This window comes from Episyrphus balteatus, chromosome 3, assembly GCF_945859705.1.
Source record: "Episyrphus balteatus chromosome 3, idEpiBalt1.1, whole genome shotgun sequence".
In the NCBI taxonomy this organism is placed as follows: Eukaryota; Metazoa; Arthropoda; class Insecta; order Diptera; family Syrphidae; genus Episyrphus; species Episyrphus balteatus.
Genome location: NC_079136.1, coordinates 83,233,864 through 83,371,483, shown reverse-complemented (window position 1 = coordinate 83,371,483; position 137,620 = coordinate 83,233,864). Strand labels below are relative to the sequence as shown.

The 137,620-nt window shown below is 31.3% G+C and overlaps 8 protein-coding genes and 1 long non-coding RNA gene across 10 annotated transcripts in view; 5 read left to right on the top strand and 4 right to left on the bottom strand.

Annotated features, from left to right (window-relative positions):
• The first annotated feature begins 9,204 nt into the window (after positions 1 to 9,204).
• On the top strand, positions 9,205 to 19,472 carry LOC129914347 (UDP-glycosyltransferase UGT5-like). The gene is made up of 2 exons (XM_055993546.1): positions 9,205 to 9,560; positions 18,079 to 19,472. Exons 1-2 carry the CDS (start codon positions 9,323 to 9,325, stop codon positions 19,392 to 19,394), a joined length of 1,554 nt encoding a protein of 517 aa, XP_055849521.1. The 5' UTR covers positions 9,205 to 9,322; the 3' UTR covers positions 19,395 to 19,472.
• An 8,743-nt stretch (positions 19,473 to 28,215) lies between these two features.
• On the top strand, positions 28,216 to 31,036 carry LOC129916260 (UDP-glycosyltransferase UGT5-like). Its single transcript, XM_055996108.1, has 2 exons — positions 28,216 to 28,494; positions 29,580 to 31,036. Exons 1-2 carry the CDS (start codon positions 28,245 to 28,247, stop codon positions 30,896 to 30,898), a joined length of 1,569 nt encoding a protein of 522 aa, XP_055852083.1. The 5' UTR covers positions 28,216 to 28,244; the 3' UTR covers positions 30,899 to 31,036.
• An 11,958-nt stretch (positions 31,037 to 42,994) lies between these two features.
• On the bottom strand, positions 42,995 to 45,017 carry LOC129913963 (UDP-glycosyltransferase UGT5-like). Its single transcript, XM_055992970.1, has 2 exons — positions 44,603 to 45,017; positions 42,995 to 44,491 (listed from the first exon to the last, which is right to left on the bottom strand). The coding sequence occupies exons 1-2, from the start codon at positions 44,841 to 44,843 to the stop codon at positions 43,176 to 43,178; spliced, it is 1,557 nt and encodes a 518-aa protein (XP_055848945.1). The 5' UTR covers positions 44,844 to 45,017; the 3' UTR covers positions 42,995 to 43,175.
• A 3,213-nt stretch (positions 45,018 to 48,230) lies between these two features.
• LOC129913962 (UDP-glycosyltransferase UGT5-like) lies at positions 48,231 to 54,988 on the top strand. The gene is made up of 2 exons (XM_055992968.1): positions 48,231 to 48,606; positions 53,659 to 54,988. Exons 1-2 carry the CDS (start codon positions 48,348 to 48,350, stop codon positions 54,972 to 54,974), a joined length of 1,575 nt encoding a protein of 524 aa, XP_055848943.1. The 5' UTR covers positions 48,231 to 48,347; the 3' UTR covers positions 54,975 to 54,988.
• Positions 54,989 to 82,768: 27,780 nt separating this feature from the next.
• LOC129915406 (UDP-glucosyltransferase 2-like) lies at positions 82,769 to 89,848 on the bottom strand. Its single transcript, XM_055994920.1, has 2 exons — positions 89,542 to 89,848; positions 82,769 to 84,092 (listed from the first exon to the last, which is right to left on the bottom strand). The coding sequence occupies exon 2, from the start codon at positions 84,028 to 84,030 to the stop codon at positions 82,777 to 82,779; it is 1,254 nt and encodes a 417-aa protein (XP_055850895.1). The 5' UTR covers positions 84,031 to 84,092; positions 89,542 to 89,848; the 3' UTR covers positions 82,769 to 82,776.
• Positions 89,849 to 121,398: 31,550 nt separating this feature from the next.
• Positions 121,399 to 122,224, bottom strand: LOC129914173 (succinate dehydrogenase cytochrome b560 subunit, mitochondrial). Its single transcript, XM_055993282.1, has 2 exons — positions 122,096 to 122,224; positions 121,399 to 122,024 (listed from the first exon to the last, which is right to left on the bottom strand). Coding segments are annotated over exons 1-2 (510 nt in total). The 5' UTR covers positions 122,098 to 122,224; the 3' UTR covers positions 121,399 to 121,516.
• A 196-nt stretch (positions 122,225 to 122,420) lies between these two features.
• Positions 122,421 to 124,631, top strand: LOC129916454 (uncharacterized). Of its 2 annotated transcripts, XR_008772453.1 has the most exons (5): positions 122,421 to 123,151; positions 123,209 to 123,435; positions 123,506 to 123,657; positions 123,709 to 124,011; positions 124,503 to 124,626. It is a non-coding gene; the product is annotated as an uncharacterized LOC129916454 (long non-coding RNA). The 2 variants fall into 2 exon arrangements; XR_008772452.1 differs by lacking the exon at positions 123,709 to 124,011 and having other exon boundaries at positions 124,503 to 124,631.
• A 3,227-nt stretch (positions 124,632 to 127,858) lies between these two features.
• On the top strand, positions 127,859 to 128,616 carry LOC129915953 (translationally-controlled tumor protein homolog). The gene has a single exon (XM_055995679.1). The coding sequence runs from the start codon at positions 127,975 to 127,977 to the stop codon at positions 128,491 to 128,493; it is 519 nt and encodes a 172-aa protein (XP_055851654.1). The 5' UTR covers positions 127,859 to 127,974; the 3' UTR covers positions 128,494 to 128,616.
• A 3,996-nt stretch (positions 128,617 to 132,612) lies between these two features.
• LOC129915045 (zinc transporter 7) overlaps positions 132,613 to 137,620 on the bottom strand; it is a 9,157-nt gene continuing 4,149 nt past the window's right edge. The window contains exon 3 of the mRNA XM_055994501.1: positions 132,613 to 133,782. Coding sequence (XP_055850476.1) covers positions 132,815 to 133,782 — 968 coding nt within the window. The 3' untranslated portion in view covers positions 132,613 to 132,814. The remainder of the gene's footprint in view (positions 133,783 to 137,620) is intronic.

Below are 137,620 nucleotides of genomic sequence, written 5' to 3'. Positions count from 1 at the left end.
CACTTAGTTTATTAAACGTAAGTTCAAATATTAGCGGAAAACTGTTAGAAATAGTTAGAAATGTGGAAAAACTTAAGATAACTCAGCAAATTTAATCTATTAAATTTAAAGGCTTTTTTGCATTTTAGTACCAATAACTTATAATTCTAGATACGATAAATACTATTACCATTCTGAAATTTCCTTTAGACGCACATATTTAAAAAAAAAAGTTGGCCACCTACGTTCCTTTAGTTTTTTTTTTTATAACACAGGTGTTTCCATTTTTACTTGCGAGTACCTATATATATCAAGTTATGCATTCGTACAAAAAAAAAAGTTGAGATAACATTTTTCCATGACATTACGATGATAGACAATGCCAAAAAAGTGGGTCCCGGAAGTCCGTCTGTCCGTCTGTCTGTCAGTCTGTCAGTCTGTCAGTCTGTCAGTCTGTCAGTCTGTCAGTCTGTCAGTCTGTCAGTCTGTCAGTCTGTCAGTCTGTCAGTCTGTCAGTCTGTCAGTCTGTCAGTCTGTCAGTCTGTCAGTCTGTCAGTCTGTCAGTCTGTCAGTCTGTCAGTCTGTCAGTCTGTCAGTCTGTCAGTCTGTCAGTCTGTCAGTCTGTCAGTCTGTCAGTCTGTCAGTCTGTCAGTCTGTCAGTCTGTCAGTCTGTCAGTCTGTCAGTCTGTCAGTCTGTCAGTCTGTCAGTCTGTCAGTCTGTCAGTCTGTCAGTCTGTCAGTCTGTCAGTCTGTCAGTCTGTCAGTCTGTCAGTCTGTCAGTCTGTCTGTCTGTCTGTATAAGGAACTAGAGCCTAAACGGATGGACCGATTGATTCCAAACTTGCTATGTAGCAGTTTTTGGAGGCTCTCCAGAGGGGTTTTTGGAATTAATTTTTTTGGACCAAAAATAACGGTACCTGTCATACAAAAATTTCGGAAAAGTTTAATTTCACAAAAACGGCTACAACGATTTTGTTAAAAAAATTCAAGTGTTAGTTTTTTAACAAGGTCTATCTTTCGAAGAAAAAAATTTTTTTTTTTAAATCATTATTAACGGTACCTGCCATAGGACCGCTTTTTTCAAATCGAATTTTCTGCAAAACTACTTATTGTATTTCAACGAAATTTTTTATACAAAAGCATTTATATAATTTAAACATAAGCCAAAAATAAAATTTTGAAAAAAATAATTTTTGGATTTTTAAAAAAATTTTGAAAATTTTTGTTTGAAAAATCAATTTTTTGAAAACAGGACATTGAATTTTTTTGAAATTTTGTTTTTAGATGTTGATTAGTGATTTCTACAAAATGGCATACCAATTTTATTTTTAAACTTTTTTTTCAAAAAATTATTTATAAAAAATTAGTTTTTTAAAAAACGGCTCTAACAATTTTGAAATTTTTTTTTCTAAAAATGCACCTTTATATATCAAATAAAACTGCATACTTGTTTTGTGGGGCGATTTGATTTCAGATATTGTTTTATTTTTTTGAAAAATTAATTTTATTTTTTTTTTGTTTTTATACCAACATTTCCCAAGTTTCTATATAAAAAGTCTTAAAAATTTAATCAACTTGAACTCTAAGAGCAAGTTCGTGCGACCCAGTCGTGCATTTTATTTTATAAAACATTTCTTTTACATTTTCCATTGAAAAACAAATTTCAAAATTTTTTCAAAGGAAAGGTGAAACAGTTATGAAAACTTTTAATTCATAAATTTCTTCATGGTTGTGGTGAACGAAAACTAGAGATGATGATATTTAAAATACACTGAACGAAAAAATGCCAATATTTTCTAAACTGGTTGCGATGGAGGTTTTTTTCTATTTGGTTTTAGAACAGTCATAAGTGTGGGTATCAGCCATTTAAGGCTTCCATTCTTTACAGAACACCCTGTATAAGGAAAGTCTCATCAACCAGTTCTAAAAGACTTTGCTGAGAAAATTTCAGAGAAACCCATTTCAGATGTTCAATGAATATTTCGACCTGACCTGGTTATACTGATGGAAGACTTCCACCACTAAGATGTAAACAAAATTACATCGAATTTAGTCGAATGGTACTCGAAACAAGTCATAACACATTCATGATTATGCCATAACCCCAAGTGATTTTATCTTTGTGTGGGACAATCTTCAATATAGAATTATCCCAGGCACATTAAATCTTAATTGCTATTGATTTGTTGATATATGTATTATAAACCAGCCTCTATACCGGCTGATCTTAATGGATACTATCAATACCATCACTTTTCCACTAATCACCCCCAAACCACTCAAGAAATACCAAAACAGAAAAAAAAAATACAAAAAGCTACTTACTGAATATTATTTTTATTTTGTACTTCACTTCGTTACTGATAAATATTGCCAAATAATAAAAACCATACAAAAAAAAAGGACAATGGAAATGCCACCAAACAAAAACATTAACGAAGCAACCATAAGAACAATCGAAGATGGGACCCAGAGAACCGAAAATGGGTATCAACATTACCCAGTTTACGGAACGGGAGTAATTTTCCAAACTACAATTATACCCCGACGAACGATGATGATGATGATGATGACGACGAGTGAGGATATATCCAACACAACGAAATTCAAGAAGCGACGACGACGAGGAGGGCAACGCTTTCGGGCATTTGGCATCAGATGCCGTTAATGTTGCCAAAAATTGTCATTTCGGCGAGGAATCTAAAAATTCCAAGTCAAGAGAAGGATATTGCGGTCGCGGCTGTTCTTGTTCGATTTCCTTCATATTCGTTGTATGTGGGCACTTTCACACACATGTGTCCTCCATCGAAGTTTTCTCATAACGGCACACAGACTGTTGGATATGATACAGCAGCATACAGGTCAAAAGCTTCAGCTAAAGTAAAAAAAAAAAAAAAATTATAACCTAAAAATCACTACCTCATTCCACTAGATTTCTTATTCTTTTTTCGATTTTTTTTTTTGTTTTATTTTGAGGGAGTAAAGTCCGAAAATATATGTTTAAGGACATCCAGCAGTGCGGTAAAGGACATTCGATGCTCCAAAAATGTAGTATGTGACTCCCTTAGATTTTGAGTGTCCGTCCAAGTCCAGTTAAATATTAAAAGACATCTGTGAAAAAAAGTCATTTCATGCAGCACATGTCCTTCTCGACTTTTGTCGTTGTCGTTGTCCTTTTTCTCTCAGGAATCATTTTGCACACACATATGAAGGACATTTGGTCAATCACACTCATATCAAAGTGGCCATATGCCTGATGGCACTCCCAAACCCGACCGAACCGAACTGGACCCGGAGGTGGCGTCTCTGCCCATCTCCTGTGTGATGTTTCTAATATGTGGCAATAGTGCAGAAGAAAATCAAATGAAATTAAATAAATAGAAAAATGAAATAGTGGGTTGAAAGGGTTGAAGGACATTCTGATGTGATGTTCGGCTTCGGGTTCGGGTTCATGTTCGCATCGCATACAGGAGCATTCTCTTCCTTCCATATTCACTATGGAAACACACCCCATATCTACTGTCACCAAAGTTCACTTGAGTGTAAAATGATTTCTGGGTTATTCTTGTTATTATATATAGGAGTCGGTGAGGTCGAATAGTTAGAGATCCAGAATTGCACTTCTCATACAAACGTTTTCATATATTGCATTGCATTCGAAAAATAATGAGAATTGGCAAAAGTTTATATGGACTTGGCTGTTGAAACTGCTGCCAGCGGCAACGCTTTCGGCTGGTAGATCTTTGTGTTTTTGCTTGTTGCAAAGGGGAAGGGGGACTACAATGGAAAGGCGTTTATGGTTTTGTGATGTTAAAGATAAAAGTATAGTATACACATAGAGCAACATTTTTCTGCACCTCCTGCTGGATGCAATTATAAAATAAGTAATAATGGAGAGGTGGAGAAGGAATTCGAAACACAAATGTACAATAATTGTAAAGTTTTATTGCGAAACTTAAATTCGGTTTCGGAAATAATCGTCGACCAAAGAGAAGAAACACACACAAAATATAACATCCCAATGCTTATAAGGACACTGCACTATGATTATGGTCTAAAGTATGTAAGCAAACATATACACACAATATGTTTTGTGGAATTTTACAGAGCTGTGGAAATATTTTTGGATACATGCGTTACCTTTTTTTGGTTTTTAATTCTAAGAAATTTCACAGAAATAAACTACTTAGTGGGTAGGATGCCAGTAGTGAATTTTGCTTGTCATAATAGACGAATAAGAGATGATTCACATTCAAACATAATATTTCATAAATCTAAAAAAAAATGATCGAATTAGAGCTACTTTTACTGATTGAAGGAATTAATTATATAAAATTTATTTTTAAAATTGCAAAAACATCTCTTTTGTGGTTTTAAAACGAAGTATGCTTATAATTTTTAAAAAATTTGTTTTTAAAAAGCTTTTCCGTATATAAAAATATTCAAACAATTTCGATAAAAAAAAGCTTCAAAAAATTGATTTTGCATAAAAAAATTTTAATTTTTTTTTTTAATCCAAAAATAGGTCTGTTTAATGAAAAAAATCTTGGACAGAACAGACCAGAGCAGCGCAAGTTTGTAAATACTGTCAGAACAAGAAAGAACAGAAAAGTTCAACTTCGTATTTAACAAGATTGACAGATGTCTACATCACTTGCAAAATTTTAAAATTAAAAAATCATTTCTTGAAATGATATTTTACTAAAATAAATGATTTACAAGCACTTTTAATATTCCCGTAATTTATTTTTGTTATACCTAAATCAAAAATTCTTTAAAAAATCACTTTTTAAAATCTTATTTTCTCTAATTTTTATCGCAATCAATCAAACAAATGACAATTGACACTTTTCTGTGCCGAACATTAAATGACAGATTGTAGAACAAGTTGGGGTGAGATTTTTTTTTTATGAAACACAAAAACTTGTACTTTTCAAATCTTTTCTGTTCTTTTCTGTGCGGATCAGATTAATTAAACAGGCCTAATATTTCTTTGAATTTTTTTTCTTAATTCCGACATTCAATTTAAGGTAACTAAAAAAGTCTTAGAGTCGCTTATACGAGAAAATCAGACATCAATAACACGGTTTCTCATCAGGTATCATTAATATCGGTTCAAAAATTTGTGACCCAATTTTTTGCATTTTCATAATGTCATGTCTGGTTTGTATCTCGGGTTCGATTACTTTACATACAAAAATCTTTACATTAGCCCAGCCTTTGGGAGAACATAATTTTTCACAGATTTTAAACCACCTCAATAGCAACCTGGTTGAGATTCTGTAATACGTAAACGAACGAAAGTTTTCATGTGTGCGAACGCTTTCCTGTATATAACTTGAAAAACGAATAAATTTGTTCAAATGATCGTTTTCGTTTTTTATAGAATCTACCCCCTGTACTCCAAAAATTAGCCTGTTACAATTTTTTCATTGAAAAAAAATCTACTTTTAACGAGCTATGTATATTTAAGTATTCCAAGAGAGAAAGGAGTTGCAGATTATTGAGACCCCAAGCGTATTTGTCCGTTTCTTCAGTTTATAAGTCTGTCAATCTCTGTACACATTTGAAGTGCCTAAACGGATGGAAGGGTTTTCTTCAAATTTACCTAATACATTTACCTTTTTAACAGCTCGGTTGAAACGTATATCTCACATAAAACAGTTTTTTATCGAGCTCAAACTCATTTCAGTTTTTTTTTTTTTTTCATTTAAAGAACGAATTTAATTTTTTTTTTATTTATATTACTTTTGTATTACATTTATCAAATTGGTATAAGTAGGTTACAAAGTTTTAAAAATGTGGGCAACTTGTACTTTTATGAATGAATAACTTCAAAACCCCAAACAACCAAACCAATGTTAAAAAAAAAAAAACGATCAAGCTCAATTTTTTTGCTTACTACTGTATGGTATAGGTTCAGAAAGTTATTAGATAAAATAATGGCCAGAAGAGGAAAATTTATTGTTTGAAATAATTTGAGAGTTATTACCGTTATAATAACACTAATGGCAATATTGCCACATTTGCAGGTCACAACTGGAGTCAGATGGAAAGGATAATGCACAAATGTAAAAAAAAAAAAAAAAAAAAAAAAATAACAATGTAGATAATGGCCTTAAAGGCAAGCCAAGAATGTAGTACTTTATAATAATGTTTGGTCTGGAATATTTTAAAATGAGTAGAAGTAAATTATATAATGTGTTTATGTTAAATGGCAATTTCAAATGGTTTTAAGTGACTTTAAGAAGTTCATTATTTGTTTAGATTCATAATAATCGATTAAAAATTGAAAAATTTAATTTTAACTACTTTAAAGATATATGAATGGTAAAGTAACCTTATACATTCGACCGTGGAGTCAAATTGAAAAGTTTTTCTTCGAAGCACAATAATTGTTGTTAGATTTGGCCTCATCAATATATTAATTTTCGAACTAAAATATCGTACGCTACATTGTCAAAAATGAAAAAAATCTCTTAAAGACCGAATTTGTATCATAAAAATATGTGCTGTAACCTTAAAATTACCTTAAAGCATTGAATAATTATACAGGGTATCCCAAAAGGAATTGTTCAAACGAAATATGTTGAAAGGCCAACTTAAGGGCTCTCAGAATTTGTAATGTAACTTTCTTTTCGACATTTTTTTACGGTTTTCATTTAAATGGAGCTCTTATTCTCTGTGTTCATAATTGATCTTTGTTTTTTAACAACACTTTCATTTAAACATTGGTTTAAAATTGGGAACAATTAATGAATCAAAACATTTTTTTATTTCGTTCGCCATTTCGCTATAAATTTGTAAACAGTTTGAAGTTTTAATAAAACTCAATTTTGTACTACCTATCATTTATTTGAAAGATTTGCATTTGTAGAATAAATGGCAGCTTTGTCAATTGCCTAACAATATAGAAAAATAAAAAAAAAAAAAAACGATTAGAAAAACTCAACACCGTCCTCGTCTCGTTTTCTCGCAATATTGGAATCAAACAAGATTGCAGAAACATCTAGCTTGATCAATCGTTTTCTCCTCCTCTACTCATCCATATGCGGCTTAAAAAAAAGCAAATACAAAATTAGAACACGTATACGCCTTAGTGCATTTGGACAACGTGCGAATAATGTAAATCAAAACAACCTTTATCGAAATTAAACACTTCACTCAATAATTAAACAAAATCTTCACCTTTTTGCAGTGTGAATAAAATTAAATGGAAAAACAAATTATTTTCAAAAAGCTAGGAAACAAAAATTTAAAAATATTTTTTCAGCTTCGTAAACTCTGCTCATTTTTAAAATATTACAAAAACAAAAAAATAAACACAAAATCAGTACAAATAAACAAAACATAAATAGAATTTTTGTTATACAGTTTTGGTTACTAAGGGCCCAGTTATAGCGATCAGAAAAACGAATCAGGAAATTTTTTGCATTGATAATAATTTACGGTACTTATTTGAAGCTATTTAAACAACAAATGCCACAATAATAAATACAAAATCACTGAAAGAATGTGTTTTGCAAAGAGCATTTTCAATTGAACAAAAAAAAAAATTAACACAATTTGAACTTTTTTTTAACAGTACAAAAACCATAATCAACATTTTTTTTCTATAAGCATGTTTTTTTAAATAGTATTATCGTCGGCTAAAAAAGATTAAGAATTAACACTAAATTGTTTTGAATCTATTCAAAAATTTGGAAATATTTTATTTTGCAACAATTTTGTTGCGAAAGTTAAAGTGGAGTTAGCAGTTTTCCACTCTCAGTTGCCGTTATGCTCTTTGCTCTTAAACGCCAAAGTTGAAAACATTTTAGTACTCATTTAACAGGCAAAAGTATTTCCTACAAAAAGTTCCATTACAACTTTTTCATTAAATACGAGCGATCAGTCAAAAGTTATTTCGATTACTTATACTATTTGTTTTAAAATGATGTACCTTTTTAATGTTTCCGAAAAATTTTGAAACATTTTGTGTATAAGAAAATGTGTGTTTTTTTTCCCAAAAGAGCACAACGATTTTTGTTTTAAAATTATTTCATCGCACAAAGTTCTTTGCCTGAAGCCCAAATTCATTAATTTCACTGGTCGGCAACGAAAATGGAGCTTGAACCAAACCATACTTTTCTATAGGACTTTTGTATGCTGATTCCGAATCTGAAGTCAAAATTTCACTGGCACGTCAAGTTTTCGAAATATTTAAATATTAACAGGTCAAAAACGCGTTTTTGTGGTACTTTTGGCGTTGAATTTCATCACCGCACAGTTAAATTTTTTTTCGCAAAACTACATATATGCAATATTCAAAAGCTATAGGTATTTCATTGTCTTAAATACGTTTATTTTTATTTTCAAAATTATTTTTTTCTAAAAGATATTTGGTTAGAAAGGTAATATATCTCAAAATCTTGGTGGTTAAGGTAACTAATGGTTTTTGAAGCAGATTTGAAGTAAATTTCTGTTTTCGACTATGTATAATAATATATATAATAATAATGTCAAAAAACATTTCATTTAAAATTAGTTTTTGGGACTTTATAGCTAAAATTGTGATGAGCAGAGCTCGAAAACTAGACGTGATGGAAAAAATCTGTAAACTGTTTTGAATTCAGCACACTCAAGATTAATAAAATCACCTTACAGAGTTCTTGCTCCCGACTTTTTTTGTTTTTTTGCCGACCAGTGTTTTTAGTCATAATGAGTATCAATTTTTGTTGGTAATTTAAGTATAAATTACCATTTTTTGTTTTCAACGAGAAATTGCGGAATTGCGTAATATTATTTATAATCATTCAAAGTGTTGACTAAAGTAGGTACTCAACACAACTGTATTGTATTGAGTATATTAAAAAAAAAATCAAACCTGGCAGGGCCATTGGCTTGGCTAGCTCTCAAAGAAAACGTCACTAGTTTATGCTTAAAAGAGCATAATTACGTATTACATTTTTAAGAGTCTTCTGCTGATGGTTCAATTTTCACCAATACCAACTGAATACATTTCTTGTTGATAGTAATTTGTTTGACCATGATAATGTACTCCCTATAAAAAAAGAAATAACATAGCGTCATTAATGTGTGTTCAAAATTTTTGTTTAACACATTTGAGTCTGAGTATGAACAAAGATGATAATGATAAATAAATTATTATTGTTTGATTGTAAACCCCCAAGTTCTAGACAACCGTCGTTTTGGTTTTCAACTATTTCACATGAAGTGATATAAATCAGTAGTTCACTGCTTTCGATTGAAAGCAGATCGTTGAATCGCCTTTTAAATTTTGTGTTCTAGCTCGCACTATTCTAGAGTGTTTGGAGAAAACTTCCTCAAATAATTTATCAAAATGAAGTGGGCAGTAATTACTTTACTACTTGTGGCAGTAATTGCATGTGCAAATGCGTATAAAATTTTGGGTGTCTTCCCGACCATGGCGCGATCCCACTTTTTTGTTGGGAGTGCACTCATGAGAGGTTTGGCGGAGAAGGGTCATCAAGTGACTGTAGTTTCACCGTATCCAGCAAAGAAACCGATTAAAAACTACCGTGATGTGGTCACACCTAATATTCTGGAAGTGTGGAAAGGTACCTACATATATTGCAATCATTATCCGCTGACATCATACTGCGTGTTTATAATTTATTCGCAATCTGTTGAACTTAAATAATTACTAGCTATCTTCAGTGGAACTCATTGTTTGTTTGGTTAGATTAAAAATGAAAAAAAAACAAAAAAACAGCAAAGCAACCGGTTTCGCGTATTGTTTTTTTTTTTGTTTTAGAATGACAAGCAAAAATTTGCCTTTTTTTGTTTTGATGGATATTGTTTGCGTGTCGCTATCGAACATCCATGGTCCATTATTTTTTTGAAGCACTGAGTTGGTACGAACTGACCAAAAAATATTTCAAAAAACCTAAAACAAAAGTAAAAGTTTGAATGCATTAAGTAAAATACTTACTACCTAAACCCATACATTTTTCCAGTCTTTATTTAATGAAAGACAACTGTGTTGAAATTTTAAAAATCGTAAGATTACACTGCTCGGCAAAAAACAAAAAAAAATTCAAAAAAAGTTTACTTCAAATCTGCTTCAAAAAACCATAAGTTACCTTAACCACCAATATTTTGAGATATCATACACTTCTATGTCAAATATCTTTTAGAAAAAATAATTTAAAAAAAAAATATATTAACATATTTGAGACGATAGAATATGGCTTTTGGAGATTTTATAAGTAGTTTTGTAAACAAAAAAAATTAACGGTGATGAAATTCAAAGCCAAAAGTACCAAAAAATCGCGTTTTTGACCTGTTAATATTCAAATATTTCGAAAACGTGACCTGCCAGTGAAATTTTGACTTCAGTTCGGAATCAGCACATACAAATCCTTTAGAAATGTATGGTTTGGTTCAAGCTCTATTTTCGTTGCCGACCAGTGTTATTATTGTGACAACTTTGTTCTTTAATTTGTTCAACCACAGCTATTATGATTATAAAGATATCCAAAAAAGTGATTTTTTCATGTAATTTCCAAAGTTTTTTTTTTCAATTTCCAAAGTTTTTTTTTAGTTTTTAATATTTCACTTAGAAAGTGTATTTCCAATACAAATTTTTGAAGATATTCGTATTGCATTTTTCTCAAAAACGGCACAAACGATTTAACAAAACTTTTTCTGAAAAAAAAATCAAACAGTGGCAACATCGCCTTGCCATTTTTTCTGAAAAATGACATATTGGTTATTTTTGTATATCCGGAATAGGGTGGACTGATTTTATTCAAACTTTACAAGGTTAACTGAAAATTTTAAAAGTATTCGAAAACAACAGTAACACAAGAATGTGTTTTTCTATTACTATTACAAGTGTTTATTTGATGTCTATGTTCTCACGTATTATAATTGATACTTAAGATTAGATACAATCTTATTGATATCAAAATCAATTTTCTTTGTTGAAACTTATCATACGAGTACTTTCTTCTTATCTTGAAATCTTAGCGTCTTTTAATCGTTGTGTAATTAGTTTAAACATGACCAAGCAAATAGATTAATGCCAAAGTCAAAGATATGAAATTGTACATAAAAACACCACAGTCTTGTAAAAATTGTGTGATATTCACGAGTGAGTTTCATACTTCAGATGTGTTAATCTGTGTTAATGGTAAATTAATTTTACTTTTAATATTCCCGAATGCTTACTAAATTAAATACACACAAGCTTTAGTTAAAAGGTTTTAATGAATGCAAATTTTGTATAACAAACATTTTTGTTCCTTGAAGTTAACAATAATTCTGAGATTTCTTAGATGTCTAATTCCAATTCTTGCAGTTGACAGAAATATATCGTTTCTTTCTTATGACTGGTACTGACTGATCCTTTGGTAGAAAAGGTTTCGTAATGGTAAAATCACTGATCGCCCGGCATAATAAGAATTGCTCTGGTAAAATAACGTTTCTCCAATAAACTCAGATAAAATCTAGTGTTTCCCGGATAAAATCATGAAACGTGTCAGTAAAATCATTGTTTTCCCCGGTAACATGACAGGTTACTCCGGTAATATCACAGATCCCCACTGTGTGCGCCTTTTAACGAAACTCCCATTTCATTCATAGTCTTGTAGAAAAACAGTAATAGTTCAATAAATAAAAATATTGTCAACATTTCCAGCTTCCTCTGCGAACGACACTGTTGTACATTTTATTTTAAAACAAAAGCATGTCATCCCGCTTGCTGTGTTTTTGTGTAGGTTTTATCTCATTGAAAAATAAAATGAACGACTGGTCGCAAGTACATACTTGCTCTTATGAAAAAAGTTGTTTCAAAAAACTTAAGTTCTAAGCTATTGCTTAGCAGAGTTGTAAAAGATTGCAATCTTTTTTGAATGCAATCTTTAATGACTTCAATCAAAAGATTGCATTCATTGACTTACACTTGAGACTTAGACTTCAAATTTTGCAATCACCAATCATTTTCCATGAAATGATTGCAATCTTTTTTTTACCCAATCAATTGACTGCATTCAAATGATTGCAGTCTTTTGGGACTGCATGCAGTCTTTGCATTCTTTTTGCAATCTTTCCATTCCTTGGCAGTCTTTTGCATTCATTTGCATTCTTTTGCATTCCTTGGCAGTCTTTTGCATTCATTTGCATTCTTTTGAATTCTTTTGCATTCTTTTGCATTCTTTTGCATTCTTTTGAATTCTTTTGCATTCTTTTGCATTCATTTGCATTGATTGCAAAATTTGAAGTCTAAGTCTCAAGTGTAAGTCAATGAATGCAATATTTTGTTAAAATTGTGTAACTGAATGTTAAAGACTGCATTCACAAAAGATTGCATTCTTTTACAAGCCTGTTGCTTAGATATTAATTGTAACTTGAATTAATCTCAAAGACAAAACTTGAATTAGTATCAAAAAAATTTTTTTTTGAAAATTGTTAGAGCTCTTTTTTTAATAGTTTTTATTTGTATAAAAATAGCTTTTCAAAAAATTTTCAAAAAAAATGCAATAAATTGATTTTTCAAAAAAAAAAAAAAAAAAACAATATAAAATTAAAACAAAAAATAAAAAAATTGTGTTTTTCACAAATTTCGTTGAAACAGATTAGCATAAATGACATGTATGTATGTATGTTCCTTAGTAGTAGAGATTTATTTTCCTAAGTACGTAGGTACATACATACATATATTTTTTTTTAACGAAGAAAAAAATAACAAAAATAATAAAAAATAATTTTTATTTTATATTGAATTATATTTTTTTTTAATCAAAATCGTTATAGCCGTTTTTGAGAAAAACAACATTGAGCAGTATGCATAAAAGGTAGCATATGCTTTTACTAGTAAATTTTAATAGTATTTACTACTTTCCATATGCATAAAAAATATAGTAAATGCTGGAAAGGTAGTATTTACTAGAAGAATAGTATTTACTAGTTTTGGATGAATTTTTATAGTAAATACTGGTTTTGGTATGCATAAAAAACTAGTACGAACATTTACTTTCTAGTATTTACTGCTAATTTTTCAAGTTTCTAAATACCAACTTGAACATTTACTAGTAAAAACTTTCTCATGTTAAATGCCAACATCATCAGTCGCGACTTTAATTTCAAAGCAATCGGTTTGCAGAGGATTTATTTCGAATATAAAAATGGCAGCTTTTTTTCAATTTAAGATCTGAAAAAAAATTATAAACAGCGAAGAACGCCCGCTAATGATCGTCATTATTGCTAGACAACCTTTTCTGAAGAAGCTCCTGTTGCGTCCTCAAAAGTTTTAAGTTTTCCAGAAGCATAAAACGGTGAAGCTCACTATTAGTGAGAGAAATTGTTTCTTCGGTCTCCTGTTCCAAACGCCTTTTGCGTTTTGGTGCAGATGCAGAAGATTGGTTAGCAGGCGGCGGCGCTAACTCTTCTTTGTCCCCTTCTGCGCTACTTGAATAACTACTTCTTTTTCGTTTCTTGTTAAGTCAAAGTAATGCAAAGTAAAAATAGCAAAGTAGATTCTACATTTTAGCCGAGAAAAAATTCCCATACAAGTTATCGATAATTTGTATGGGATCCATTTTAGCTCAGCTAAAATTTTTCGATAATTTGTATGGGAGCTAAAATTTAGCGCGAACTGCGTACCAGGCTTAAGCGTATAAAACTCCTTAACCGCATTAAACACCAGTTGTTATTATCAACAAATTGTAATACAAAAAATTGGTTACAAAAGAAGAAAATTATAGAACGTTAAAAATACAGAAAAAAAGCAACAGCATTTATGTAGGTATCTAGTATATACTATTACTTTCAGATGAACTAGTAGTATTTACTGGGATGAATCCAGGATTTACTACTAGTTTATACTAGCTAGTAGAAACTAAGGTTTATGCATACCGAATGCAGTAAATACTATTAGTTTCAGCTTCTACTAGTAGTACTAGTATTTACTATAAACCTTTTACTACTAGTAATTACTTTTTTATGCATATGCCCCATTATTTCTAATTTTGATCGTATGAAAACTGTTTAGAGTCAGTTGGCGTAAGTGCGCGCACTTTTCACTTTAAGGCAAAATTGTGAAGATTCTGTAAGAGATAGCAGAAAAAAGTTTTTTACATTTGATAAATATATATTTTGGGAACAAGAAAACACAAAAACAAAGTTATTTAGTTTAAATATTTCATATGATTAAAAACAAAAACCAAATGAAGTCGAAGTGCTCACTCTTGCCCCAAAGTCAGGGTAAGATCGCGCAAAATCTTGGGTAAGAGCGCGCACATAATTTTAATAGGAATCTTGACAGTTTACGGTAACTAAATTTCTAAAAACTTAATGTTATACTTAGTTAAACATAACTTTATTTCCAAGTTTTCACTAAAATGAATGAAAATATTAAAGAAAAAACAAATTAAGTTAAAAAAACTTGAACTTTATTTGCAAAATAAAACAAACAAACAAATATTTCTAACTAAATTAGAAATCTATGGCCTTTCTTTTTTGGAATTCAGGAATAACAGCCTTCGTTTCTCAAGATTCAAGTTACAAATATTTCTGTGTTATTAAAAAAAGAAAAATTTAATATGGGGAGAAGTGCGCGTTCTTACCCACAAAAGGACTGCGCAATTTTACCCACAAAGGTACTTTTTTTTCTATTTATCAAAATTATAATAAAACAAAACAAAATCTAACAAATTTTTGACTTAAATCAAATATAAATATGCATAATTCAAAAATCACTTATTGACGTCTTACTAAGCGCTGATTTCCTCATTTTTGGTTTTAGTTTTTTTTTTGGACACAGCTCGAGAAATAAGCAGTGCGCACTCTTACCCACTGAGCGATCTTACCCCAAATGACTCTACTGTCGTAATTTCAAGTGTGATTGTTATCTCGAATTCGATTTTTTTTTTTATGACTCATAAACTTGCCCTATAGTACCAACTTATATGGCAATTGCAAGTACTTAATATGCAAACAACCATGTGTTAATCACGCACCAACACCGGTTCGTATCAAATTTGTTTTTACTTTTTGATCAGTGTTTACCTTCGTCTAGGCCTCTGACTAGATCTTTTCTTCGACAAGTCACATAGCTGCGTTTATTGCTGCTACATTCATCAATTTGTTTGTAATTGCATAGATATTAAAGCGATAATTAATTGTATTTAATGGCTCATTCGGTTCCTAATATTTGTTTGATACAAAATGCACAACTTATTCGTTTGAATTTAATGAACTTGCAAATTACACTGGTCAACAAGGTTTTTGCCACAAGAACCAAAATATACTTTTCTAGTAGTTTTTTGGGTGTTGAATCCGAATCTGAAGTCAGAATAAAAAACGTAATTTTTGCAGTTTTCGAGGTTATAGTTTTATGTGGAGTAATTCATTATGAATAAATTTGTAACGGTGCCTATAAGAGCTAGTTTTATTCTTTCAAAAAATGTTTAAATCTTTCCGATATCTCCTTTATTGCCCGAGATATTTAAAATTTAAGTAGCGGTCTTTGAATCAGAAACAACACTGGCCAACCAAATTAAACTTTTTTTGCCACAAGAATCAAAATATACTTTTCTGAAGGTTTTTGGGTTGTTGAACTCAAATCCTTAGTCAGAAAAATTCTATTAGCCTTCGTTCTTGAAATATTACCGATTGCAAAAAAAGGGTTTTTTTATAACGCTTATATTTCAAGAACGGAGGCTAATAGAATTTTTCCGATTGCGGATTTGAGTTCAGCAAACCTTCAGAAAAGTATATTTTGGTTCTTGTGGCAAAAAAGAAGTTAAATTTTGTAGACCAGTGTTATTAAACAAAGTTTAATGTCATTAAAAAAATCGAAAAATAATTAGTGCAAAAATATTGAAGGGTAATTTTTTGTACATTCTGTTTTGAAAAGAAATTAGGAAAGTCATTGAAGCTCACGATGATCATTTCGATTCCTTCCTTCAGACTAAAGTACTGGTAAATAATCAAAAAAATATTTGTGAATGTTTCAAAATAAAAATAAAGTAAACAACTTCCTAAAACAAAAAAAAAAAATCTTTTCGAATTTAGATAAAAATAGCCAAAAATAAAATAAATTATAGAATCTAATCTATAATGAAGGTCAACAATTTCACCATTGCTGATTTTGTATGCATTCAACCATCAAACGATGATCTCACACTCTGAAGTTTAAAGTTTTTATTTTGTCTGATATGTGAATTGTGAAGAGCATATTATTAAGATAAATAATTATCTTATCACTTAAATTATTATTATCGTCAAGACAACAAAATAATACTTTATTATAATACGGGTGTCTTTCATTCAAGTTGTATTAATTTATTCTCACTGATAATATTTGTTTATTGATGATAATGATCTGCAAAATTGAAAATATTTCTAGTTGCTAAACTAAGTCAAGTGGGCAACAAATATTTATGTACAAATATTTTTTTTTTTTATTAAAATGACTTCTGATGTCACTCAAACACACTTAAGAACTTTGAAAAAATGTTGTTTGGTTCGTTTTTTAAAAAATGCTGTCGAAGATTGTAGTATTTGTTATTAATATTTTTATTGACATAATTTTTGTTTTGCAAATCAATTCAAGTAAACACACACGAAAACCTCTTAACCTTTGAGCTCTTGAGCTCTTGAATATCTGCTTAAGATAATAATATGAGGAAGCCTATTATGAATTAAGATAATATATTCAAATAGATACGTGTTTTGTACGAGTTCACATTAATAAAAAAAAAATAAAATTAGAAACCAATAAATCAATTGAATGATAAATAATACATAATTGTTTTTGAATAAATAATGATCTTTATGGAAAATCATTTTCACTAATAGGTAGCTAGTAGGTAAAGGCGTGGCATAAGTATTCGCATGAATAAATGTTAAAATCAATTCAAAACGACTATTTTAACTTCCGATATGCATATAGAAACTCTTATGTCAAGCTATGAAGTCGTAATGAATTTTAAACTTGCGACATGAGATTATGAAGGTTAACGATGATTTATTTTTTATTCCCTTTAATTAACAAATTTATGTTTCACCATTTTTCAAATACTTAGAAAAAATTTGTTTGTTAAAAAAGTACGACTATAAATTTGTGATTATAAATTGTAATTGGTGCAATAGGCAACAGATCTGAAATAAACTCTTGGTTTTCAGTTATGAACAGAGCTTAAAGAGACCTTTGTTTTGATGTCTCATGATAAATATGGAGAACGTTGCTTTTTTTTCGAAAATTTGAAAAAAAAAATAATAAATTTGTAAATTTTTAAACTAAATGCATAGGCCTGTTCACTGTGAAAATTGCTAAGAATGTTAAAGTTTTTTATGAACTTCGTTAAAGAATAATTTTAATTGCCTAATTTTATCATTATTTTTAGAAGAAAAAAAAAAAACGCTAGAAGGATTTTCATTAAAATTTTTGTGTGTAAAATAACAAATAAGACCCAACTCTGGAAAAATGTTTTTTGTACCGTTTTTCGGTACCTGCAGAACCCTTTTTTTTGGTTTCTGAATATCTCGTACTCAACGACTTCAACAAAAGTGTTTAAGTAAATGTAATATGAAAATTTTGGAAACTTTTCAGAAAATATATTTTTGAATAAGTTTTGAAAAATGTTTAAACATTAATTTTTTTTTTTTGAAAAATCAACTTTTTGAAAACGGCTTGGTGAAATATTTTGAGATTTCTAAATATACATATCGTCGGTCTCATAAGGAAACCTCGTATGTCCACCTTTTTTTCGAAAATGACTTTTGAATGCAATACTTTTAGAAAATATGTCAGCGAAGCTACCCAGAAAATTTGAAGTCATTTCGAAAACTCTAAAAAGACTTAAATTCAAATTTTGTAAAGAACTTTACTCCGCAACTACTCTGTTGTTTCTCTACTCTTTTGTCTCTCCTGTAAAAATTGATTTTGGGAGTTACGAGGTTTCCTTATGAGGCCGACGATATGTACTTTAACTAACAACAATAAAAATGTATTTTAATTAAAACCATTTAGAATCTTTTTCAACCTAAAGAATATTTTTTTTTTCTAAACTTATTTTTCAAAAATCATAATTCTAATATTAATAAAATTTTTTCACCTTTTACTTTTAGCTCGCGCTGATAACATAATAAAAATACGTGACCAAACCATCATGCAAGCTTTCATGGGAATCTACGACATGGGAATTGAAATCACCAATAGTACGTTAGAAGAACCTTCACTCAAACAACTTATGGCTTCAGGTGAAAAATTTGATGCCGTTGTCTGTGAGGTTTTTGTTAGTGAAGCACTTTTTGGTCTTGCTGAACATTTCAATGCACCACTTATTGGATTGAGTACTTTTGGGGCAACCCAATGGAACACTGATCTCGTTGGATCACCATCACCTCCATCTTATGTTCCTAATCCATTCCTGCCTCTAACTCATGAAATGTCACTTTCTGGAAGAATCTTCAATTTAGCTGTTACCACCATGGAGCATGTGTTCTTTAATAACTTTTACTTGCCCAGACAACGAGATCTTTTTAAGAAACATTTCCCAAATTCTAAAAAGGGATTGGACAACATCCGCAAGGATACCGCCTTAGTTTTGTTGAACGCTCACGTTTCACTCGGATTTCCAAGACCTTACATGCCAAATATGATCGAAGTTGGAGGCATGCACATCGAACGTAAGCAAAAACCTTTGCCAGCTGAAATGAAAAAGTTCTTGGATGAAGCTAAAGACGGAGCTATTTTCTTCTCGATGGGTTCGAATTTGAAGAGCACTTTGCTTCCTGCTGAGAAGCGTGATGCAATTCTCAAGACCTTTAAATCACTTAAACAACGAGTTATGTGGAAGTTCGAAGACAAAAACTTGCCTGGAAAGAGTGATAATGTCCTTATTAGCGACTGGTTCCCTCAGCAGGACATCTTGGCTCATCCCAATGTAAAATTATTCATCACTCATGGAGGATTGCTAAGTACGACTGAATCAATTTTCCTCGGCAAGCCTTTCATTGGAGTTCCAATGTTTGGAGATCAATACTTAAATATGGCTCGTGCTGAAGCCGGTGGTTATGGTATTATGGTTGACTATAATGAACTTACCCAAGAGACCTTCTCTGCTGCCATCAATAAAATGCTTAAAGATAAAAAATACGAAGAACGGGCAAAGGTTATTTCAGAGAGATATCGTGACCAACCATTGGAACCTTTGGAACTGGCTACATATTGGGTAGAATACATTGCTAAGCATAAGGGTGCACCACATTTACACTCAGCTGGTCAAGAATTGAACTTTATTCAGTATCACAATCTTGATGCAATGATCATTTTGTTTGGAGGAATTTCGGTGGTTTTAGTTGTGGTATTGGCAATAGTTTATAAGCTCTTAGCGATGTTCCTTGCACCAAGGAAAAAGATGATTAAGAAGAAGAAGAATTAAATGCAGGGCATTTTGTGCTTTATGATTTTTTTAAGTAGAATTTAAGTTTAAATCGAGAATAAAATTGAAAAAAGAAAAGTTGTTTCTTTTAAGTATAAGAACTTTTAGCTAGAAAAATCACAATTGGCAAGTAAAGGTTTGTATATTTTTATCAATTAATATATTCATTTTTTTTTTTTAATTTGTAATTATTAAACGAAATTAAGAAAAACTAAATTTGGATATAAATAACTCAGCAACCAGATCTTCATGGAACTTTTGGTTTTCAGTTATGAATAGAGCTTAAAGAGACCTTTCTTTTGATGTGTCACTCGAAGGATTTGGAGGGAATTTTCCAAAACGTTTATTTTTTTGCATTTTTTCTCAAAAATCTGAAAAAATAAATTTGTAATTTTTTTTTACCGGAATGCAAGACCATTTCACTGTGAACTCATATCTGTAAACCAAAACTTGTTTCGAGACTTTGGTCAAAAGTTATCGGCTTCGGAATGGAAGGAAGAGAAAGAAAAAAAATGTTTGGTAGGAAATATCTCAGGAACCAGACCTCTTAGAAACTTTTAATTTTCAGTCATGAATAGAACTTAAAAAGACCTTTATTTTGATGTATCACTGGATGGATTTGAAGGAAATTTTTGAGAATAGAATTTTTTTGTCAAGGGGTTAACCTTGATTTTTTCTCGAAAATCTGAAAAAAAAATGAATTTGTAATTTTTTACCTTAATTCACAGATGTTTTCAGTGTAATTTCATATCTGTAACCCAAAACTTATTTCGAGATTTTAGTCCCCAGATATCTGCCTCCAAAATAAGATGAAAATATATTTTTGGATGCAAGAAAAATTACCAGTGCCAATAATTTTTGAAAAAAAAATTAGTAGCGGCTAAAGGGTGGTGAGAAAATTTAGGATAAATGAGGAAAAATAAATTGCCCACAAACAAATAGGGGGAAGGTGGGTGGGTGATTGGAAATGTGTGGTGGGTGTCAAAAATCGTGTTTTTTTTATTTAGAAAAATGCAAAAATATGATTTTTTAGGTTTTTATTGTTATCTTTTCAAAAATGGTTGGATTTTAACAAAACCTGGTTAAAACTACTTTGTTATGTTTTTTACCTAGATTAAATGTTTTTTTTTTTGATCAAAAAGTAAATTTTTTGACTTTTGATGAATTTAATTTTTAAAAAATCATGTGTGCAATTCACACGTGGTAGAAGTGAAACCTTAAAAAATCATTTTTCTTGCAAAAAAAAAATAGAAAAAATCTACGTATTTTTATCTTCTCACGCTATTAAATCCATTTTCTTCCCTTACAAACTACACCATCTGAAAGCTTATTGTCTTTGTTCAAAATATGTTTATCGATCAAGTCTATGAGACATCTACAAAAAGAGCTAGAATTTTTTAAACTCGATGAAATTTCATCAAAAAAAGCAAAAACACATTTTTTTTTGTTCTTATGCTATTAAATCAATTTTTTTGTTTGAGAACCTGTAAAAAATTTTATACCATGTGAAAGCTTATTGTTTCACCTTGTATAATGATTCATAAATCTTATTTCAAAGATGTCTACAAGAGAAGTTAGAATTTTTTAAAGTCAACCATGTCGAATTTCCAGACTGAGATTACGGTACTTCCTACACTGGTAGCTGGTCATCGCCAACAGATCTCCACAGGTGTTTTGAGGTATGTTTCAATTTTTTCAATTTAAGATTGTGTAACTTGTAGAGCACGTACCGTTATGTGTGATATATCAAATAAAAGGTTATGGTTTGTGTATAGCTTTGTAATACTGGCAGGGCAGCTGCTTGTGTAATCAATTTTGATTGAAGGTTTTGAATGAACAACAACAACTTGTGTGTGTTACCACCAAGTTCATAGGCTGGAGTTATAGCTATTTCACGGGGACCAACCCGATCATCAGACTCCTTTCAGTGGTGCTAAGTCGCTTATGTTCAATTAATTTTGAAAATTGCCCGAGCGAGGCTTGAACTCACGACCTAGCGGTTGGGAGGCCGACGCACTACGCATCGCACCACCGCTGCCACTTGAGAATTCATAACCCCGAACAGGTTTTCCAATTATCAAGTTTACTTGAACTGACTAGCATTTTTATTAACTCACACAAGTCTGCTATTGTTCATTCGGTTTCTTTCTCTTTTTTCTCCAACTCTTATCGTATGACAACAATTCGTTGTTCGTATACAAGGAGGGAGATGAGCGGAAAGAGGTTGACACTAGTCAAATTTTTAATTCATTATTAGAAATGGTTTGTGTATAGCTTTGTAATACTGGCAGGGCAGCTGCTTGTGTAATCAATTTTGATTGAAGGTTTTGAATGAACAACAACAACTTGTGTGTGTTACCACCAAGTTCATAGGCTGGAGTTATAGCTATTTCACCGTGAAATAGCTATAACTCCAGCCTATGAACTTGGTGGTAACACACACAAGTTGTTGTTGTTCATTCAAAACCTTCAATCAAAATTGATTACACAAGCAGCTGCCCTGCCAGTATTACAAAGCTATACACAAACCATTTCTAATAATGAATTAAAAATTTGACTAGTGTCAACCTCTTTCCGCTCATCTCCCTCCTTGTATACGAACAACGAATTGTTGTCATACGATAAGAGTTGGAGAAAAAAGAGAAAGAAACCGAATGAACAATAGCAGACTTGTGTGAGTTAATAAAAATGCTAGTCAGTTCAAGTAAACTTGATAATTGGAAAACCTGTTCGGGGTTATGAATTCTCAAGTGGCAGCGGTGGTGCGATGCGTAGTGCGTCGGCCTCCCAACCGCTAGGTCGTGAGTTCAAGCCTCGCTCGGGCAATTTTCAAAATTAATTGAACATAAGCGACTTAGCACCACTGAAAGGAGTCTGATGATCGGGTTGGTCCCCGTGAAATAGCTATAACTCCAGCCTATGAACTTGGTGGTAACACACACAAGTTGTTGTTGTTCATTCAAAACCTTCAATCAAAATTGATTACACAAGCAGCTGCCCTGCCAGTATTACAAAGCTATACACAAACCATTTCTAATAATGAATTAAAAATTTGACTAGTGTCAACCTCTTTCCGCTCATCTCCCTCCTTGTATACGAACAACGAATTGTTGTCATACGATAAGAGTTGGAGAAAAAAGAGAAAGAAACCGAATGAACAATAGCAGACTTGTGTGAGTTAATAAAAATGCTAGTCAGTTCAAGTAAACTTGATAATTGGAAAACCTGTTCGGGGTTATGAATTCTCAAGTGGCAGCGGTGGTGCGATGCGTAGTGCGTCGGCCTCCCAACCGCTAGGTCGTGAGTTCAAGCCTCGCTCGGGCAATTTTCAAAATTAATTGAACATAAGCGACTTAGCACCACTGAAAGGAGTCTGATGATCGGGTTGGTCCCCGTGAAATAGCTATAACTCCAGCCTATGAACTTGGTGGTAACACACACAAGTTGTTGTTGTTCATTCAAAACCTTCAATCAAAATTGATTACACAAGCAGCTGCCCTGCCAGTATTACAAAGCTATACACAAACCATTTCTAATAATGAATTAAAAATTTGACTAGTGTCAACCTCTTTCCGCTCATCTCCCTCCTTGTATACGAACAACGAATTGTTGTCATACGATAAGAGTTGGAGAAAAAAGAGAAAGAAACCGAATGAACAATAGCAGACTTGTGTGAGTTAATAAAAATGCTAGTCAGTTCAAGTAAACTTGATAATTGGAAAACCTGTTCGGGGTTATGAATTCTCAAGTGGCAGCGGTGGTGCGATGCGTAGTGCGTCGGCCTCCCAACCGCTAGGTCGTGAGTTCAAGCCTCGCTCGGGCAATTTTCAAAATTAATTGAACATAAGCGACTTAGCACCACTGAAAGGAGTCTGATGATCGGGTTGGTCCCCGTGAAATAGCTATAACTCCAGCCTATGAACTTGGTGGTAACACACACAAGTTGTTGTTGTTCATTCAAAACCTTCAATCAAAATTGATTACACAAGCAGCTGCCCTGCCAGTATTACAAAGCTATACACAAACCATTTCTAATAATGAATTAAAAATTTGACTAGTGTCAACCTCTTTCCGCTCATCTCCCTCCTTGTATACGAACAACGAATTGTTGTCATACGATAAGAGTTGGAGAAAAAAGAGAAAGAAACCGAATGAACAATAGCAGACTTGTGTGAGTTAATAAAAATGCTAGTCAGTTCAAGTAAACTTGATAATTGGAAAACCTGTTCGGGGTTATGAATTCTCAAGTGGCAGCGGTGGTGCGATGCGTAGTGCGTCGGCCTCCCAACCGCTAGGTCGTGAGTTCAAGCCTCGCTCGGGCAATTTTCAAAATTAATTGAACATAAGCGACTTAGCACCACTGAAAGGAGTCTGATGATCGGGTTGGTCCCCGTGAAATAGCTATAACTCCAGCCTATGAACTTGGTGGTAACACACACAAGTTGTTGTTGTTCATTCAAAACCTTCAAAAGGTTATGTTATCAGCATGCGTATTAAAGTTAAATCAAATTTGTATGTGCACTAGATCAAAAGATATGTGTTAGAAAAGAACATTTTTTTACCGTTATCTCCGAATGTTGAATATGAAATTAATTGAAATTTTGTACAATTATAATTTATTTAATTACCTATCTACAGTACAAATTTCATTCATCTATTTATTAAAACAAAAAAGTTATAACAAGTTGAAGTCGTGTCGCGTTTTCGTTTCATCTTGTTTCAAACCACTACGATACTAAAGAAGTTTTCACTTCAAAAATAGCCTATTTTTCAATCAAAAAGTTACCGAAAAAATTTTAGATTTTTGAAAAATTTGAAATGCAGTCATTTAGATTAAAACCTTTTATTTAAAATTATGTAGAAAAACTATACTTTTGTTTTAGAAAATATTGAGAAAAAACCCAAAAAATCGTATTTTTGCATTTTTCTCTATATTTTTGAGGTTATACAGGGTGTCCCAAAAGTAATGGATCAAACGAAATATGCTGATAGGCCAACTTTAGGGCTCTCAGAATTTAGTAACTTGTTCATCCCAAATCCTTACGGTTTTCAATTTAATGCAGTTTTTGTGAATTATCGAAAAATCTCGACTTTGCAACAGTATTTTGCTTCCTCCGGTCATAATTGATTTTTGTTTTTTAAAATTCTTTCACTAAAACATTGGCTAATAAGAATAAATAATTATTTAATCAAAATATTTTTTATTTCATACGCCATTTTGCTGCAAATTAATTAACAGTTCCATGTTTTATAAAAACTCAATTACTTAATTTTTTTTCAGAGCAACACACTGCAAAAAATTTGTATGGTGTGACACAGGTTAATTACTTTAAAAACTTGCCGTGTTATTGCACTTTTCAAAAATGTATAAAAGTTTCCAAACTTGAAGTTAGAACAAAAGATATTACAATTTTAATGCAACAAAACAGGCCTTTTCAGAGAAAAATATAGTAGAGTAACTAAAGCAAATTATTAGGGAACCCGGCCGAACAGCTCTGATTTTGACGATTTTTTTTTTCAAACGTAGGTAATTAAAAATACTTTAAAGTCTATAGATTAAAAATTGCCGATGTTGCCGTATTGTTTTTTAAAATTAAAATTAATTTTTTTTTGAACAAAACCATTTTTTTTGCTTAAATTTCATAAAACAAATGATAGCAAAGCATTCTCTAGGTAATTTAAGGAAAATAAGTATAAAGGAGTAAGGGACAATCTTCCATCGTTTAAGCGATAAATGCAATTTTCTCACAGTCTGACTTCAAACACAAAAAAAATATTTTGAAAACAACGGCAACACCTACAATATTTTAAAATACATTTTTAAAAAGCCAGAAGCTCATTCTTATCTCTTAAATTTAAATCCACTAAATTTAATCAAGACTTTTTGAAAAAATGGTCCTCAAACTCAGAATTAAAAAAAAAAATGTTAAAAAAAAAAATTTAAAATGACTTTTTTCCAAACTTTTTCTAATAAAATATGAATTTATTTTAAAAAAAATTTTGGCCATAAATATTATCAGTTGAATTCCGAAGAGGAAAAGGTAATATATATTACAGTTTAAAAAAAAATTAAAAATTACTTCAATTTCAATGGGTTTTTTTGATAAAAACTAAATTTTTGAATTGAAATAATTGATTTTCTCAAAGACTTTGGTAAATAAGAACTTTAAATTTTTGCTATTTAGCTTTCAACAGTAAGGGTTATTAAATTAATAAAAAATAATTTTATATTTAAAAGTTGAACTTTAAAAAAAAAATAAGTTAAATTTTTTTCCAAAACTTCTATTCAAAAAAGTTCTTCGAAAATAAAAACTTTTTAATTTTTTTCATAAACCGTAATACATATTGACATTTCCTTTTATAATTTCAAATCATAATAAATGTGGCCAAAAAAAATTGAAAAAAAAAATGCTTTTTATATTACGAAAAAGTTTTAAAAACCACATGTTAAGATTTTTTCAATAATTTTTTTTTCAAGAATCTGAGTTGAGTTACCATTCTTTCAAAAGTCCTTAATTCAATTAACTTAATTTTAATTTTACAAATATGACTAAGCTTCTGGCTTTTTAAAAATGTACATTTAAATATTGTAGGTGTTGCCGTTGTGTTCAAATATGTTTTTTTTGGGTTTGAAGTCAATTAATAAGAAAATTGCATCTATCGCTTGAACGATGAAAGATTGTCCCTCACTCCCATATATTTTTTTTCCTTGAATTTCCTAGACAATCTTTTGGCATCAATTAATTTATGAAATTTAAGAAAAATTTTTGAAAAAAAAAATTTTTTGTTCACAAAAATCTTCAATAAAATTTAAAAAATCAAAACGGCAACACCGGCAATTTTTAATCTATAGACTTTAAAGTATTTTTAATTACCGACGTTTGAAAAAAAAGATAATCAAAATCTAAGCTGTTCGGCCGGGTTCCCTAATATTGCCAATTTTTGAGCTTTAGTTACTCCACTAATAACAAAGAAAAATAAACACAGTTCCTCGACTGTTGTTTGTTTATTTCTTTTTGAATAAAAGCCTCGATTTTTGTTTGTTATTTTGCTCTGAAAACCCCTGTTTTTTTGCATTAAAATTGTAATATCTTTCGTTCTAATTTGAACTTTGGAAATTTTTATACATTTTTGAAAAGTGCAATAACACGGCAAGTTTTTAAAATAATAAACCAGTATCACACCATACAATTTTTTTTCGGGATGTTCCTCTCAAATAAAAGTAAGAAATTGAGTTTTTATAAATCATGGAACTGTTAATTAATTTGCAGCAAAATGGCGTATGAAAAAAAAAAATATTTTGATTAAATAATTATTTCTTATTATTAGGCAATGTTTTAGTGAAAGAATTGTAAAAAACAAAAATCAATTATGACCGGAGGAAGCAAAATACTGTTGCAAGGTCGAGATTTTTCGATAATTCACAAAAACTGCATTAAATTGAAAACCGTAAGGATTTGGGATGAACAAGTTACCAAATTCTGAGAGCCCTAAAGTTGGCCTATCTGCATATTTCGTTTGATCCATTACTTTTGGGACACCCTGTATACAAAAAAAAAGTTTGAGTAAAAGTGGTAGACAATTTAATTATCTACAACTTTTGCATTTAATTTTTTTCGATAGGAGGTCTACTTTTGACAGAAATCGTAAAAAATCACGATTTTTGACACCCACCCCACTTTTTCGCCCACCGATCCCCTTTCCCATAATATGTTTGTGGGCAGTTTATGTTTCCACTTTCATATACCATTTATATCCTAAATTTTCCCACCACCCTTAAGCTGCTAATAATTTTTTCAACTTTTGCCCTCTGAAAACCGGATTTGGCACTGGTCTATCAGTAGGTATAAACATTTAATTCCCCCTCTATAGTAAAAAAAAAAAAAGATATACCTACATTATGCTACATGGGTAAGATCAAAATCTATTCACTAATTCAATTAAAATCAACTTTTACTCGGATGTCAAATCTGATTTCATTACTTTTATTATACTAATTTATTATTTTACGAGTAGTCGCACTTTAATTGAGGGAAAGGTAACGTTTCATGTTTTATGAAAACAGCAAATTGATCCTAAAAATAGGGCTCTGAAAAATTTGAAAATCACAATTTTGCTTCTATTTTTTTTTCAATTTTCTAAGAAATAACAAAAAAAATGTTTTTATCCCCTTTTGAAAAGTTATTCCTACATAATTTATAAACTTAAGTTTTTGAAGAATCTCAACTCTTGTATTAACATAGAGTGGCAACCCTAGCAATACTTGAATAATATATTTCACAATTTGTTGTTGTATCTAGACTTAATAGCTGATTTTAGTCCTTGACTTTAGTCGCAGATTTGAATCAAGAGATTTTGGTCGTAGATTTTAGTGGTAAATTTTTATTATCAGTTTACGATTTTTGTGTTTTTAATTTACTTTATATTTTTTAACTATATAGTAGATTTTTATCAGTATTGCTTTTAATTAATAAAAGCAACAATTTTATCACTTGATAAATATCTAAATTTTTGATTACTTTTAGGAAAAAGAATAAATTAATAATCTTATCCAAAAATATGTTTCTAAGATCATGATAAAATAAATTTCAGATTTTTTTTCTTCTTTACTTCATTTTGGGTTTTATCGGGCATATTGATTGGTATAGTCCATGAAATCCAGGGAAATCTCACCCTAATAATGGAGAGATAAGCACATTTTGTAACTGATTTGATTTTTCGTTTATAACTTTTAGTTAGTATTTCGCTTTGCATTGTGTAGAACAAATCGTTCTTCTTTTTTAATAAATTTAAAAAAAAAAACTTACTACATTTTGTTTTATTTGAATTTTTCGTAGTAAATCTATTAAAATGAAAAGTATAAAATTATTTTGGGGTACCGTTTTGCTATTTATAGCAATAATTGGTGGAGCAAACACTTATAAAATTCTTGGAATATTTCCTTCAATGTTGAAATCTCATTTTTTCATCGGAAGCTCTTTAATGAAAGGACTAGCTGAGAAAGGACATCAAGTTACAGTTATTTCTCCATTTCCACAAAAGAAACCACTGAACAATTATCACGATGTTGTAACGTCCAAAGTTTTGGACATTTTTAAAGGTAAAATTATATCAATTTAATTTAAATCAGTATATTTGTGAAACTAGTTTTAACATAAAATCCGTAGTTTGTTTGCCCAACGCCAAGGCTAGCCCAACTTTTATTTTCGCTATCCTAACCTAAGTTTAAAAATTATAGAAGCTTTATTCACCTCAAAAAAAAAATTATAACTAATTTAAAACAAGTAAAAAATCTACTGATGTGGGCATTGCGCCTCAAATGTTATTAATTTTACTTAGAATTCTTACTTGATTTGAAAGTAGTCCATATAACACATATAACATTCATGTTAAGAAGCTGATTGATTAGTTTTATTTCAATTTAAAAACCACAAAATAAAGATATTTTTTCAAGTGTAAAAATCACTGATATTTTTGGTTTGCGCCACCTAGAAAAGCTACATGCTTAGTATAATCTATCCAAACTTTTTTCAAAAGTAAAAACAAATATAAAATCTTGTGTGAGGTGATTTCTTTTTCTGTACATATGAATAATAGGTACTTTTTTATTACTTTCCCAATTAACCATGGTAATTCTAACAAATTAGATTACCAACCTCTTAAAAATCAAAATTTGTTTTTGTTTTTTTTTCAGTGTAAAAATTGTCCTGTTTCTCACATTACATGGCAATTTCAACAAATTACATCCTTTTTTCGTTAGTTCACCCTAAGTTTAAAAATTTTTAAAAGGTTTGTAATTTGAAAAGAGTTTTTTTTGTCATAATTTTTGAACTAAGGGTGGACTATGGAAAACAAGTAATTTAATTTGTGGGAATCACCATGGTTAAATGAGAAAGTACTGTAAAAGTACTATAAGATATCACCTCATATTTGAATCATCAGTTGCAAGAACAGAATAAGTCCACTTTGGAAAAATGTTGGGAAAACGACAAAATCTGAATCGGGCGGCAGGCGCCCAATTCCTCAAGAGTGAGTTTTTTTGTGAGTTTTTCTCTTGTTTATTAAGGCAATATTTTTTAGTGTACACAGAGGAATTTACTCTTGCGGAGTTGGGCCCCTGGTTTCCTTTTTACAAATGAAAAAAAGTAATGAACACCTACTCAATTTAATATTTATTTTTTTCAGATCGATCGAACAATACAGTTAATATGCGAGATAATACTTTCATTGACTCTATTAAAGAAGTGTATGGCCTTGGAATGGTTATAACAAATAGCACTTTATCTGAACCATCCGTACAAAAATTGCTAGCATCCGATGAAAAATTTGACGCTGTCATATGCGAGGTTTTTGTAAACGATGCTCTCTTTGGCATTGCTGAACACTTCAATGCACCTTTAATTGGCTTGAGTACATTCGGTGCTTATCTATGGAATACCGAACTGGTTGGATCGCCATCTCCTCCGTCATATATACCAAGTGAACTTCTTCCATTTGGCCAACACATGTCTCTGTCAGAACGTATTCAGAACCTCATTTACAAATCAATCGAATACTATTTTTATAATTTCGATTTTCTGCCAATTCAAGAAAATCTTTTCAATAGATATTTTCCAAATTCTAAATTGGGTTTGGATAAAATACGAAAAAATACAGCATTGATTTTGTTGAATTCACATGTGTCGTTGGGTCAATCAAGGCCATATGTGCCGAATATGATAGAAGTTGGAGGAATTCATATCAATCAAAGCCAAAAGACAGAACTTCCTGATGGAATAAAAAAGTTCTTGGACGATGCAAAAGATGGAGCTATTTACTTTTCGATGGGATCAGGAATGAAAAGCTCTTCGATGTCGATTGAAATACGAGAAGCTATCCTTGGAACATTCAAATCACTTAAGCAACGCGTATTATGGAAGTTTGAAGACACAAATTTGCCTGGAAAAAGTGAAAATGTAATGATCAAAGATTGGTTCCCTCAACAGGAAGTTCTGGCTCATCCAAATGTTAAGATTTTCATTACCCACGGGGGTTTGCTGAGCACATTCGAAACGATCTATGTTGGAAAACCAATTATTGGAATACCCATGTTTGCTGATCAGTTCATGAATACGGCACGTTCGGCTGCTGAAGGATATGGCATTGCTTTGGATTATACAAAGCTCAATAAAAAAGTCTTTACAGAGGCAATTAATGAAATGTTAAACAATCCAAAGTACACAAAGAAGGCGAAAGAAGTTTCGCAATTGTATCGTGATAAGCCATTGCAACCAATGGAATTGGCTACATATTGGGTGGAATTTATTGCCAAGCATAAGGGTGCCCCACATCTTCACAATGCCGGACAAGATCTGAGTTTTATTCAGTATCATAACGTAGATGCTCTTTCGATATTAATTGGTGGTATTTTATTGATTGTATTGTTAGTAATTTTCGTTTTATATAAGTTGATCAAGACTTTGATCGGAAGGAAAGATAGCAAAGTAAAGGAGAAGGCGAATTAATTTTATTTAATATATACCTATAAAAAATTTTTAATTTAACCAAAAATTGTTGTTTTTTTGTTAATTCCTCAAATTATAGCGAAAGAAAAATTCAAAAATGTTTACTACCACACGGAGAAAAAATACCACATAAAAACAAGCGGATTCTGTTCTAAATTAAGCGGATTTCTGAATGACTTCCATCTTAAATTTAGCGGAAAAATCTTCTCAATTTCTGAAATATGGAAATTTAAAAGAAATCAACTTAATTTAATAGGAAAATGATTTTATTTTAGATCTCACTATTGGAAAAAAAAGTATGACAAACTACAACTGAAGCTGAAGTCTGACTTTTATTTTTAATTTTTAGTCGGCGGAAGATGAAATGAAGTGAAATTTAACAGAATTTAAGCGGATTCCAAATATTTTAAGCGGAAATCATATTGTATTAAGAAGATGGGATTTAAAGTGCGCACCATCTTATTTTAAGGTTTATCAAAATAAATTAGAGAGTTGTCAAATTTCTTTTAAGAGAATTCATGAAATAGCGATATAAGAGGTTTTAAAGTGCATTTTACTAATTTTATTAAATATGAACCGTTTTGTCTAAATTCAAGATCAAAGACTTTTTTGACATGCATTTAGCCAAGTGTTTTAAAAATAATATCTATTTAAATCTTGATCTGTCTGTCATTTTAGAGCCGTCATTTTGAATTTAAAAAAATGTTCGTATTCTCCACACTAGTATCTTGACACTAAAAGCACCAAAGGCAGCACTGTGTGCCGGGACTCTGGGGCAATATTTTTTTCTCTTAACAAAATTGATACATCATAAGAAAGGTCTTTTTAAGCTCTATTTATAGCTGAAAACAAAAAGCTTCTTGGAGGTCTGGTTGCTGAGTTATTTGCATCCAAATATGTATTTTTATTGCACATTACTGAGCAACCAGATCACAAAGGAATTTTTAGTTTTCATTTATTAATAAACCTTCAAAGATCTTTCTTTTGGTATCTGATTGGGCATTTTGATTTTGATGCATTGTAAATTGAACAAACAAAATCATTTTCAAACTGAAATTGTTTATACGCAGTGCTATACTTTGTGGTGGATTTACAATGCTGTTAAGAAATGAAGTATTTGTTGCCAACTTTTAGGCTTTGATATTTTAATTGAAATATAATTTGAACTGTTGTTTCCATTGTGATTAAAATGATTAATGCAAATTTTTATTATTTTATTTTTTACGTGAGAAGATACTAATTTTTGAAAGAAATTGGATTATTTGGAACTAGTGTAGAAACACAGTGAAAGCCAAGGGGTATAAAGTAAAAGGGTGTTTTTTCGAGAGAAATTGAAAGCTTTAACGTATTTAATTTACGTTTTATTTTGGACTTGGTTTCTTAGCATAACAATCTACCTATTCAGAATGATTTCTTCCTGGTTATATCACTTATCAATCAATTTTTTCACACATTTTACCAATTATTCACTTAATGTGGGCCTTTCAAAAAAAGCACACAAAAAAAACAATAGAGTAAACAGATAAGATAAGTTAAGCATGACCCAAAACAAATATATCTTGTTACGGTAAAATTTACTAAAACAATGACTAGCCTTGGTGTCCCTTTCTCCCCGACTGTTTTACAGGTAATTCCTTCAATTTACTGAGAAAGATAAGGGCAACTATGGTTCCCGAAATGAGGTCGAACCAAAATTATTTACCCAACAAAAATTGGATGACAGGTGGTCTCGTATTAACTATAAAAATTGGACCAGTGTGTTCTAGTACAATGGAAAACTAGAGTCGTATCCGAACAAAAGCACGGGCAACATCTGATTCCCGCGGTTGCTGAAGACACTCAATTTTGAGTATGGCCGAAGGCCCAACATAACAATATATTTTTGTTAAAGATGAAAAAAAAAAAATATGCAGTAGTAGAAAAATTATAAAGTACGAAGAATTTAATCTCGGCATTTAAGTTTTTTTTTTTACTCACCAAATACACAGGGCAAGTTTAGAAAAAAAAAATCAGAACTGTCATATAACGGAAATAGAAAAGTTAATTTTTTTTCTAAAACGGCTCGAACGATTTTGACTAAAATTTGTGCGTGTAGTGATACACATAAGAGCCTTCTTTTGGAATAAAAATATTTTTTGTACCAATATTAACGGTACCTTTTTTTTATTTTATTTTCGAATTTCTCGTAAACGATCTTTCCTATTTATGAAAGACTTTTACAAATTAAGTAAATATTTTGAAACGTTGCGCCAAAAATAAAAGATACAAATAAAATAAATATTGACTTTAAGGCTACCATAAAAAAAAATTATTTTAAATATAAGAAAAGTCACCTAATTTGTAAAAGAAGTTATATACAAATTTAAAAAAAATGTTTTTGGATATTTAAAAAATATTTAATTTTTTTGTTGATGAATTTTATCGAAATTTAAAAAAATTTTCATACATCCTACATTATGTAGGTAGATACATAACAAATTATTTTTCGATTTTTTTTTCCTAAAAATACATATTTATACAAGAAATCAAATGGCATATACTTGGTTTTGTTTGAAAGATCACTTAAAACGGTGTTTAATAAATTATAAAAACAGTTTTTTTTTTTAATTATGTAGGTACTTTTGAAATTCCTTAACAAATCAAATTTTAAATTTTTTTCAATAAAAAGCTTAAACATTAGAGCTACTTTTACCATAAGAGCAAGTACGTGCGACCCTAGTCGTGGATTTTATTTAATTGTGGTTTTCAAAAATTAAAAATTCAAAAATTCAAATTTAGTGAGTGATAAAATTTGTTTTTGAAAAGACAATCAGGGATAAAAGCTGACAGACTGGTGAAATCCAGAGAAAAAAAGATAAGTAGTATATTTATATTTTATTTTTGTGTTGGATTTCGTTGTATTTTTGTTGAATTTTGAAAACCTTTTCTTTTAAAATCCACTGGCTTTTGTTAGTTTGATAAATTGTGGGACACACGCGACCCTGTTAGCTTGAATGCTAATCGAAAATCTTTGTTCTCATTGGTTGAAAAGATTTTAGCTTCAAACCCTACTTTATTGCTAAATTCTCTAAGAGCTGTTTGCTGAAACCAAACTTAAAGATTTAAAATCTACATAAAACCTTATGTGACAGCTTACGCAGAGGAAAAAAGTAGAGAATAAGATTTTATGTTCAACTTGAATATTTTTAAGTTTCGTTTCAGGAAATGGGTCTGAATTCTCTCCAGTAGACAAATAATTTAAATCTTTCATTTAGTTTTCCACCGTCGCGTCGTAGTTAAGACTCCGATGGTTTGTAATTTCCTTTCCAAAAAAAAATTGCTGGCGCCCTTCTTAGTTTTAAATTTCAGCTTGCGATGAAAGCAAGTTGGAAATCAAAAATTTTATAACTATCATTTTATTTTATTTTATAACGCTCTTTAATAACATCGTCAAATCGAATAATAATATTCGCTGAACCCACCATAAACTTTTCCTGCGTGAGTTACACTTTTTTTATTGCTCCCTTTTATTCGCTGAACAAGTCCAGCTCATTCGAAGTCAGCCCGTTGTCGTCATTGTCATCATAATTGTTCCTAGCGTTGATAAAATCTACTTAGTTTTTGTTTTGGAAATTATATGAGTCGGGAAAAAAGTGTAACAATCTAATTGATACAAAATCAAAATTCTAGGAACCATAAACTAGAAGCTTTTAAGATTTTCAATTTTTCTCAATGAATGAATGAGATCCATGACAAATGACATAGCTAAACAATAAAATAAAGATTAGTTTGTCTGACTGATTAGTATTTGGCTTGATTTCTTAAATGTTTGTATTTAAATAAAACGAATTGTTTAATGTTATTGTCAGTTATAGTTTATTTTACTCGCAGTGCGTCTCAGAGTAGTTAATTTCATACCAGCAGAGTAGGTATCAACTTATATTTTTATCTAGAGTTCATAATGAAGTGGTTTTGGGCAAGTGTTTTATTAATTGTTGCAGATTTAAATGCTGCTAATGCATACAAAATCCTCGGAATCGCTCCGACAATGGCGAGATCTCACTTTTTTGTTGGAAGTGCCCTCTTCGAAGGAATTAGCGCAGAAAGGTCATGATGTGACAGTGATATCTCCATTTCCATTGAAGAAACCAATGAAGAACTATCTTGATATAACAACACCAAATATATTGAAGATTTCAAAAGTTTAGTTTCATTACGGTTTTGTGAAAACACTATAGTTTGAAGTGATCGCAGTGAGCAGCATACAAAAAAGCAGCTAATAATAGCTGCTATTTAATCACTTTTTAAAAAGCAACTAACGTCGCAAATTATTCCTCGAATTTCTTCCTGAAATATAACCAAATGTCACTTGTGGTTTTCCCACCATACTTTTAATAAAATGCGTTTGCAAAAAAAAATGAACAACAATCAAATAGAATGCGTGTGAATTATTCCGATTCGGCAACATTATAGAAAAAACCATCAATCTCACTCTACAACAATGCTCACTCTTTCTTTTACTTTTCTTCTAATACCACATCTCTGTTTTTTTTAATCATTAATCATTAGATATATGAAGAACAGAAAAGAGCAGATTATTTTCAAAGAACAGAGAACATTTTGTGAAAAAAGCCGCGAAAAGAGCAGTGAAATCATTAAAAGCAATGAACATTTCTAATGTTCACCCTTTTCATTTGATCACTTCATGTTCGTCATAGTAAAGGAAAAAATAAAAAGCAAAGCAGAGTTGTAAAAACATCAATTGAAAAAAATTGCAGTTATCGCAATAGCAGGCTCAGCCCAAGTAGTTGCATAGTTATCTCTTGGTTCTGAAACCTATAGCAACTTACTAACTTTGCTCTGAATTCTGAAGATATTTCTAAGCGTTTACTAATTTTTTTCTTCCTTTGCAGATTCCGCTAAAAATACCATGAACATGCGGCATATGAACATTATTGAAACCGTGTTTTCTATGTTTGACCTAGGACTAAACATCACAAACAGTACTTTACAAGAACTCTCAGTACAAAAGCTTATGGCATCGGGAGAGAAATTTGACGTTGTAATTTGTGAAGTATTCCTCTCTGAAGCTCTTTTTTCATTTATTAATAAACCTTTACCGATCTTTCTTTTGATGTTTCACATTATGTATTTTGTGGCATTGTGAATTGAACAGATAAAATCAAATTTTCAAAACGAAATTGTTTATAATGCAGTGGTATACCTTTTGGCCTGTGGTGGTTTTGCATTGCTGTTAAGAAATAATGTATTGCCAACTTTTAGGCTTTGATATTTTATTTCAAATTTAAATTTAAGAATTTAATAACAGTATTTTCGTTAAAAGAATAGTATACCTACGGTTAGACAAAATAATTTATTTGAGTTCACAGGCTCGACTTATAAAATAGAAAATCTAGTAAAGCTTCGTTATACTGTCAAATAGTCTGTAGGGAAAACGAGGGCATTTCGATAAAATTACATGATTTTGCATAAAAAAATCAAATTTGAAATTAGCTAGGATTTGATGTAATGCATGAATGCTCCCAATATTTTAATGTGTATAGATCACAATTAAGATCTGTATAGGTACCATAGCTGTATTTAGGTGAGGGGTTACAGGGTTTAACCCCCCCCCCCCCCCCAAATTTTTTTTAGAAAATCATATGATAAGAATTTGAACCTATACGAACCACATACTTGTACAATGTACAACATAATGTATGCAGATCTTGATGGATTGATTTCATATTTTGGTTAGGTATACCTACCTAAATCGATAATCTCCATTTAAGACTTTTCCAATTTTGTCGCGGTTAGGTTTCAAAAAGCTTTGAACAAATTAAAATATCAAATAACAAATATTTTTTTTTTTTAATACCGATTTGTATGGAATTTTCAACCCTCTTATAATTGGTAACTGTAAGTCGTATACACAAAAGTGGATAAACATATATTGAATGTCTCTTCTTTTTAAACAATTTGTTTTTACTAGAAGAGTTCACTTTTGAAATAATACGTCATAAACACAAAATTATGCATTTTATGTTTTTTCTCTGGAATGTTTGCAACGAAACAGCTGAATATAAACAAAAAACGAAATGCAAAAAAAATCTTCTATCAGCCTAAATATTTGAAACTTTCATTTTTAAACGTTATAATATTGAATATTTAAATCTTAAATGGCGTAAAAGTAAACACATTTTTTTTTTTTACCTTCCATTTTTCAAAATCATTCGTGATATATCTACAATTTATTTTACATAGACATTCAATAAAAAAAAAAAAATTGAGGTGGAAGATTTCAATCTGAATTCGATATTAAGGCCGTGTGTAAATTGAGTTAAATAATAAGCCAAGGATAAAGACACTATATAGAGGTCAAAAAATGAAATTTCTGCTGTTTAAGATTTATCCTGTTCTGGGTACAGATTAAATTTGTATCTTCAGAAAATACATTTTTGATAAAAGGGTTTTTGTGTATTTTTGTAAATAAATGTTCAAAATAAACAAATAAATTTGAAAAAATAATTCAAGAACGTTGACCATACATAACACTCAAAGCACAACACGTTTTGGGAGTTTGAAATTGTAAATCTTTTTTTGCAGCTTAAGAAAACTTTTAACCCCTTGTAGCCCCATGTGACATTTCTGTAACAAACCGAAAAAGATCGCCCAAAAGCTGTGAAAAACATATTTTTATTCTTTTAAAGCTTCTTACACAATCTTTAAGAATTGCTTTATCGAAATAATGCGCCATATTTCTAATAAATAGTACCAATAGTTTTTAATTGGCAGTTAATGTTGAAAGTTTGGCTTTTTTGGAAAACAAGCAAATTTATGTAAAAACTACGAAATTCAGAAAAAATATTTTTCGTGCATAAACTAACGGGGTTTTATTTTTGGATTTTAGGAATGCGCCTAAAAATAAATATTAGATAGCTTTTTGTTTGAATTTTTGCATTTATATACAAAAATAAATTATTTAAACTTTTTTTTTACTGTGTAAATTTCGAAATAACTAAGCAAATAATTAATTTATTGAATTTTTAAAGAATACGTGTTTTATTATAGCTAAAGCCCTTTCGATTGACATTATTAATTTTAAAATTTACGATGTTGGGTTACAAGGGGTTAAGCCACTTCAAAAATGTACCCATTAAATATTCATGTGTTATGTTGTGTGTATGTCAAACATTTTTCTTTGGCTGAATATTTAACCCAATTAACAAACAGCCTAAGGCTATACGGCCACGTCCTGAGCGGCTAAGCGGTAATCCTGAGCGACGAGGTGGCCATATCCTGACCGGCAATTTCAAAACCCTACAAGTGTATGAGTATTCGGCTCACACGCGGGAGTCCCAGGTTCGATTCCTATAAGTGCCAATTTTTTTTTTTACATTTTATAATTACAAACAAAATAAAGTTGGTATGCCATATCGTAGTTAATATAGATCAACACCTAAAACCAAAATTTCAAAAGAATCCAACCATAATTTAGGCCACAAACTAAAATATTCGTATTAATTTAGAATATAATGTAGTTCGGAGCTCAGGATTAAAAAAAAAAATAGAACAGGATCTATGTGGCCACCCTCATACATTTTCATATGTTCTAATTTAGTTTTGCGTGGACGTGACGGTACCCTAAGAGACAAGAATATCAACTTTTGGTTATTTCTAGATACTTTTTTAATAGAAACAAACCATCAGTAAGAGAAAAGTGAATTTTTCATTTTATTGCTGTTTAAATCTTTGATTGTATCTAGTGTTTTACGAAATATTTTTGTTTGTATAAGGCTTAGGAAAGCTTCTAAAAAATATTTTTGCTCGACAACGCTCACATGTAAAAATATGTTAAAAAAATTTGGTCGGTCTAAGCTAACCCTCCCCGAAATGAAATCCTAGCTACGGCTATGGATAGGTACCATAGAATGAAACAAACAACACGGATGCAAACTGGTGTAAGTATGAAAAAAAAGTCTGGTAGAAAATCAGCAAATGAGCTGTTATACAAATAAGATAATTTGCAATGAAAACAGTTTTTAGATTTAGAGTCATTTTCTGGATAATATCATATTCACAAGAAGTACAAAGTTATTTGAAAGGAGTAAGTGGTGGATAGAAGTAGAACAAATTCAAACTTTAAAACAATATTGAAAACCTTATTGTTTTAATAAAACATCTTTCTCTGTTTTCATTTAACCAATAACTTTCAAATATTCCATGTTGTACGTATTCCTTACCGTTATTGTCAATGTGTATATAAATAAATTTCAAGTGCAGAAGTCAGGATTAAAATCATCTTTTATAATTTCGTACATCTTATCGTTATAGATCAACTGTTTTTGATTAGAACTAAGCAACTAAAATAATCTTTCAAATCAATTAAACCAAATAAATTTGTCATCCATAACCTTCTGAGAAAATCATTTACCAGCCATGTTTTATTGTTAACTGTGTATGTAACTCAGCTAAATTTGGCACATTATTCGATTGGTACCTACTGTTTACAGTGTAAAATGCTTACTGAGTTACCTATACAAGTGTGTCTGAGAATGCTCTAACTGATACCGATATCTTATCTCTAATCGGAACACATAATTTTATTTTTAAAAGAAGCTATAGTAAAGGTTCATAGATTGAAATTTTATCATTAATATTGATAGAGTATGAGCGTGTTAAATAAGAAGACAAATTGGAAGGTAAATTTCGATTTATTGTACAACAGGTTGTTTTGATATTCAATTTCATAATTTCATTTTTAGTTTCATTCTATATAATTTAGTTTTGTATGCTCGATTAAAGTGTTACCATAAGCACTGGGATAATGTTATTAATAAATATTAATCATCAAATTCGAAAAAAAAGAACAATTTTCCGTTCAAGCGCATCAAGAAATACGAGATATTTATAGGCAAACCATTCTTTTCAAACTTTTTAACTTAAGAGGCCTTAACACTTTTCAATGCTGAACCAGTTTATATCAATTATTTTAAAATTTTTTTCGCTATCACTAATAGTGCAAGAGTGGTATTGCCACTTGTTCATTGCAGACTCGTGAGCTAAAAGCTTGTTTTTATATTTATTTTTATACTTTTACATTAGTACATTTCGACTAAAGCAAAAAAACACATTTTTTAAAAATAAATATTAGATAGCTTTTTGTTTGAATTTTTGCATTTATATACAAAAATAAATTATTTAAACTTTTTTTTTACTGTGTAAATTTCGAAATAACTAAGCAAATAATTAATTTATTGAATTTTTAAAGAATACGTGTTTTATTATAGCTAAAGCCCTTTCGATTGACATTATTAATTTTAAAATTTACGATGTTGGGTTACAAGGGGTTAAGCCACTTCAAAAATGTACCCATTAAATATTCATGTGTTATGTTGTGTGTATGTCAAACATTTTTCTTTGGCTGAATATTTAACCCAATTAACAAACAGCCTAAGGCTATACGGCCACGTCCTGAGCGGCTAAGCGGTAATCCTGAGCGACGAGGTGGCCATATCCTGACCGGCAATTTCAAAACCCTACAAGTGTATGAGTATTCGGCTCACACGCGGGAGTCCCAGGTTCGATTCCTATAAGTGCCAATTTTTTTTTTTACATTTTATAATTACAAACAAAATAAAGTTGGTATGCCATATCGTAGTTAATATAGATCAACACCTAAAACCAAAATTTCAAAAGAATCCAACCATAATTTAGGCCACAAACTAAAATATTCGTATTAATTTAGAATATAATGTAGTTCGGAGCTCAGGATTAAAAAAAAAAATAGAACAGGATCTATGTGGCCACCCTCATACATTTTCATATGTTCTAATTTAGTTTTGCGTGGACGTGACGGTACCCTAAGAGACAAGAATATCAATTTTTGGTTATTTCTAGATACTTTTTTAATAGAAACAAACCATCAGTAAGAGAAAAGTGAATTTTTCATTTTATTGCTGTTTAAATCTTTGATTGTATCTAGTGTTTTACGAAATATTTTTGTTTGTATAAGGCTTAGGAAAGCTTCTAAAAAATATTTTTGCTCGACAACGCTCACATGTAAAAATATGTTAAAAAAATTTGGTCGGTCTAAGCTAACCCTCCCCGAAATGAAATCCTAGCTACGGCTATGGATAGGTACCATAGAATGAAACAAACAACACGGATGCAAACTGGTGTAAGTATGAAAAAAAAGTCTGGTAGAAAATCAGCAAATGAGCTGTTATACAAATAAGATAATTTGCAATGAAAACAGTTTTTAGATTTAGAGTCATTTTCTGGATAATATCATATTCACAAGAAGTACAAAGTTATTTGAAAGGAGTAAGTGGTGGATAGAAGTAGAACAAATTCAAACTTTAAAACAATATTGAAAACCTTATTGTTTTAATAAAACATCTTTCTCTGTTTTCATTTAACCAATAACTTTCAAATATTCCATGTTGTACGTATTCCTTACCGTTATTGTCAATGTGTATATAAATAAATTTCAAGTGCAGAAGTCAGGATTAAAATCATCTTTTATAATTTCGTACATCTTATCGTTATAGATCAACTGTTTTTGATTAGAACTAAGCAACTAAAATAATCTTTCAAATCAATTAAACCAAATAAATTTGTCATCCATAACCTTCTGAGAAAATCATTTACCAGCCATGTTTTATTGTTAACTGTGTATGTAACTCAGCTAAATTTGGCACATTATTCGATTGGTACCTACTGTTTACAGTGTAAAATGCTTACTGAGTTACCTATACAAGTGTGTCTGAGAATGCTCTAACTGATACCGATATCTTATCTCTAATCGGAACACATAATTTTATTTTTAAAAGAAGCTATAGTAAAGGTTCATAGATTGAAATTTTATCATTAATATTGATAGAGTATGAGCGTGTTAAATAAGAAGACAAATTGGAAGGTAAATTTCGATTTATTGTACAACAGGTTGTTTTGATATTCAATTTCATAATTTCATTTTTAGTTTCATTCTATATAATTTAGTTTTGTATGCTCGATTAAAGTGTTACCATAAGCACTGGGATAATGTTATTAATAAATATTAATCATCAAATTCGAAAAAAAAGAACAATTTTCCGTTCAAGCGCATCAAGAAATACGAGATATTTATAGGCAAACCATTCTTTTCAAACTTTTTAACTTAAGAGGCCTTAACACTTTTCAATGCTGAACCAGTTTATATCAATTATTTTAAAATTTTTTTCGCTATCACTAATAGTGCAAGAGTGGTATTGCCACTTGTTCATTGCAGACTCGTGAGCTAAAAGCTTGTTTTTATATTTATTTTTATACTTTTACATTAGTACATTTCGACTAAAGCAAAAAAACACATTTTTTAGAGATTTTACCTAATTATCATAAAATCTATAAGTTTTCTAGCAAATTTGTATCTAACGTTTTTGTGCATTATTGTTTTCTTTATTACAATAAATTTATAGAACACTATGTTTATCATACATTTATATAGAAGAAAATCGGCCCCAAATTCAAAAATTATCATGGGTAAGAAAAAAATAATTAAATTTAAAAATTAATATCTGAGCAATAAAAAAAGATATTAACATTTTAAAAAATGCAGGTACAAGGAAAAGCATTTCTTCTAAAAATCAAGTTTTCATCATAAGTATTAACGGAATTATTAACATTAACATGAGTAAAGGCATACCAAAGTAAGCGTTTTCTAAAATCTTCGCTAAAGGGTATCAACTTTGCAGATAGAGAGTAACTGTAGAACAATTTTTTGCTTAAAATATACCCAAGAATCATCCCTCAAAATCTTCTTATCTCTTTCCGGGAAACCCTATATAGCTACATTTATAATAGTCCTTGAACCATTTAAACTATGTGTGCTATAATTTTATGTTTAAGTTTAAAAGTAAAAATTGTGGAAGAAAAAGTTTTTCTTTGAAAATAGATATTTTTTGAAAAATATCATGCATTTTTTTAATCAAAATCTTAGAAGCCATTTAATTAATTAAAATACCTATAAACAATCACAGTCAAAACCTCTTCCGCATAAATTCAAAAGCGGTTAAGTACCCAGTTGAAAGTAAGCAAACCATATTAAAATTAATGATTGATTAAAAACGCAATGGGTTTGTTTTAAATACTTTACGAATTTTATTTAAGCAAATAAATAATACATTATTTGGTAAATTTTGTTCATTTTTGTATAAAATAAATAATTAGCAACACAATAACTTTTATTCTAACTAAAAATTAAATTTGCACTATTATCTATAGATAAGTTAACAAACAATCAGTTTGTATTTATTTTTCAGTTTGTTTTGACTTTTTGTTGATTTTTCTTGTAGTGATAGAATCCAATAGCCAATTTAAAGATAATCACATGAACAGCTACAAACACAATGAAAATTCCGCCAAACAAAATTGCCATAGCATCAATATTATGGTATGCAATGAAACCAAGTTCTTGTCCGGCTGAATGTAGATGTGGAGCACCTTTATGTCTGGCAACATATTCCACCCAATACACGGCCAAATCCAAAGGATTCATAGGCTGATCACGATATCTCGCCGACATATCATTTACACGCTTTTGGTACTCGGGATTATTTAAAACCTTATTAATCGCATTTGAGAAGCTTTTTTCACTGATGGTTGTGTAATCAACCATAACTCCATAACCACCAATCTCTGCACGAGCCATATTCAAAAATTGATCACCAAACATTGGAATTCCAACAATTGGTTTGCCCAAGAAAATAGCTTCCGATGTACTCAGGAGACCTCCATGAGTAATGAAAAGCTTAACATTTGGATGAGCCAAAATGTCTTCCTGTGGGAACCAATCACTAATATAGACATTGTCACTTTTACCTGGTAGATTGGTATCTTCGAATTTCCACATGACTCTTTGCTTAAGAGACTTAAATGTTTGAAGGATAGCATCACGCTTTTCAGCTGGAATCATGGAACTTTTAAGATTTGATCCCATTGAAAAGTATATAGCACCGTCCTTAGCTTCATCTAAGAATTTTTGCATTTCCGCAGGAAGTGGATTACGTTTGCGGTTGATGTGCATTCCTCCAACTTCAATCATATTTGGCAAATATGGTCGTGGGAAGGCAAGAGAAAAATGAGCATTCAATAGAACCAAAGCAGTGTCCTTGCGAATGTTATCAAGTCCGGCTTTTGAGTTTGGGAAGTATTTGTTGAAAAGTTCTCTTTGCTTAGGCATGTAGTAAGCGTAATGGGTAACAGTCTCAAAAGAAGTTACTGCCAAATTGAAAATTCTTTCGCCAAGTGTCATTCTGTCGGTAAGTGGCAAGAACGTATTTGGAACATATGATGGTGGAGAAGGACTGCCAACGAGATCCGTATTCCACAAAGATGCACCAAAAGTCCCCAATCCAATTAAAGGTGCTTGGAAATGTTCGGCTAGACCGAAAAGTGCTTCAGTAAGGAAAACTTCACAAATTACAACGTCAAATTTCTCTCCTGATGCCATTAGCTTTTGAACTGAGGGTTCTTGTAAAGTACTGTTTGTGATGGTTAGTCCTAGGCCAAAAATAGAAAAAAAGGCCTCAACAATACTCATATCCCGCATATTCATGGCATTTTGGGCGGAATCTGCAAATGAAGAAAAATTATTAGTAAACACTTAGAAATAGCTTCGGTATTCAATTCAAAATTAGCGGGTATTGGTTTGAGTACCAAAACAAAACAATTAATGAAACTTACCTTTTGTGATCTTCAATATATTTGGTGTTGTTATATCACGATAGTTCTTCATTGGTTTCTTCAATGGAAATGGAGATATCACTGTCACATCATGACCTTTCTGTGCTAATCCCTTGAAAAGGGCACTTCCAACAAAAAAGTGAGATCTCGCCATTGTCGGAGCGATTCCGAGGATTTTGTATGCATTGGCAGCATTTAAAACTGCAACAATTATTAAAACACTTGTCCAAAACCACTTCATTATGAACTCTCAATATAAGTTGATACACTGCTGGTATGAAATTAACTACTCCGAGTCGCCTTAACTACTAACTGCGTACTGCGAGTAAAATAAACTATAACTGACAATAACATTCAATATTTCGTTTTATTTAAATACAAACATTTAAAAAAATTAAGCCGAAAACTAATCAGTCAAAAAAGCTTATCTTTGTTTTTTTTTTTGTTTTGCAATGTCATGGATCTAATTATTCAATCAAAAAGATTGAAAATCTTTATAAGCTTCTATGTTTAAGGTTCCTATGAATTTTGATTTTATATCGATTAGATATATTTGTTTTGGGGCATGCTTTACTTATCTTATCTGTTTACTCTATTATGTTTTTTTTTTTTTACTTTTTTGAAAGGCACACATTTAGTTTGAATGATAAAATGCATGATAAGTGATATATGTAAAAGCGAAGAAATCATTCATAAAAAAATATGTTGCTAGCATTGAATTAGAATCACAAATTCCCAAATAGATTTTTATGTCAAAAACCCCACTCCGAAATAAAACATTATTATGAGTTCTTACTTTAAAATTCTTTCGGAAAAAAAAAATATCCTTTTACTTTGGATATTTTAATGAAATGTTTTGTTGTACTGCAGTACTTTCATTGAATTTCACAATTTTGTTTTTTTTTTTTTTATAATTTGATTCAGGATTCAACAATAGATACCTTGACATAATGTGTCATATCGCTAGATTCCATCAACATACATTATTTATTAGCTTGATCACATCTATCCTTAAGCCATATGGTACTTATTGTAATTATACATATAGGCTATTGATTATGTCATTTAGAAAGGAACTAAGACGTTCACGGGTTTTTATTGCAGGAATCGTTCAATGGGTTACAAGAGAAGATAAAACCGCGGAGTGCTATTTAATGAGAGGGTGGAAACTGAAACTTTTTGTAGAGAATTGAATTTTCTATTAGAATAATGTTTTTTAAAAATTGAAAAAAAAATTTCCATACCAAAATAGTCGAAACAATCATAAAAAAATATCGAAAAAATTGAGTTTTTGAGTTTTTTTGCTTTTTTAATTGTACTTTTTTTTTTTGGGTTGAGATAGACATAAACATTGCTCCAAAGAAAAAAAGAAGATTAAATTTCCTTCAAAATGCTGTACTCACTAAATTTTTTCATTGAAAATTAACCGAAGTATGGCCATTTTAATCCATCTTTTTTTTCGCATTTTTAGTTTTACTCAAGTAAAACAGAAACATTTGAGGGGAAAGTACCTACGATAATTTAAGAACCAAGAATTGATAATGGGATTTTGTGGAGGGGTTAAATACAATCATTGTTTACTATGGGAATGGGGTCTATGTCCCCCCGTTTTGGCGGGAGGGGCAAAAATTATTAAAAAACAACGGCAACACTTACAGTTTTGATTGATACTTTTTTCAAAAGCTAGAACTATAAAATTAATATTAATTTTAAAATGAAGTTATTTTAATCAATTGTTTTTGAAATAAACTAGTGATTCCGATAAAGAAAGTATTTTGTCTATTTTTCAATTTTCTCAAAAAGTAGAAGGCATAGGAACATTATGATTTTCATGATTTGATAAGAAATCAATTAAGGCAGTTTACTTTGTCGATCAATTTCGTATTGAATTCCACAATCTTTGTCAAAATTGTACTCAATGTGCTTTTTAAACTTTTTTTTCACAAGTTTTGACTTTGAAATCGGGCATTTCAAAAACAATTGATTAAAATACCTTCATTTTAAAATTAGTATTAAGTTTATAATTCTAGCTTTTGAAAAAAGTATCAATCAAAACTGTAAGTGTTGCCGTTGTTTTTTAATATTTTTTTTATTTTAAGTATTTTTTTTTTTAGAAAAACGAGGGGACATAGACCCCCCCTCCTATAGTCAACAATGATTGTATTTAACCCCTCTACAAAATCTCATTATCAGTTCTTTGTGCTTAAGTTATCGTACTTTCCCCTCAAATGTTTCTGTTTTACTTGAGTAAAACTAAAAATGCGAAAAAAAAGATAGATTAAAATGGCCATACTTCGGTTAATTTTCAATGAAAAAATTTAGTGAGTACAGCATTTTGAAGGAAATTTAATCTTCTTTTTTTCTTTGGAGCAATGTTTATGTCTATCTCAACCCAAAAAAAATGTACAACTAAAAAAGCAAAAAAACTCAAAAAATCGATTTTTTTGATATTTTTTTTATAATTGTTTCGACTATTTTGGTATGGAAATTTTTTTTTTTTTTTTCAATTTTTAAAAAACATTATTCTAATAGGAAATTCAATTCTCTACAAAAAGTTTTGAGAGCAATATATTAAAATTTTGCTCGGTTTACGAGATATATTGAAAAAACCAAAAAGGGGGCTTTTACACCCCTATCTTCAGTTTCCACCCTCTAATTTAATAGCACTCCGTGGTTTTATGTTCTTTTATAACCCATTGAACGATTCCTGCAATAAAAACCCGTGAACGTCTTAGTTCCTTATTGCCCTGTTTTTTTCGACATAATCAATAGCCTAATATCGCTAGTAAGAAACTAGCATACTGTGTAAAATATATTGTACAAAAAAATATCGCTAACAATAATTTGGCGGGAAGGGCGAGATGTGTCATATGATGATATTCCACAAACAATTTTTTTCAATATATTTTTTACCTTCACCTCCTTCCTATGAAAAAACACCTTTCCACTTAATTTTTTTATATACTTACAAAAGCAAACTTTTTCCCAAGTTTCATGAGTGTGTCAATAAATGCCTATTTTACTTGTTATAATGCTTCTACTTACAACTAATAATTCTATTCAAAATATATGGCAATGTAAATTAAATAAAATAACATCAACTAACAGTTAATGGCTACATACTTAACTTCTACAATGCACAGTACAACATGGTTGCCAACTTGAAAAAAAAAGTGCTATAGCAATGCATTTTTATTTTTATAGAACTGTTAATAAATCTTTGTCTTTAAGACTAAACAAAATCGCTCAAAAAAACATTCTGAACAGGTTTAGGTTTTCCAAACCTATTAAAGATAAAAAGATACTTGAAAGACAGAGAAGAACTTCTTGAGAGTAAAGTTGGAGAAAACCTCCTAACAGTCTCAAATTAGCTGCTGAAAAAGTGTGATGCTAATTGATAATAAGATCATAAACTAGAATTTGATCATTTTTAAAAAAACTATCTAATCAACAAACAATTTATTTAAATTTCAAAAGCTAAGCCTAGGTCTACTACACTTCGGAATCAAGAATCTCAAAACGAACAATTGGCAACCATGTAAAACACTCAAAATATGCAATTAATAAACGCAAATCACAAACTATATTTGTACATTTGAATAGAATACAACCTGTAAATTTTATATTTACAAATTCAGTTGTCATTTCTATTTTATTCTCGTCGGATGGCTAAAGTAAATTATTATTATAGTTTATTCGAATAAAGTACCTACCTGTCATTTAATTTTTTTCAATATCGAATAAAATGAGTATAAAATTTAAATGTACCTGGTTGCCTTTATTTATCTGCATCGTTGCTGCTGCTACCTTATCGAACATTGCAGATGGATATAAAATTCTTGGCGTATTTCCAATCGCATCTAAATCACACTTTATCATTGGTGATGCTTTAATGAGGGGTCTCGCTGAAAAAGGTCACGATGTCACAGTTATATCTCCCTATCCGATGAGAGATAAAAAATATCATGGTATTGAAGTTAAGGCTTTGGTTCCAGTTATGAATGGTAGGTTTTTGAAACATCAATTTATTAAAAATAAACTCAATTGGCAGTTTTAATTTGTGTTAAAAAAAAAAAAGCTTTAACCCTCTACTGCATACGAAGCCAAATATGGTTTTGTCTGTTTGTACGCACTTTTCTCTTTTCTGTTACAAAAAAATGGTAAAGATTAAATACAATCCTCTTCTTTGTGTTTCTGAAAACCCATAGAGATAGTTTTTTTCGTGTGTCCGACCCAAAATAAAGGTGTATTTTATGATCACAGGTGAGTCGATCAGTCGTGTACATTGAAATCGAAAGTGTAGAATATATTCATACTTTAAGTGTTAATTACTGCGTTTGTTTGGAAAGTAAAGTGGAATTAAAAATTTATTTCTGATCGATTGTCTAATTGTGTATGCTATGAACCAATTTTTATTGTAAAAAAATTATTGTCCTGTTCTTGGGAGGGTAAAAAGTACGGAAGCCATATTTGGCTTAGTATGCATTAAGGGGTTGTAAATCTACACAATCTGTTTAATTTTTTTGTTGGAAAATTTTGTTTCTTTACATTGTTATTTTGCTTGGAAGCTATGTTTTACTTCAGAAATGGAGCCCCTTCGCTTTAAGAGACATTTTTCTCATGTTAACCCCATTTCCAGCGGAGTAACCACAAAAATTTTAGGGGGAGGGGGGCTCACCTATAATATTTTTCAATCATTTTATTACTTTTTAGCTTTTGTAAGATCTGGGAGTGGGTGAAAATGTTTGAGCAAGACTTACTTCGATAGTGGAAAGAATTTGAACAAGGAAAAATATATATAACGGACAAAAACAAATTGCTTTTCTCGGTTCCATGTCTTAAAATGATCCAAATTTGAATTAATTCTTAACCTTTTGTAATGCAATGTATTTATTTTACTTTATTTTGTTTTTAAATGATAAATATTTATCTTTTGATATTTTTAATTGTATTCTTTACATAATCTGAATAAATTAAATTAGTAAAAATTTTTACCTCTTAATGCACACGAAGCCAAATTTGGCTTATAAACAAATTTTTTAAACAAATTAATTTAAACAAATTTTTTAATGAAAACCGTTTTGAAACAACCCAATGAACCCATGTAAGGCATTTTAAAATTTTTTCGTCCGCTAATATTAATTCATGCAGTAGAGGGTTAAGGACTAAGGACTAATTTCACCGAAATAGGCAGCAAAATGAAAGAAAACCATCATTTTGATGCAACCATCAGTAATCTTCCACCAAAAGAAAACCTACAAATTTCTAGTTTTGTTTCTTTGGGTGAAATTAATAAGATTTTCAAATTGAATGAAAATGTATCTCACAAAGCAAATTTGTAAGCTTGATATTGTAGGCATCAAAGATTTTACATTAAAAACTACACAAATCATGTTCTGAATATTATATTTTGCATATAAAAATGCGGCAAACTGCAAATAGAATTCAACTGGCTTTCAAATTAATAGCATGTTTGATAATGATATTATGATAATATTCTAATATAACATTTATACTTACTTTTCATAAATGACATGGTGTTCGGTAAAAAACAGATAGTTGTCAGGTCATGTTTGTGTGATTGATGTTTAGTAATTTATCATGACAGATGAATAAACTGATTGGATGAAATCATCGCTTGTGCAACAAAGATAATAAAAAAGGTTATAGTTTTTGTTACATTCTATAAATTGAGTAAAGTAAATCAGATAGCTTTGTTAAAAATTTCAAAATGCGCTCTCTGAAATAAAATAGAAAGTCTGAAGATAACAAACGTCTATTCTATGCGAAAAAAAATAGAAAGAAAAGTCAAGAAATTGTTATGAAGAAAGAGATACAATAAACGGATAATAACACTGGTCGGCAAAAAACAAAAACAAAATGGGAGCAAAAACTCTGTAAGGTGATTTTAATTAATTTGAGTATGCTGAATTCAAAACTGTTTACAGATTTATTCCATCACGTCTAGTTTTTGAGCTATGCTCGTCATCACTATTTTCGCTATAAACTCTCAAAAACTAATTTTGAATGAAATGTTTTTTGACGTTTGATCTAAAATATATATTTTTCCGTAATATTTTGCTTTTTTCATCCAAATCAAGAGTCGAAAACTGTAATTTACTTCAAATCTGCTTCAAAAAACCATATGTTACCTTAACCACCAAGATTTTGAGATATCACACACTTCTATATCATCAAATATCTATTATAAAAAAATATAAAAAAAAAAAAAATTAACATTTTAAAAAGAATAAAATATGACTTTTGGAGATTGCATAAGAAGTTTTGCCAAGAAAAATTTAGGGGTGATTAAATTCAACGCCAAAAGTACCGAAAAAACGCGTTTTTGACATGTTAATATTCAAATATTTCGAAAACGTGACGTCACAGTGAAATTTTGATTTCGGATTCGGAATCAGCACACAGCATCCTTTGGAAAAGTATGGGTTGGTTCAAGCTCTTTTTTCGTTACCGACCAGTGTAATTTTTAGTCCACAGTATTCAGGCGCAACTGCAAGGTCATATCTAATTTTTAGTAGCCTTAGCTTAAATTCAGAAATAAATGTTTAAAATTTAAGCTTTCGGATTGAATAAATCATATTTGAATTTTCTTGTTGCTCTTTTAATTTACAGATTTTTTATAAAATTTTAAAATTGCAATACTATTTTATGTGTTTTGTCATAAAAAAAGCTAATAGACGACTATTAGAATATTAGAATATATTTGATAGTCATTAAGTGAAAATGGGCTATGTGAAGTTGGCACCCCAAAATGCAAATTTTTTTTTTCCCACACTTAGTTAAAAAATTATGACAAAAAAACTTTTTTCAAATTATTAACCTCTTAAAAAAAAGTGATGTAATTTGTTGGAATTACCATGGTTAGTTGAGAAAGTAGGTACTAAAAGAAGTACTATTCATTTACTGAAAAAGAAATCACCTCACCCACCATTTAATATTTTTTATAAGCATGTAGCTTTTCTAGGTGGTCATATGGAAAAAATATTTGTATATTTTGGTTTTTATGGTGAAATAAAGCAAACCAACTTAAGCTTTTTAACAGGAATGTTAGGTATATGGACTACATTCAATGAAATAAGAATACAAAGTCAAATAAAAACATTTGAGGCGCAGCGCCCACACCAGTGGATTTACTTTTTCTATATTACAAATTAAAAAGGTCACTGTGGTGAATGCGTACTATTTTTTTTTTTTTTTTTTTTTTTTTGAGGTGAATAAAAAATATTGCTTTTACCTATAATTTTTAAGCTAAGGGTAAGATAGCGAAAATAAAAGTTGAGCTATCCTGGGCTAACCTTGGGCAATAGCACCAGGCAGGTTTGAAAAAAAAATTGCATTTGGGGGTGCCAATGCCAACTTCACATAGCCCTTAAAAAAAAATCTCAAACTTTCGATTTTTTCCTTTGTATGCACCAAAAAACCATAGATCACTTGCATACAATAAGAAAAATAAACTTTGGAAATAAACTTTCGAGTTTTAGCAATAAGTGAAGATTTTCTTAAAAAATCCTTTAAAATTAATGTGGAAAACGTCTTTTGGTAGTAAAAACAAATTTTTAAATTTGTATGACCTTCAGCTGCAGTTTAGCATACTAATTTTTAACTGTGAGACAGCATGGAGGTAAAGCACTCGCCTAGTGACCCTGTGACCCATGAGTTATATGGTTGACCCCCAGTGCTTACCAGTTATTATTTGTTTAGTTAAAATGCCTCCACATAAAAATAAGAAGATTTTCCGCTTCAATTAAGCGGATTTGGTTTTTAGGTGTATCACAACTTTACCGTTTTCTTTCTTTAAAAATTAAATTTTCATATCTATTCGAGAGGACAATTTAAGGATTCGTAAACAACATTGAACTTTAGATAACAATCACAATTGATAGTATGAAGAAGATAGAGCATGCGAAAAAGTGGCTCCGCAGCAATCTTCTCTGTCTATTTGTATATGAAGCTACAGCTTTAACTAATGAAACGATTTATTTCATACTTGAATTTTGGGTTATTCCCTAGAGGGGAATTGAAATTTTTTTATTAAAAATATGGGTAGGTACTCGCTATTATGACTATATTGAAAAAGGTTGTTTTACAAAAAAAAAAAGTTAAGTAACCTTAATTTAGTGAAAAATCAATTTTTTTTTCAAAACGGTTTAGAGAATGTTTGCATATTAGCGGGAAGAGGTTTTCGTTTACGATTGATGTGAAGTCCTCCGACTTCGATCATATTTGGTAAATATGGGCGAGGAAAACTTAAGGAGACATGTTGATTTAACAAATTTTTGTTTTATTGTATTAACTAATACTTTTTTCGGAAAACTATTCCAATTTTTTTTTTTTTTTTGAAAAATGTTTAGGTATGTATATTTCTTACAAAATTAAAGTTAAAATTAAAGTAAAATTATTCTTTTATAAATGCATTAAACAGCCTTAACATTAAAAAAAAAAAACTTTTACCATAAGAGTTAGTACGTGTGAACGTAAGTTTTTCATTCAAACTCATATAACCATTATTTTACCCGCAATATTCATAAAATCGGTTACTATTTCATCATTAATACATTCAACCAAAATGACTTGCTGTTTTTACCATGACTTTGTATTTATTGTTGTTTATATTTATTTTTTTGTATGATGCAATATTTATCTTTCTAAATGACCAATGTTCAAATACCAGCAATTATTATTTTGAAGTTCCCAGTCTATTCTATTCTTTATTATTATAGTCTATTATTATAAGTAAGTGGCTATAGAATTTCAAGAGATACTGTCATAATATTATAATTCTACGTCAGACAAATAAAATAAAGATATAATGTTGTTATCTCAATTATTTGATGCTTTTCATTTAAATCATTCAACTCTGTTGTTGTTGTTTGTTAGTAAAGAAGTTTTTGGGTAGGTTATGTCATAGTTTATTTATTTCAGTAAAAACAGTTATAATTTTATCTTAATTAAATAATTAATTAACTAACTCTAAAATTTATTTAACGCCAATTTAATAACGCTAATTTACTTTTAAAATGTTCCGTTTTTTTCAGGTCTTATAAAGGACTTTCTTGACCTCCGAGACTTGGGATTTTTTCAAACTTTTTCTCAAATCTATGAGATGGGTATACTTGCAACCAATGTCACATTAAACGAACCGTTAGTACAAAAACTGATGAAATCAAAAGCGCAATTCGATGTCATTGTAATGGATCTTTTTGTTGATGAAGCCTTATTTGGTTTTACTGAACTCTTCAATGCCTCAATGATTGCTACCGGTTTATTTGGAGCAACATCATGGAATACCGATCTAGTGGGAACACCTTCACCACCTTCGTATGTACCTAACCCATTTAGTGCTCTAACAGATCAAATGAGTCTATTTGAAAGGATTGAAAATCTGGCTATTCTAACTTTTGAGAATACTTTTTTTAATTGGTTTTACCTTCCTCGTCAGGAAGAAATGCTAAGGAAATATTTTCCAACAATAAAAACGAGTCTTAATGAGTTAAGAAAAAACACAGCTATGGTTTTGTTGAATCAACATGTCTCCTTAAGTTTTCCGCGCCCATATTTACCAAATATGATTGAAGTTGGAGGACTTCACATCAATCGTAAACGAAAAAATCTTCCCGCTAATATGCAAAAGTTCTTAGATGAAGCCAAAGATGGAGCAATCTACTTTTCAATGGGTTCCAACTTAAAAAGCAAAAATCTACCAGCAGAAAAACGTGAAGCTATTCTCAGGACATTCAAATCCTTGAAGCAGAAAGTTTTATGGAAGTTCGAAGATACCAATCTTCCTGGAAAAAGTGACAATGTATTCATAAGTGATTGGTTTCCTCAAGACGATGTTTTGGCACACCCTAATGTGAAGCTTTTCATCACTCATGGAGGTTTGCTGAGTACAACCGAATCGATTTATCATGGAAAACCATTCATTGGAATTCCAATTTTTGGTGATCAATTTCTAAATATGGCTCGAGCTGAAACTAGTGGTTTTGGAATTATGGTTGATTATAATGTGTTATCGGAGGAAAACTTCAAGTCAGCAATATTAGAGATGTTAAACAATCCAAAGTATACAAAAAAGATTCAAGAAGTTTCGGCAAGGTATCGTGATCAACCAATGGAACCATTGGAATTGGCAATTTACTGGGTAGAATATATTGCCAAACATAAGGGTGCTCCTCATCTGCATTGTGCAGCTCAGGAATTGAACTTTTTCCAATATCATAATATAGATATTTTATTTATCTTACTTGGAGCAATTGTGTTGTTAGTGTTTGTGATAAAAATGTTAATTCAGAAAATTAGTTCACATTCAGGTGCGAACTTGAAAGGCAAAGTAAAATCGAAATTAAATTAAATTAATTATATTTTGTTTTTTATTGTTTTGTTATTTTACAAGTGCAGTGTTGTTGTTTTTTAAAGGAGTGCAGACCAGCATCATTATGCCACCTTAAGAACTGGACAATACAATTTACCGCCGAGTAGGTACAAGTGCAGATAGGCTTTGTCAATTCCACCAATGGTTTGTACACCTCGAGTTAATTACGCATACCAAAAATCATCGTTTGTCCACCCTCCGCTTAGGAGATATTCCGAAAAGAATTTTTTATAGCAACTCTAATTTAAAATATAATTTTTTCTGAAACCCCAAAAAGTATTTTTTTTTTTCAAAAATTCAAACGGCTATCGTTTGTCCACTTCGAGAAATGGAAATGGATGCAAACCAAAACTCATCGTTTGTCCACTTTAAGTTTAGGAGATATTCAAGAAACAAATTTTCAAAATTCCCAAAAAAAATACTCATACACCACAGTGTACCACTGAAAATTACAAAGTCCCTAAAATCCCCAAAAATTTAAACGACAATCGTGTGTCCTCTTCGAGAAATGGATATAACCAAAAATCATCGTTTGTACACCCTACGTTAGAAGATATTAAAAAAAAAAACAAATTGTGTGCTAAAAAATCGCAACAAAGGTTACGCATACACCACAGTGTATCAACTGAAAATTTCAAAATCCCCAAAAATTACTTTTTTTTCAAAAATTCCAAACGGCAATCGCTTGTCAGTCTCGAGAAAATGTATACAAACCAAAAATCACCCTACGTTTAGGAGATATTTAAAAAAAAAAAAAACAAAATTTGTACTAAAAAATTCAATGTCCCATAAAATCCCCAAAAACTACTTTTTTTTAAATTCAAATTTTTGTCTTTTGTCCACCTTTACCGTTCTTTACGTATACCAAAAATCTTCATTTGTCCACCCTACTTTTAAGAGGCATTTAAAAAACAAAATTTGTACTGAAAAATCCTAAGACCCATAAAATCTCCAAAAATAACTTTTTTTAAAAAATTCAAATTTCTGTCGTTTGTCCACCTCGTACGTACGTATACCAAAAAATCGTCGTTTATCCACAATACGTTTAGGAGATATTCAAAAACAAATTTTCAAAATTCCCACCTAATTAAAATTACAGAGTCACTTAAATCCCCAAAAATTACTTTTGTTCAATAATTCAAAGGGCAACCGTTTGTCCACCTCAAGAAATGGATAAAAACAAAAATCATCGTTTGTACACCCTACTTTTAGGAGTAATTCAAAAAACTAGTTTTGTACTGAAAAATTCAAGGTCCCATAAAATCCCACAAAAACAAAAAAATTTCCAAAAATTTTAGCACTAAATTTTCTAAAAACTTGACTTAATTTGAAAAAAAAAAAATCATTAAAAATCAAAGATAGAGTATAACCTTTGATTTTTAATGACATGCTCTACAAAAATGAATTAATGTTGTTAATTTTACGGAACATAAACGGTCCATCGCAGCCTAATAATTCGAAATGTTTGTTCAGGTTGTTCTTAAAAAATATTTATTGTTGGAGCTGTTTTTAAAAAGAAATTGTTTTTTTTTTTAATATACAAAATTTTAAATAAATTACAAAAAAAAACTATGTTTAAGAAAAAAACGTCAAAAAATATCTAAATTTACACTAGGCCTCAAGTTCAAATTTGTTTACCATTGTGTAAGTACCTGCCACTTTTCAAATGGTTTACTCACTTTTGTGCGAAAAAGTTCTGAAAATTCCATTTGTACATTTTGCAGTTACAAGGTTTTCAGAATTTGCCATTCATATGATTTTTAGATGATTTTTCATATTTGCATCAATTGGATTGCAAACTAAGATGGACTTTGGGGCAGAAGTTTTAAGTAAAAGACTTAAAGTAAAGTATTTTCAAGCCACTGCACTTGCTATAGGCTCCTTCGTTATAAACAAAATTTTTTAATTGAGTTCGGTTCGTATAATCTGCAGAAGCAAAAGCTCAACTATCGAATAGATGCGCTGATGCATAGTAATTGCTTTTATTTGCTTGAAGAAAAAAAAAATATGCTATTGCACTGCACTTGACGGATATACTATCCGTATCTATGGAACCATGATATTCTCTTATTTATATGAACAACACAATTCTCATTGAGATTGTGTATGCATTTATTTTTCAAATGGTTTCGCTATGAATCGAGTGTGTAGATTTTTATTTTCTATTTTTATTTCTTTTTTTTTTAACCTGTTGGGTTTCCTGTGAGAAGAGCACGAAATTGGAATTTCACCTTTGTCCCGGATTGTTTGCTTGCCTTAAATATAAAATATTGATGTTTGACCATCGGATATTTGTTTGGCGATGCAGTCATGTAGATTTGATCCTGTCTGATGAATTACATTTTGAGTGAGGTGTTTTGGTTTTCCATATATGAAATACAAAAAAAAAAAAAACAAAATAAACTTCCATTTTGTTTTTTTGTTAAGTATTAGTGTTGACTGTTGTGATAGCGAAGCTGTTCATTTTGGTATTATGCGCACCTTGTCATATTGAATTTTTTTTTAAGCATAGAATGGGTATTTTAAAATTTGAATTCACTGCCAGGTTGTATTTGAATTTTCAAGTAAAACCGGGCTATGCGCTATGACGTGTTTGCATAATTTATAATGTCATATAAAATTCAATTGAACATTTGAACAAAAGTTCGATATTTTTTTGTGCTTTGTGAATTTTTGTTAAATAACAATTGAAGCGTTAGGATTGAAATGTTAAAAATGAATTATTAAGATGGAAGAATTATTTTAATTTAATATTTGAATCAGTATTAGTTAAGTAAATGTGTATTAATTTCGAAAATGGCGGTAAATAAAACAATGTAATGGAAATAATAAATTCCAGAAAAAATATGTAACGTAACATAAATTTAATATTTTTGGTAAATGGGTGAATACTTCAAAAAACCACACAAATATATTTTTGTAATATGGATCAGAATCATAAAGGGGGAAAATTTGGTGTTCAGACATTTTTTTAAATCAAAACGTAAGCAAAGTTTTTAGTTCTATTTTATTCCATCGAAAATATTCAAAAAAGCGTTCCCGTAACACGTGCATAAATTAAAAACTGGAATTCAAATCGCTTAAAAATACATTAAAATCAATTTTTTTTGTAAGTATTACTTTGCATTTCTTGCAAACAAATTAAATATTAGAAATTATTAAAAACATTTTAATCATCTAACGTACAAATGGTGCTGAAAGCAGTTTTTAAATTTGACATTATATTGATTATAAATTATAATAATAACACTGGTCAACAAGGTTTTTGCCACTATAACCAAAATATACTTTTCTTTATGTTTTTGATATGCTGAACTCGAATCTGAAGTCAGAAAATGTTTATTGACCGTTTTTGAAATATAACCATTAGAAAATGCCGAAAAACGTCATTTTGGCTGTTTTCGATGTTATGTTTTTATGTGGGGTAATTCATTATGAAAAAATTTGCAACGGTACCTATAAGAACTTTTTTATTCTTTTTTTTATTTATTCTTCCAAAAAATGTTGAAATCTTTCCGATATCTCTTTTACTGCCCGAGATATTTAAAATTTAAGGAGTGGTCGTTGACTTAGCTAGGTATCAAACCATAGATATGAAAGTTATTATCATGCTGATGTAGAATATTTAAATATTTTAACTAGTTTTACAGTTTTCTGCCGAAAAAAAATGTTTAATTCTAATCGATTTCCTAAACTTACATTAAAAGCTTAAAAATACTTAAAAAAAATGTGTAATTTAGGCTAGTATTATGAATTTAAGAATAGAAAGTTGTACACGTGGGTGTATACTTGCTTTTTTTCCTCTTTTTTAATGAAAATATTTTAGTTAAATTTTTATAAATGTGATAAATGAGTTTTTGTTAGTTGGAGTCATTAATTGTGTATACTTTAACTTTACTTAAAAAATTGTACAAAAGGCACGATCTAATTCTCCGTTTTATAAATCACCCCTGTGTCTGCAAAAATTTCTCGACAGCAATTTTGAATCATATTCAAAAAAGATTTACCGTCGTAGGACTTTCATCATTTAAAATGGACTCGTACTCTTCATCAGCTATTTTCCAACTTAAAGTGTAAGACCTAGTGTCGCCATTTCAAGACTCATTTAAACATAACAATGCGCATCAATTTCTATTTGAGGCAAACAAGATCCAATACTTTTTATACAAATCTCATATCTTAAGTCGATGTAAATTTTTTCGCCAGATACGATCTTGAGCTAAAATATATATTCGTATTACTCTTTAAATTATGTCTAGAATGCACATCACATACGTTTTTGTAATTATTCCCTAATTCAATTTCTACACACAATTTATGGAATTTCAGAGAATGTCCTTGATTTTTCTGTATTGTCATTTTGCTATATTTCCGTTATTGTCGGTGGCCAAATAAATTGCGCTTGTATTCTTAAAACTTTTTAAAAAATTTTGTATAAGCACTTTCAAATTTAAACTTTATTAGTGTAAACTTTCATGCTATGGTCCATTTTTAATAACTTTAATGCAGGTTTTTTAGCATGAAAAAAGCGTATATTTTATTTTACCACCGTGAAAATTATTACATAGCTTCTGCGTTTCTCTTCATAGCTCTATTTTGTGATAATATTTTCATTTTTTTATTTTTTGTTGTTGTCCATTTACCTTAAGTCAAAAAGTATATAACTTTCTAAAATACTTTAATCAACCCCCTGTGACCATTTGTACTTTTGTTTCAAAAGTGTTGTCTTTTTCATTTCGTAAATAAGAAGAAGGTATATCTGTCCCCATAGAACCAACTCAAAGAGCATCGTTATTCATGAAGTTTATTCAGCACGTTACAACAAAGCTTTAACGTACCATGAATCTTTTAGTGATAGCCTGGGTTATAAAACATACATAAGGATGAAAGATATGGCCTAAGCTACTGCATAAAAACTTCCTACCCTATATACCCACCATCACTCGTCTATCAATTTTTAATGCAAAACAAAAAAATTGTCTTCCGTGCTTTTCTTCCTAACTTCAAATATAATTAGTGCTTAGAAACTTTTGTCCATAGCCCATCTCCAGCCAACGATTCGAGACACAATTTAGTTGCTTTATTTTTTGGTTAAAATGCAAATTACGAGGGACTTGGGGCAGATTATGGTCTGAAACGAAAAATTTCTTGTTGACGAAGTAATTTTTTAGTGGTTCCCGTGTGGCTATTATATAACTTCCATGAAAATGATGTATATATTTGTGATAGGTTGAAAAAAAATTATTTTTTTGTTTTTTTTTTTTTTTTAATTTGTCATTATTCATTTTTATTGAAATTGAAAATATTTAGCTTGCATCCAAAATATTAATTTTTGTTATTTTGTACCAACCTGGGGCCTTTTTCTCATTGAACATCATCAGCTTAACATCAATAGATCATAGAGAACTTTTAAGAACTTCTGAATTATGTATGAAAAAACGGGTCAATTTTAACGTACCTATTCTTGTCAAGATCGTTAAAGCTTTTGAAAATAAAATGCACGACTGGGTAGCACAAACTTGCTCTTAGAGTTAAAGTTGCTTAAATTTTTAAGACTTTTTATATAGAAATTTGGAAAATGTAGGTACCTACCTACTATTTGGGTACAAAAAAATAAAAAAAAAAAAATAAAATTCGTCTTTTAAAAAAAATGCAATTTTTTAAAAAACTAATTTCTTATAAATAATTTTTTGGAAAAAAAGTTTTAAAATAAAATTGGTAGGTATGTCATTTTGTAGAAATCACTAATCAACATCTTCAAACTAAATTTCAAAAAAATGCAATGTCCCGTTTTCGAAAATTTGATTTTTCAAAAAAAAAAAATTTCAAAATTTTTTTAAAAATCCAAAAATTATTTTTTCGGAAATTTATTTTTGTTTTATATTTAAATTATGTATGTAAATGCTTCGTCACAAAAAGTTTTGTTGAAATCGAATAATCAGTTTCGGAGATAATCGGATTTGAAAAAAAAAACGGTTCTATGGCAGGTACCATTAATAATGATTTTCAAACAAAATTGTTTTCATTAGAAAATAGACCTTATCTTAGAACATATGTACATTTGAACTTTTTAAACTAAATCGTTGGAGCCGTTTTTGAGCAATTTCAACTTTACTAAAATATTATATGACAAGTACCGTTATTTTTGGCCCAAAAAATTTAATTCCAAAAACCCCTCTGGAGAGTCGTTAAATAACGCTACATACCAAGTTTGAAGTCAATCGGTCCATCTGTTTAGGCTGTAGCTCCTTATACTGACAGACTGACAGACAGACAGACGGACTTCCGGGACTCACTTTTTTAGCATTCTCTTCCATCGTAAAGTCATGGAAAAATGTTATCTCAACTTTTTTTTTTTTACGAATGCATAACTTGATATTACCTATATCGCAAGTAAAAAATGTTTCATAGGTCAATAGTTCTAGAACTCCTGTATTTGTTTCTTCCCTTCTTTTTAATATAAAAACAAATACTTAATTTTTAAGACCCTAAAAAATTCAACTTATAGAGAAATTGTACTTGTGAAATTGTACACAAAAAAATAAATTACGAAAAACCTAAATTTAGATGTACATGTACCTACCTCACTTGAACACACACACGTATAAATTCTCGTTCCATTAAGCATTATAAACTACATTAAAATAATGTGTCAATGCTTGATCAACAGTTTTCCCTTCCCCCAATCTATCACTGTTTAAAAAATCCAATAAATAAATTTAAAAAAAAAACACGTATACGCCACAGTGGGCAACGTGCAAATAATGTCAATTACAACTTTGGTATAGGTGCCAACACACCCAAGTCAATATTTAATAACACTAGCACTAAGCAAATGTGGCAAAACATTCAATCTATTTCAATGTTCACAGTTTTTCAGTCTTAACAAAAGCTGACATTTTCATGCATTTTTGCAAAAAAAACTAAGAACAACCTTGTTCATTCTCATTTAACATGTAAATAGTGCTTTGTTGTTTGTATGCTTAGCTAACAATTATTACTTGATTAACTTCATTATGTTTCATCTTCCAAGCCCAAACCACCAAAAAACAAACAAACAAACCTACACAACACCTCATATACTATATAGTCAGAGAGTTAAACAAAACGAGAAGTATTTAAAGCAGCTTCCCGTTTGTTTGCGTTTTTCCCTTCTGTCACGCAAGTTGCAAACTTTTAGCACCAAAGTTACAAGACTTTGTCGGTCGGTACGCGCTCTCGGGTTTGGGGCTTGAACCAGAAAAAATGTAATAAACTGTGCGAACAAAGGGAACATTATTGAGAACAAAAAATAAAAAATAAAAGAAGAAGAAAAGTACAAAATAAAAAAGACGGATAGAAACAGGAAAAACAGACACAAAAGAAAAAGAAACTTGCGGGTGAAAAAGTTTGTAAAAAGACGTTTTTGTGGCGGAAGAATTTCATCAGTAACATGCAAGCGGAACACTCCCGATAGAACCCCTCGGGATTCGAGAAATAAGAAGAAGAAGAATTAAGGAGCATGGAAAAAAAAGAAAAGAACATAAGCAAAAGAGGATGTTAAAGTTATTTTTGTTTTTTGTTTTTTTTTTTTTTTTTTGGAAAAAAAAACATTAAAAAAAAATGAAGCAACTTCAAATTGAACAAGAACTTAGAACTTTTCAACGGTTACGCTACGTTGCCATCATCTCTAAACTCTTCACTCACAGTGCCGGATTTTTTATAAGACTATCTGTTCAGGGACTTGTCAAGAACTAGTTTTAACAAAATGGCAGCGAATTTGTTGGTTGTCTTTTAAAAGTGCAAAGTTCAAGTTTCCCTTCGACAACAAAAGACGACATAACCTCGAAATAGTGCGATCCAGTCTTATAATTTTATATCGTGTTTCTATTTTCCATTTAATTTCAAAGGGTTACTCGAACACATTCAAAACATAAATTTATTAAGTTGCGTTTAACTCGGCTTACCCGCTGAATGTAGCATTTTGCGATACCTCTAACTTCTACGGAAGCTTTAAGTCACGCAATCATCTCTCTATCGACTTTAAAGTGAGCTTTGACCTATACAAAGAGCTCTTCTAATCGCGGCGTCTCTGCCTAACTCGTTCACTTGTGCAGAGAGACATGATCATGAAGCCCTTAAAGTCAAGAAAGGTAATAGGCAAGACATTCAAGAGAGATTATATAGGCAGGATATAAAAATTCGGATTAATAATATTGAACAAAATCATACTCCTCATGAGCCTGTTAATGTTCTTAAATTAATTCGTCCCTGTCACTAGCCAAACATAACTTTCGTTCATCCCTCTTTCTTCCCTTACTCTTTAACATCTTTTCGCGTAAGTTTTTTTCTTTTTTTTTGAAAAAAATGTCTCAATTGCAAAGGACTTTGTTGCCACTGATGCTTGATAACCACTGTCTTTCGCCAACTACTATAACTTAACTGGGTATACTTGGGGGTGATGTGATGGCAATGCCGGGTGCGGTGGTGGTTGCGTTTTAAAAGGGATATAGGTTTCTCGATCCTCTAGCTGGCTTTTTGGATTAGACTTTAATCCTAATGGCACGGTCATACATAATTTATTAGTTTTTAAGGAAAAAGTTAAGTGTCATCAAATTGTATTATTTACAAAAGCAAAATAACAAGTAGAACGCAGAAAATATACGAGAGACAAGAATGTAAATTGAAGAAAATTGAAATTACTGGCCCGCCAAAGGGATTCAGTTAGCACGAAGTTAAACTTTAGTTACAATTTTTTTTTTTTGTCGTCTCTTGTTTTGTTTCTTCTGGTTTTATGTATATTCTTTTTTTTTCTTCTTTTTTTTTTGGATTTTCTTTCAAGGATTTTTATTTAATTCGGAGACCGCATTAAGGTTTTTAAAAAAATGGTAATTGAATAGATTGGGCAAAGATTGATTTCCTGGGGGAATGAGTTTTGCAATAAAAAAAATTAAAACAAAAAAAATGTGGGTTGGCGGTTAAAATGTTTAAACTTTTGTTTTCAGAATTTAATTCATATTATTTTGCAGAAAAAAAAACTTTAAATTTCGACCAGAAACTTTGGAACTTTCTCTAACTATATGCGATCTTTTTTTTTATTTTTAAATCTAAACAAAAATACTTGTTGTGAGGATACATATATACTAGGGTGGTCGTTATTTTTAAAAGTTGAGCAATTTTACTGAGCACCCTATTTTTTTGTTCCTTTACATCTTAAAACACTATCCTATTTTTTTTTTTTTTTACGACCATGTTAAAACGTGCCGCTCTGACCTTAAAGTTAACGCTCTTGGGAGAGTACTTTCACAGTATTACATTTTTTATGAATTTAATGAAAATGTTTTTTTGTTGTCCCTAAGCAAGTGTAGGTGTCATTTAAAGTGCAGTTCATTGCTTCTGGTTATAAAATATTGCAATAGCTTTTGTTTAGTTGTAATAATATAATAAGCTCTGAATCTCCAGTGCCAGAACCTTTTGGCTCGAAAAGAGCAGGAGTAGATATTTTTAATCCTAGGCTATCGGCAGTGCTTAATAAATGTAAAGTAAATGACAGGAATGCCGTTCACCTCTTGACAGCCTGTATTGATCCTTCAAAATTTGTAACTAACCGCTCCTCTATACGACTCTAGAATCTATCGTCAATATATTCGTGGGCAATCAGCTTTAGTAAGTAGAACTAAATTTTTTGAATTTGATTTAAGTTTTGCTGTTATACACTGGGGCTCAAAACTTCCTCCCGATATAACTGGCCAAGCTAAAGTAGACAGACTTCCACTTGGAATTTCGGAACTTTCAGCTTGAACTGGGATTGAAGTATTGTCTACAGTGTACGATATATTAGAAAATTGGTCCTTGATTGACAAAGTTCAAGCTTATGTTTTCCACACAACTTCATCTAACACTTGGCGTTCAAACGGAGCTTGTGTTTTATTAGAAAAAAAAAAAAATTGGGCGAGACGTACTCTATCTAGCTTTTAGACATCAAGTTTTCGAAATTGTTCTTCAAGTGGTATTCAACGCATCCAAATTTGACCTATTTTCTCGACCTGACATTGCTTGGTTTAAAAGATTTAAAACACAGTGAAAAACAATTGATAAGATTGATTTTCTTACAATAAATGTGGCCAACAATTACTTAAAACTTATATTTTACTACACAAATAATAATTGAAAAAACACAAATTAATTTTTTTTTTTATTATTATTTTTTTTTTCAAAAATCTTGTCCTTTGCTCCCATGTAAATTTGTTCTTCAAATAATTTTTATATTGTCATTATTCTGGTAGTAAATAACGTTTAAGCAGAATTAAAAGCGATAATTTAAACATTATTTTTGGAAGAAAGGGCAAAATGCTTAAAATGTTTGAAAGAACTTCGGAAAAAAATGTGTTTGAAGTCGTTCCGATAAATAGAAAAACTTGATTCCTATCGGTTTCTCAGGTCCGAAATAAGGGGAAACAGTCAATGGTGCAGACGTCTTAAATATTTTTTTGAAAAAAACTTGCACAGTGTAATTTGTATTCAATACCCAGGATGTATAGTCTTGAAAGTCTCGAAACTCGTTACGAAGGTTAATTTAATGTCATTAATTTATGAAAATATAATCCAAAAATTTATTAATTTAAAATAAATAAATATTTGTTTTTCTAACACTATTTATGAAAATATGACTTCAATAATGAAAAATTAGACATTGCTTGGATTCTTATTTACTAACCCTTATAGAAGAGAATTCTTAAAACTTCAAACTCAAAGCGGCACGTGTTAATATTGTCCGATTTTCTTGAAATTTTTTTTGTACACATTTTAATTGCATAGAAACAATAAAATCGGGTGCTCAGTAAAAAAAAATAATAAATTTTTTCTCCCATACAAATAAGGACCACCCTAATATATACCAATAATTGTGTTAACTAAACTTAGTTTGCGGCTTCCAAATGCATTTGCTGTTAGCATGCTCGTCTACGAAATTCTTCGATCGGTGGTTTGCCCTGCACAATGGGCCCAAAGGACCTTTTGCGTCGGTTCCGTGATGGTTCAGCCATGATTCGGGAACATTTTTTGGTTGTTGGAACTAATTTTTTTGGACCAAAAATAATGGTCCATCCATTCTGGAAATCATTATTAACGGTACCTGCCATAGAAGTGGTTTTTTCACATCTGATTTTCTGCCAAACAACTTTTTCAATTTTTACAAAATTAATGAAACAAAAGCATTTATATAATTTTGAATACCTACATATAAGTCAGAAAAATGTTTAAAATAATTTTTGGATTTGAAATACTTTTTTTTTTTGAAAAATCAAATTTTCGAAAACAGTACATTGACTTTATTTGAAATTTCGGTTTAGATACGATTAGTAATTTCAACAAAATAGAATACCAATTTTTGTTTTAATTTTTTTTTTCGAAAAATTATTTAAAAAAAAAATTAGTTTTTTAAAAAATGGCTCCAACGATTTTGAATTTTTTTCCTCTAATGATGCATCTTAATAAATGGAATGAAATAATTGCATACCTTTTTTTCAAAATTGTTACATATACAAAAACTTAAAAACTTAAAATAAAAATTTTAGCAACTTGAACCCTAAGATCAAGTTAGTACGACCTAGTCGTGCATTTTATTTTAATGGTGATTCATATTCGAAACAAAAACAATGGACATATATGTACCTATGTTAAAATTTTCTGCCTAAGTTTTGGCAGATATGATTATAAGTATTTAAGGGATACTCATTTTTTATTCTTACGTAATTTTAAGCAATTACTGTCGTCGTCCTATTCTTATATTTTATTTTTGATGTCATTTATCGTCATGTCCTTTGAACTACTTAAAACTAAGGATACCTTGGACTTAGGATTAAATCAGTATTGATAGTAAACGAAAAGGTCTAAATTCCTATTTTCATGGGCTAGCTTCAGCACTTGCAAACCCTTATTAACCTCTATAGCAAATGACTATATATATAAACATATTTATATGTGTATACATTTGCAGGTAAATGTTCTATTTTTGGGTATAGAATTTTTTTTTTATCTACAATAGTTCATATCTTATGGATGTTACTTAAAGGGATTATCATACGAAAAGAGGGTTCTTTGATTTGATCTCATATCAGAGGGAAAAAAGGTGCCACCTTTATTTTTTATTTTGTTATCATAAAGATATTGAAATTGGGTTCGCTTGGGAATCAAATGAAAAATAAAATTGAAAGTCTTAAAAGAAGTTCCTTAAATTGTAGAAGTTTTCAGAAAAAATAAGCTCTATTTAATTTTATTTCAAAATGTATTTTTAAGAACTATTTAAATTGAGTATTTGAAGTTATATATACAATACTTTACATCAACTACATACACATTTTTTAAGTTTTCACTATTCGTTTTTTTTGTAAGAAGAAGCAACGATTAAGTTAAACTCAGTAAAAAAAATAACCACGCTTTTTGAATACCTATATCCTTTTCTTTGCTTCGTTCAACATCTAAGACAAAGAGTTGAGGGCAAACAAATATAAGTTAACCAAAAATGTTGGGATAAAATGAATTAGGAAACCTTGAAAAAATGTGTGGGTTTTTTGCTGTCGTAAAGTGCTCGTGAGGTTCGAAATAAATATTAATAGCCTGCTTACTCACAATGCATTGAATGATAAGTCCTGCAAAAACCTGGAACTGAGTCGAGAACAGATATCCCTAAGCTTAAAAAATTCCAACAGCAACTATCGTAAGCACAGAATGCACAGACCTTCTAACTTAAAGTAAAGATCTACTCCAGAACGGATTTCACTATAAAGACTTTTGATCCAAATACCTCGGAGAACTTGTAATGAATTCATCCGCTTGAGTCCCATCTGTCACTGATGACTTCGTGAAAACTTTTCTTTGTCTAAATGGTGAAATGAAAAGACAACACCTACAATACATCTCTATCAAAAGTAATCAAACAGTTCTCCGTTTATAAGGGAGTCAAAACCGAGGACCATCTTAATAACAAATCCTTCCAGAGCAAATGTGTCAATTTTACCCTATAGTTTTTTTTTTTTTCTTGATAGGTATTGTTATGTTCATCAATCCTCAAATTAAGATTATCTACATTTGATATACAAAGCCAGAGCTCCTTGTTGGGAGATAGAACGGATTTCCCTTCTTCAAAATTACATTTTGCTCATCCTTTTATCTATATACAAACTTGCTGCTTTGGGGGAGGATAAAGCTCACCTATAGCTTCTATAACCTTATAACGCTTATATAGGTACCTTCTCATTCTTCAAGAAACACAAAAAATATTATCCCTCTGATATCAAATTATTCATTACTCAATCCTAATTCACAATCCCAGTGGAAGTGAATGATCAGATGGATGAATGAAAAAGCTAAATAGATGGATGGATGTTTATGGTTGAATGATGGGTGTTCATGCTCCAAGGTCAACAGAAAGTTGACCAAACATTTTATTACACCCGCCACACTCCACATGATTCACCCTAAATGTGTTTTTCTTTTTGGTGGCACACATAAAAAGTGTGCCTCCGTGCGTGTCGGTCTTAGGGTCGTTTTGGCTGACGAAAACGACACCAACAACGGCCTATCAAATTTTTATTTAACTAATTACATGGATACGTTTATCTGACTCAATAACATTCAGTTTGTAAGTATTTAAGGACAAGATGGGGTCTGTTATTGTAGTGTATATTGTATACATCATAAGGAAGTAGAATATCTTTATCGTTTTAACGGTATGAAGTGCAGGGAAAAACAAACAAGGAATGCTAAAGAAAATTGTGTCTACAAAGCAAACTCAATGTTTAGTTTTAATAGTACTACATCTATAAATGAACAGTGATGTGTGAAAACTTATGAAATGGAAGAATATAATCAAGGGGCATGGTAGTGCCCAGCCAAGTTCTCTAGCAACTTTGGCACTACACCCTTATTTACAGGAAACAACTCAGGCCATTTTCGAACCCCCTCTAACTTCCACACCAAATATGCCAGACATTTCAAACTCGCTACTTTTTGTTTACTTATCAATTTTTCAAATAACTTTAAAAATCGGTAATTTAAAGTTAAATTGCCAAGGGAACAACCAAAATTTTATTTATACAAATTTAAAGCCAAGCTTTAGAACTTTGTACACTTTTACATTTCAGTACTTTTTGTGCTAGCATAATTTCAACATAGGAGAACTTGGCTCTTTTTTTAACAGTAATGTTTTTGTTGTGATTCGTTTTACGTCAAAAAGATAAGGAATTGCTCGAATACGAAAACAATTTAGACAGGAAGTCGAGGAATTTTGAAAATAAATTTCATCAAGACACAAACAATTTCCTAACTTTAAGACCATGAGCTGGTAACAGATTACTTGTGGGAAAAATAACCGATTCAATATATCAATATTGACTGCAGACATGGCACCGCGGAGCTCCACCCCGTTTCTGAGATAAAGTGCAATAATTTAGGTGTCTAAGAATTAGTTTTAAATTTGAATGTTTGATTGCATTTTAATGTGCTTTGTATTCAAAAATATTTGAAACTAAAAACATTGTATTCAAAAACTTTGTAATAAAATCGCAATACTAAAAACTAATTTTGTTCGTATTGAAAAAGGCCCAATTCCAAAAGTTGTCTTAAAAACTACGACAGATTTTTTAACCGCGCAGTTTAGATTAAAAACCTGTGTCTAGTGTTTTTAGTTTTCTATATAGCCTGTAAGGCAAGTAATAATTTCGTTTAAAAAAAATCGAAGTTTTTGTCAAAACGAACATTACGAGTGATTTTCGCTATGCCGCACAGTGCGTTGATTCAGTGCAAAGTATGGAAAAAATTCAAAACAGCCTAATTTTTAGGATCTTTTCTTTTAACATTATTTTTTAGTCTCATGGCAAGTAAATAGTGTATAAAAACATTTTTTATTTCGGTTATAATTTTTTGTCATATAAGTACACTAAGGATTGTTATTTTTATAACTCAAAAAGTGCATTTTTCATACAAATTGTGTGTAAAAAGGCTTGAAACAATCAGTCATAGCTAGCAGGGACGCGGGTGGACGCGGATGAATGATACCTTTTTGGAAAGGTCGTATTTCCCACTTTATAACCTATTAACTTTTTTGATGAATGCACTTGAATCAAAAATTATGCTGAACTTTGAAAATAAGCTGTTTTTGTGAGAAATAAACCGTTACTTTACCGGTTATTAAAACGATCTAAGACTTTGGAGGGCAAAAAAAAACAAATAAAATATATTAAGCTTACCCTTCTTACGAGTATCCAATTAAAAACCGGTTTAATTGGAGCAATTTAACTCCGTGGTGCAGCTATTCGTAAATCATCACTAAATGGCCTACTTTTGACATGTTACCTTTAAGAGGTTGTGTAGCTTGCTGTAGTTGCATTTTACAAAAAAAAATTACAGTTCATCTAGTTAGACATCTGGCTATAATTTTGCATTCTTCAAAACCGGTTTTAGAAGGTCAAATTTGTTGACTTTTCTCCACTGGTCACCGCACTGTGTGCCGTCCGTATGATTGTAAGTCTGTTCTTCGTGTCGCGTCTGTTCGTCAATGTGTTCACCTGTATATCAAGCAACGAGTAGATGTATTTTGTTAAATTTGGTACCGATGTTTTTTTTTTTTTGTAATTTGTAAGCTTCTTATAGTTTTTGCTTAGAGTGTAAACCTCCTATACAAAGTATTCTTATTATTGCAATTTTTTCTAACGGTATCGATTAAATTTAGTGTTTTTTACATAATCCCCTGAGAGACCATCCTAAAAAAACTGAGCTTTTAGTTTTTCAAAAAAAGAATCGTATACTGAAAATATGACGGTCCCATTTTTTCGAAAATTGACTTGTAATTAAATTATTTGCTCACAGCTAGTCTTAAGAACTGAACCGATTTTATTAAAATTTTAAAGACTTATTACTTTTATTAAAAAAAAAAATAAAAAAACAGTTTTGGAAAAAAATAAAAAAATATATTATGTACACATTTTTCAACTTTCCATTATATTATTTTCATTAAAATTGAGAAATCTATCAAGTCTATTTTAAATGGGGACACTTTGCACTATTTTTGTTTCTAATATTCAATGCTTATCAATTTCCGGTCGAACAGGAAACATAGAAATCAGATGATAAATTACTGTCTTAACTGTCATTGGTTTTTAATATTTGTTTACTATTTTAAGTGTTTTTTTTTTTAGAAAATTTCTCTTCCCAGTTCCCACCTTAGCAGTTGGACGAGACGCGCTCTCTAATAGTTAAGTTTTCAATAATTTGTTTTCTAGTTCTAAGAAAGTGATCTGGCTTTAAACCGGGGAAAAAGCAAACGAAGAGTTAAGAAAATAATTCTTGTTCTTGTATTTTTAGGCTTTATGGCAAGCCTAAATATAAGAGTGGCGCAAAAGTATTGCCATATAATATGATTTTGAATATGCTTCAATTTTTACGAATGGAGTCAAATATCAGAAATGGTTTGTGTATAGCGTTTTAATACTGGCAGGGCAGCTGCTTGTGAAATCAATTTATATTGAAGGTTTTGAATGAACAACAACAGCTTGTGTGTGTTACCACCGAGTCAAATATCATTGGACTTGGGTATATATTTTATAGATCTCTTGTTGATTTCTTGATTTCTGGCCAACATTAGTAAGAAAAAACCTTCCGCTAAAATTTTGTATCAACTCGTGAGGCGGTAATGTGAGTTACAATTTTTTTTTTTTTTTTTTTTGTTTCATCAAGTTTACATTTCATGAAAACAAAATACCTGCCAATTCCCATTTTGACAATACATTTGCACCACCCTGTATAGTATTAGTAATGGTAATCATTATTATTATTTTTAGTATATAAAAACAACTGCTATAAATAATTTTTAGCATAAATATGCATTTTTAAATAAATGTGGGCCACTGTGGTGTATGAGTAACATTTTGTTCTATAGAAAAACTTGAACCGTCAAAAAAAATTTTATCATTAACCAATTTGATTTTCTGGTCGTTCAAAATATTACATCCAGGCAAACAAATCACAGAGCTATAATGCAAAATATACACTTTTAGGTATATCAGTAGCTTGGATAACTTCAAATAGAAAGTCTTTTCGATTTTATTGAATTATACTCAAAGAGAATTATTCAACTTTATTGTTTTATCAACAGCACTGTATGTTTATCAAGGAATAAGAATATGCTTGTCGTTTCTTGGCTTGATGACTTCTCGTTCATCAATCGTGATTATGTTTTTTTTTTTTATTATTATTTTTTTCTTTGTATAGTTTCTTGGAACATAAAACCTTTTAATTAGTCCTTGTGTTGTTTAACGATCACATTTCTTCAGTTGTATAATGAAAGTGGAACGGTATCAATTAATTAAGCAACTCTTTCTTATCGTTTAGTTTTCTTTGTTTTTTTTTTTTTTTTTGTATGTTATAGAGCATTTTTTCACAGTTTGGGATATGTACAATTTAGTGATTTGATATGCGTGTATGTCCTTTATATTAAACGTCAAACAAGCTTTACATTACGTGCAACACATGGTTGATTTATAGTAAAAACAATACAAATATATTTTTGAAAAGGTATTTATTTTTGTTTTGACCTGAAATTCGTTAGGGACTATTCAAGTTGGAAAAAAAATCATATTTTTGCTTTCTCAATGCAAGTAGGTACATGGTACATATTGATTTGATGACAAAAAAATCGAGAGGTGTTAATACAAGCCAACATTAATATGATAGAACAGGGTTGTAAAAATACATTTGAAATTAAAAAAATCATGTGTGCAATTCACACGTGGTAGAAGTGAAACCTTAAAAAAAAATTTCTTGCTAAAAAAAAAGAAAAAATCTACCTATTTTTTATTCTATCTCCTTTAAATACATGTTTTTTATATGACAACCTATATTAATTTTATATCATCTGAAAGCTTATTGTTTCAGCTCAAAATATTTATATCGTCCATGTCTATACAACATCTACAAAAAGAGCTTATTTTTTTCAAACCAAATCACTTTTCATCAAGAAAGCATCTTTTTTCTCTTTAAACACTTATATGTAGAAAAACAATGTATCTATAAAAGAAAATTGAAAAAAAAAAAAAAAAAACGATTTTAGGGTCGATTTTTCCGTAAATTACAGTAATAATGACGAGCAATATCTTATATATAAAAGAGAGTTCGTTAAGTGTGTGTGGCCGATAAACTCGCGTTTGGCTGGTCCGATTTTGGTAATTTTTGTTTTGTTTGAAAGGTATTAATATGTAGATGGTTTGTATCAAAAAAAATAATACCTTTTCTCCCATCTTCACATAGCTGTCAATTTGTACGAATGAAGAAACACTCTAGCTTATTAAAAAGTTTAACTAAGCTTAATTTGTAAAAAAAATATATTAAGACAGGCTTTCAAGATAATAATAATTATTGTTTATAGTCTTAAAAAAGTCAAAGAATTCATACTTTCTGATACAAAATAACGTACAAAAAGGGAAAAGCTCCAAAAGACGTTTCATGGAATTCACGCGCAGGTAAATAGGACAAAAAAAATTTAAGACATTTCGACAAAAACTTTAAAAATTCACCAGCATGCACCAAAAAATTTTATTTTTACTTGCGATATAGGTACTATATATATCAAGTTTTGCATTCGTACAAAAAAGTTGAGATAACATTTTTCCCCCTGACATTACGATGATAGAGAATGCCAAAAAAGTGGGTCCCGGAAGTCCGTCTGTCTGTCTGTATGTCTGTAAACGAAGCTACAGCCTAAACGGATGAACCGATTTATGTCAAACTTGGTATGTAGCGTTATTTGGCGACTCTCCAGAGGGGTTGTGGGAATTAATTTTTTTGGACCAAAAAAACGGTTCTTGTCATATACCGATTTTAGTAAAATTGAAATATCTCGAAAACGGCTCCAACAATTTTGTCAAAAAAATTCAATTAAAAGTTTTATAAAAAGGTCCATCTTTCAATAAAAAAATTTTATTTTGAAAATTTTTAATCCAATTTACTCCGAAACTACTTATTCGAATTTTCAAAAAAAAATTATTTTTGGATTTTTAAAAAAATATTAAAATTTTAACGGGACATTGGATTTTTTTGAAATTTTGGTTTCGTGCTACCCAGTCGTGCATTTTATTTCGCTTGGGCCTAATGATATGGCAAGGCTTTTTGATACACACCAGTTTTTGTTTTTCCATCTTTTATATATGTAAATAGAGAAGATGGTTTTCTTACTCGCAAACAGTCAACATAAGGTTGACCATGAGAAAAAACAGGATTCTCTAAATTAATACCACATATTTTTAAAGATAGACCTTGTGCCTTATTTATGGTTATAGTAAATGCCAATGTTACAGAAAATTGAAGACGCTTGAATTCAAATGGGAAATCTGACAGAATCATTAGACCTTGACGAATCAACACATCTTGGCCTTTGAGTTTTTTACAAAAAAGGTAGCTTCAAATAGATTTGCCGTTAACTTCTTCAAGACAAGTCTTGTACATTGGAAAGTTTAGGTGGCTGTATGTTCCGAAGCATAATAATGGGCGCTACTTCTTTCCGCGCTTAATGATGTTGGGGCAGTCCTGGTATACCCAATGAATTCAAAAACTCCGTTTGGTAATTTGATACATTGCATTCATTTTTGTGATAGGGTCAAACGATTTGTAGGCAAAAAATTGTGCATTGATTTCAGAAACATTTTTATTTGTACCAGCCATTATTGCACGTTCACTCAGCCAAGCATGATTTTTGCAATTTGTTTTAATACTTGGAAATACACTCATAAATTGTTTTGAAGTGTAATTCGGCCTTCAGAATCAAGTGCCATTATTCCATTAACAATGTCCAATAACTGCTTAAATTACAATAAATTTGTTAATGTTCCTTACAATAAACCAGTTTTTTTTCGGTTTTAATTTATTTTCAAACAGGTTCTATTTTTTTTTAAATGTGCACTCAGCGAAGCGGGTGGGGGTTAGCTAGTTTTTCCATAAAAATCAAATAAATTCTTTTCTAATTCCATTGGACCTTTTTAATTTAAAGTTAGCATTATAATGGCTCTAACGTAGAAAGTTTTTGCGATATCGAATTTTGAACTTTGAAAAAAAAAAACGACCCATGCCAAAAAATAGTATATTTCAAAGTGCAAAACTCGAAAACTTAATTTTTTATCTACTTTTTTTATTGAAAAATTGGCTTTTTCCAAATAAATTTTCAAATTGTATTTTTGCATTTTTCTCAATGTTTTTGATTTTATATAAAAAATGGTTTGTGTAAAAGTTGTAGTTGTAGTCTACAAATTTGTGTTTAAGATTTTTCGATAGGTCTCCTTTTGACAGAAATCGTTAAAAACACGGGGTTTGACATCCACCCCAATTTTTCGCCCACCAACCTCCTTTCCCCCAATTTGTTTGTGGGCAATTTATTTTTCCCCTTTCATATACCATTTATACTAAATTTTCCGACCATTCGGATGCTGCTAATAATTTTTTTTTTAATTATTGGCACTGGTCCAATAGTCACATAGGCTAACACGATTTCTAAGGAGATGAAATTTTCTATTTATGTAAACTGCTTATTATTTATAGATTTCAAATATTTTTGAAGCTTCTCAAACTGCAATAAATGCAACTTCGTAGTCCAAAAACATAGTAAAGTTTCTTTTAACACATGACGTGAACATTGCAGCTTAGTGACGAAATTTGTTACACATTTTTTCAAATAGTGTATCGATTCATTTCATATAATCTAATGTAATACATATAATCATTGGATAGACAAATCCAAAAAGAACTGAGTAAAGTTCGTTTTGATTTTGTTTTGACATAATTAAGGCATAAATATAGTCTCTAGCTTAAGAAAGTTTTCCTAATGAAGCCACCGCATCATCAACTTAATAAGTAAGTTTTTCGGAAGAGACTATATCACCCTTATATACCTACGAGATAGAAAGCTTACACAAAACTGTTTGTGTATTACTTCCTTGTCAGATGAAAGCAATCTACACGGACCTTAACAAAAACCCCAAAAGCCTACTTATATACATACACATTGTAATAAACATTCTCTCATTTATTCCTAAGCCCCCTTGTTACCATTAAAAGAAAATCCCCGTTTTCTAATTTCAGATATGCCATAAAACGCACAGATTCATACACAAAGACCTTTTTTTCTTTCAAATTACAAAAAAAAAAAAAAAAAACGAAATATAACACAAAAATATCAACAAAAACAAAATTTCTGGCCCAACATCCCAGAGTGCTTCTATCCTTAAATTTTGTTACCAAATTATCACATCGGCTGTGACAAATGGCCTCTTCCATCTCCGTTACTCTTTCTTTCTTATCATATTCTCACAAGGGAAAATCCTTCTTGTTGGAAATAGAAAAAAATAAAAAAAAAAAAAAAAATAAACAAGAAGCCATGAATTCATGTGAAGAAAGTCTTTTTTGTAGACCTACAGCATTTCCCATAAACAAGGACAAAGCTGAGAGAAGGTAGATGCGACCATGAAAATATTTCTCCGCCTCTCGTGCATTTCATTTATGCCTCCATTTTTTTTTTTTTTTTTAATTCACTTCTCAGTTGGCCTCAAAGGACATTCAAGTTCAAAATATACCATCTCGAAGGACTCCTTCGAAATCCGTACTAATTCCTCGCGTGTTGCTTTATTGCCGCAAACAAAATGTAATTTTTAACATCGTCACCTTTGCACCTAGGTACAATAGAAAAGAATTCCCTTTCTTATTATTTGGTATATTTTTTTATTATCCTTGTGATTTATAAAAAAAAAAAGTAATGACGCGTTTCTTATCTGGTATTTATTTAGCTCATTCCGTCTTGGAAGGATGATGGGATGATGCAAAGCAAATTATAAGATATTTTTAATGCCAAGAAGAAAAAAAAATAAGAAAAAGGATAATGGTTGTAATCATCAAAACGAAGACACCTATGAATGGAGCAAACATATTTTTTTATGGAACATAAAAATGTCTTTCCGTTATTTATTTGTATGTTCCTACTCCAAAAATTAATGTAAATGCACAGCCATACATACATATCTATGCAGGTATGTGTTTTTGTATAAACTGTGATTTACATTATACTGGATTCATTAATTCCTGACTAGGCGACAAACATAAAGATAATCTGATTTTATTTTTTTTATAAATGCAAAAATATTAATAACTCACTTTTTAACATCCTTCCTCTGCAGAGGTTCATTCTTTTGTTTTGAATTACATATTTCATACTATTTATTAGTATTTTGACAAACTTATTTTATTTGAATTATTTGCAGCACTTAAAAAAAAAACTTATTTTTATTCACAAAAAATATTTTAAACTGAAAAAGATAAGCACACTTGTTGATAGAAATATTTCTTTAAGTAATTTCAATCGGTTATTACAAAACAAGAAATACCTGAGCAGCCTTTCAGTTTGCAGCGGAAACAGAAAAAGCGCATCGAGACCCTCAATTATTGTAAAAGATTGGTTTAGATTGTATAAACTGGTTTATTCCTCGATAAAGATTATTTGGCAAAAAATGAACTGTTGTTGCGAAGGGACATAGCTCCACAGGACAATAAGTTCATAATGTACTTATGTCCCACCAGAATTTTTTTGGAATGGGTTTCCCGAAAAAGAGAGTAGGCGTTTAATTTTGGCCAGGCGCAAACAGTGTGATGCGTTTCGAAGGACATGCTGACCCCTGCATCTTCACTACTTGAGCTCAGTAGAAATAGAATTTGGGTTTCAAAGTTGGGTAAATCCAAACTAAAATCCAAAAGATTTTTTACATACAAACAGACTTTGCATATTAACAACTTCAAACCTTTACAATAAATTACTGAAATCCATAAAAATTTGATGAATTCTTGGGTCTTCTCCAGGATTGGGAAAATCAGGTCAGTAGTGGACCTCCCAGGTTTAGAAGCCAAATTTAGTAAGGTCCAACTAGACCATGAGTAAATGCTTCATAGGATCTTTAAAGCGATGTTTTATAGATTTTACTTTTATATTCTTAGCTGATTTGATCGGGCAAATAGTATCGAAATTCATCAGGCATGCTTTTCTTTCAAAATTATGGGCGCTTTCATAAATGCATGGTTGATCAAGTCTGACGAATGCAAAGCGTTCATTAATGCAAATGACAAATGTCAGGTGTTCATAAATGTAAAACGCAAATATTTGCAGCGCAAATGTGCAAATGAAAAAATTCTCATGCGCAATGAATTTAAACTTAAAGAAAGAAAAAACATGACGTAAAAGATGATACAGCTTATCTTTAGTTCTCAATTCTGTCAAAATATTAATTGGAAATTCAAAGTAAAAGTCAAAATAACAAAAATAGCCGCGAATTTCTTGGATATAATAAATTTGTAAATATTGACAGAAATGTTTAAAAAAAAAGAGTGTGTGTACACATGTACACGCGACTGAAGTTATACTTCTCATTCAGTATATGTAAATGAATTTCATTTGATATTTTTAATTTCTATTATGAAGTAATTAATCCACACTTAGTTTTTTTACATTTTTATCAAGTGAACAATAAATTAATTCTTTCATCCTCCTTGCGTCCATGTAGTTTTCAATTTATTCTGTGAAATTTACTCATGTTGTGCGGTTCAGAACTTACGGTATATGGTTAACGAAAGTAAATAAAGTGAGCTGAGCTGATGGTTGAGCTGAGCTGATGGTTGAGCTGAGCTGTTGGGTGAGCTAAGGTAAAGTGAGCTGAGCTGAGCTGTGATGGGTGAGAGGATACATTGATTTTTATTTAGAAAGTATAATGAAATATGAAGATATTTTAAACTTTTATAAAGCACAATAGCTTAAGATGGTTGGTTCTAGTTATTAATGGAATTATTTTAACACATGGATATTTTTATAAATAAAACAGATAATTTTTCGTGATCTTTTTTCTTGGTTTTTTTAATAGTAAATATATTTTTATTTTTTTAGTAAAATATTTCTTTTTTTATCATAAAAAAAATTCCGGTACAATCCGGTTTTTCGACTTTTTTCAAAATTCCAAAAAAATTGCGTTTGAAAGTTTGGGTAAATTTTTTTTTCGAAAAATCCCCGAATCTTTGAACGCTCCTGGAAGCTAAACCGCTTGAGAGCAATTTTTGGGAGTGATGCTAAATGATAGCTTGTGTCATGGGCCTACGCTTTGCACATTATCAGATTTTTAAAAAATCGCCTTCCATGTTAAACCGCCACATCATGCCTATTTTATCAGAATCGTGCCTATTTTTTTTTACTTTAAAGTTCTCCCGGTTTGAGAAAGCGTGGACCTACAGGGATGGGAGTTGTACCCAAATGTAGGTTAGAGTCCCCGCTACCTTTTGGCATCAAAAAATTTTTTTCATTTTCTTCAAAATTCCGCGATATAGGCGTTGGAACGCTTTGATCTAGAGACATGGGAGTGGTGCCATATGAAAGCTTATATTCTCAGCTACCCGATAGTGGTATAATCCGGTTTTTCGATTTTTTTTTAAATTCCGAGAAAATCGCCTTTGAAAGTTGAAGTAAAATTTTTTTTCAAAAAATCCCCGAATCTTTGAACGCTCCTGGAAGCTAAACCTCTTGAGAGCAATTTTTGGGAGTGATGCTAAATGATAGCTTGTGTCATGAGCCTACGCTTTGCACATTATCAGATTTTTAAAAAATGTCCTTCCATATTAAACCGCCACATCATGCCTATTTTATCAGAATCGTGCCTATTTTTTTTTTACTTTTAAGTTCTCCCGGTTTGAGAACGCGTGGACCTACAGGGATGAGAGTTGTACCCAAATGTAGGTTAGAGTCCCCTCTACCTTTTGGCATCAAAAAATTTTTTTTCCATTTTCTTCAAAATTCCGAGATATAGGCATTGGAAGTTGGGGGCTAGCTCAAATTTGAGCTGAGCTGAAATGTGAGCTTTTTGCAACCCTGGCAACTTGCCACATTTAAATTACCATATGCAACTTGCCACATGCAGCTTGCCACATGCAACTTGCCACACGCAGCTTGCCACATACAACTTGCCACATGCAACTTGCCACATGCAACTTGCCACATACAACTTGCCACACGCAACTTGCCACATACAACTTGCCACATGCAACTTGCCACATGCAACTTGCCACATACAACTTGCCACATGCATTTTGCCACATGAAACATGTAACTTGCAACGTGTTGTGTGTTTTATGTTTGCCGTACTGCGGCGTACTGCATTTTTAAATACTAAAGTACTGCCTACTCTAAAGGTGAAACGACAGCCCTGCTACCCAGGGTGATCGCGTCATAATCCCTTTGACATTCTTGTCAAAAAGTAAATTTTCATACTCACCCTCCCATAAGAAGTATAACTTCAAAAAGTTTTTTTTTCTTAAAGGATGGAATTAAGATAATATATTGCTAATTTTGGAGAAGAGGCTGAATTGCAACTTAAAAATTTTGTCAAAATGACGCAAATCAGAAAAAGTGTTCATAAATTCAAAGTAAAATACATGCGCAAATAGTTTTTCTGACATTAGTCTGATCGCAAATGACCGCATGTAAACAAAGCAACCATGCAATTATGAAAGCACCCTTGTATTTTAGAGCTTATAGTTAAGTTAGTGAATTGAAAATAAAAATTGTTTTTATTATTTTTTCATCAGCACTCCAGATAGAAATCCAAAAGTTTGTTCAGTAATCTTTTCGGCCCATTTCATTAGTTGTATTGCCAGTTCTAAATATTGAGTATTTTCGCAGGCTGTGGTGGTCCCTTCACATTGCAGTTTTTCTACGTTCAATTCTAATTTTTACTTGCGATATAAGTACTATAACAAGGCAAGTTTAGGGCTTATGACCAAAATGGAAAAGCTTGTTTTTTTTATTATATTTAATTTATTTATTATTATTTGTTCTTTTATTCCAAAAGTATAATTAGATAACAAAATACACATATTTTTTTAATATGTGTATTTTGGTATCTAACGTCATACTTTTGGAATACAAAAAATATTTTTTGAGCCGTTATTAACAGTTTTTTTATTTCAGACTTTCTCATAAGTGACTTAACCGATTTCAACGAAATGTTGTGCAAAAAAACCTCTTAATAAAAAAATTGAGAACATTTTCTTTTGATTTTTAAAATAGTTTAAAAATTTTTTTTTTTGAAAAATCAATTTTGTGAAAGAAGAGCTGATAATTTTTTTTACATATGTTTTTATGTATCAAAAAATTATTTCTTCAGAATAGCATTACTAGATATATGTACATATTTTTTTTTGAAAAATTAAAAAAATTACAAAAATTCTTTGTACAAAATATTTTACATTAAAAAAAAATGTTATAGCAAATGAGCAAACAAAAATGCATTGAAAATAAAATTTTTATTGCAAATAAAAATATATAACATTAAAAATATATATAACATTTTCTGTTTATTTTCGAATCAGATTGGAATTATTTTATCGACAGATGGAGTTGTTTGTTTGCTTAAAAGTAATAATTTTCCATTTTTAGTACTTATTTGGACACAAGCCTAGCATAAGTATAATGGCTAAGAAAATGTTTTATAAATAGAAATGTATGTTACATTGCATAAAGGCTACATAAAACTTTATGTATTGTATGCACTAACTATGCAGACGTTTAGAGCTGTTTAGTGAAATCTAATAAATAAGGCTGTAAATATATTTTTCTTTATACTGTAACATTTTGTTATCTTAAAGAAATGTATATCTAACCAAATTGATGTTTTATCTGGAGTTCCACAATAAAGCAGTGTTGGACCACATTTTTGTATTCTTTTTCTGAGTGACGTTTCTAAGTACATATATTTCTATTGTAAAATTTTCAAATTCGCTGACCACCGTAAATTGTTTTCCCGTTAAACTAATCCAAATGTCTATTAATATTTACAACATGACATCGACAGTTATTGAATGCAGCAAGACAAATGTAATGGAACTTAACAAAAAAAAAAAGTGATGTTCTATTCCAGGAGCAGGAACCATTATTTATCTTGTTATTTCGTAGAATACATGGTCGAAAGAGTTGAATATTCAATGATTTAGTAGTTTTATCTGAAACTAAACTCTCGGTTAAGTCCATGTTGAAATAATCAAAACTTTGGCAAGAATAGCCTCGGTTTTATAATACGATTCTCAAAATAATTTAATAACTCTTTAAAGAAGTCTTAAAAATACATCTTTGTGAGTATTATTAAGAAAATATCAGTTTTGAATACTATTTCTCAATAATACTGGACAAACATTTTCAAAAAATTTGTTTATTTTTATACTTTTTATTCTTTTAACCATTCCTGCCAAAAATACAATATTTATACTGTACTTTTACTCATTCCACTTGACAAAACGTCCGACTCTAATGCATAATTCACTGTTAAATGAGATTTTTATACACTCCACCACCTGGTTCATAAACATAATCGGTAGTAAAGATTTAGTAGCACTGATGCTGGGCTGTGCGGTCTTGTTTTGTTGGGTATGTCTTCATTCCCTGCGGTCAAATTTCCTTTTTATGTAGTTCCTTATTTTTCAAAGGGTGGGTTATTCTCCCCTTTCACTTTCGATGCAACTTTATTTTTATGACTGTCCATCATTAAATATTCAAGAATCTCTAGAATGCGCTATCGGAAATAAAGTTTTATGTTAGGGAGGGAGAAAAGACACACACACCCACAACATAATAATAAATTAAAGATTGATGAAAATAAAAAAAAAAAAAAACAAAATAGGTTGTCTTTATTAATTAATCTAAAACAAGCTCATTCTTTAACCATAAACTCGTAAAATATAACAATTAATATATCTTTCTTTTGTGCACACTTTTAATGCGAAACACTTTAAATAAATTATTTTTAAACCACTGACACAGCAGGAACAAAACCAGAAACAATCCTCCATAAATAACAAAAATCGAATCCAAGCTGTGATATTGAATGAAATTTAAATCTAACGCATTTGATCGCAATTGAGGTGCTCCTTTGTGTCTTATGACGTATTCTATCCAATAGATTGCATTTTCTAGAGGTTCTAAAGGTTGATCTCTATAACAAGAAGATACCTGCTTCGCTGTCAAAGAGAATTTTGTATTCGTCAACATTTCCATCAAAGTACTATTGAACTTATCTTCCGTAAGCTGTGACAGTGGTAACTTCAAAGCATAACCTTTTTTCACAGCTTTGGCAACATTAATAAACTGATCGTAATTTATTGGAATTGCCAAAACTGGCTTTGCGTGGTAAATGGCTTCAGTAATTCCCAACATTCCTCCATGTGTTATAAACAATTTGATATTAGGATGAGCCAAGACGTCATTTTGTGGAAACCAGCTTTTTAAAAGAATGTTATCACTTTTCCCTTTTAAACTTGAAACCTCAAATTTCCAAAGAATTCTCTGTTTCATAGTACTGAAGATTTGCAAAATAGCTTCAAGCTTATCCATCGACAATCCTGAACTTTTAAAAGTTGATCCTAATGAAAAGTATATGGCACCATCATGAGCATCATCTAAAAATTTCTGAATATCCAATGGAAGAGGCTTCGGTTGTCGCTGAATGTGAAGTCCTCCAACTTCGATGATGTTTTGAAGAAGTGGTTGTGGACTGCCATAAGAAAAATGTTGATTATGAAGAACTAAAGAAATATTCTTCATAGCTTCCTCAAGATTAATAGTAGAACTTGTAAAGTATTTCTTATAAACACTCGATTGGTATGGTAGCCAGTAGAAATAATAGAATAAGTATTGAAATGTAAAACCTACTAAATTCAAAGCTCTTTCTATAAAATTCATTCGATCAGTATTTGGAAGTAAAATATTTGGCACAAATGACGGTGGCATTGGTGTTCCACTTACAACAGAGCTTAGAAAATTATTTCCCATTGGAGATATAACAATTACAGGAGCATTATAATGTTGTCCAAAACCAAAAAGAGCATCAGTTAAAAAAAGTTCACATATAATTAAATCAAAAGTTCGATTTGGATTCGTGAGGAGATTTTGAATTATGGGTTGTTGCAATACTTTTTCTGATAATAGTAATCCATTGTCCATTAAGTCTTTGTACAGTTGGATGATGAATTTGTCGCCAGGATTTTCAATATCATTTAGCAGATCTGAAATGGAATAGAGAATTTATTTTATACACATTTTTTTTTTTTTTTTTTCAAAAATGAAAAAGTAGAAAAATTCAATTACACAATACATTATATCGTCTCTGTAGTTCTAATACCTCGTAACCCAGAAAAGTCTATTTTTCAGGAGAGGCAAAAAACTAAGTATGAAATGTATGAGAATCCATACAAATGATCTGGCTTTGATAAAGTGAAGCTCTGAAAATATCGATTTTAGGCAAACAGGATCTTTTCCATTACATCCGGATTTTTTTCAACAATATAATTGCATCATTAGTCCAAAATCGGCTTTTTCTGGGTTACGAGGTATTAGAACTACAGCGACGATATACAATTATTAAGAACGGCCTTAATGCACTCTTAACATTTAATTAAAAAGGGCTCGTCTGAATTTGTACTTGTTGAGAATTTATTACTTGCTTTATATGGCAAATATTGGTTTCGCGTCAGAAAAAATATAAATATTTAATCAAATCCAATATTATATGGATGTGCTTATTTCCATCATGTCTCATCGGATAGTTCTCATGAGATATTTCTCACCATGTCTCCTTGTCGCCATGTCGTTGCCTTGTCGCCATGTCACTATGTCGCCATGTCGCTATGTCGATAGTCTAGTTTAAGAAAGTTCGGCTATGTTTGAAATTGTTCATAAATGTTCGGACATAAAAATATGTCTTTTTATACTTTTGTGAGTGAAACGTGAGTTACAAGGATTTTCGCTGTGTGTTTTAAACTATTAAAATAACCTTGCTCTTGATGTAAGGTATGTACAAAGAATTCATCCAAGAAAACATTAGTGTTCTCTTTACAATTATTGTTTTTTAGTTACTATGAATTGAGACCTCAGGGATAAGCAAGTGCCCCTCCAAGCGGCTACTTTAAACTACATACATACATACATACATAATATTTTAACTCGCATACCTTTAAAGTAATCCATTATTTCTGGAATAGGTATTTCTTCATAATTTTCAATTTTCTCGTTATGCGGAAAGACAGTAATTGCACTTACTTCATGTCCCTTAGACGCAAGACCTTTCAACAAAGCCGAACCAAAAATATAATGTGAACGCCAAGGAGTTGGAAAAACTCCTAAGATTTTATATCCATCAATGTCACTTCCAAAGATGAAAACACTCAGTAAATGAAAGAGGAAAAATTCTGTCCTCATGATCTGACTTATCGATTTGTCTCCAGGAGTGTATAGATAAAGTACTTGTACTAAATGGTTTTCAAATAAAACTTCTAACTTTGATTGGTGACCTGGTAATGGAATTGGTTGGTGTACACAAGGTAATTAAATATGTTTAACTGTGAATCGTGCTTATTGAATAGTTAAGTGTAAGGTCGTGTTATCTAGTTTTGTGACACTCACAATTAATAGTTTGAGAGATAGTGTTGCAATTACTATTTTGTTTAAATTTATTCCTTAATTTATGTAAGGAAATTTTCTGTCTCCTTCAAAGTTTTTCTATCTCCTTCGTTCATAATTTTGAACAATTGTTTAAAGAATTTTCCTATTATCCCATCGATTTATATTTATGGTCCTTCAAGTTTTCTCCTACCTTTTCAATCGAAAAAAAACACAATAATTTCATTAATGAAGAAGTATAACAAATGAGCAATAGATCCTATAAAAAAAATTTAATTGGTTAAATCAAGAATACACCACAAAGACATAACCATGTGAAAGAAGTCTGATTAAGTTCGATGCGATGCACTGATAAGAAAAAATAAAAAAAAAAACAAACTTCGTTGCCTTTAGGATATACCAGAAAATAATGATAAATGGAGGAATAAAACTTGAAAAACAAAAACAAAAAAAATAACTCAAAAGAATAAACGAAACGAACGACCAACCGACCTACCAACGTTGTTGGGGATGCAACCATAGAAAATGAAAAGTTTTGTAATTAAAATTGGAAAATTTCCAGATAATACTTTTTCATCTCCATAGCGTTTTGTTTGATGAGCGTTGTCCTTTTTTTTCATTGACTGCTGTTATAGAGGATACAAAAATATAACGAAAAAATATTAAATACACGACTGGGTCGAACGTTACTGCTAACTTGATTTTAGACTGGACATTAGTTAGAAAAAAAAAATAAATAAGTATGTAAGCTTAAATATTTAGGAAGTATAAATTTCACCAAGCTTGTAAAAATATCATTTAAAAAAATTCAAGTATGTCCGATGTCCGGATGCGGAGGAATAAATTAGAAGTCATGTCTTTAAAATTAAAAAAAAGGAGAACGCCAGTCCGTTCAGCTTGTACATTCAATACCTTGGATAATATCCCAAAATCTTTTTCAAGAAACAATGAGCAATTAAGCATGCACCAGCGAGCTTTTTCTATCAATACTCTATTTATCTGCCAAAAAAGATACAGACAACGAAATCAAAATATGCAAGAACTGACTCCTGAAACATTTGTTGGCACCTATATGAAATGTGTATAATTTTAAGCTTAATATTTGTTGCCCAAAACACTTTCAATCTCCAACCAATAAAATATTTAATGATTTCAAAAAGTAGATAGAATGGGAAAATAAAATTATTAATTACAAGGAAACGGAGAAAATACGGAAACGGAGAAAATCGTTTCATCTCCTCCGTTAGATTGGAACGACAAATTGAACGTTTATACATATCGTCGCCGTAAAGCAAAATTGTTCTAAGTCACAAAAAGCAAATTCTACAGGGGACGATTTTTAAGTTTCAAATTGGTTTAAAGCGACAATTTTCTGCTCGTTTGCCATTCAAGTTATGTTTTTTATAAAGTTTGTTCTTTTTTCTTTTACCTTATAAGTAGGTGCATACTATTTTTAAGTATTTTTTAAAACTAAAAACCCAAAATTGGACATAGAACAATTCCTATACAAGTACTTTTTTTCCTTAAATAAAAAGTGGACTTAGAACAAAATATGATAGGGCAATCGAGAATACTCGGGCTCAAAAGGCTTCTTCCCTGTTTTTATTGTTCTATGTCCCATTAAATTATATTATCTGCGGAGCAAAATTTTTTGGACAAAAACAATTTTCAAATTCGGAAAGAGCACCCTCAAATTAGTAAAACTGCATCATTAACTCATTTTCGGTAAAAACTGGATTTAGAACAATTTTGCTTTACGCCGACGATATGTAATTAAGTTCGTAGACTATTTACACGAATCATTGGCTTATTGGTACTAACTACAGATTTTACTGATTCTTCGAAAAAAACACCCTTTCAACCAAAATTATTTTATGAAAACTCTTTAATCTTGCTTTCTATCCCAAATGCAATGTTTTTACCAAATTTCATTAAGATGGTCCAACAATAATTATATCACTCAAAAAAACACCCTTTTAACCATGATATTCCTATAGACGACACTTTGGTTTCTGATGTTTCCAATCTTAAAAGTAACATAATTGCTTAGTTCCAATGGGGTACCACTAAACTATTACTTAGTTTTTCCAATATACCCACATCTTCTCTTAACCTTAAAAAACACACTTTCACAAAATGTATAGACTCATTTTATTCGTAATACTCATGTCAAAGATAACATTTTTAATAAATATTTAAGTTTCTCTCTTTGTTTTAATAAATTTCGTAAGGGTACGTTTTATGTCATTGAATTTATCGGAATTATCGCACATTTTCCTTATTTCCCAAAAAATAAACACCTTTTCACCTCAAATTTTTACTTGCGATATAGGTACTATAGGGCAAGTTTAGGATTCGTAAAAAAAAATCGAACTCGAGATAACAATTTTACATGACATTACGATGATGGAGAATGCCAAAAAAGTGGGTCTGGCAATTCTGTCTGTCTGTCTGTCTGTCTGTCTGTCTGTCTGTCTGTCTGTCTGTGTGTCTGTCTCTATCTGGAGCTGCAGCCTAAACGAGTGAAGTGATTTTCTTCAAACTTGGTAGTTAGCAGTTTTTGGTGATTCCCTAGAGGGGAAATTGAAATTTTTTTTTTATGACCAAAACTAACGGTACCTGTCATATAACGGAAATAGAAAAGTTAATTTTTTTCAAAAACGGCTCTAACGATTTTGATTAAAATTTTTGTGTGTAGTACAACACATAAGAGCCAACTTTTGAAATAAAAAAAATATTTTTTGTACCGTTATTAACGGTACCTGTCATAGAACGGTTTTTTTCGTTTCTGAATATCTCGTACAAAATTAACCCGATTTAAATGAAAATTTTTATACAAAAGTGTGTAAGTAAAGATAATAATAAAATTTTAGAAAATTTTCAAAAAACGCATTTTTGGTTTTTTTAAAAATATTTCAAAATTTTTTTTTGAAAAATCAATTTTTTGAAAACGGATCAATGAAAAATTTTGAAATTTAGTTTGTATGTGTAAATTAATTATTTATTCAAAATGGCATACCAACTTTTTTTTTTTTAAATGTAAAAAAATTTTTATATATAAAAAATAATTTTTTTAAAAAACGGCTCCTACAATTTTCGAAATTTTTTTTCTAAAAATACCTTTTTATACAAGAAATAAAATGGCATATTTTTTTTTTTTTTTTAAGATAATTTAAAACGGAGTTTAATTAATTATAAAAACAGATTTAATTTTTTTATACTACTTATGAAATTTTAAATTTCTTGAATAAAAAGCTTTAACATTATTGTTACTTTAAGCATAAGAGCAAGTACGTGCGACCCCAGTCGTGCAATTTATTTTTTTTAACAAAAGAAACGTTATCACCATGTTTAAGAAATTAACAAAACTTATGTTAGCTGTTATGATACTTTCTCACACAAAACTCAACCCCTCAAAAAAAAAAACACCCTTTCAACCAAAATATTTTTAAGAACTTTATGGATTGTTTGTTTCTGTTTTCTTTAAAACCTTCATACCGAAATTCATTAGTGTATCATGTTTTTCACATGGGTTTCAGTTATATTTGACATGTTGATGTTGAGGTCAAAAAACAAGAAGCCTTGCGTTCAATCGGGAATAACTTTTCTTAGAGCTATCGTATTGGGTATATTTTAATTGCGTCCTTAAATTCTGCATCAAAAAATATCCTAAAATCATGTGTCATATGAATATATTCCACAAATAATTTTTTTTTTACCTTCAACCCCCTCTTTTGTTGCTTTGAATCTAATTCCAAAAGAAAACTTTTTGCCAAGTTTCATGAAGTTAACAATCTCTTTTTAAATGCCTATTTTAAATGTTCTAATAACAGAGCTAATAATTTCGAAAAAAAAATATATTGTGTGTTGAAAACCAGAAATTCAAATTGAAATTTTCCGAATCCATACAACGTATTAAAATTTTATATCTCCCAGTCAAATGAATGCCCTTTTATGTTTTCATGCCTCCAATACTCTATCCCTTAGGAGTTAAAAAAAAAAACCAATGGGACGAAATTGTTAATGGGGTTGGTTTTTTTTTTGCAGGACACTAACCAAAGATTTACCCATACTCATTGGATGTCATCGGTAGGATGGATGGCTGTTATTGCTTATTGGATTTTTATTTTCAATTTTAAGTGGAATCTTCTCAATTGATTACTTCGTCTTCATCGTCGTCGTCATTGTTTTCTTGTTGTTGTTGTTTTCGTATCATGAATTCAAAGCAATTATTTGATGGCCATCGAAAGTTCATCCGAATGGAAATTAAAGAGTCCTGCGGCGCGGCGCGGTACTTTTTTTTCAGTGAGGCGTTTTAATTATTGTTTTTATTACTTTATAATTTTGTTTTTGTTTTTTGTTTTGTTTTGTTTTGTTTTGTTTTGATTTAATTTGATTTTCTTTTCATTTCTTTTTTTTTCTTATCTATGAATGGAAAGAGAAATTAATTTAAAATAAGCGTTTTTCTATAATTAGAATATAGATATTATTATTATCTTTGTGATTCATTCATTCATTTTGATTTTCATTTATGTCAAAGCAATTTTAAGGCTGATTGATTCATGTTTTTCATATATGTATCTAGTAGTAATTGTGTGATTTCCATTACATAATACGATTCTTAGAAATCATTTTGGATTGGGATTTTTTTTAAATAGGTACATAAACAAAATGTTTTGCAAATTATTCCCTGACAAACGAGAGATATTATCAAATCTATGTAGATGATCAAAATGTTAATGACCCTAGAAACGCAGAAAAGAATCGTGAGCAATCATACCCCTCAAGTAGACCACGTGACCAACCAACCACACCCTATTGTCACACGTTTTTTTCTTTCCAATCCATTCAGTTCGTATAATTTAATATAATTCTTTCACATTCCTATTCATTAAAACCCTTTTCTTTATTCACAGTTCATCAACCACTAAGACATGTTGAATTCGATGGTTTACAAAAAAATTAACAGATGAATTAAAGTGTCTTTAACACACAAAAATCACGTATACGCCACAGTGTCTGAGTACTTTTGTTCTATTTTGCTTCCTTTGTCTATATGTTTTTTTGTTTTTCTTCCCACATTCAGTCTGTCACTAAAAAGTACATTTCCTTCATTATTCCTATTTTCCTATGTGCTGAACATGGAAATCGAAAATTAGAACGAGAGGAGAAAAAACCAACATTACAAGAAAAGAAAAAAAACACATACACACACTTCGAATAGAACTCCATTTCCCGCTAGGATAACAAGCAATTTTGGTTACAAGAATGCACATTCTTCGTTTGTAATTACCCAAAAAATAAATTTAAAACTACCTCGGGCCTCATTTGTTCCCCTTTTCATATCCTATTCTTTAACTCTGTGCACAACTATGCTACTTGTGTATATTTATATAGTAGCTCCCTCTTGCCTTTCATGTTTTATCTTTACTTTTGGTTGATGTTTTTTCGCCCTTGCCAGAGTTTTCAGCATGTAGTTTTCTTTTCTTTTTTGTTTTTTTTTTTTTTTTTTTTTTTTTTTGAAATTATTTGAGTCAAGGAATTTGCAGTAAAGGAATTGCCTGGCGCAAGTTTCAGAGAGTGAAAGAATCCCTGAACTGGTTGCTTTATTGTTCTGTTTGTTTATTTCATTTTTATTAAGTATCCTTCAGGGATGCACATTTCGTATTTTGATAGTTAAGATGAGCATGTTGCAATAGGTATACGTTTTGAGTTCAAAAGAAGAATACATAGAATTCAACTCTTTGTTAGCTTGATTTTGATGTTGTTTTTTTTTTTTTTGTATTTTACACCAAGAACAAATTTCTTTTCTATCGATTTATTGTTCTTTGTAAATGTTAAATTGGCAATTAGAATTGCTACACTTTTAAAACTAACTCAATCAGTTGAGTCAAAAATGGCAATATTCGCCGGAAAATTTTTTTGGTATGGAATGTGTTTTTTTGGTCCTTATCAAGGAGTCTGGAAGGAGTCGGTTAGTTAATTTTAATGCCAGCATTTTTACCTTATTTTTTAATAAGCTTGTAGGAATAATACTAGGAAAAGTTGCTTATAATAAAGCTTTTTAAAAATTCGTTAAAAATATTTCTTTAAGAAAATAAAAAAAAAATAAAAATAACATAAAATTTGTATTGAACGATTTTTGGTTTAATTACAAAAACATTTCTTTAAGTTATTTAGACCTCCAAACGAAATACATATGCCATTTAATTTCTTGTCTAACAAAAAATTTTTAGAAACAAAAATTAAAATTTTAAGAGCGATTTTTAAAAAAAAATTTTACCTTAGGTATGCCTTAATTTTTTCAAAAATTTTGCCACATAAAGCAAAATTTTAATAAAGTTTATTAGTCCATTTTACTAAATTTGATTTTTCAAGATCAAAATTTGAATTTTTTTTTATCCAAAAATGATTTTTTTAAGCAAATTTTTCTTAATTTAATATAAGAGTTTCATATGTACTGTAACGATGAATTACTGAACTACTTTTAAGATGAAAGTCTGAACACACTACCTACTACTGCAAAGGTAGAAATGTGAACGGACCTTTAATAATCAAGAAACTACCTACCCTCTGAACACATCCCAAAATATCCAACTAGACTGGAAGTATAAGGCGCCCCCTCTTGGAAAGGAAGTTTCGAGAAGCAAAGACGAGAACCTTCGAAGACATTCTCGAATCTCGAAATTCCGGTATAAAAGGGCAGCGTAGACACCGACCGGACACAGTTTAATCTTGAAAGTGAAAGAGTACAGTACAAAGTGAAATAAAGTGTTGCGAATTGTTAGTAGTAAATAAAGTGATTTAAAAGTGTGTATGTTTGAGCGAATAATAAAAGTAAATTGAGTTGAAATAAAGTGTGTTCTTATTTGAACGGAAATATAAGTGAAAATTAAATAAGTTTTATTGTGAACCCGGAATAAAACATTACAGTACTATAAAATTCTTTTAAAACTAATTTTCAAAGAAATGGGTAGTGTCATTTACGAGAAAGTCAGACATAAAAACGGTTCTATGACAAATACCGTTAGTATCTGTTCAAAAAAAGATTTTTTCTTCAATTCAAAAGGAATTACATGTTTTTTTTTTTCAATAAAAATCATTAGAGCATTTTGTTGGTGATCGTAATGAATGACTTAACGCAACTCTTACAAAACAACAAATTTTTTTTATAAAAAAACCGGAAAATGGAGTTGCCGATTTTTTATGAAAATTCACATGTTTTTTATTTTTTCGATTATTCCTCGTTATAAACTGAATCAATTTTACAGACAAAATTTTCTTATAATTTTAAGTTACCAAAAACAAGACCACAAAAAATTAAGTTAAAAATGAAACCACCTCTGTGAAGAGCCAGTTTTCGACAGTCAAATCGAAATTATCTGTTAATTTATTATATAACAGTTGCTAAATGATGCAACAAATTTATATTCGATTTTCGAAATGTTGCCCATCAAAATTGTTTCAAAAATAAAATCTAATCTCCATGCTGACAATATCCAAATATTTAATTTTTGTATGAAAATAGCATTTCACTTGTGATGGTATTCTATATAATAAGCAATATATGCTTGCATTAACATAATTCTCATATCCTTCTTACTGACAGTTAAATTGGTTAAACAAAAAAAAAAAAACTTATTTTGTTTTGTTTATTTTCCTTAAAGATTGATTGTGAAAACCAATATGTAACAACTTCAAACTAATTTTTTTTTTTTGTTTTATATTCCTGGCTAAAATATTTCAATATTTTAACTATTCAACCCTTGTGCGTAAAAATATTTTCATTAAAAATTCATTCACGCGCCCTTGAAAAATAGCTCATCTAATGGTACCTATATTGCTATTCTATCATCGATGCACAATTCTTTTATCTATTTTTTGTAACACCCATGTCTCAGCTATTTTTGACAAATCGTATATTTAGAATAGACAAAAAATTAATGCACACTTTTGTGTCGTACAGATTTACTTTTATTGTTTATGTTATATTCAAAGAACAAACATGATTTTTATTTATTTATTTTTTATTTCTAAAAGATAAGATTCAGACTGTAGGTAAAAAACTTTTAAATTTTTGTTACAAGGGAACCTTTTATTTAAAATAATCAAACATTATTTAAAAATAATCAGTTTTTGTCTGAATCTATAACTTGGCCATTATAGTACCTTCTTCACATGTAAGGAGTTAAATTTAAAATTCACAACATACCTAACAGCGCATACTATTCTTTAATAGGTTTATGTTCAAAAGCAACAAAGGACAAAAATTCATTCAACAAAATGTCTTAAGGCAGTCAAATATACACTCACAGAAAGAAAGTCTTAGATAATAAATCATTGATACTGTAATGTTTTATTCCGGGTTCACAATAAAACTTATTTCGTTTATTTTTTAACTTCCACTTATCTTTCCGTTTAAATAAGAACACACTTTATTTCAAATCAATTTACTTTTATTATTCGCTCAAACAAACACACTTTTCAATCACTTTATTTACTACTAACAATTTCCAACACTTTATTTCACTTTGTACTGTACTCTTTCACATTCAAGATTAAACTGTCTCCGGTCGGTGTCCACGCTGCCCTTTTATACCTGAAATTCGGAATTCGAGAATGTCTTCGAAGGTTCTCGTCTTTGCTTCTCGAAGCTTCCTTTCCAAGAGGGGGCGCTTCATACTTCCAGTCCAGTGGGATATTTTGGGATATTCAGCAGTCGAGGGAATTTCTTTGGATGCGTTCAGAGGGTAGTTTCTTAATTACTAAAGGTCCGTTCACATTTCTACCTTTACTGTAGCAGGTAGTGTGTTCAGACTTTTATCTTAAAAGTAGTTCGGTAATTCATCGTTACATTGCCCCCCTCTTAGGATTGTTCGTCCCGAACAACTCCATTGCTACTTTCACCATTATAACGATGTAAACGGTCACAATGAACTACCTTTAATTTGCCTCTTACCCCTCTCTGTATACGGTAAACCACGTCGTTGATTCTGGTTATTACTGTGTAAGGGCCTTCCCAGTTTTGTTGTAGCTTCGGTGATAGTCCCTTTTGTCGGTGGGGATTGTAAAACCACACAAGTTCTCCTTCTTGAAACCCTGTTGCTGTCGCTCGCGCGTCATATCTTGTTTTCATCCTGTCACTAGACGCTTTTATATTTGTCCTTGTCCGTTGGTGAATGTCAGCCAGTGTTTCTTTCAGGTTATCAACATACTCATCTATTTCCTGTGGCTCATTTGGAACACATCCGAATTTTATCTCACTTGGCAGCCGTATTGTAGAACCAAAAAGGACTTCCGATGGTGTATGTCCAGTGGAACTATGTGTTGCACTTCTATAAGCCATCAAGAATAATGGAATATGTCGATCCCAGTCTCGTTGATTATCGTTGACTACTTTTGACAGGTGTTCTTTAAGTGTCCTGTTAAATCGCTCAACCATCCCATCAGATTGTGGATGAAGCGGTGTTGTTCGCGTCTTCTTGATGCCAAGGAGTGAGCAAACCTCTTGAAAAATCTTAGATTCGAAGTTCCTTCCTTGGTCGGAATGAAGTTCCATGGGTACTCCGAACCTGCTCACCCAATGAAAGACAATCTTATCCACAACTGTTTTGGTTTCCTGGTTTGGGATGGCAAATGCCTCAGGCCACTTGCTGAAGTAATCCATCACTACGAGGATATACCGGTTTCCTTTGTTGGTTTCGGGAAAAGGACCTGCCACGTCTATTGCAATCCTCTCAAAAGGTGTGCCCACATTGTACTGATGCATCTTGCTTTGCATTTTTCTAGCTGGTCCTTTGCTAGCGGCACAAGTATCACATTTTCGGCACCACTTTTCAACGTCTTCTCTCATACGTAACCAGTAGAATTGCTGGCGTACCTTTTCCAGCGTCTTGTTGATGCCTAAATGGCCTCCAGAAGTTCCCTCGTGCATCTCTCGGAGAACATCATTAACCTTTGACTGAGGTACGATTAGTTGCATTACATAAGATTTACCATCTGCGGATTCCCACTTACGCCTGAGTAACCCTTCTTGCACATGAAGTGAGTCCCATTGTGCCCAATATGCTTTGAGATTGGGGCTTCGGTCGGAGATGTCGGCCCATTCTGGTTTCTCTTCATGTTCCTTCCATGCAAGGATGGGTTCGATGTCCGAATCTTCCTGTTGGGCCATCCTGAGTTCTTCATTACTCCAGCCGCAAATGGGATCAGCTCTCGTTCTTCTTACAGCGACAACTTCCTTTTCCTCTAGCCGTGTGCAATGCTTGCAGTCTTGCTTGCACGGGCGCCGAGATAATGCGTCTGCATTTGAATGTAGCTTTCCTCTTCGATGTTGAATCTGACATTGATACGTCTGGAGTATCTCGATCCATCTTGCTACTTGACCCTCTGGATTTTTGAAGTTCAAAAGCCAATTTAGTGCACCATGATCTGTGCGAAGAAGGAACTTCTGTCCATAGATGTACTTATGGAAGTGCTTTGTTGCCAATACCAGAGCTAGAAGTTCCCTTCTGGTCACGCAATAGTTTCTTTCTTGTTTCGAGAGTACCTTGCTGAAATAGGCAACGACCTTTTCTTCTCCGTCATGAACTTGCGATAAAACAGCACCAACTCCAACATTACTTGCATCTGCGTCAATGATGAATTGTTTGCCTGGAGTCGGATAGGCCAACACAGGAGCTTCACATAACCGTAGCTTCAGTTCCTGAAAGCTTTTCTCACACTCACCTGACCATTTAAAGGGTTTACCCTTCTCCGTAAGCTGGTGCAAGCTTTTGGCGATTCTCGCAAAATCCTTCACGAACCGTCGATAGTACGTTGCCAGACCGAGGAAACTCCGAAGTTGATGCTTGTCCTGAGGGGTTGGCCAATTCTTCACAGTGTCAACTTTTTCTGGATCAGTCATTACTCCTTGGGATGAGATGATATGCCCCAAATATTTAACCTCGGTCTTGAAAAGTGCACATTTCTTTGGATTTAACTTAAGATGTGCTTCTCGTAGCCTCTGGAATACAGCCTTTAGGTTTTCACAATGGTCATCAAATGTTTTCCCGTAAACGATGACATCATCCAAATAGACTAGGCAAGATTTCCAGGTTAATCCATTTAAAACGCACTCCATTAAGCGCTCAAAAGTAGCTGGGGCATTACATAGCCCAAACGGCATGACATTGAACTGCCACAGACCATTTCCTGTGGAGAAAGCCGTCTTTTCTCGATCTTCTGGATGGATTTCTACCTGCCAGTAGCCACTCTTCAAATCCAAAGTCGAAAACCATTGTGCTCCTTCCATTGCATCTAGAGTATCGCTGATTCTTGGCAGTGGGTAGCTGTCTTTCTTCGTCACATCATTCAGCCTGCGGTAGTCGACACAAAATCGAGTGCTTCCATCCTTCTTTTTGACGAGAACTACCGGTGATGCCCAAGGGCTTTTGGAATTTTCGATCAGCCCGTCTTTCTTCATTGTCGATATCATTTCTTCAACTTCACTTTGTTTGGCCAAGGGGAGACGTCTTGCTGGTTGACGAATCGGCCTAGCGTCTCCTGTATCGATTCGATGCTGCACCAGTTGTGTTCGGCCGTATTGCCCGCTGGGTGAAGAGAAGATATCAGCATATTCATGAAGAAGCCTTCCAGCAACATTAAGCTGATGTTGACTCAAGTTGTCTGATTTGAGAATTTGAGTCTTTAGTTTCTCAGAGTTCATAGTCATCTGTGTGTCCATCTCGTTGATCTTAGTTATTGCGGACACAGATTCACATTGCCCAACAACTTCTCCTTTCTTAAGCTTGATTGGGTACGGTTTGATGTTAAGTATCCGTACAGGTACCATGTTGTTCTTTGGTGCCACAAGAGTCTTCCCGATGATGATGTTTTCGGAACTTTGCTCAACTTCTGGTTCGACCATGAGGTATCGATGGTTTCCACAGTTCCCCTTTAACTTCGTCCACACAAAAACTTCTGAAGAAGGAGGCAGGCACATGTCTTCTTTGATGACAGTTCTAATTGTTGTTGAGTTTTCGCTGCCATAGACCATCGGAATCTCTACATTTCTGTATTTCAGGACTTGATTACCGATATCCAAAATGATTCCATGCTCCTTCATAAAGTCGATTCCAATGATGCACTCGTCACATATATCTGCCACCAAAAACACATGTAAAAACTTTAGTTCTGCTATACGGATCTCAAGACGAACTTCTCCGTACACTCTTGCTGCTTCTCCTGTGGCGGTCTTCAGACGATAGCTGTTGATGTTATGTAGCCACGTCATCTTTACCAAGTCTCTTCGTACAATAGAGGCGGTGGCACCGGTGTCAATTGTAGCCACGTGTTGGTTATTGTTTATGGTTGCCTCTACTGTCAGACTTTTGTTGTCTCGTTTAGTTTGTGAGACTTGAATTGTGGTTCTGGGGCCATCGATACCAGAAACCAGCTTCTGCCCCTCGAAGTTGGTTCTTACTCGTTTCCCGAATGTGGAATCAAGTTGAGGATGAGTGTTGGTTGTATCGCTTACCTGTTGTTGGGCAATATTCCTGTTTCCACAGTGCTGGCAAGCACTTCTTCTTGGTGGCAATCTGCACTGCCGCTGGAGATGTCCTGTCTTGTTACAGTTCCAGCATCGAGCAGCTCCGTCTCGCTGGTTTCTTTGGAATGCGAGTTTTTGACAAGAGCATTCCTCCACTGTAACTTCTCTTACCCGATGAACGCCTTGAGAAGCCTGTTCTGCTGCTTCCATAGTGAGTGCAAACGCTAATGCTTCAGGAAGGGAACGTTTTCCAGCTGTTCGAATTGCTCGCTGAAGATTTATATCAGATACAGCACGTACAAAGGCTTCTGTCGCAAACTGATTGATAATGTCGTCTCCTGCTGTCGGATATGCCAGATGAGCTAACCTTTCAATATCTGCTTGGAGTTGTTGCAGAGTTTCTCCTCTTTTCTGGACTCTTGTATTGAGTTGGACGCGGAAGACTTCCTGCATATGGCCATCTCCAAAGCGTTTTTCAATGACCTGGACAAGAGCGTTAAAGTTACCATTCTTTTCTGGTGGTAAAGTTTGTAACAACTCAGCAGCAGGACCTCTAAGAGCAAGAGTCAGCGCTATACATTTGTCTTCGTCATCCCAGCCATTTGTTGTGGCAGCTGCCTCAAACTGTTTCTTGTAGATCGACCAAGAACTTTGTCCATCAAAGGTTGGTGGATGCATTTCCTTCTTCTTTGAATACTCACCAGAACTTTCTCGGGCCTTAATTTTTCGAACCTTGTCCAACTCTTTAGTAATGTCTTGGAATTTCTCTTCGAACTTTGTGTGCATTGCCAACAGCTTTTCTTTGTTTTCTTCAACACGCTCGTCAAGAGCAGTGAACTTCTTCTCGAAATCACCAAGCTTTCCCTCTAAAAGATTTTTCTGTTCTTCTAGAAGATTCTTTTGCTCATCGCGATGTTCTTCTAGATGTTTCTCCATTTTTTCGAGAAGATTCTGTTGTTCACTCTTTTGCTCGGTACGTTGTTTCTCAATTTTTTCGAGAAGATTCTGTTGTTCACTCTTTTGCTCTGTTCGTTGTTGTTCCATTTGTTCTCTTTGTTCATTGCGTTGTGTCTCAATTTGTTCAAGAAGATTTTTCTGTTCATCCTTTTGTTCTTTACGTTGCTGTTCCATTTGATCTTTCTGTTCTTCAAATTTTGCAAGGAGAACAGCCATCATGGATGACATATCGGAACTAGTACTTACTCGTTCTTCTACCATTTCAACTTCGAATTGAAATGTATCCAAATCTTCGTTTTTCTGGGTTAAATAATCCTGCAGGCGAATAATGAGGTCATTTTTCGATCCAGCAGTAGGAAGACCTCGTTTAGTTAATTCCGCCTTCAGCTCAGTCAAACTTAACTGATTCAATGTCTTACCCATTTTAACTTTTCAAAACGCGAGCACTTTTACTTATTTCAAAATGTTTTACACTTTGTTTATTGTTAAAACACACGCGCACTTTTTATTTTATTCGCGAAATTATCTGATTCGCACAAATAAATAAGTTTTATTCCACTTTTCTGACACCAATGTAATGTTTTATTCCGGGTTCACAATAAAACTTATTTCGTTTATTTTTTAACTTCCACTTATCTTTCCGTTTAAATAAGAACACACTTTATTTCAAATCAATTTACTTTTATTATTCGCTCAAACAAACACACTTTTCAATCACTTTATTTACTACTAACAATTTCCAACACTTTATTTCACTTTGTACTGTACTCTTTCACATTCAAGATTAAACTGTCTCCGGTCGGTGTCCACGCTGCCCTTTTATACCTGAAATTCGGAATTCGAGAATGTCTTCGAAGGTTCTCGTCTTTGCTTCTCGAAGCTTCCTTTCCAAGAGGGGGCGCTTCATACTTCCAGTCCAGTGGGATATTTTGGGATATTCAGCAGTCGAGGGAATTTCTTTGGATGCGTTCAGAGGGTAGTTTCTTAATTACTAAAGGTCCGTTCACATTTCTACCTTTACTGTAGCAGGTAGTGTGTTCAGACTTTTATCTTAAAAGTAGTTCGGTAATTCATCGTTACAATACACTGTGATCTTTAACTTGTTTGAGGTTGTAGGCGAAAACGAAATATTTGGTTCTGTTCCTTAAGGTTTCAGCAACAATAATTATGTTTTTTTAGAAGGATCAGAGCTACCACCTACCAATAGCTCTATACACAATAAAGGACGCAGAAACATCGGCTTCTCACACGGAAAAATAAGGAACAAGAGAAAGTCAGAAGAAAGTATGTCTGCAAAATGGAACCTCAGCATCGACTACCCTATTCTTTTTTAAGTGCGCCAACTACAGAGGAAACAGAGGAGCAGGATGACGATGGAGACTAAATGCTGCTCCGTCAGAGTCGACAATGACCTCACCGATACCTTTAATTTAGAAAAAGGTTTTAGACAAGGTGACGACGTGCTGTCATGCGACTTCTTAACCATCGTCCTTAAAAGAATAACACAGAACTCTACCGTCAACATTTATGAAGAACCATTTTTCAAAAATCTGTCCAGCTACTATCATATGCCAACGATATTGAAATAATCGGAAGAACACAGCGTGATGTCAATGGTGCTTTTGTGAGATAAAGCGGGAGCGCCAAAAATTGGTTTAAAGCTTAAAAGGTTAATGAGGGCAAACACTCATGATTACAGAATTGGAAGAACAATGGCCGACTTTTAAGTGATGGTTTTTGAATGGAATAAACGTCATTTTAGGATTTAAAAGCCTGATAAGTATTTAAAAGGGCTTTATGAAATTGGCCATAAGTGTTTTTAACTTAAGTTTTCTAGCTAGGTTTTTTTTATCTTTCAGCTGTGGGAAACGGAACGGAATCTTTCTGTAAAAGATTTTTAGTGGCCAAAAACTATTCCAATATAGTTTTGTACCATGAAGCCATTGTAAAGTAACAGAAGACAAAACAAAAATGTTTTAAGTCTTAAAATCAATGATAACAACCTTCAATGAATCGATGTCGAGATGAACTTTTACACAGACGGAAAATGTTTGACAGTGCACGCACATGCCTATTAAGTATCCGTCGTTACAAAAATATTGATGTGCTAGACAACCAGAGATATATGTATGTAGCTTTATGAGTTGAGAATGGACAAAAATTAGTAACGGGCTAATTTTTGGTAGTATTTTGAGGTTCACACACTTTTTCCCTATAAAAGCAATAATTTAAATAAATTGATGTAAAAAACTGGGGATGGGAAGACGAGGAGAAGCGCTGGGACAGGGAATAACCCAGATTCTTAATGTAAGTCTAGGGTTTCAAGGAAAAATAAAATGCAAGGAACATTCTGTTAAATTTTTTTAACTAAGGTAGTATGTAATAAATCTATATTCAGAAACCTTAAACTTGACTTGTGTTTCAAAATTCTTCTCTCAGTGTAGGTCAAGAAAAAAATAACATCGCATGCCCTATATTTACGCCTGTTTTATGGTCCATTTACTATAGCAACGAATAGTTGTTTAAGAGCTCTTCTCAGTCACTGTTACACAGTGAGCCCGGAGATACATTCTCTGGCAAATGTAAACTGTGTATCTTACCCCAGAAGCCGTTTTACATTGAAATTAAATTTGAATGTGTTTCGTAAAACATTTGTTAACGTCTGCTTCGTATATGTGGGCCAAAGGCGGAGATGAAGCAGTGAAAAAGCCTATCGGAAACAGTATCTAATACATTTTTTTGCATCTTCTATTCTTCTTCACATATTGTGGGTACTAAATTGCTTGAACTGAAAAATTCCCATCACGTGTATGTCTTAAACGCCACATGTCGGATTTTATTCATTTTTCAAGTTGTGCCATCACTCACCAAGAAGAAAAAAAAAAAGATGACTTCCACCCGCTCTGTTTGAGCCATTTGAATTGACTGTGTTGCTGTTTCTTACAACATACGTACACATATAAAAATATATGTATGTTTGTATGCAGGTTGGAATTTTCTTGGATGGATAGTCGGGAACCTAAATTATGCAAATAAAGGAACGCCATTTTGTGTCTTGCTCTGGAACCTCTGAAGGAAATAAAAATAATAAAAATTGATTTTTGAAGGTTCGTCTTTGACCAGTTTGGTATAGAGAAGAGGATATTACATCACAAGAAAGAGGATACTCATACTCTGATGAACTGTCAATAGGGGTAAATTATGTGATAAACGTGCTTGAAGTATAGGCTGTTTTGGAAATTTGACGCACCTGCTCGTTTTATGGTTCGCGAAATTACATAGAGAATCTCAATAAAAATTTTTGAAATGGAAGACAACGGAGTACGAGGACAAAAATGTTTTTATTACATTTTTTTTTTTTTTTTGAATATTGCAATGAGTATGCCAATAACATGAAAGCGGCAATGTTATGAACAAACATTTTGATGGCAGGCAAATAAAGCTGTTAATTGTTTTGGATAATTGAAAACATAACAGCAAGACCTGGAGTTTTCTTTTGAACGACTTATGACATGAAGAGTTATTTTAAATTTAGTGACTTAAGATGCATAAAAATATAATTTACGATTCCTTATGACGTTTTTGACTGAATGGATACAATTTTATTTACTTTAAAGAGGTTAAGTCTCAGCTCGTAAGCCCCGTTTAAGGAACTAAGCCGAAATGATTTATACCTTTTAAAGTGAAATACGAAAAAGATTGGTATAATGTACAGTGTATGTAAAAAGTACAATGAAAACCAATCATTCGCAAATTTTTTTTTGATTTAGGGTTTATTTTAGGAACTTATACTTTCTTTTTGGTTATCCTGTTTACTTAATGTTATACTTCCTAACTTTTCACTTCTAATAATCCCATATAGATTAAGATCCCTCCTAAGACGACCTACCCTCATCGTTATACCAGTTGAAAGTTATATTTTCTTTAAGGTAGTGTTTAAACGAACAGTTTGCACTTGGGTTGACTGGCGACATCCTGTCAAGGCATAGGGTTGCCATTCGTTAAAGTTAATTTTTTTAGCTTTTTCGACAACGAAACTGAAGTGAATTTTGAAAAAGGTCAAAAAGCTTTTTTTTAACAAAAAGTGGTACTCAAAACCGTGGAATTTGATGTTTGAGAAATAATTCACTTTTTGTTAAAAAAAAAAATAGCTTTTTATTTATAAATTTAAGCAAGCGGGGCGATGCCCCGGGGCACCCGACACGTCAGGCCCCATCTAGAGACAATACAGAGAAGACAACTTATTATAAAAGTAACGAAGCAAAAAGATATTTGACATGAATCACTTCGGACACAAGGGAGACAAATTACATATATTCTTCAGTGTAATGCATAATGAATTGGTAGCCAGCCACATACTATTTCATCTAAAAAAAAAAAATAATAGGTACCTCAGGGGCCCCAAAAAAAACAATAGATTTTTTTGAAAAAAAAATATATATATGATTTTAGGGCCCCAAAAAGTGTTACTTTAAAAAACTTAGCGACCAATAAATGGTACATCAGGGGCCCCAAAAATGAAGTAGGTGGTATACGATCTTTTTTTATTTGTTCCTATAAGAATTTTTAAAGCATAAGCTTGGCAACTACACAAGAATTCTACATGAATGTGGAAAAAACTTCCTACTCTCGGACTCGTGTCCAACTTTTGTAACGTGAGTTACCAACAGACTTTCATTTTTTCTTATAAATAGTTAAAATTAAAAAAAATATTTTACTTTATTATAAAAGTACATAATAGGAATTCATGGACAGTATTTTCTTATCAATTTAGGTATATTAAAATTGACAAAAAATATCTATTTACTTTTGTATTTCTTAATGCAACGTGAGTTACCATGGAATTACCCTTATACATTACAAATTTTCTATACATTTTAGCAACTAAAAGCAAGTTCGCTCGATCCAGTCGTATATTTTATTCAATTAGCTTTGAAGGTTCATTTTGTATGAAAAATGCAAAACTCATATTGCGGGCGGCCACTGCAGAACGCTCTAACCTTCGAGTGGTTAAGGGTGAAATTATTCCATGCCCCGAAATCGGGAAATTAAATGTTGATTTTGTTTTCAGGCTGTCAGATGAAATATGCCATACTCTCAAATCATTCAGTTAAAATCCCTCAATCTTCTAAATATTTAATTCATTCTGAGTTCCTGTTATTAACTGCGTTCCTTTGGGAATATTTATCTACTGCTTAGTACTTAAAGCTGCTTTGAGCTACTTTTTCAATATAGCAAAAGTAGTTTAAAGTAGTTTTAAGTACTAAGCAGTAGATAAATATTCCCATAGGAACGCAGCTATTGAAAGTTGAAAAAAAGTTAAGAAAACAGTTAAAAAAAATCAATAAAAATCTTCCATCTCCTCCATTTTTCATGTCAAACATCTTCTCGTTCAGCAAATTACCTATAATAACCACTTCATCATCCTTATTTCTGTAACTTTTTTTTTTAAATTCCCTACCTACTTCTTATTTATTGATGTTCTTTATGTTGCATCCTTTTGTACTGCATCGAACTCTCGTGATCAAAACTCCAAACTAACGAATCTGGAATTGATAAACGAATATCATCTTATACTTTGAAAAATGCATAAATTCCCATAAACCCTTACATTTAGAGAAGTCCTCAAAAAGAACTTCAGTTAAAAAAAAAAAAAACAAACTCAAAATAAATTATAACCCACTCTTGCTCCGTAACATGTACAACATGTTATATTTTCAAAAATTAACAATTTTTGAAGTTAATCTGTGACCCAATTAAAAATATGTTTTGCCAGTCAACACACAGACTTCATTTTATGATTTCAACAAACTCATTTGTTTATGCAAATTGCAAAATTTGCCTTAAAGATTGAACTGAATATTTGATCAGTCAGGTTTTTGGGTCTTGTAGAATTTATGATAGGTCAGACCGTATACAAATGCATCACTTTGACAATACGAAAACTCTCCTCTACCAAATTCAAAACTCTCAGACATAAAACCCAATTCAATTGAAATATACCATCGAAACTGTTATTATCATTCGTTGCAGTGTGAATTGTATAGGATTCATATAGTATTGGACTTGGAGCACAAAGACTCTGTATCATCATTGGCAATCTCTTTCCTCAAATAAAATCGAATTGAAAATTCCCAAAATCATGTGGATTACGTTGGTTGGCATGCTGTGAAAATGATTTGTTTCCTATTCATGCGTGCCGTATACTGGGGCAACCAGAAAGCTACTACCCTTTTCTAACATACAGAATATTCATAGTTGTTGGTAGTTATACATTTTCATACATTTGTGATGTGTCCACCCAGAGGTTTCGGTCATAAATAGTGTCATTATTGACTATAAAACGTAGTTTTGTTCTAAAGAAAGAGTAAACCAACTCTCCTATGTCCAAGTCATACTATTGCATTTCATTTTGTAGAAACCTTGCTTGCAAAAAAGGTTATATTGAATGGGGGCTTGGAATATGAAGGGGTTTGTTTTTATGACAACATTATATTGAATTTTGATATAGCTTTGTATGGTAGGTACTCTCCGATTGAGCCTTTGGCCTAATGCATATTTAGTTGTGTTTTCGTTCATATGACGTTGGCCTGACCGAACTGGTACAATGTCATTCAGTTTTGCGGCCTATAATAATAAGTTCCTTAAATTCTCGACATCCATGACATGGACAAACACAGTGGTGGATTTGTCTTAAATAAAATATAGATTCATGGTTTTATCAACGAGAGGTCATTGCCCATCAATCTCTAAACTTTCTCAATAGTTTCTAAAATTGTACATTGTACTATATGTATAGTACCTACATAACACGGTCCACGAAGCATATCTCAACTTATCATCAAGCCAAGCGACCCAGTTATTCCAGCATCAGAGCCACACCTGAGCACACCTCAAAACAATTGTGCAATTTGATGAAAACAAAACAACAAGTGATTCAATTGCCAACTCCCAATATTGTGTTACTCTAAGAAAGAATTGGAGATTCATTACTTTAAGATAAAGAAGTCATTTCTCCAACTTTTTAATGACGATTCTTCCATTAGCAGTAAAGTTATTTCTTACGATCATCATAGCCAACTGCATCAAAAACTGTTATTTTGCGTTTTGCCTATATTTGGAAAACAGCATTATGATACTGCCATAGAAATATGTACATACAATTTAATTTTCCAAGAACAGGATGAAGATGATATTAGCAAGATTATCAGCTATATTCTTAAAGACATCTTTTCAGGAGGCATGAGAATGAGGAATCGCCAAAAAAGTTTCTTAGGGTATCGCGGATGCAAACCAAGAGTTATAGAAAAAAAAGTATGTTCCAAAATAAAATGAAACACAAAACTTCGCAAGGAATTATATACGTGTAATGCTTATTTATTTTTTAATAGAGATCGAAATCTTTGATTAATATTTGATACTAGATCGTTTTCCAAGTTTTTCTCTTCTTTCTGATTACCAATGAAGAGAATGTGACTTCAAATATTTATGATTTAGGAATTCTTCCAAAAAGGATTTTTGTCCAATTTCACTTTTGGAAAGTGGAAAGTAACTCAATAGTTGCATATCAGGAGAAGGAACATGGAAGATAAAAAATATCGATTGTTCCAATGAAAGTTCTTCAAGAATCTTTTGAACGCAATTAAAAGAATCAAAATTATTTTCTTGAAGAAATCCTGATCATAATTGAAGTTTTTCGAGAAATTTTGTTTGTTCCTTGTAGGCTCTTATGATGTTTAAGTGATCAACAGGATCATCAAAAAAAAATAATTTTTAGAAGCCATTGAGTGTCAGAATGTAATGAATCAAATTTTCAGATTTTGAATCTTGTTTAAAAACATCAATAAAATTAATCTCTTAATTCCATAACTCGTGTGAATAGCGTTTTTCTTTGGCACCATAGTCACATAGAGGCCTATGTGACTATCGACTTTCCTAGGCCTTGCCTGATCACATCTCTAAGCATATCATTCAATTATGAAGGTGTACTTCGGATGCTAGAACTTGTCAATGAGAAAGCAGTGTCTCAACTATACGTTTGGCATTTTTAGTTTCAATTTTGCAATTAATCCACTTTTTTGGCTGTCAAAACTTTGGCACCATTGTACAACAAATATCTAAACATTTTGCCCAATTTAATTCGTAGTAGCGACAGGTTTCTAAAAAATGTCTTAAAATCTTTACAAAACAAAATATCTTCTTAAATTTTTCCATCTGTTTCAAAACAGGACAAATACCTACCAAAAACTGTGCACAGTCTGAAACATCAGTATTCTCAACTAAAAAACCAGGCCTGGTAAATTGAAGCCCGGTAGCATCTTACTGATTCATAAAAACGACGACCGCCTTCACAGCCCCAACTTAAAAAGGCATTAGCTCCACAGCTGTTTTGAAATAAGTAAAATGTAAAAGGTGCTGTGTATCAATGTTAAATTTTCTCAAGGAAGAATTTCAACGCTAAGCTAGTGCGTACACGAAACAGATAGAGCAACCAGGTTGAAATTGATTTCATACGACTTAATTGTGAAGTTGGTGGACATGGCTAGCAGGAGATCAAGCTTGCTGATATTAAATGGGAAGAGCGAAGTAGTGTCATTATTAATCACTCGAGACGTACCTGTCACCAGGAACTTTTTAAAATTTGTTTTGACTCATTATACAAAGCCAACAATTTTAACCAAAAGTTTTTGAGCACCAAAAATCATTGATTGATTCACGCCCAATAAAGCGTGAATTACATCAGTGGTATATGATAGTCGTCTAGCGCTCCTCATCTTGGGGTCGATCTCGATGATTTTTTTAAAACAAACATTCTAACCATTCTCGTAGCGGAAATGTATTCATTTATTATATTATAAACTTATGTATAAAAGTTTTTAACTTCCTTGCTTAACAAGTTCAGAAATAATCGTCTAACGTAGCTCAAACACAATTGACATTTTGGCTCAGTTGTCTATTTAAACAAATCAAAAAACAAAAAATGAAAAAATGAAAAAATGGTCTTAGTTTTTGGACACAATATGTTTAATAAATTATTTTGCATTAGTTGTTGTAAAAAGGAATGTATTAACAAATCCGGTCCTTTTGGGGTTCCCTATTATTCATAGCATAAATTTTAATTACGTACTCTGCGTATGCAGATACATATATCCATGTACCTATGTATTGGTTACACATTGAATGTTATTATAGAATGTTGATATTGAATTTGCTTTGTTTCAAATATTTTGAATTGAAATTTCTGGATTTAAGAGGCCTTTACATAACTGAAAAGATATACTTCATTTATTGGTTACTCTGTCTGATATTATAACTTTTCAAGTGAACATTTTAATTGCATTTTCTTGAGATATATAGTATTTTTCAAGAAAAGGGCTATCATATTGAGTAGAATATATATTTTTTTTTTAAATTGAAATTGATTTGTTATTATAACTATTTGACCATAAAATTCAAAAATATTGGAAACAAATTGAATTTTATAACAATTTGAAAAATTTATTAAATTATAATACTTAAAACCAAATTGTGTAGATATGTTTATGTGTAATATTTGTATACATTTAATTTGGTTAACCAAACCACAAAAGTTGGTTTTGAGGTTTAAACAAAAATTATTTTTATTCCGATCTAAAGATAGGATATCAAGGAAAAAGTTATTATCCACTTGAATAACAATCAATTTTCGATGATATGACGGTGTTTAGGAAGATTTATTTTTTAACTTTTAAATCAGTGTGTCATATTGCATCTAATGGGTTTTCGGTGATAATTTTACTGTTATGCTGATAACATACGAGGAAACATTAAAAAAGGGGCCATACATTTCGATGTATGGTTGTCGGTTCGTCTTGTTTTCGGTCTCTACGTTTTCGGTGGATTTGCTATTAAAGTACCTTGAATTTGAATATTGCATTCCTAAAACACGCAAAATTATTTTATAAACCTGCAACTCTCAGTTGGACCTTGAAAATCGTGACTTGTGCTTATGAGATTTTTTTTTAATTTTGAAATAATCTATGGATTGTGAAAGCAAAGCATTTACGAAACTATTAGATTATTAGTACCAATTAGTTGAATCCATATTTGACAGGACTTATTTGATTTGTTTCATTTGGAATACTTTCACTGAATTTCACAGGTGTTGCATTTTATTTACAAAGGTGTTTTGTTACAAGTTGCAAGTCCTTTTATTTCCTCTCCTCTTGCATATATGCAGCTTAAAAAAGCTAATAAAAAAATAGTACGTATACGCCACAGTGCACGGGGAAAAGTGTTATTAATGTGAATTACAACTTTGGCCTGGGTGATAACACACCCTAATCGAAATTAAACAAAACACTTGCACTTAAAAAAAAAAACAGGAAAACAAAATCCTTTCAAATAATAATCAAAAATTTAAAAACAATTCTCCAGCCTCGTTCATTCTACTTACATATTTTTACTGGTTAAGTATTGGTTTCGTGTCAAAAAAAATTTCGAGGTTTTAATCAAAATCAGTATTATGATGATGGAGAACTACGAAAAAGTGGGTCTCGTAATTCCGTCCGTCGCACAGTGGAACGAGTGTATGGGAAAAATGGCAAAATTAATATCTTGGGAATAAAATAAGAAATTCAGTCAAATATGCTTGAAATAGTATTTTAGCACTTATATCTATGATTGCAACCTAAAAACAAAGAAATTGATACACTAAAACATATAAATCTAGGATATTTTTTTTTAAAGAGCTGAGCAGCGAACTTGTTTTTATTTTAATTTTTATTTATAATTGTTTGCTTATGTTTTGCTATCTAGATTACATTATTTTAAAAGCTAAATAAATAGTTAAACAAATTTATACTTCTATACATAAAGTAATCACCATCACTTTCGGAAGAATTATGCATATTACTTAGATCTAACTCCATGAGTAATTCTGCAATTTAACTATTGTTAACCAAGTAAAATTTATATTTGGGTCACTTTTTGAGGATTGAAATTCAGCATTAGATCTGATGCTTTAAATTTAAGGATCTGACGTAATAAGCAAATGATTAATCAAGTCGGTAATTGAATTCAACATCGAACTCTTTTGAGTATGATCCAAACTAGCTTTCCATATTTTTTTGTACCTTGCTTCCAACAACGCTTCTATCAAAGAACACCTAGGTATAGGTAAATCAAAAAACCTTATTAGGTTTTTTGCATGGAGTAAAAGTTTATATACACTGCTAGGCATACAGTAACAGGTGTACTTCGAAAGATAAAGATTTTTTGTTCCAAGAATTAGTTCTTCAAACGTGTCAAATGGACACTGTCCATATTTATTTCTCGACCAGCAACGAGTGTTGTCAAAATTAATGCAAATTTAAAGAAGAGATCTATACGGGATATTTCGGAACTCAACTTTGGATTCGAAAAAGAACGTCGACTAGTATTGACATCATTTGTTGTGCCATAAACAGGTTTGGGTATGTCCACCAGAGGTCCCATTTTTTTCTTTCATCAAACAGAAGCTTATGTTCTGGTCTACGAACTTGCCAAAAAAATAAAAGTGAAACCATTATTGGTTACCCTCCATAAAGCTCTCCTTCTTTCTTTAAATTTCGCATTTTTCCTCCATTAGCTCTTCCAATCCAATTAACTGCTTAATTTTGTTAAAAAAGTTTGAAATTTCCACAATCGAGCCATATTGTGAATAAGTCACCATTTTTTATGTACGCAGTTGAACCTAAAAATGTCAATTTACTTAAAATGGCGCAAACTTGCGCAAGATTTTTCTCTTGATTCGGTTTATAGACACATTGCTTATTATAAAACTAAAAAAAAACCCAACAACCATATTTGACCATATTTTGAAAACTCGACTTAAAATTTGAAAATACTTTTTTTTTCCTCATATTGCACTAACACATTTAAAATCACAATTTAAAAAAAAGACACACGAACAAACTATTTTAATTAAAATACCTTGACTATTAATATACTCAATTATTAATCTAATTTTCACAGGAGAAATATATTTGCACAACAATTAGCTGAAACAAAAACACCTTAAAGCTCTTTATAAAAAAAAACGGAAAAAGGCTATCTTCACGTGTTTATAACTTATGGACTAATAAATAAATGCAAACAATTTTATTGCATTTTGAGCTTTCATATATTTGGGATCACTTACCAATTAATTTCAAGAACCGCTAAAATAGTTGTATTTTTTAATTATTACCATGAGTCATCCCACTGTGCGTCGTCGCCGTCGGTCTGTGCATCTATCCGATTTTCTTCAGTTTTCGATTTGCTTTTTTTATATCTCGCTTAAAACATGTATCACCCATACAAAACTTTCAAGTAATTGCAAATTTCTCAGAAATGGCTCTAAGGATTTTGCTAAAACCTTGCATATTTAGTTTTTCTCAAAAAAGTCAAAAACCAAAAATTTGTCCTCCATGTTGGCTCTTCCCGCATGTCAACCAAAATTTATTTAAAATTTATAGAGAAGGTTCTAATAATCTACAAGTAAAATAATATAAAAGTTGTTTTGAACTGCAAGAGCAAGTTCGTGCAACCCAATCGTGCATTTTATTTGATATATTTTATAAAAACAAAAAAATAAATAAGTAGTATAAACCTTACCAAAACAAAACATAAATATCAAAAATACACTGAGGAAGAAATTAAATTGAAGTTGAAACGTGTTGTTTTAAAGATGAAGTACTTTGATTTATGTGACTTAGATACGAAACCATCAAAAATTAACCTATTTTCCACGTTGATTTTAAAATGTTCATCTTCAACGCAAAACCATTCCGAAATATAGTTAAATCAATGTGGTTTTCAATGATTTTACGTTGTTTTATTTTCTTTTTCCTCAGTGTAGGGGTTTTTCAAGGATTATTCGACTGTCGATTATCATGTTAAGCGACTGTAGAGCTAAACCCAATTTATAGCGGATTTTCTTTCCAAGTGCCACTTCTATATATTTATAATTATTGAATTATATGTATTGTATATACAAAATAATGCCATCAATAGCATTAACTGGGGACAAGTTTTTTTTAATCTGTTGAACTTCTTCCTGCAACCCTTAAACGATGTTTTGCAAGGTTCATCTGGCAGCAACAGGTGAAGTTGCACTAACAAGCTACAATGAAACATTATATGTTCTTTTTTCTAAAATTTGATTTATGAAGTCTTGCCACAGACTGCATTATAAAATACATTATTTCGAAATCGTGATTTATCACTTCCGAGAAATGCAAACACAAGTCTGTCAGAGCTCTTAATTTTAACCACAATCACTCACTCACTATTTTAATTGGTTTCAAGCTTTGGCAAGGTAAACAAACAGTAATGACTTTAAATTCATATACCTACTTATGTATAATTTACTCCATAAAATGTATCTAAGCCCATCAAAACTATAGAAATCAAATCAGTAGGTAACTCCTTCTTCATAGATATACTCAAACTAATAATAAGAACACAATAATGTAACGAAAATCTGATCCCTGCTGACAGGATATCAGCTGCAGACATTAATGTTTTCAACAAGGAGTGTGAGCGTCACAAATGTTGTCAGCAATAATTGTGATGGAAACGAAAAGCCCCCGACGACAACGACAACATAAATGAACTATGATGATGGAGGGGACGTGAGAGACTTAAATCACAGCAATTACTTGGAATGAGCTTACATTCTAGTACAGCATTTAATGCTGAATAATGGCGTAAAAGTGAACAAAAAGTGGCTGAAAACTACAACAACACTAATTATTTTAAATATATAGGTTCTCCCTGCCGCAGGACTTCGGGCTCAAGAAGCACTTAAACTGTAAACTACCCTTTAAAACGGTGCATTTAAAGGCTTTTAGAATAAACTTGCTGACAAAATGTTTTGGAGCTTCTTGTTATACTTTATACATAACAAGCTTTGAAAACCACTGAATGTAATTAGAAAGTTCAAGAGTTATGTGAAATGAAAATGTATGACGCCAATCCCAAATGAAGGATTGCAGAAATTTCAAATAAATCAAACCATGTTACATTGCAGCATCTCTACAAAATTTCTAAAGCTTTTTTTTTTACAAGTCTGGGATTAATTTATGACAAAGAACAAACTTTTTTTTTTTGGTTATTGTTTATAATCTAATTCAGTAAAATATTATTATAACACTATCTTTATCCATCCTTTAATGATTTAAAAGCATTCAACAATTACACCCTAAAGTTCGTTTATTGACAATAATTTTTGTGCTCATTAAATCATTAGGAAATAAGTGTCGATAATATCGTTTATTAGCCATTTGCCAAAGTTATGACCAATTTTACAACTCTTCTCTAAAAGCCCCGATGATGATGGTTTTTGCGTTCGTCTTTACCTTATGTCTTATATAAAATTACACGTACCTAATGAAGGGTAACACTGATAAGTATGCTCATCTAACACAAATATGAAGAGGCATCGCCATGAAAACAAAAAGGAACGAAAAAGTTGTAAAGTGGGTTATTATATTCGCTCATAACCTAACATAGGAGTAGAGGGTATGCTCATCAACCAGTGGAAACCACAATTAACAGACTTGCACCCTTAACACGCCTTCTACCATTTCCATCCATTTATTCGTCCTGCGCCTGCACTTATACAATCGTTTATTGTTATCACATTATTGCTCATAGTCTGTGGTTTGTTCATTTCGTCGACATCGTCGTCGTTGGTTGTTGGGTTCTTGCCTTTGCCTTTTCGTTTCTTGGACGAGAAGAGTCCTTTAGCTCATCCTTTTAATAACACCACAGTAGGCACTTTACTGTTTTATTATAAGTAATTACCTTGATTCTGGCATTGTCTTCAACTTTAATTGGCCTTTCCTTTTTTGTCTTTTCCGTAGGTATAACACAGAAATATGCGACTGGATAAAGGAAGCAGCAATGAAAGACAGAGTCAAGAATGTGGTCTGATGTAGGTCTACTAAAGTGCTTAAGTTTAGCCTGTAATCACAGTCTTAACTTTATATGACCCTTAAGTGCTTTCAAAAGTTTTCTTAGAAAATGGTCAAGGAGAAAGCGGGGAGTTGGAGTTTGTATGATGAAAGAAAAAGGAGAAATGGGGTAGGTAGAGCTCTCTCCACTTAACTAATGGGGCTCTGCCAAGGTGCAGAGAGAACGAAGGAATTTCGAAAAACACCATTGGATGGCAATTTGCGGATATTACAAGGATGTTTGATTTTTTTTTTTTTTTTTTGTTCATCATAATGGTCATGGAAACGAAAATAATGTTTGTCGTTAACATAATGGGAGAGATGGTTTTCTATAAATGTTCATCTGAAGTTTTAATTTGACCTTATGTTGGGAAGAAAGTTGAAATCAAATGGTTCTTTTTATATGCTTCAATAACCCATCGACCTTAGAGTTGATGTCCTTTTTTTTTTTTGTTTTTTCCTTGAAGTATATTGGCCCTTAATATATTTAGTATAGAAGGGAATATATACTAAAAGCAGAAAACTTGACTGGAATTTTTTATTTATATGTGTAATAAAACTGTTGCGTCTTCTTCGTGACGAGTTCTTAGTTAAGCTTTTTAATGGATCGGTACAAAAAATTGAAATAACGCTGAGTTAAAAGATTCAGTCATAAATTCAAAGTATTGTAAAATATTGAAGTTAGTTGGTTAAGAGGACAGATTTCGAAATCGACTTTAACATTGAGGGTCTTAGGCCCTATTTATTCACTATCCATTATATTAAAAGTCGCCACTTAAATTTTTGATTTGATTTGACAGATTTTCAATGCTTAATGGCAAATTTTAATACAATGGAGAGAGAATACATTGGGCCTTAGTGCTTTTACATTCGGGTTCTAATTTCGTCTGCTCCAACTCATAAGCATTTTGAAAAAAGTGTCAATATTTTAAGACGCTAGAGGCAATGGCCTTAAGTACAAAAAATAAAAGCCGAAGATGAAAATGCCAAAAGATATTTTTCTATAATAAAATTTAATGATTCACTACTAATCTTTTTCTTTACTATTTGCCTTTTACACTGCAATATTAAAAGTTCTCCCAAAAAAAAATTACGCGTGTTATATACTATCACTCTCACCCTAAAATTCATAAAGGCTCTAGGTCTATTTGGGATAGTTTCCTTCCTTCAATTTCTGTTTGCGAAAGCAAAAGGTCTATATGCAAATGCAACAAAGGTTCGACATAATGGGTCGTTTGCAAAAAGATGAGATCGAACATTTAATGTTGAAAAAACTAACATGAAACATCTTTAAAAAAATTAAATCAACGTAAAAATTGTTTTAATTTCTTTCGGACCTTAGCTTTTGTTGCATTTTATTAACCTAATTTCCAACAGTAAGATAGCACGTTGGTAAAGTATTCGCCTAGAGATCCAAGAGTTGTAAATTCATGCTTTTTTTTAAAGTTGAAACAACTTTAATTTAACGATGTTTTATAACGGCAAACAACTTTAAACTAACGATATTCTATACTTTGATTTTTAAATTTTCGTCTTCAACGCAAAATCATTCCGAAAAATAGTTGAATCAACGTGATTTTCGTTGATTTTAAGTTGTAAGTAAGAAGATATGCCTACATATAAAAGTTTGCTAAAAAAAATATTACTCATACACCATAGTGTACGTGAATTTAATTTTTGAATCAATGTCTTGTGTATGTGTACTAGTATATACACACAATTTTCATATCTTAAATTGAATTTAAATTTAATCTCTCACTGAAAGACTGACCACTTAGCAAGGATTACGGTTAACGAAATGAGTCAAAACGTTGATTCTAATCTCGATGTCGTATAATTTTTTTATCCAACCTTGAGATTAACCAAACATCTATTTTGTTTTCCTCTTGTTACTCTCAAACTATCGTTTAAATACTCACACACTTTCGATTTTTTAATACAAAATTAGAAACAAATTCGAATACTCACTTTACAAACATTTTTTAATAACTTATAGTCCCAAGTAGGCTTATCTTTAAAAAAAATTCGATTCTTATGTATTCTCATCTATAAACGATTAAACAAAATAACCATGTAAGTATGTATTTGTAATTTGGTTGTAGAATTTAAATAAACAATCTTTATTAACAGGGCCAAACTCACAAACAGCTTTATTTTGTCACAAACAATCTTTATTAACAGGGCCAAACTCACAAACAGCTTTATTTTGTCACACGTCCTTCAAAAGTCTGGAAGGATTCTTCAAACACGAAACGTTCAAATGAAAATAAACCCTTACATTCAACGATACGAAACCATCGATGACAAAGCCAAACGCAGAAAGCTACCCAATTCGCCTGATTTTGGAGTATATCAGCCACAGTTGACAACTGTCCTTTCACTTTCGCATAGATTGAGTGGACTTGCATTAGTAGGATACACCACTTTATTCGGTTTCAACGCATTATTTGGTCAACATGACTTTTCTGATTTCATCACAATGGTTGAAGGACTCGAGTTAAGTGAACCCACTCTAATCGGAATCAAATTTTTGTTGGTTTATCCTCTTGCTTTTCATACTTGTCTTGGAATTCGACATCTCATATGGGATATGGGAAAATGCCTGACTATCAAAGGTGTATATACTACTGGGTATGCTGCTCTTTGTTCATCTTTTATATTATCAGCTTTTCTAGCTCTTCTTTGAAGAAAATATTAAAATAAAATGATTAGAAAATCAAAATTAACGCACACCTCTCTCTTCATTTGTTTGAACCCTTGTTTTCTTTAAATGCCTTAAAAATTGTAGTGCTTATTTTTGTTTGCTTGTTTATTTTAGAGCCCCTGCAGACTACAGAATCTCTATCGGCCGATAAATTAGTCGGGTTGGACTCCTAGTGTTCGCATAGGCAGCCGACTGCATTGGTAGTCTGCTCGGTAAGAATTTCTTTTGTTTGAAGGCAATTGTGTAGCAAAACAAACTTTTTTCTCGATCATTCAAACTTTTGTATTGGCAAATACCTAATCGTTCTAGTGTGCGATTACTCGTATATACAAAGCGTTCTATCTGTCGTATTAGTGCAAATAAAACACTTTAAGAGGGCTTGTGATTGCTTCCGGACGCTTCTGGACAGTCGATCGAAACCATATAATTGTCAATCGAAAACGACATACATATGCTCGCTAAGTCTCATCTAAGAAAATAAAAAACATTTTACCTAGGTACAGTCTGTCAGTCTGTCTATATAAGACAAATGGATGGACCGATTGACTTCAAATTGTGTATGTAGCATTATTTGGAGACTCTCCAGAGGGGTTTTTTTAATTAATTTTTTTGCACCAAGAATAACGGTACTTGTCATATACCGATTTTAGTAAAGTTGAAATTGCTCAAAAACGGCTCCAACGATTTTGTTTAAAAAATTCAAATGTAAGTTTTAAGACAAGGTCTATCTTTAAAAAAAAAATTTATTTTTGAAAATCATCATTAACGGTACCTGCCATAGAACCGTTTTTTTTTTTAAATCCGATATTCTCCGAAACGGCTTATTCGAAACGAAAATTTTTATGAAGAAGCACTTATATAACTCAAATATAAGCCAAAAATAAAATTTCGAAAAAAATAATTTTTGGGTTTTTAAAAAAATTTTCGAAAACGGGACATTGTTTTTTTTTTGCAATTTTTTTTTTTAGATGTTGATTAGTGATTTCTACAAAATGGCATACCAATTTTATTTTAAAACTTTTTTTCCAAAAAATTAAAAATGCATCTTAATAATTATATCAATCAAAATTGCATACTTGTTTTGGAGCGCAATTTGATTTCAGATTTTGTTTTATTTTTTTAAAAAACGAATTTTATGTTTTTTTTTGCACCTACATATAATATACAACATACGTAGTAGCTACCTACAATTCCCAAATTTCTATATAAAAAGTCTTACGGCCGATTTCTTCATAGAGTCCTAACGCTAATACAGGTTCTAGTCCTAAAGTTAGTACTCAAATCAGTACCAACTCATTTCCTCACCCAAGTACTAGGTCCTAAAACTGTCAATTTAGGACCGAGTACTAGTTAGTACCTGGTCCTAGCTAGCTCCTCAAAATCGACTAGTACCTGGTTATTATACCAATCGTTATAACCATCTTCGTGTGAAAACCATCTTCCAATTTCCAACGCAAAATGTATTTGCAAAAGGATTCTATTTACAAATAGCATTGAAGATTATGCTCAAACTTGTCTTCATTCTGTTCGTCCTATGACTGCTATAAAAAAAACTCCACCAAAACAATAAAGCCGCAGTTTTTCAAAAACGTTATTTGTTTTAGATATGAATTTACATTATGAACAAACATCCGCATAGTTAACGTCTTTTTTATTACTTATTTTAAAATGATTTTTTTTTTTTTTTTTTTGTCTTCGGACTTTCCCAGGCAATGGCCAATCTATATTCGTTGGTGAACTAGTTACCAGTCTTGCCGACACTTTTGTATACGATCCAGACGTTATCTTCATTCTTGATTGTGACAATTCTTAATAGATATTTATCTTCTGTTCTTGTTGGCCTTTTTTTCAATCTTTACAATATTAAAAAAAAATTATTTTAATGATAATTTCATTAATTTACTGTTTCTTTTATATTTTTCATTTGGTTTAATCTGCTGAAATATCAAAATAAAATATTTAAAACATCAAAATATTGTCAGAATGACAGTTATATCAGTTTTATACGTATTAATTCTTAGGACTGCGTTGTGAATTTAGATCAGGTCCTATATATGTGAAGAAATGCTCAGGTCCTAACTTTTCCTTAGGACCGAGTACTAGTGCTAGGACCTGGTCTAGCTAGACCGGGTACTAAGCTGACTTAGGACTTATGTGAAGAAATTGGCCGTTAAAAATTTAAGCAACTTGAACTCTAAGAGCAAGTTCGTGTGACCCAGTCGTGCATTTTATTTACTTAACAATTAAAAAGTACCTGTAAATTTTGAACATTTTGTATGTAAACATTGGAAATTAAGTCGTGTCGGGTTAACAAAAAGATAGGGACATGAAATTTGAAGGATATTCATTTTATTTATAACAAGATTTTTGAGCCCTTTTACGCATGAAATTTCAACAATGTTCAAAATAAAAGGCACGCTACCGGGAATTAAGGTGGGAAATAATAATTTAAATAATAGTAGCAATGTTTACCGTTCAAAAGATTGAAGATTTACAAAGTTCTTTTAATAAAATGAAAGAATTATTAATGAAATATTAGATCAAATTCCTTACGGAATGAAATAAATAACCTAAGAGCCTACTTACAAGAAGAATGCCTGGAGCATATTATTCGTCAAGCCACATCAAAACCGATTCATGTAAAAAAAACGTGTGCAAAATATTGTTTAATAAATTTGTTGGTTTTATAGACAAAATTCAAGGTTCAACAATTCCCAATAAAAATTTCTACAACCGTTTGGACAATCCAGCGGTTTCTGATTTAACGGAAGCGTCGTTCTTAGATTTTGAATAAAGAGCTATTTAGGGCCAGTTGTACAAAAGTGGTTCAGCCTCGGATCAGGAATTTAACTCGGCGATTTCGGTGGATTAGCAGTGAATTAACTTTGGTTCAAGGATGGATTTAGCTATTTCAACCTATATGGACCTAGATCCAGTGCTAAAAATCAATTTTACCACCGAATTCAGAAGATAAAAGTTGCTAAACCTCGGATTAAATATTTGTACAACTGGCCCTTAAAGTACGTTATTCCAATAAAACTGGTCGGCAACGAAAATAGAGCTTGAACCAAACCATACATTTCTAAATGATTTTTGTGTGCTGATTCCGAATCTGAAGTCAAAATTTCACTGGCAGGTCACGTTTTCGAAATATTTGAATATAAACTTTTTTTTTTGGTACTTTTGGCTTTGAATTTCATCACCGTTAATTTTTTTTTTTTGCAAAACTACTTATGAAATCTCTAAAAGCCATATTCTATAGTCTCAAAATTTAAGACATATTTAATATGTAAATATATATTTTTTTTTAAATTATTTTTTCTAAAAGATATTTGACATAGAAATGTATGATATCTCAAAATATTGGTGGTTAAGGTAACTTATGGTTTTTTGAAGTAAATTTGAAGTAAATTTGAAGTAAATTATAGTTTTCGAATCTCAATTTGGATAATAAAAAGCAAAATATTACGGAAAAATATTTAGTTAACATCCAACGTTAAAAAAACATTTCATTGAAAATTAGTTTTTGGGACTTTATAGCGAAAATAGTGATGAGCAGAGCTCAAAAACTAGACGTGATGGAATGAATCTGTAAACAGTTTTGAATTCAGCACACTCAAGTTAGTTAAAGAGTTATTTGCTCCCGACTTTTTTTGTTTTTTTGCCGACCAGTGTAATCAAACATCTCACATTCATGGTGGCAAAGGATTTGGGTCCTATTAGCATTGTGGAAAACACCATAACTGGAAAAATATAATAATTTAAAAAAAAGTGGTTTAGCCTTTTGTACGTTATATTCTATCAATATTTTATTTACTTTTTCAAGTCAATCCGAATTTACATGATAAGTACCTATAACTAAATGAGACCAAAAAAAAATTTTAAAATTGAGCCACATAGATAAACCAAAAAGATGTGTTTTTTTACCTAAAAGCTAACATGGCAACGTACTGGAGCTTATCGGTTCATTCGTTAACGACAAAGTTAAGAAATATTAGATCTATGGGAGGTAATCCAAAATTAACGGTTGCAAGTTCAAAACCGTTAAACTTGTTTTCGAGAAAAACCCTTAGAGGATATAATATATGGAGTGCTTGTTCCTATACCTAATACATTGTAACGCCATATGTATGGATAGGGGTCGCTGCCTTCGTTTTTCAGTGTGAGTCCGGTTCCGCACGCTTGTTGATGACATCCATCAAATGAAAATAAAATGGAGGCATGCACTCATCGAAAATCTTAAAGAAACTAGAGCCCTCTATAAAAGCTTCACGGAACTAACAGCACAAGCACTCCATATATTATATCCTCTAAGGAAAAACCAATCTTATCTAAACTTATTAATTTATCTTATTAACAATTTTAAATTTGGGTTCTTATCTAACCTTGACCCTGAACCAATAAAAGACCGACAGTTTCATTTTCAAACAAAAAACCGGAATGCTGAAATTGCCACTGCAACTGTGACAAGTTTACCATTGTATATATATATATATATATATACAATGGTTTACATTTCTTTCATATGAAAAATTATTTTTAAAAAACATTTTTTTTAATATTCATAATCAGAAATTATGATAGTAACTTTATTTGCTTTTTTTTAAGAGAATTACTAAAATTCAATTCATCCATAACAATGGATTTTATTTTTATAAATTAACAAACACACTTTTCTGCTTTACTATAAAATTAAAAAGAGAAAGAAAATGTAAACAAAAAAATGTTATGTAACCTCATCAAGAAAGAAAAAAATAAAAAAAGAAAACTTTTTTTTTCGATTCGCGTATTATTGTTTTATAGAATCCACATTTTAGATCTTCGTCGAAATTAATTTTAAAATTGAAAATATATTTACAAATATACTTGTTTTGCTTGTTTTGTTTAAAGTAAAGCCAGAATTGCTGTTAAAACAATGGATGATCCAACCATTGCATAACCAGTCGAATAGACTTCATTGATTTTCAAGCATTTGCCAGTATCCCAGATGAGATGGCGGACTCCGTTGGCTGTATGATAGCCCATGGGATATGCCAAAATGAATTTAATGGCAATTAGAGATCCCGCACTCAGTTGAAGTCCCTCAATCATGGTGACGTAGTGGGAAAAATCAACTGGTGAGACGAGGGCACCTAAACCTAAAACTGTAGAGTAACCAGCTAAAGCTAGACCAGTCATACGGTGGGAAATGGAAAGCATGCTTGTTAATTGTGGTCTATAGATGGTCAAATGAGGTGACAGAGCACGTTGGAGACGGGAATTCTTCTCATCGAAAGACTCCACTGGCTGGGCAACTGGAGGAACAATTTTCATGGTAATGTTGCGGGCAGCAGCAAGTGCACCAGCATTACGAAGTACACTTGATTGGTTTAGAGCTCGGGTAATGTTGAACCTAAATCAGATATATTAATTAGTATTATATTTAAATTCAATTTTTATCAAATAAAAATGTTTTATAATTACATTTTAAAAATTTTACGTTGTTTTTTTTTCTTCCTATTTCACAATAAACGTCAAGAGCTAAACTGACATATAAAAAGTTGAGTAGACTTGGCAGGACTCTGCTAAAACTTGAAGTTAGGTGTGGTTTAGTAATTTGGAATTATTTTTATGGAAATTGTAGTAGATTGGTATTTTGGGGCGGAAACAAATATGGGAATTAAGTTCTTAAGGGCTTAATTACATTGATCATTTTTTGGAAAGGTAGAAATAGAAATATTTTTAACCTGGCTGGAGACTGTTTTTGAGAAAAAATAATACTATTCGTTTTTGAAACCAATATCCATAGAGGAAGGAATACCTAGAGACCCGACTCGTACCCCCCTTGCCTAAAACACCCGCAAATTTCATTTAAGGTGAATAGAAGAGAACTCTCTTATTTTACTCTTTTTTTCTTATCCATGAATACGTGTGAGTGGTGGATTCAGAAAAAAGATGGCGGTTGTAGCTCAAAAAAAAATTTAAAGTGACAGCTGACAGCTCTCAATTTCTGATAATTATTTTGTTTTGGTTGCGAAATAAAAGTTTTTTCCAAGTTTTTCCGCGACAATTTCTTTTATAAATAAAGGTGCAAAAGATAGTTAAGAATAATGTTAATTAATAAATAATCGTCCAATTCTGAATTAAAACTCTCGGAGAAATGTGTTGCGTAAAACGGCTTTATATTAAAATTTCGTGAATATAGTTTCCTCTCCTTTTTAATTTTGTGTAAACTAAAATAAATACATTTGTGCGCTTGGAGAAGCAAGACCTCCTATTTACCGCCGAGTCCTTTCATGACAATGATACTCTTGCCAATTCCTTCGTCTAAATACAAATCAGCTATTTAACGAATGGTGGGGGAAGCGGCGGTGGATCCCAGCATCTGCAACAGCAGCAACAGCCACCACCACGGCTTCATCCGAAAAAAAACTAAAATTTGACCCAGCTGAGCTGGAGAGAATGAACCATCCAAAAGTACAGCAACTGCTAATATCGGACCAACATGGAAAGTCCCGATAAGAAAATAATCATAGCGAGGTAAACTATTGTCATAGTTTTTTCTCAATAATATTCATTTTTGTTTTTATCTTGCAGTCCTCAAAATACTTACAAATTCCAAAACCTACAAACCATAACAAAAACGCAACAACAATACAACATTTCTTATCAACAGCAACAATACTTCATCTGTTGGATTACCTGATTTAAATGAATGGACCAATACAAGGCTGTGTCTTCATCGAAGGGTCTGCCACTGAAATCAATTTGAACACCAAGCACTTTTCAGTACAAATCGGGGATTCAAACTCTGCACAAATATAGTAAGCATTTAATATTTGCTTCTAGTTTTGTGTTTCATTGAATATGGATTATTATTTTTTTGTTTTCCAGATAAAAACAGTCAAATTAGTGGCTATGCTATGGACGGCGAAGTAGAGAAACTATCAGGTGGCAGTAAAAGAAGCAGCAATGCAAAGTCGAGGCAGCACTCATAGTCTGCTCGATCAGAGGGTCACCCCACGATCTCATCCAGCAACTCCAAGGTACTTGTTGTCAGAAAATAATTCAAACCCAAAACCAAATATTTGTTTTAGATCTCAAGCGACAACACCCCATCGTTTTAAGAAGGGCGATGTCGTTCAATCGGAATCTGGTGTACGTTAGAAATTCAATGGAATAAAATGGCACCGATTGTGTTCAAATCAATCGTGTTTGAAAGAATCTCAACGAAGAGGTTATTGTTCAAGGCATTTGAACCAAAAAAAATTTAAATTCATTTCATGGACCCCTTTTACATCATTCTTTATAAGTACCTATTCTGATGAAACAAAAAATTAACTCAGTTTTTTGATGTAAAATGCTTTGCTTCAGAGAAACAACTATATAAATTATATAATGTACGTGTAAACAGAAAAATATGTATTTGTTCGTTTCGAAACCTTTTTCTTATAGACTTATATAACAAAAAAAAACATATTACTAAAAAAAAAAACAAATAACTTGCACTAAATGCTGTAATGTTGCGAATGCACACAAAATAAAAAAACTAATCTATCCACCGATTTAAATTTTTTTTAAACAAATTTGATATTTGGAACACAGAAATTGGACAATATATACAAAACAAATAACATATACAATTTATTTTCAATTTAAATCATATCGAAATCATATTCGAAACTATGAAATTAAAAAAAAAACATGAAACTTCAATAGTTTTAATCATAACAAGGAGTGAACTAAAGTTGGCACAAGAAAAATTGCTTTTTTTCACTTTTGACTAGTACACTGTGAACTCATCTTCACCCCAACACACTTTTCAAAAAAAAAAAACAATAATATTATATGCACATAATTTTATTTTGTTTTAAAACAATTTTAATTTTAGGTTAGAGGAAAAATAATGTGTTAAACAAAAAGCACGAGGATCTAACGTGCAGTTTCCGAAGGACGACCCGCTTCATGAACACTATTTTTTATTGGTTTGTCTAGAAACAAGAAGACGATGGAAGCCGATTGATAAGACCAAATTCTGTTGTATATTAAACGGTTATAAATATATGTAGTTGTAGGTCCAAAAAAATCAAGCAACGGAAAGATGAACCGGTGTTCTTGATGATTGGTATTTAAGTTAACTTAATAAATAGATAGTTTGTTAAATTTTTTTTTGCAATAAATTTATTTAAAAAAATCGTTTTGTTTTTGTAAAATTGTAAAATCATCGCAAACAGAACCGAGAATCAGAATCAGAAAAATTGTGGAACATAAGTGTTTCCATATTGTTTCGGAAAAAATTGTCTCTTCTTTCAGAATTAGAACTGCCATGGAGTGCCAAACGAACAGTTTCAGAATTGTTCGGAGGAATTCCGGAGAGTCGCGGACGACCAAACGAAAACGCTACTAGTGTATTCTTGGGAAGAATCGCCAGTTGCTATATGGTATCCTTTTCAAAGAATGTTTTTGAATTTTGTAAATCTATGTTGTGTTTCTGAAAGAAGAGGATTTAGGCTTAATATCTCATATTACAAGTTGTGTAAAAAATACCTCAGGCTTATGAGCACAGAGCTGCACTTGATAAGCACTTTTTATCAGCAGAACTTCTTTGACTAGATGTCCACGCCCAACTGCTAATGCACAAAGTCAGCATCCCAGAACACCTCGACATTTATGTATGTGATTGTAGGAGTAGAGTTAGGAACACAATACCGTGGTGGAATACTCCACCATAACATTTAATGTCATGCTGTGTCAACGCCATTGCACAGCTCTATTTCCATACTACTAGTAGTCGTATTGAAATTAATGAATTGTTGAAAAAAATCAACATTTTTTTTCTGGGCGGCGGATTCAATGGGTTTCTCAATTGGAGTGGCATTGTCACTTGCTTCCAAAGTATTTTTATTTATTTAGGGATCTTCTCTGCAGGTCCTATTCCTGTTGAGAATCCGTTGTGGACAATGAAGTATTGGAGTCTTAAGATTCTACTTCAATGCTATTTCTGTTCTCATCTATATGGGCGCTGGTGATTATGCAGGTTACAGCTCTCAGACAAAGTTCCTTGCCATTATATGTTTGGCGTCTCCAATGCTCTTTGCGCGGAAGATATTTGCAGCAGTCGCTAGCATCTCTCCAGCCAAAACAATGATAAATGTGATGATCAGCTTTTTGTTCTGAGTGCGAGCAATTTCCATCACATTCTTCGCACCAAGATTCTGGACAGTGATCTTGCCCAGAAGGAAACAAGTACATTATGTTCAAAACAAATCAAAAAAATTAAAGAAATTAAAATAAACTTTTAAATCTATGTTTTACATGAACTTTTTTTTTTATTTTGATCTGTCAAAATACTCACCTTTGAGCTATTTTTCTGTGGTGGAAATTAGGCGCTGTTCATATTTTTCATGGTAAGATTAGGATGCGCTTATACTTCTTTTTTATATTTTTACAGTTTTTAACAATAAAATTCATAAAAAATGTTGAATTTTTATGCTTAAAGCAATCAAAAGTAATATTTAACATATTTTTAATTGATTAAGTGTCAAAAAAAGAATTTTTTCGGAAAATTTAATTCTATTTTTCAATTTTTGAATTAAACGAATTTTTTTGTTCAACCCAATTGCGCACTGAGCGCATTGAGCAAAACTCCACAGTTGAATGTGTTAGTGCCATTTAAAATGCACGGGGAAACTACCACATATAGCCACTGTGGAGTTTTTTCTCTCATTGTAGCTTGTAGGGTCGAAGAGAACAACCTCCCTAAGTCGGTTCTCTAGGTATTCCTTCCTCTATGCCAATATCAAAGCTTTCTCCATCATTTTTGTAAGGTTTCTGTTAAGAAAATTTAAAACATATTTTTTTTTTAATTTCGAAGACGAAATTTTCTACATTGCTTTTGTTAAATTATTTATTGAATCGCGTTAGTTGTTTGAATTTTATTTATTTTCTTGTCAAAAACTGAAAAAAAAAATTTCATTCTGGAATAATTATCCCAAGTGTTCGGTTCTTCTTTAAAAACGATTGGTTGGAATTTATTTTATTTTGACGACGAGAAAAATATACGAAAAACAGTTTCCATTCTACAAAACCATTTAAAAAAAGTTTTGCAATCTAAAATCAAGAAAATCATCAGAAAATAAGTTTTTTAATAAAAAAAAAAATGACCTTAATAACAAGGACATTTTCATAGTGCTCTTTTTCTGGGACCTTATCACACTAGTGATTACCATTTTTGAACGTCTTTAAAATCCATTTTTTTTCATAAAGTACACAGCTGAAGCGAAACGAAACATTTTTGTCTCCAAAGTCAACACAGCGAACATGTTTTCGAAAAAAATACCATCGGATATTATGCCAAAGTTCAAATAATAGAAATACAAATCAAAAAATTTATGAAAAACATCAGAAAATAAGTTTTAAAAGAAAAAAAATAAATTTTGTTCAAGATTCCTATTTTTGTATGGAATATTTCGTTTCGCTTCAGCTGCATACAAACAAATTTTTTTTCAAATACAAAATTTTTGAGTTAAGAAAGTATGATTTTGGACAATAATAGCCCCGTTCCATTGGTGGTAGTTTACTCATGAGTAGATCTGGTACTAGAATTAACACATGATCTTCTACTCGAGGGGATAGGAATGTGTAGTTGTTGTACTAGATTTCTACTCACGAGTAAACTACCACCTCCAATGGAACAGAGCTAAAATGGTGTACAATTGCTAAATTTTATTTTTCTACTACTACAACTACAGCAGACAAATTTTGCACCATTTTTTTTTTATTTTATTTTATTTTATTTTATTTTTGCAATAGGATTAGGGTATAGCGAAAGTATAAAAGTGTAAAAAAAATTGTAGTCTGCATATTTGGTTATTTTAATTTAAGAAAATGTTACACTTTTGCACTTTTACAACGATACAAGACCATTTGCATCGAATCGTGAATACGGTTATTGTAGTTAGAGCTTTAAAAGCAAAAACAAAACAAATTTACTTTCGTTCAAGAATTTTTGCATGGAAAATGTCATTTCACTTCAGCTGCGTAGATACTAGGCTTTAACATCTGACAAAAAGTTTTTTTTTGTTTATTAATTTTTATTTAGTAATGAGTTCCTACCCTTAATATTTTTTTCTTTTTCAGTGAAAATAGACCCTTAAGTAATTAACATCAGCTTATACCCTAATCTTCATCTACTACAATCAATCTACTACATGCGCAGTCACATTTTACTACTTTGTCAAGAAATTTCTGCGGACCAGCACTTTTCGTTCTTTTTGCATAGCGCGTGGCATCGTGTCAGTCCATTGTCGGTGTGACTAATTTTTTTTATCCGTAAATTTCTACCAAAAGATCCCCAATTTAAAATGAAATTGTTCAAGGACCTCATCTCTGGCGACGAAATGTTCTCAGACACCTACAAAATGAAACTCGTCGATGATGTAATCTACGAAGTTTACGGATCTCTAGTTAGTCGCTCCCAAGATGACATCAAAATCGAAGGTTTCAATCCATCTGCCGAAGAAGCCGACGAAGGAACCGACACCAATGTCGAAACTGGCGTCGATATCGTTCTCAATCATCGCCTTCAAGAGTGCTTCGCTTTCGGTGACAAAAAATCATACACTCTCTACCTTAAGGACTACATGAAGAAACTCATTGCCAAGCTGGAAGAGAACTCACCCGACCAAGTCGATATCTTCAAGACAAACATGAACAAAGTCATGAAGGAGATTTTGGGACGCTTCAAGGACTTGCAGTTCTTCACCGGCGAATCTATGGACTGCGATGGTATGGTTGCTATGTGTGAATATCGCGATATCAATGGAAAGAGCACACCCGTCTTTATGTTCTACAAACACGGTCTCGAAGAAGAGAAATTATAAGGCAAGCACACAACAACAATGGCTGAAAAATTAAAACAACCATCATAATAATTATTAAATTATAAAAAAAAAAAATACAAGAAATTTTTTCTTTTTTTTTTTTTATTTTAATTTTTCACCTTACATACTCTTTTAGTAATTCAATTTTTTATTTTATTCTTTATTTTTTGTTAGTTTTTTTCGTTTATTTTTTTATATATATACGTACGATGAAGCTACTCAAATATTTAGCAAAAAAAAAAAACGATAAAATAAATTGTACCGTGATTGTAATAACTAAAAACTGTTCATCCAAGATATTTGATTGATATAAAAATTCATATGAGAACGAAATTAAAAAATCTTTTTTATTTCTTTTTTGTTCGTCTCCAAAAAAAAAAATTGGAGTTTGATGTCCTTCAATGGTTGTTGGCTTTGCTTGGGTTTATTGCTCCTTGTGTCGAGTCGATAGACTTGTTGAATTCACATCGTCAAAATTTAATGGGGTGATTCACGATATACACGAATATACGACATAACCTCATTTTTTTTTTTTCATTTAGCTCGATGATGACGATGCGAATGCGACGATAGAAAACTACACCAAGGACTTGTAATAATGCAATGCAGTAAACAATTCTCCATTTTTGTTGTTGTTGGAATAGTGAGTGACGCTATAATTATGTAGGCTGAAAAAAAGTGTGCACGTTTGCTTTGTGTGGAATTTCTTTTCCATAGTTTGCAATTTTTTTTTTTTTTTTTGTTTACGTGGATGATTAACCTAATTGTGTTTGTTTCTGTGTATTAATACACAAAATGTTGCTGCATCATAAAAAAAAATGTTGATAAGAAAATAAAGCAATGAAGGTCAGCAAGAGCATGCGTGGGGATTGCACATCCACCAGAGATAGAAAGAAATTGATATTCTACTGCTATAAATTTGAACAAAATTAATTTAATTGGGTTGACGACTATGCTTTATTAAAATATCAAATACAAATTAAGATCATATTGGAGCATAGAAACATTTTTTTTGTTGCAGGACAGATGTATTTTTGCCTGAAACAAAACTAGAAAATTAGCTTTTTCTGTATGAAAAAAAAAAAAAAATATTTAAAATATTTCTCTTGATTGATCCATATGGTAATGGAATGCCTTTGTTTACGTATATGTATGTAGATACCATGTATGCATTTGTACTCGTACACGATATGATATTATAATTTAGGTAGGATTTTATTTAGATACAGTGAAAGAAAAAAAAAACACGGCAGGTATCTTCCAAAACCAATTTTTGATCAAACAAAAAGTCTTAAGAATGGACCTAAATGGTTGGTTCAAACGCTTATAAATGGAGTTTTATTAATTGTATCGCCAAGATAATGGTCTTAAAACTTAGGAAAGGGATCAGAGTTTGTAATTCAAGAAGTTGGATCTTTAAAAAAGACTTAAAATATGGATGCATGAAACAAGGTAGGCATTTTAAAAACCTAAAACATTTAAAAGGGGAAGTTGCACTTAGATGCAATTTGTTTACAGATTCAATTAGATAAGAGTTTAACCTTAAAGAAACATTTAATTTTATCACATAATATTGTGTAATAGTATAACTTATCTCCTTCAATACGGAAAGAAAATTATGTTTAGATTCAACTTATCACTTTTTTATCTTTAAAGTAATATAATATTTAGATACAACATCTAGTAGACAGTTTCGTATCTCTAAATCAACATTCCATAACAACTTCATAGAATATACATATATAACTCTATAGACACTTCAAAAAAAAGTTATACTTACTTATCTTTGGGTTGAAAACTCTAAACTCTAGACCGCTGCTGTTAGCCACCTGGAGTGGTAATCAATTTTAAAACTATAAGACAATGCTAGCAAGTTATCTAATTTTATTAGGATGTTGATTTTTTACGTTTGGATCAATTTTAAATTTTGTCCGCCTAAATTGACTAAATGCCCCTTTGTGCGATGCCACAGGGAAAACTCAAGAAATAAGCAAAAATAAAATAATTTATTTTTTATCAGCATACAAATCTTCTTGTTACTAGTACAAGAAAGATAGACTTCGTGGAACGAAATATAGGAAGACTGATTTTTTCAAGAAAGGTATTAAAAAAGCTTAAGTACTGGTTTTCGAGACACCACCACTTGGTGAAATCCCCCATTTTGGAAAACGAGAAATAATCTACATTCTACATAATCTCCCAAAATAACGAAAAAGTTATTTGATCATAGTTGTAGGCAATGTAAATATCTTTTTCTCTGCTTACACCGTTTTTCTGTGAGGACAATACTTTTGAGGTCATGCCATTTTATGTTTTCGGGTTTTTGAATTTTTCTCAGTCCCTATGATATTTAGATAATTTTGTCACATCATAACCTTTGAAGATTATGCGATTTGTTAAGCCAAAGCTTTGTAACTTAAAAGGACATTCCAGCTCAATATGTGAGTAAACAAAATAATATGATTTTTGTTTAAATATAGAAAAAAAATGGCCAAATCGTGTAAGTTATTTCAAAACAAGAAAAATATGATAATTGAATGAACCATTATTAAGGTGGAATGTGCAATTTTCTACAATAATTGACTTAATATGAAAAAAAAAGGAGTGAAAAGTGAGGTCTTTTAACAAAAATATTATATTTAAAAAAGAGACACTAAATTACAATTTATGCTGGAGTATTGGACGGCAATCCTATCAAGTAAAAAAAAATGCATTAATAACACCGGCACACAAAAAAAAAAGTGTCATGAACCAGAAACCAGACCTATCTTTCTATATGTTTTTGGGACCGCTGAATCCGAATTTCAAGTCCGTTTGGCCCTGTCACCCTCCAGTTTTGAGTAATATGCAAAAAACTCAAAAAAAGGTAGTTTTTGGGGTCTTTTTTACACTTTTCTCAAAACTGGAGGGTGACCGGGAAAAACGGACTTGAAATTCGGATTCAGCGGTCCCAAAAACATATAGAAAGATAGGTCTGGTTTCTGGTTCATACAACTTTTTTTTTGTGTGCTAGCACTGTCGCGACATGTCGCTGTCATACCCGGCACACAAAAAAAAAAGTTTCATGTACTAGGAAGCAGACCTATCTTTCTATATGTTTTTGGGACCGCTGAATCCGATTTTCAAGTCCGTTTTGCCCGGTCACCCTTCAGTTTTGAGAAAAATGCAAAAAACTCCAAAAAAGTCATAAAAATTCAAACAAAATGCACTCACAGCTCAAAACTGGAGGGTGATGGGGCCAAACGGACTTCAAATTCGGATTCAGCGTGCCCAAAAACATATAGAAAGATAGGTCTGGTTTCTGGTTCATGACACTTTTTTTTTTTGTGTGCCGGTGTAATTATCACATTATTATACTAAATTACTTTTTAATAGTTTTTGTCACCATTATTTGTTCATTATGGTCTTACTAACACAATACAACTATTCAATCATTTCGATAAAACCTGTGATCGATAGTCGCTAATATCATAAATGTTCATAAACTGCGTATCCCTTATCAAAGAGATAGAAGCTTGTTTGATAAGAGGCTGAAGATCAGCAATTCTTTAAAAACCGTTTCAGCAGGAAATATAGTGGAACTTAAGTGTCATTTGAAAGAAAGTTCAAAGTAGGATCAGACGGGACACGGGAAAGAAACAGACATTCTTGATTCAAAGAAGTGGTGCCCTAGAAAAAAATCTTAATACATAACAGATTATACAACCGTATTACATAAATAGCTAATTAATAGTGAATGATTTATAAATTCAATGCAGAAAAAGAAGTTTCTTTTGTAATCGTTTTAAAAATCAGTTTTAAAATAAAACACAATTATTTATATTATTATGAGCGCTTAAGTTTTTGTATTTACAATTTTATCGTTCGATTTATAAATATTTTTTTTTGTTATTTATTTCTTAAATTCCTATATGATGTAAAACATACTAACTGTCAGTAAACAGCAGACAATATAATTATTCTTTAAAAGTAGCTCATGTTCGGTTTTTATTTCAACTTATCCAGCAAATAAATTAGCGGTTAGGTTTTTTAGTTGGACAGCGAAGAGGATTGGTAAAAAAATTTTAGATTTTTTTTTTTTTTCTTAAATACATTATTTCTGTGCAAAGATTACTGGAATGGTAAATAAATTAATAAAAATAATCTCTGACTAAATTTATCAACTATTTCGTTTTTTTTTTTTCAAATAAATTGAAAGTATGTATAAAAATCAATATTAAAACATTGCAACAGAAGTTCGTTCGCTAATTTTCGTTTTGTATTTTAATAATAAAAAAAAAAAACATTAATTAAGTATATTGTAATCCTAACTGCACAATTATCATACATCTACATAATCTAATTGAATGTAAATTTGCTTCACTCCAACTGATTCAAATATCATTCGCGCATGCGTCAACACGTACTTAGGTACACAGTCTTTCTTTACCTCCAACTTTATCGCACCAACATACACATTCGAGCACAATGTCCAGAAGTGTGGCTCCTGCACCGATTGAACACCACCCAGTGCCTCCACTTTTTGATAGCATTGACGTAAAACTCCATCGAGTTCTTGGGGTTGACGTTGCATAAGAATCATAATCGATTCTTTGATAAGACTCAAAACACTCATTGCAATTAATAGGGCAATAAATATTGAACAAATAGGATCTGCAATCATCCATCCAAACATTTGCATTAGAACAGCAGAAATAATTACTCCAACAGATCCTAGAGTATCGGCCAAAATATGCAGGAAAACTCCTCGCATAATTTGAGAATTATTGCCACCCAAATCGCTTATTGCAACGCTACTACTGCCATTATGGCTATGACCGTGACTCCCATGATTATGACTATGACCATGACCATGATTTTGAGGATCTTCTACTGTGATAGTGAGCATTTCACCATGATCGATGTGGTTACTGGGAGAACTGTGAGAGTGTCCATGGCCTCCGCCGCCATGTGAATGTCCGTGGCCACCACCGCCATGCGAGTGTCCATGACCATGTTGGAATGCATATATACCTACTAGATTTACCAGAAGACCAAGCACAGAAACAACAAATAATCGTTCGTGTTTCACCTCTGGTGGCTCAATGAGACGCTCTACACCTTCTGATAGAATAAAGAATGCAATAAACAACAGGAAAAGGCTGTTCACAAAGCCAGCTAGTACTTCGGCTCGCACATAGCCATAGGAGAATTTATCATTAGCTTTCCACTTAGTTATAACAGATGCAGCTAGACCGGCTAGTAGACCTGTACAATCGAAAAACATATGAAATGAGTCTGAAATGAGACCTGAAATTAAAAAGAAAAAAATAAAGTGTTATTTAGAAAAAAAAAACATTTTTGAAAATTCAGCCACGTCAATTTCATACATAAATGTTTTCATGGTATTCAAATCAATTTTGATATTTTCGAGATATCTCTAATTGTGTACGTATTACTTAAAAAAAATAAGCTTCGATATATGTAATTTATAATTAAGAATCAATTCTATATTGTGCAATTCTCTTCTACTTTTCTGGCGATGCTTGAATTCTTTCCTCAATTTAAGAAAAATTTGTTTTTGTCTTACTTTAAGGATAATAAAAACATTTCATCAGAAAACATTTGGAAAATAACTAAACAACTACATTAATACCTGCAGATAAATCTTATCACCTTTTCTTTGAAAGGACAAGACAAATTAAGAAATCATTAAAACAAAATTAGCGAAAAAGTTCTATCTTGTAGAACAAAAGCACACAGTAATAGGCTATTGATTATGTCGAAAAAAACAGGGTAATAAGGAACTAAGACGTTCACGGGTTTTTATTGCAGGAATCGTTCAATGGGTTATAAAAGAAGATAAAACCGCGGAGTGCTATTAAATGAGAGGGTGGAAACTGAAGATAGGGGTGCAAAAGCCCCCTTTTTGGTTTTTTCAATATACCTCGTAAACCAAGCAAAATATTGATATATTTCACATACAACTTTTTGTAGAGAATTAAATTTCCTATTGGAATAATGTTTTTTAAAAATTGAAAAAAAAAATTTCCATACCAAAATAGTCGAAACAATCATAAAAAAAATATCAAAAAAATCGATTTTTTGAGTTTTTTTGCTTTTTTAGTTGTACATTTTTTTTGGGTTGAGATAGACATAAACATTGCTCCAAAGAAAAAAAGAAGATTAAATTTCCTTCAAACTGCTGTGCTCACTAAATTTTTTCATTGAAAATTAACCGAAGTATGGCCATTTTAATCTATCTTTTTTTCGCATTTTTAGTTTTACTCAAGTAAAACAGAAACATTTGAGGGGAAAGTACGATAACTTAAGCACCAAGAACTGATAATAAGATTTTGTAGAGGGGTAAAATACAATCATTGTTTACTATGGGAGAGGGGGTCAATGTCCCCCCGTTTTGGCGGGAGGGGCAATTTTCTAAAAAAAATACTTAAAATAAAAAAAAATTATTAAAAAACAACGGCAACACTTACAGTTTTGATTAATACTTTTTTTCAAATGCTAGAATTATAAACTTAATATTTATTTTAAAATGAAGTTATTTTAATCAATTCTTTTTGAAATAAACGAGTGATTCCGATAAAGAAAGTATTTTGTCTATTTTTCAATTTTCTCAAAAAGTAGAAGGCATAGGAACATTATGATTTTCATGATTTGATAACAAATCAATTAAGGCAGTTTACTTTGTCGAGCAATTTTGTATTGAAGTCCGCAGTCTCTGTGAAAATTGTACTCAATGTGCTTTTTAAACTTTTTTTTCACAAGTTTTGGCTTTGAAATCGGATATTTCAAAAACAATTGATTAAAATAACTTCATTTTAAAATTAATATTAAGTTTATAGTTCTAGCTTTTGAAAAAAGTATCAATCAAAACTGTAAGTGTTGCCGTTGTTTTTTAATAATTTTTTTTTATTTTAAGTATTTTTTTTAGAAAATTGCCCCTCCCGCCAAAACGGGGGGACATTGACCCCCTCTCCCATAGTAAACAATGATTGTATTTTACCCCTCTACAAAATCTTATTATCAGTTCTTGGTGCTTAAGTTATCGTACTTTCCCCTCAAATGTTTCTGTTTTACTTGAGTAAAACTAAAAATGCGAAAAAAAAGATAGATTAAAATGGCCATACTTCGGTTAATTTTCAATGAAAAAATTTAGTGAGCACAGCAGTTTGAAGGAAATTTAATCTTCTTTTTTTCTTTGGAGCAATGTTTATGTCTATCTCAACCCAAAAAAAATGTACAACTAAAAAAGCAAAAAAACTCAAAAAATCGATTTTTTTGATATTTTTTTTATGATTGTTTCGACTATTTTGGTATGGAAATTTTTTTTTTTCAATTTTTAAAAAACATTATTCCAATAGGAAATTTAATTCTCTACAAAAAGTTTTATGTGAAATATATCAATATTTTGCTTGGTTTACGAGGTATATTGAAAAAACCAAAAAGGGGGCTTTTGCACCCCTATCTTCAGTTTCCACCCTCTCATTTAATAGCACTCCGCGGTTTTATCTTCTTTTATAACCCATTGAACGATTCCTGCAATAAAAACCCGTGAACGTCTTAGTTCCTTTCTAAACTACATAATCAATAGCCTATAAGTATTAGATAGCATAAACCGACTGTTGTAAATGAAATAATGTAAGGTACCTAAGTAGGTAGAGATGGCGGTCATAAGCAACCTTGCTTGATGACCCAATTAGCTTAGAATGTAAGGTACCTAAATCAATGTAAGATACCTAAATCATTTCGATTTAAATAGGTCCTCTTACCTAGGTATTCAATATAATTTTTTACAAGGATCTATGCAGCGATGCAACCACAGTTTGTAGTCCTGCACTTGACAATTGAATCATTTATTTTCAAAACATGATAAGTCCATGATTTGAAATTTTTCAGGAGAAAAAAAAACGTTCTATTTTCTTTTGTTAAGTGTAGCAAAATGTATAAAAAATATATTTTGTAGGACTTTTACCTAGCTACAGAATATCGTTTGGTATTTACTTTTTGGACTGATAGTTCAAAAGATAAAAAATAAAAACGATTTTGGACTTATCATACTTTGAAAATAAACGAATGTGAAATTAGTTTTAAAATGAATATACAATTTTTACTTCCGATATAGGTACTATATATCAAGTTATGCATTCGTACAAAAAAAAAAAAAGTTGAGATAGCATTTTTCCATGACATTACGATGGTAGAGAATGCCAAAAAAGTGGGTCCCGGAAGTCCGTCTGTCCGTCCGTCTGTCAGTCTGTCTGTCTGTAAACGAAGCTACAGCTTAACGGATGAACCGATTGATGTCAAACTTGGTATGTAGCATTATTTGGCGCCTCTCCAGAGGGGTTTTTGGAATTAATTTTTTTGGACCAAAAATAACGGTACTTGTCATATACCGATTTTAGTAAATTTGAAATTTCTCAAAAACGGCTCCAACGATTTTGTTTAAAAAATTCAAATGTTAGTTTTAAGACAAGGTCTATCTTTCAATAAAAATTTTTTTTTTTGAAAATCATTATTAACGGTACCTGCCATAGAACCGTTTTTTTCAAATCCGATTATCTCTGAAAGAGCTTATTCGATTTCAACGAAACTTTTTGTGAAGAAGCATTTATATAATTTAAATATAAACCAAAAACAAAATTTCAAAAAAAATAATTTTTGGATTTTTAAAAAAATGTTGAAAATTATTTTTTCAAAAATCAAATTTTCGAAAACGGGACATTGAATTTTTTTGAAATTTTTTTTTTAGATGTTGATTAGTGATTTTTACAAAATGGCATACCAATATTATTTTAAAACTTTTTTTCCAAAAAATTATTTATAAAAAATTTGATTTTTAAAAAACGGCTCTAACGATTTTGAAAATTTTTTTTTTCTAAAAATGCATGTTAATATATCAATCAAAATTGCATACTTGTTTTGGAGGGCAATTTGATTTCAGATTTTATTTTATTTTCTTAAAAAACTAATTTTATTTTTTTTTTTTACCTATATAGTAGGTACCTACATTTTCCAAATTTCTATATAAAAAGTCTTAAAAATTTAAGCAACTTTAACTCTAAGAGCAAGTTCGTGCGACCCAGTCGTGCATTTTATTTTTAAAGCCTCAGTCTATCAAACAATT

What these genes read in the sequence shown, in the direction of transcription:
- LOC129914347 (XM_055993546.1), top strand. Translation starts at nt 9,323, where the DNA reads ATGAAGTGGGCAGTAATTACTTTACTACTTGTGGCAGTAATTGCATGT. An exon ending in TATTCTGGAAGTGTGGAAAG is followed by an intron (nt 9,561 to 18,078) that starts GTACCTACATAT and finishes TTTTACTTTTAG; the next exon opens with CTCGCGCTGATAACATAATA.
- LOC129916260 (XM_055996108.1), top strand. Translation starts at nt 28,245, where the DNA reads ATGAAAAGTATAAAATTATTTTGGGGTACCGTTTTGCTATTTATAGCA. An exon ending in AGTTTTGGACATTTTTAAAG is followed by an intron (nt 28,495 to 29,579) that starts GTAAAATTATAT and finishes TATTTTTTTCAG; the next exon opens with ATCGATCGAACAATACAGTT.
- LOC129913963 (XM_055992970.1), bottom strand. Translation starts at nt 44,843, where the DNA reads ATGAAGTGGTTTTGGACAAGTGTTTTAATAATTGTTGCAGTTTTAAAT. An exon ending in TATATTGAAGATCACAAAAG is followed by an intron (nt 44,492 to 44,602) that starts GTAAGTTTCATT and finishes CTTCATTTGCAG; the next exon opens with ATTCCGCCCAAAATGCCATG.
- LOC129913962 (XM_055992968.1), top strand. Translation starts at nt 48,348, where the DNA reads ATGAGTATAAAATTTAAATGTACCTGGTTGCCTTTATTTATCTGCATC. An exon ending in TTTGGTTCCAGTTATGAATG is followed by an intron (nt 48,607 to 53,658) that starts GTAGGTTTTTGA and finishes CGTTTTTTTCAG; the next exon opens with GTCTTATAAAGGACTTTCTT.
- LOC129915406 (XM_055994920.1), bottom strand. Translation starts at nt 84,030, where the DNA reads ATGGACAATGGATTACTATTATCAGAAAAAGTATTGCAACAACCCATA.
- LOC129915953 (XM_055995679.1), top strand. Translation starts at nt 127,975, where the DNA reads ATGAAATTGTTCAAGGACCTCATCTCTGGCGACGAAATGTTCTCAGAC.